General features: G+C 35.8%; 2 long non-coding RNA genes across 3 annotated transcripts; one reads left to right on the top strand and one right to left on the bottom strand.

Annotated features, from left to right (window-relative positions):
• Positions 1-16,730: 16,730 nt before the first annotated feature.
• On the bottom strand, positions 16,731-28,013 carry LOC129143670 (uncharacterized). Its single transcript, XR_008547381.1, has 4 exons — positions 27,999-28,013; positions 24,983-25,162; positions 17,145-17,178; positions 16,731-16,868 (listed from the first exon to the last, which is right to left on the bottom strand). It is a non-coding gene; the product is annotated as an uncharacterized LOC129143670 (long non-coding RNA).
• A 12,447-nt stretch (positions 28,014-40,460) lies between these two features.
• On the top strand, positions 40,461-100,723 carry LOC107970490 (uncharacterized). Of its 2 annotated transcripts, XR_001713082.2 has the most exons (5): positions 40,472-40,789; positions 41,399-41,469; positions 46,717-46,851; positions 87,960-88,074; positions 100,448-100,723. It is a non-coding gene; the product is annotated as an uncharacterized LOC107970490 (long non-coding RNA). The 2 variants fall into 2 exon arrangements; XR_001713081.3 differs by lacking the exons at positions 46,717-46,851; positions 87,960-88,074; positions 100,448-100,723 and adding an exon at positions 41,812-41,938 and having other exon boundaries at positions 40,461-40,789.
• The last annotated feature ends 43,456 nt before the right edge of the window (positions 100,724-144,179 follow it).

Here is a 144,179-nt window from a genome sequence, read left to right as displayed (position 1 = left end):
GGACTTTGTTTTAAATTCCAATTTCTGGGGAAGATCCCATTAAGACAATTTTTATTTTAAGTCATTTATTCACTAATGACTCATTTCTAGGTTTTGTGGGCTATATCATATGCTAAGATTGAAATAATTACTGTTCTTAATACCTTTGGTTTACCTCTCTCAAATTTTGACTGCACATAGTTCCATTGATTTTACAATTTGTTGTTGAAGGTATCAAATACATTATAGTGTAATGCTATTTCAAATGGAATCTTGGGATGAAGGGTTTGTAGAATTAGCAAGAGTTGAGGTTTCACCATTCCCAATGAAATCACACATTTCACTTTATCAAACCATGAGTGTCATGTACTCCATTGTGTTTTCTCAGGTATTTGACTTTTAAAAATCCAAAAGAAACCTTAATTTTAAATCACATATAAGTGGACCTGGATTAAAAAATTGACTTAACAGTTGGCAGCAGAATTTCTCTAAAATAGCTAACTGTCTCTGTTCTAGGAAAGTGTTCCTTAAATGTTAACATTTTATAAATTTTTACAATGTTTTGCCATGAATTCATCATTCCTTTATTATTTTTACCTAGTATTTTGTAAATGGACTCATTTTCATTAAAGTACTTTTATTTTAAAATAAAATTTTAATTACCACAAATAAAAAGATATTCAAACAGAAACAACAAAAAGCGTCATTATATTGGATACATTTGCCTTCTAGTGCCCTTATCTGAGGCTTGTATTTTTGTTGTTAAAAAGTTATTAGCTAATGTTAGAAAATGTGTAAGACATAATAACCACAAATTGATAATTTCCTTCTGAGTTTAAAAGAAATATTGAAAGGAAGAAATTTCCAGTGATTGGATTTAATGCTAATTAATGTTTTAACATGGTATTGCCAAACATTTTGTTCTTTACTACCAGAAATGATATTAGTGCTATTGGAAAAGGTTGTTAGCAAGAGTTGGAGAACATTAAGTGCTAAAAGTTCTGTAACAGAAATGCTCTGTTGGAGGTGTGGTGAAATTGCTAAGATGCCATGTGTCAAAGGCAGCAGTAAGAGAGAGGGACTGATTGAATTTTATGTCTGACCTTCCATTTAAGTTTGGATTGGTATGATATTAGCCCCATTTCTCTCCACCAAAACTCAGTGAAGCTGTCCATACACACAAAGTTCATGTATGCAAGTACATAGGTAATTTATTGAGGTATGCAAATCAGGACTGAGTACCATATCTGGATTGATATGGTATGGAAAAAGCATTGCATATTCATGCATGTGAGCCAACCCATAAAGTGAACAGATTTGGAAGAAGGAATTTCTCTGAAACAATGATGAAAATGAGAGGCTATGTTAACTATGAATTTATAAGTATAGGAAAGTATATATTTAAAGTATAGGAAAAACATTAGACTTTCCATAAATAGTGGCATAGATATTTCAGAAAACATTTTATAGATCTTAATGAGCAGGATTTATTTAGTTTACACTTGAATTACATATGCTAGAGTCAATTTTTAAAATGTTTTTCCTTCCTTTATATTTATTTTTTAACGTTTAAATTTTCCTGAACCTCTCAGTTAGTGTATATGTATTCAATTCAGGTTTATTGGCTTGAAAAAATTATATTTATCCCCAAGTCTTGGAGAGGAAATCCAAGAATGAAAGTTTGATATTACTTTAAACAAATAAATAAAGCCTGCAAGTATATTAAATTCTAGGAAATTTAATGTATAATTGTCAAATATTTAGTTTTTTAATGAAAATTTTTCCATACCTTGTTTTATAGATTTTTCAAACTTTTTAGGTGTTAAAAACAATATACTATTCTTTTATACTTTGGAAATATTAGTGAATTATGAACACTTCTATAATTAAACAATTGCTATAAAATCTCCACTCTGGGGGAAATAGATTTAGACAAATTTTTAATTGTGTTCTAAGCTTACTTAGCTTAATGTGTTTGCATATATTTTAGAATACCTTCAAACTGTATTGAGATTAAATATCAATTTATCCCATACACTATATCTAGCCTTCGTGTTTTGTTAGCTTATCTTCTGTTTTGTTAATTATTTATGCAAAGATCATGTAAACGTGCTTGGATCTAAATCTTTCTTCCAGTTGATGTGACTTGGCAATATTTAAAACTTGAAAGCAAACAAAAGTTGTTTATTTGGAAAATAAACAAGGTTTTGGAATTTTTTTTGAAAGTTTCATTATTTTACAAAATTGCAGGACTCCTATTTTCCTTGATTAGTAACTGAAATTTTTGGCATTCTCTGCTGTTAACGTTTTGGGCAAAAATACTGTATTTTAACTTATCATATTTAACTCAGCTGAATTTTTAGTATCTGGACCTCCACAATATTGCACTTTTGTGTGTGTTTGTGTGTTTGACTACAAATACATACATCACTAAATAAATATTTTACATGGTTTTTGTTGAATCCATGTAAGTGCAGCGGAAAGAAAAAAAAAGGTAGAATTTTTGCTCAGCCCCTAGAAACCAGTTTTACATATTCAGGGAAATAGATGATTCACTGTATATATTTCTACTCCACCATATTGACACACCTAGAGCCTGGTTGTTTTTTCACATTCCACAGCATCCTTATACACCAAAAAGCAGAAAATCTAAATAATCTACCCTCATTTTTTTTTGAAAAAAGTGAAGGGATCATTATGTTTCATTTTAAAATCTTCAACTTTCCATTTTCTGCCTTGTTCCAGAGCAAGTGTTTTATAAATAATTAAAAGCAAGGACTTTGAATCTGCCAGATAAAGGATCAAATCTGGGTTCTTTCCTTTATTGAGTAACCTTGGAAAATACAAACAAGGTTTCTGAACTTCATTTTTATTAACTGTAAAATCACAATTATAAAAACAGTATCATAACATTATTAATATTTAATAAATTCATATACATCACTTGGGACAGAGTCGGCACTCAACAAATGATAACTCGTTATTATTATTTATGACATCCCATGTGATTTATTTTAAAAAAAGTGTCTTCTCCCTCTCTCTGAAAGTTACAACCGTTTTATGAATCTTTCATCACTGTGGGAAACTATGTTCTTTTGCTTTACTGAAGTTTCCAAGTCCATTAGCCAAATGATCTAATGGCTTTTCTTTTCAATTTAAACTTACATTGAACATCACTTTTGGAACTAACAGCAAAGAGATGGAATGGATACATTTAAGGGAGGAAACAAAATTTTTCCTCTACCTATCTTTGGTTCAATGTCTGGGTCTTGCACATTTGATTGACAGGTTGAGGGAGCAGCAATATGGCTGAATATGTGCACAGCACTCGCCTCCTCCAGAAGGAAGACCAAAAGTATTGCCTGGCTGGATAATCATACATAAATGTAGTCTCTAAAAGAGAACTCTGGAATTCAGCAAAGGAACGATGAAGAACCTCTCAGGGATGGAAATAAAGAGAAGCAAAGCAGCCAACCCATTTGGAACCAGCATGGAACTAGGAAAAACTCCCTGGTGTAAGGAAAAAAATAAGCAAAAGATCCCCAGTTGTCAACATTGCCACTGCTGACTCTTGCAATCCTAGCCACAGGAGAGCTTCTTGTCCTTTGCGAGCCCTGAGACTAACCTTGGGAATTGCCTGGAATCCACTCAAAGGCGTTGTTTCAGAGAGGCAGTTCATACTGGGTTCCACTCCCCACCACCCCAAGATCCAAGCAGTTGTAGCATGGTGCCAATTTGAAAGCCCTGACCCCAGCAGATTACATCCTGCACTGGCTCCGAGAAGCCTCTGCATCTCCATATCTCTGGAGCTTCACTGGCATTTCCTCACATCCATGCAAAGGGCTGATCTATCATAATGTTGATTGGATCCAGTGATTTGACCCATTGACCAGATCCCTAGCACTGTAGCCCATGCAGTGAGGAACAGGTGGCACACCACACCAAAGAGGTTGCCCTAAGACAAAGGGAGCTGGAGAACATGCTACTCAGAGCCTGAGAACTGCCTTCCATGAGCCGTTGCCACTGATAGCAGCCAACCCACAGCAGTGGGGCCATCTACCTGCATGTAACTTTGGGGGGTCTGGATGCTGGTCCATCTGGACATCTTCCTGCAGCCTAGTATTGACCCAACCAGCCCACCACCACTGCCACTGTCATCAAGGGGGCTGGCTAGAGGACTGTTCTCCCCAGCACCACTGCTGCCCACCACCACTTTTGTGCTGTGCCCATGTGCATGGTCTGGGGACCTGAGGACAGGGTGGCCCTGCCCACTGCCATCAGCGCACCTACTTGCACCATCTGGGGGCCTGGGGAATGACCCACCATACCTGCCCCCAAAGTTACCCGTGCTTATTGTCTGGGGGTCTAAGGAGAGGTCTGCCTCACCCGCCACTATCCCCAGGCAAAAATGCACTGTCTGGGGGTCTGGGGATTGACCCATCCTACCAGATTCAGCCTGTACCCATGCACAAGACCAGAGTAACTGAGGACAGGCTCAATTTTGCCTAGTGCAACCCCTGCCAGTGCCTGTGTGTGTTGTCCAGGAGCCTGGGGATCAAACTACCCTATATCACTGCCTCTGGTGCTGTGTATACCACTGTAGGACCCTGAACACAGGTCTTCCTTACTGGTGACTGCTGGCACCCACAGGTGCCCTCTGAGTGAGGAGGGGCCTATCCAGATTGCTTCTGTCACCTTCACTGGCATCCATGTGAAGGTGTCATCTGGTAGCCTGGGAATTGGTTTTGCTTAGCTTGCTACTGCCACCACTCTGCATGCATATACCACTCAAGGGCCCAAGGGTTGGCCTGCAAACCATAACTCCCTTTGCCCATGCAACCCATGCCATCCAGTGACTTGAGAACCCACCTGACCACTTATCCCACCACTGCCACTGCCCACACTTAAGCAAGTGACCTGGGGCGCCCAAAGATCAGCCTGCCCAAACCACCATCACTGGTGCTTATGTATGCAGCACAAGAGCCCAAGGACCAGCAAGAGAGGCTTCCACCTCCACCACAGATGCCCAAGGACCAGCCTACTTAGTGTACCCATCCCCAGCAAATCTTCACCAGAGCCTTCTAATAACTGAAACCTAAGCCACTGAAGAGCTCACAAACACACTGACACTGATTACAGCCAAAGAAATCATAAAGAGACTACACTACTATTTCCACCCAGAATCAAAGCCAAAGCATCCTACCCAATCAAAACACATCAACAGGAAAAAGTCTTTCTCAAGGAAAGCCAATCCATAAAATTGGAAGAAGTGATTGGTACAACAGATGTGTAGATATGAATATAAAAACACAAAAAAATGAAAAAGAAAGAAAATATGATGCCTCAAAAGGAAAACAATCATTCTCTAGCAAGTTTCTCATGCAAAGGAAATCTATGAAACAGTTGTAAAAGAATTCAAAACAATGCTATTAAAGATAGTCAGTGAGGAAGTCACTTCCAAGATGGCCAAATATGAACAGCTCCAGTTTGCAGCTCCCAGTGAGATCGACGCAGAAGATGGGTGATTTCTGCATTTCCAACTGAGGTACCTGGTTCATCTCACTGGGACTGGTTGGACAGTGGGTGCAACCCACGGAGGGTGAGGAGGGTGAGTTGAAGCAGGGTGGGGCATTGCCTCACCTGGGAAGTGCAAGGGGTCAGGAGATTTCCCTTTCCTAGCCAAGGGAAGCCGTAACTGACTGTATCTGGAGAAGCAGTTCATGCCTGACCAAATACTGTGCCATTCCCACAGTCTTAGCAACCAGCAGACCAGGAGATACCCTCCCATGCCTGGCTCAGTGGGTCCCATGCCCACGGAGCCTTGCTCACTGCTAGTGCAGAAGTCTGAGATCCACCTGCCCCGTGTTGCAGCTGGATGGAGGAAGGGATGTCTGCCATTGCTGAGGCTTGAGTAGCTCAAGGTGTAAACAAAGAGGCCTGGAAGCATGAACTGGGCAGAGCCAATTGCAGCTCAGCAAGGCCTACTGCCTCTACAGATTCCACCTCTGGGGGCAGGGCATAGTAAAACAAAAGGCAGCCGACAGCTTCTGCAGACTTAAACGTCCCTGTCTGACAGCTCTGCAGAGAGCAGTGGTTCTCTCAGCACTGCGTTCGAGCTCCGAGAGTGGACAGACTACCTCCTCAAGTAGGTCCATGACCCCCATATAGACTGACTGGGAAACACCTCCCAGTAGGGGTCGACAGACACCTCAAACAGACAGATGCACCTCTGGGACGAAGCTTCCAGAGGAAGGATCAGGCAGCAATATTTGCTCATCTGCAGCCTCTGCTGGTGATACCCAGGCAAATAGGGTCCGGCATATACCTCCAGCAAACTCCAATAAACCTGCAGCTGAGGGGTCTGACTGTTAGAAGGAAAACTAACAAACAGAAAGGAATAGCATCAACATCAACAAAAAGGACATCCACACCAAAACCCCATCTGTAGGTCACCAACATCAAAGACCAAAGGTAGATAAAACCACAAAGATGGTGAGAAACCAGAGCAGAAAAGCTGAAAATTCCAAAAAACAGAGCACCTCTTCTCCAAAGGATTGCAGCTCCCGGTCAGCAAGGGAACAAGACTGGATGGAGAATGAGTTTGACGAGTTGACGGAAGTAGGCTTCAGAAGGTCGATAATAACGCACTTCTCCGAGCTAAAGGAGCATGTTCAAACCCATGGCAAGGAAGCCAAAAACCTTGAAGAAAAGGTTAGAAGAATGGCTAAATAGAATAAACAGGGTAGAGAAGACCTTAAATGACCTAATGGAGCTGAAAACCATGGCATGAGAACTTCGTGATGCGTGCACAAGCTTCAATAGCCAATTTGATCAAGTAGAAGAAAGGATGACAATGATTGAAGATCAAATTAATGAAATAAAATGAGAAGACAAGATTAGAGAAAAAAGAGTGAAAAGAAACAAACAAAGCCTCCAAGAAATATGGGACTACGTGAAAAGACCAAATATATGTTTGATCGGTATAACAGAAAGTGATGGGGAGAATGGAACCAAGTTAGAAAACACTCTTCAGGATACTATCCAGGAGAACTCCCCTAACCTAGCAAGGCAGGCCAACATTCAAATTCAGGAAATACAGAGAACACCACAAAGGTACTCCTGAAGAAGGGCAACCCCAAGACACATAATTATCAGATTCACCAAGGTTGAAATGAAGGAAAAAATGTTAAGGGCGGCCAGAGAGAAAGGTCGGGTTACCCACAAAGGGAAGCCCATCAGACTAACAGTGGAAACCCTACAAGCCAGAAGAGAGTGGGGGCCAATATTCAACATTCTTAAAGAAAAGAATTTTCAACCCAGAATCTCATATCCAGCCAAACTAAGCTTCATAAGTGAAGGAGAAATAAAATCTTTTACAGACAAGCAAACGCCGAGAAATTTTGTCACCACCAGGCCTGCCTTACAAGAGCTCCTGAAGGAAGCACTAAACCTGAAAAAGAAAAAACTGGTACCGGCCACTGCAAAAAAATGCCAAATTGTATAGAGCATCAACACTATGAAGAAACTGCATCAATTAATGGGCATAATAACCGGCTAACATCATAATGAGGATCAAATTCAAACATAACAATGTTAACCTTAATGTAAATGGGCTAAATGCCCCGATTAAAAAACACAGACTGGCAAATTGGATAAAGAGTCAAGACCCATCAATGTGCTATAGTCAGGAGATGCATCTTATGGGCAAAGACGCATATAAACTCAAAATAAAGAGATGGAGGAAGATCTACCGAGCAAATGGAAAGAAAAAAAAAAGAAACTCAGGGGCTGCAATCCTAGTCTCTGATAAAACAGACTTTAAACCAACAAAGATGAAAAGAGACACAGAAGGCTGCTACATAATGATAAAAGCATCAATTCAACAAGAAGAGCTAACTATCTTAAATATATTTACACCCAAGAATACAGAAGCACCCAGATTCATAAAGCAAGTCCCTAGAGACCTACAAAGAGATTTAGGCTCCAACACAATAATGGGAGACTTTAACACCCCACTGTCAATATTAGACAGATCAACAAGAGAGAAGGTTAACAATGATATCCAGGACTTGAACTCAGCTTCTCGACGAAGAAGACCTAATAGACATCTACAGAAATCTATACCCCAAATCAACAGAATATGCATTCTTCTCAGCACCACATCACACTTATTCTAAAATTGACCACATAATTGGTAGTAAAACACTCCTCAGCAAATGTAAAAGAACAGAAATCACAACAAATTGTCTCTCAGACCACAGTGCAATCAAATTAGAACTCAGGAATAATAAACTCACTCAAAACCACACAACTACATGGAAACTGACCAACCTGCTCCTGAATGACTACTGGTTACATAACAAAATGAAGGCAGAAATAAAGATGTTCTTTGAAACCAATGAGAACAAAGACAAAAGGTACCAAAATCTCTGGGACACATTTAAAGCAGTGTGACAAGGGAAATTTATAGCACTAAATGCCCACAAGAGAAAGCAGGAAAGATCTAAAATTGACAACCTAACATCACAATAAAAGAACTAGAGAAGCAAGAGCAAACAAATTCAAAAGCTAACAGAAGGCAAGAAATAACTAAGATCAGAGCAGAACTGAAGGATATAGAGAAAAAAAAAACCCTTCAAAAAATCAATGAATCCAGGAGCTAGTTTTTTGAAAAGATCAACAAAATAGATAGAGTGCTAGCAAGACTAATAGAGAAGAAAAAAGAGAAGAATCAAATAGACACAATAAAAAATTATAAAGGGATACCGCCACTGATCCCACAGAAATAGAAACTCCCATGAGAGAATACTATAAACACCTCTATGCAGATAAATTAGAAAATCTAGAAGAAATGGATAAATCCCTGGACATGTACACCTACCAAGGCTAAACCAGGAAGAAGTTGAATCTCTGAATAGACCAATAAGAGGCTCTGAAATTCAGGCAATAATTAATAGCCTACCAATAAAAAAAAGTCCAGGACCAGACAGATTCACAGCTGAATTCTACCAGAGCTACAAAGAGGAGCTGGTATCATTCCTTCTGAAACGATTTCAATGAACAGAAACAGAGGGAATCCTCCCTAACTCATGTTATGAGGCCAACGTTATCCTGATACCAAAGCCTGGCACAGACAAAACAATAAAAGATAATTTGAGGCCAATATCAGTGATGAACATTGATGTGAAAATCCTCAATAAAATACTGGCAAACCGAATCCAGCAGCACATGAAAAAGCTTATCCACCACGATCAAGTCGACTTCATCCCTGGGATGCAAGGCTGGTTCAACATACACAAATCAATAAATGTAATCCATCACATAAACAGGCCCAATGACAAAAACCACATGATAATCTCAATAGATGCAGAAAGGCCTTTGATAAAATTCAACACCCCTTCATACTAAAAACTCTCAATAAACTAGGTATTGATGGAATGTATCTCAAAATAATAAGAGCTATTTATGACAAACCCACAGCCAATATCATACGGAATGGGCAAAAACTGGAAGCATTCCCTTTGAAAACTGGCACAAGACAAGGATGCCCTCTCTCACCACTCTTATTCACCATAGTGTTGGAACTTCTGGCTAGGGCAATCAGACAAGAGACAGAAATAAAGTGCATTCAATTAGGAAAAGAGGAAGTCAAAATGTCTCTGTTGGCAGATGACATGATTATATATTTAGAAAACCCTAACGTTTCAGCACAAAATCTCCTTAAGCTGATAAGCAATTTCAGCAAAGTCTCGGGATACAAAATCAATGTTCAAAATTCAGAAGCATTCCTATACACCAATAACAGACAAACAAAGAGCAAAATCATGAGGGAACTCCCATTCACAATTACTACAAAGAGAATAAAATACCCAGGAATCCAACTTACAAGGGATTTGAAGGACCTCTTAAAGGAGAACTACAAACTACTGCTCAATGTAATAAAAGAGGACACAAACAAATTAAATAAAATTTCATGCTTATGGATAGGAAGAATCAATATCCTGAAAATGGCCATACTGCCCAAAGTAATTTTTAGATTCAATGCTATCCCCATCAAGCTACCAATGACTTTCTTCACAGAATTGGAAAAAAACACTTTAAAGTTCATATGGAACCAAAAAAGAACCCACATTGCCAAGACAATCCTAAGCCAAAAGAACAAAGCTGGAGGCATCACACTACCTGACTTCAAACTATACTGCAAGCCTACAGTAACCAAAACAGCACAGTACTGGTACCAAAACAGATATATAGAACAATAGAACAGAACAGAGGCCTCAGAAATAACACCACGCATCTACAACCATCTGATCTTTGACAAACCTGACAAAAGCAAGAAATGGGGAAAGGATTCCGTATTAAATAAATGGTTCTGGGAGAACTGGCCAACTATATGTAGAAAGCTGACACTGGAGCCCTTCCTTACACGGTATACAAAAAGTAAGTCAAGATGGATTAAAGACTTAAATGTTAGACCTAAAACCATAAAAACTCTAGAAGAAAACCTAGGCAATACCATTCAGGACATAGGCATGGGGAAGAACTTCATGTCTAAAACACCAAAAGCAATAGCAACAAAAGCCAAAATAGACAAATGGGATCTAAGTAAACTAAAGAGCTTCTGCACAGCAAAATAAACTATCATCAGAGTGAACAGGCAACCTACAGAATGGGGGAAAATTTTTGCAATCTACCCATCTGACAAATGGCTAATATCCAGAATCTACAAAGAACTCAAACAAATTTACAACAAACAAACAAACAAACAAACAGAAAACAATTCCATCAAAAAGTGGCAAAGGATATGAACAGACATTTCTCAAAAGAAGATATTTATGCAGACAACAGACATATGCAAAAATGTTCATCATTACTGGTCATCAGAGAAATGCAAATCAAAACCACAATGAGATACCATCTCATTCCAGTTAGAATGGCAATCATTAAAAAGTCAGGAAACAACAGATGTTGGAGAGGATGTGGAGAAACAGGAGCGGTTTTACACTGTTCATGTGAGTGTAAACTAGTTCAACCATTGTGGAAGATGGTGCGGTGGTTCCTCAGGATCTAGAACTAGAAATACCATTTGACCCACCAATCCCATTACTGTGCATATACCCAAAGGATTATAAATCATTCTACAATAAAGACACATGCACACATAAGTTTATTGCAGCACTATTCACAATAGCAAAGACTTGGAACCAACCCAAATGTCCATCGATGATAGACTGGATTAAGAAAATGTGGTACAAATACACCATGGAATACCATGCAGCCATAAAAAAGGATGAGTTCATGTCCTTTGCAGGGACATGGATGAAGCTGGAAACTATCATTCTAAGCAAACTATCACAAGGACAGAAAACCAAACCTCATACGTTCTCACTCATAAGTGGGTGTTGAACAATGAGAACACATGGACACAGGGTGGGGAATATCACACACCAGGGCCAGTCAGGGGTGGAGGCCTGGGGGAAGGATAACATTAGGAGAAATACCTAATGTAAATGACAAGTTGATGGGTGCAGCAAACCAAAGTGGCACATGTATACCTATGTAACAAACATCCACATTGTGCACATGTACCCTAGAACTTAAAGTATAATAAACAATTTAAAAAATAAAAAAACAAAGACAGTCAGATATAAGAAAAAAACAAATACATAATACAAAGACGTCAGGGAAACACTTGATTATCTGAATAAGTAATTCAAGAAAGAGATAGATGTGATAAAATAATAACCACACAGAAATCCTGGAACTGAAGAATTCAATGAATGAAATAAAAATATAATCCAGAGCTTCAACAATGAACCAGATCAAGTAGGAGAAAGAACTTCTGAATTTGAAATAACTCAGCAGAAAAACAAAGAAACAAACAAAAGCATTCAGGAAAAAAATAATAACAAAAGCCTATGTGACTTGTGAGATACCATAAAATGACCAAATATTTGAATTTAGGGAATTCCAGAAGGAGAAGAGATTGGCAAAAGCATAGCAAACCTATTTCATAAAATAATAGCTGAAAACTTCCCAAATCTTTTAAGAGATTATAGACATCCAGCTATAGAATTAAAAACAGCAAAATGTCAAGTCATCTATAAGAAAATTGCTATTAAAGTACCAACAGATTTATCAGCAGAAAACTTACAGTGCAGGAGAAAATGGAATGCTGTATTTCAAAGTGCTGAAAGAAAAAAAAATTGTCAATCAAGAATACCATACACAGAAAAGCTATCCTTCAAAAATAAAGGAGAAATAAAATCTTTACCAGACAATAATAAAAAAGAGGGAATTCTTCACCTCTAAAACAACCACACAAGAAATTCATAAGGATTTCCTACATCTGGAAGCCAAACCACAAATCTACCATCATGAAAAAAGGAGAAAATATAAAACTCATTGGTAGAGCAGACACACAAATGAGAAAGAGAAAGGTGTCAAAAGTTACCACTACAGAAAACCACCAAACTGCAGTTATTTTCACAGAATTAGAAAAAACAATCCTGCAATACATATGATACCATAAAATACCCTTAGTAGCCAAAGTAATTCTGCTGAAAATGAACAACATTGGAGGCATAACACTATGTAACTTCATATTACAAAGCCATGGTAACCAAAATAGTATAGTGCTGGCCAAAAAACAAACAAACAAACAAAAAAACTAAACAAAACAAAACAAAAAAACAGATACATAGACCAATGGATTAGAAAGAGCACCCAGAAATAAATCCATACATTTACAGACAATGCATTTCAGCAAAGGAGCCAAGAATATACATTGGGAAAAGGACTGTGTCTTCAATAAATCGTACAGGGAAAATTGGATATCCATATGCAGAAGAATAAAACAAGTCCCTTGTAGGGAGACCCCCCTGAAACTATTGCTACAGAGTGGAAGATGAAATGCTCCTGATTATTGTAAGTACAAAATTGTATGCAAGATTGTGTAAAGACAATGCCAGGTTGGACTGCCAGAATGAGCCAACAGCGTATGATGTGCTTTCCCCTGAAAAGAGCCTATGAACGAAGGTGCAGTCAGGGAGGTTTCACATCACCAAGATTCCTATCCCAGAAAAGCAGATATTCATAGCTCTGGGAATGGAATGAGACCCTTGTGGAGAGCCTATAAATGGATGCATGAGGGGTGCCTGTTCATATGGATAAGATAGGGCTATAAATGCCATCATCTTGCCACAGCTCTTCTAGGCCTCTTTAGGGTTAAGGCAGACACCCTTCTGAGAATTTCTGGTCTAACCAGTTGTCTAGCTTTATGTCCTGTTTCTACGGATTGTTTGTAACCAGCTTTTGCTGCACTGTTACTGCTGATTAATATCTTGCTAATCATAGGTTATGGAAAGACTGTGTTTCTGTTTTAAGGCTCTGTTATAAATTACTGATGCACACGCTATATTGTAAATTCTTATCTCTGTATACTGTACTTCTGCATACAGATGTTATGTTAAAGAATTACTTCATCCCCATGTGACCATCTCACCTCATAATCAAACAACCCTAAATCCCTCACTAACTTACCCCCGCCCTCACTAAACTTAATAATAAATGCTGGCATATCCAGTGCATTGGCGGCATCATGGGACCAGAAGACGATGACACCCCTGGACCCAGCTTTCACTATTTTGTGTGTGTCTTTTATTTCTCGACCTGCTGATCCACCTGGGAACAAAGAAAGAGCCCTGTTGCATTGTGGGCTGCTGGCCAGATCCCACAATAGTCCCTTATCTCTCACTATATGCAAAAATCAACTCAAAATATCAGACCTCAAACCATGAAACTACTGGAAGAAAACTGTGGAAAAACACTTCAGAACATTGATCTGGGTGAAGATGTTTTTTAGTAAGATCTCAAAAACAGAGTCAACTAAAAAAAATAAGCAAATTAAAAAGGTTCTTCATATCAAAAGTGACAGTCAGCAGAGGAAAGAGACAACTTGTTGAATGGGTGAAAGTATTTGCAAGCTATCCATTCAATAAGGGACTAATATCCAAAATATACAAAGAATAGAGACAACTGAATAGAAAAAAATTCCAAAAATTGGACAAAGCCCATGTGAATACACATTTTTCAGATGTACAAATGGCCAAAATATATATAAAAAAATGCTCAGTATCACTAACCATCATGGAAATGCAAATCAAAACCCTAATGAGATATCACCTCTCTCCAGTTAAAATGACTATTACCAAAAAGACAGACAATAGCAAATGTTGCCAAGAATATCAAGTAAAGGGAACTCATACATTATTGGTGAGAATGAGAATTAGTACAGATATTATGAAGAAAAGTTTGGAGGTTTCTCAAAAAACTAAAAGTAAACAATTATATCATCCAGCAATCTCAGTACTGGGTATTTCTCCAAAGGAACAGAATTAGTAAATCGAAAGGTTACCTGTACCTCCATATTTATTGCAGCATTATTCACAATAGCCAAGGTATAGAATCAACTTATGTCCATTATCAGTTAAATGGATAAATAAAATGTGGCATATGTGCACAATTACATACTATTCAGCCATTAAAAAGAATAAAATCCAATCATTTGCCACAATATGAATGGAACTGGAAGTCATATTATTGAGTTAACCCAGGTACAGAAAAACAAATATCGTATATTCTCACTCATGTATATAGGAGCTAAATATTTGATCCCATGGAAGTGGAGTAGAAGAGCTTCCAGTGGCTGAGTAGGGCCAGGGAGAATGAAGAGCGGGTACATAATGTGCACAGACATACAACCAGACAGAGGGAATATGTTCTAGTGTTCAAAAGTACAGTACTGTGACTATAGTTAACAACAATTTATTTTATATTTCAATATGGCTAGAAGAGAAATTTTGAATTTTTCTCAACCCAAATATATGGTAAATGCTTGAGGTGATGGATATCCTACATACCCTAGTTTGCTCATTACACATTGTATATATGTATCAAAATGTCATTGTACTCCATAAGTATGTACAATCATGTATCAATTAAAATTTTTTTAAATTAGATTGGCCAAAAAGATAATAACAGGAGAAAAACAGACAAAAGTTTATTAACACATACATTGTGCATATACATGAGGACATTCAGTGATGAGTAACTTCATGGCATGGTTAGAACTTGAGCTTATATAGCATTTTAGCAGAGAACAATAATTTGTACAAAAATGACAAGAAAAAGAAGATGACTTGGAGCTTCTAGATGTGGCAAATTGTGGGAAGGTAAATATTTTGGAGAGCCAATGTTAGACAAGGGCTGGTTAGTAAGGTTTGTTAAATAGATTCCTCTATATAATCCTCTGTATGCCATCTTTTGGCTGATAAGCATCTAGAGTTGCCTCTAGGGATTAACTTCATCTTCCCTGGTAGAGAGTGATGAGAAGATACCTTTACAAATTTATGTATTGCTTTTGGCACAAAGGGGAAGGCAGACATTTTTTTTTCTGTATCAGCTTCATCTTAATTGCCTGTAGCTCAAAATAAATCTTACACCAAAGTAGTGTATTTTGGGGTGCCATATTCTGTTACATTTTACACACGAATAAACATAAAATTTGTGTTTATTTTCAAATATGTATTCTAGGCTAGCTACATTGCATAGTACAGTGCCTTGTAGGTACTAAATGTGCAATAAGTAGGTATTGAGTAAATGAATGCATAATATTTTATTATTTCTCTATTTAATCTCTACTTCTGCCCCATCTGTAGAAAGAGAGTGTTCCTTTATTTGACATGAAATAATACAATTTGGGTTAGCAAGCATTGAAACCCGTGCATTTTCAACACATCTATAATGGGTCAATCAATATTGTAAAATGGAGAGCCTGAATTTGAAAGCTCAGTCATATCATCTGTGAGTGGGGTGAACTCTTAACTTTTTCAACTTCAGTGAAATTGTGATGTTATGGTTATATTTGTCTGACAAGATTAGTGTGAAGATTAAATGAGATAGTGTAGTTAAGCAGCCCTTGCTAAATGATAAACATGTACTAACTTTAACTGCTATTGAAAAAGTAATAATAGGAGATAAAACTTTCAAATCAAGTACTCATAATAGCATGAAGATTCTTCAAAATGGAGGAGAATGAAAAGTTCAGGAATAATCTATAATGTCTAAAAATGAAGGCTACTTTAACATGTTATGACAGTTTTATAAAGGGAATGTAATTGAGGCATTACAAAGAATGAGGCAGATATTTTCATACCAATATAGAAGTATTGTGAAGGCAAATTAAGTGAAAAAAATGAAACAGAATTGTATGTGTGATATATGATCTTTTTTGAGATGGATTTATGTCTGTTTGTAAATATATATTTACTTGTGTATGCATGTTTTGAAGAATATTTAAGCAATTGATTTTATATATATATAAAATATATTTCATTCTGGGCCAAAATGTGGTTGGTTAGAAAAGGAGGAAGAATAATAATTTCTTTTACTATATATTTTGAACGTGTACACTGTTATCTAGTGGTTAGCTACACATAATGCTGATTAACAAACCACTCCTAAATTTAATGGCTTAAATCAATGATCATTTATTCTATTTCAGGTACCTCTGGTTTGGCTGCAGTTCAATTGATCTAAGCTGGGCAGAGTTAGGCTTGAGTCCAAGATTCAGGTTGGGTTTAAGTATATTCCCCGTGTTTTTTTTTATTTTTCGTAGACAGCCAGGCTAGCCAGTACATTATCTGCCTATGGTGATGCCAGAAACATGAATCAATACCTCATCGTGCCAGTATGCTTCAGGTGTTTGCTTGTGTCACACCAGTAAATATTTATTTGATTAAAGCAAGTGACATGACAAAGCCTAAAATTTCAGAGATTTAATCTACTCACCATAACATAAAATAAAGTTACATGGCCAAAATCAGCACCTCTTGGGAGGAGAAATGTAGTTCTACTCTCAATCATGTGGAGGAGGAAATGATTAGTATCCGAAGCAATCATCCACCATATTTATGACTGCATTACCTATTCAAAATATATGTAAAGGAGAATCCACAAGAAAACAAAACAAAAGGGGTGGAAAAGTGTGCATCTATAGGTTAAGCACAAGAAAGATAATACACCTAATGGCAGCAGTATCAGAATAAAGATTCATTATGTAGTTTTTCCAGAGATGAGGAAAGCATATTATTTAACAAACTCACCATATATGGACATTATCCAAGTACTGAGGATAATCTAAAGAGAAAATTAAAAAAGAAGGGATGTTAACTTCGAAGATCCACTGTTTTCTTCCTCTGATCTTACAGAGAAAATTAACTCTCACTAATACAGAGCTACAGAATGATTTTTGTCCTTATTTCTTTAGCATATCATTTATTATGTAAACCATTTTCAGCCTGTTTTTTGTACGGAGTTCATTTATTTATTTCATGTTTCTATAGTTGGACATGTTCTAATGTCCAAATTTGCATTTGTTTATTCCTGTTCTGTTTGCAATTAAAAACAAAGTAAGAGCAATAGAGACCTCTGTAGTTCTCAGACAATTTTGTGTTATTTTTCTTCCACTGTGTATTTATTAGTCTTTATTAAAGATTAAACAAATGATGGATTCATTTCAAAAGTACCTTGATTTTCAGTATTTTAAAGTTTATATATTAGAATTAAAAAATCAGTCAATTACATCAATGCCGTTATAGTATTTACCATCAGTCTGGGAAATTTGTTTTTCCTGAAGGGAGTTTGAACAAATTTTCTCCTGAAAGCATGTTATGCTGAAGGAGCTCTCTCCTCTGTAGCAACTCTATCAGAGGGGACAGAAAATTACTTTGTTTAAAGATCCAGAATAGGACACATGAGGCTAATCTTTGCTCTACCTTGACCAAGTCGCTTAGGTTATCTTTACTGCAGCCTCGTCTGCTAAATGAAGATAAGAAACTTTCTGTCCCTTCCTTAATTTTATATAAAATTATTTTTTAAATGTGGTACCTCCAGAAGGGAGTCCATATGGCAACCACTTTACCACAGTAGATGACCCAGATTTAAAGCATTAAATAGATAAGTAGAAGAGAAAAGGTAAACCATGCTACCCATGGTGCAGCACAAATTTGTTGGCAAAATCTGGTGGCCATATGGACTTCTGTAAAGCTGTCAAAAGTCTAAGTAGAAGATAAGAAAGAGCCACTATGCCCGTGATACGGGCACAAATCATTCAAAACCTGTTTGACCACATAGGCAGAAAGGACTAAATAATAAATGGACTATCTTTTGGAGTTTGAATACACTAGATCCAATTTAAAAAATACACTAGATTCAATACACTAGATCCAATCTGTAGTCCCTCAATATATCTGCCTATTCCCATATCAGCCAACAAGAGGAAAATAGTCACCCGCAATGGAAATTTACAAGAGGGATGTATCAAATACAAATTTTATCAGAGAGAGTTCAGAGGCAAGGAAGATTTTATTCAAGACTATTGCAATAGAGGGGAGAGATTGAACTCAACTCTGTGGAAACAAAAGACAGGAGGGTTTTAAGCAATAGGTGATCTGGTAGAAAAATACTGGAAAATTTTAATGGGAGGTTGATCAATGTGTTTAGGCTGTGTTTGCTAATTATACTTTATTGAAATTAGGTTCTTACCCTCCTACTGAGACTAGGAGATGGGTATTATCTTTCTTGATCATTGCATTCCAAAGGAATGGCTTGAAGAAAGTCCTTCAGAAAGACATTCCTGCATTGTAAAATTGTCAAGAGTCTGGGAGAAGATTTACATTTCAAAGAAGCAGAGGTAGAATTAATAATTACAAGTTTTGTGAAGTAGATGCTCTAAAAAAGCAGATCAGGGACCTATAATCAGGAACAAAAAAAAAACCCCTCTACAAAGTTCAGACAAGCTAAAGAGAATATTAAGGCTGCTTTGGTCAGATGATAGGGTTAGTTTGATTAATAAAACAGGATGGAAGAAATCAAGGAAGACTGAGGGTAAAGAACGGAATTAACTCATTTGATTATTTATTTATTTATTTTATTTGTTATACCTTAAGATCTAGGGTACATGTGCACAATGTGCAAGTTTGATACATAGGTATACATGTGCCATGTTGGTTTGCTGCACCCATCAACTCATCATTTACATTAGGGATTTCTCCTAATGCTATCCCTCCCCCAGGGCCCCATCCCCCAACAGGCCCTGGTGAGTGATGTTCCCCGCCCTGTGTGCAAGTGATCTCATTGTTCAATTCCCACCTATGAGTGAGAACATGCGGTGTTTGGTTTTCTGTCCTTGTGATAGTTTACTGAGGATGATGGTTTCCAGCTTCATCCATGTCCCTACATAGGACATGCACTTATCCTTTTTTATGGCTGCATAGTATTCCATGGTGTATATGTGCCACATTTTCTTAATCCAGTCTATCATTCACGGACATTTGGGTTGGTTCCAAGTCTTTGCTGTTGTGAATAGTGCTGCAATAAACATACATGTGCATGTGTCTTTCTAGTAGCATCATTTATAATCCCTGGGGTATACCCAATAATGGGATTACTCAGTCAAATGGTAATTCTAGTTCTAGTTCTTTGAGGAATTGCCACACTGTCTTCCACAATGGTTGAACTAATTTACAATCCCACCGACAGTGTAGAAGCATTCCTATTTCTCCACATCCTCTCTAGCATCTGCTGTTTCCTGACTTTTTAATGATTGTCATTCTAACTGGCATGAGATGGTATCTCATTGTGGATTTGATTTGCATTTCTCTGATGACCAGTTGTGATGAGCATTTTTTCATGTGTCTGTTGGCATCATAGATGTCTTCTTTTGAGAAGTGTCTGTTCATATCATTTGCCCACTATTTGATGGGGTTGTTTTTTTCTTGTAAAAATTTCTTTGAGTTCTTTGTGGATTCTGGATATTAGCCATTTGTCAGATGGGTAGATTGCAAAATTTTTCTCCCATTCTGTTGGTTGCCTATTCACTGTGATGATAGTTTCTTCTACTGTGCAGAAGCTCTTTAGTTTAATTAGATCCCATTTGTCTATTTTGGCTTTTGTTGCCATGGCTTTTTGTGTTCTAGACATGAAGTCCTTCCCCATGCCTATGTCCTGAATGGTATTGCCTAGGTTTTCTTCTAGGGTTTTTATGGTTTTAGGTCTAACATTTTAGTCTTTAATCCATCTTGACTTAATTTTTGTATAAGGTGTAAGGAAGGGATCCAGTTTCAGCTTTCTACATATAGCTAGCCAGTTTTCCCAGCACCACTTATTAAATAGGGAATCCTTTCCCCATTTCTTGTTTTTGTCAGGTTTGTCAAAGATCAGATGGTTGTAGATGTGTGGTGTTATTTCTGAGGCCGCTGTTCTGTTCTATTGTTCTATATATCTGTTTTGGTACCAGTACCATACAGTTTTGGTTACTGTAGCATTGTAGTATAGTTTAAAGTCAGGTAGTGTGATGCCTCCAGCTTTGTTCTTTTGGCTTAGGATTGTCTTGGCAATGCAGGCTACTTTTTGGTTCCATATGAACTTTAAAGTAGTTTTTTCCAATTCTGCGAAGAAAGTCATTGGTGGCTTGATGGGGATGGCATTGGATATATAAATTACTTTGGGCAGTATGGCCATTTTCATGATATTGATTCTTCCTAGCCATGAGCATGGAATATTCTTCCATTTGTTTGTGTCCTCTTTTATTTCATAGAGCAGTGTTTTGTAGTTCTCCTTGAAGAGGTCTTTCACATTCCTTGTAAGTTGGATTCCTAGGTATTTTATTCTCTTTGAAGCAATTGTGAATGGGAGTTTACTCATGATTTGGCTCTCTGTTTGTCTGTTATTCATGTATAGGAATGCTTGTGATTTTTGCACTTGATTTTGTATCCTGAGACTTTGCTGAAGTTGCTTATCAGCTTAAGGAGATTTTGGGCTGAGATGATGGGGTTTTCTAAAGATACAATCATGTCATCTGCAAACAGGGACAATTTGACTTCCTGTTTTCCTAATTGAATACCTTTGTTTCTTTCTCTTGCCTGATTGCCCTGGCTAGAACTTCCAACACTATGTTGAATAGGAGTGGTGAGAGAGGGCATCCTTGTCTTGTGCCGGTTTTCAAAGGGAATGCTTCCACTTGTTGCCCATTCAATATGATATTGGCTGTGGGTTTGTCATAAATAGCTCTTCTTATTTTGAGATACATTCTATCAATACCTAGTTTATTGAGAGTTTTTAACATGAAGGGCTGTTGAATTTTGTCGACAGCCTTTCTGCATCTATTGAGATTATCATGTGGTTTCTGTCATTGGTTCTGTTTATGTGATGGATTACATTTATTGATTTGTGTATGTTGAACCAGCCTTGCATCCGAGGGATGAAGCCAACTTGATCGTATTGGATAAGCTTTTTGATGCACTGCTGGATTTGGTTTGCCAGTATTTTATTAAGGATTTTCGCACTGATGTTCATCAGGGATATTGGTCCAAAATTCTCTTTTTTGTTGTGTCTCTGCCAGGCTTTGGTATCAGGATGATGTTGGCCTCGTAACATAAGTTAGGGAGGATTCCCTCTTTTTCTACTAATTGGAATTGTTTCAGAAGGCATGGTACCAGCTCCTCTTTATACCTCTGGTAGAATTCGGCTGTTAATCTGTCTGTTCCTGGACTTTTTTTGGTTGTTAGGCTATTAATTATTGCCTCTATTTCAGAGCCTGTTATTGGTCTATTCAGAGACTCAACTTCTTCCTGGTTTAGTCTTGGGAGGGTGTATGTGTCCAGGAATTTCTCCATTTCTTCTAGATTTTCTAGTTTATTTGCATGGAAGTGTTTATAGTATTCTCTCATGGTAGTTTGTATTTCTGTGGGATTAGTGGTGATATCCTCTTTATCATTTTTTATTGTGTCTGTTGATTCTTCCCTCTTTTCTTCTTTATTAGTCTTGCTAGCACTCTATCTATTTTGTTGATCTTTTCAAAAAACCAGCTCCTGGTTTCCTTGATTTTTTGAAGGATTTTTATATCTCTATCTCTTTTAATTCTGCTCTGATCTTAGTTATTTCTTGCCTTCTGCTAGCTTTTGAATTTGTTTGCTCTTGCTTCTATACTTCTTTTAATTGTGATGTTAAGTTGTCAATTTTAGATCCTTCCTGCTTTCTCTTGTGGGCATTTAGTGCTATAAATTTCCGTTGACACTCTGCTTTAAATGTGTCCCAGATATTTTGGTACGTTGTGTCTTTGTTCTCATTGGTTTCAAAGAACATCCTTATTTCTGCCTTCATTTCATTATTTACTCAGTATTCTTTTAGGAGCAACTTGTTCAGTTTCCGTGTAGTTGTGTGGTTTTGAGAGATTTTATTAATCCTGAGTTCTAATTTGATTGCACTGTGGTCTGAGAGACAGTTTGTTGTGATTTCTGTTCTTTTATATTTGCTGAGGAGTGCTTTACTTCCAATTGTGTGGTCAGTTTTAGAATAAGTGTGATGTGGTGCTGAGAAGAATGAATATTCTGTTGATTTGTGGTGGAGCGTTCTGTAGATGTCTGTTAGGTCTGCTTGTTGCAGAGCTGAGTTCAGGTCCTGGATATCCTTGTTAACCTTTTGTCTTGTTTATCTGTCTAATATGGACAGTGGGGTGTTAAAGTCTCCCATTATTATTGTGTGGGAGTCTCAGTCTCTTTGTAGGTCTCTAAGGACTTGCTTTATGAATCTGCGTGCTCCTGTATTGGGTTCATATATATTTAGGATAGTTAGCTCTTCTTGTTGAATTAATCACTTTACCATTAGGTAATGGCCTTCTTTGTCTCTTTTGATCTTTGTTGGTCTAAAGTCTGTTTTATCAGAGACTAGGATTGCAACCTCTGCTTTTTTTGCTTTCCATTTGCTTGGTAAATCTTCCTCCATCTCTTTATTTTGAGGCTATGTGCATCTTTGCACGTGAGATTGTTCTCCTGAATATAGCACACTGATGGGTCTTGACTCCTTATCCAATTTCCCAGTCTGTGTCTTTTAATTGGGGCATTTAGCCCATTTACATTTAAGGTTAATAATATTATGTGTGAATTTTATACTATCATTATGATGTTTGCTGGTTATTTTGCCTGTTAATTGATGCAGTTTCTTCCTAGCATTGGTGGTCTTTACAATTTGGCATGTTTTTGCAGTGGCTGGTACTGGTTGTTTCTTTCCATGTTTAGTGCTTCCTTCTGGAGCCCTTTTAAGGCAGGCCTGTTGGTGACAGAATCTCTCAGTATTTGCTTACCTTTAAAGGATTTTATTTTCCTTCACTTATGAAGCTTAGTCTGGCTGGATATGAAATTATGGGTTGAAAATTCTTTTCTTTAAGGATGTTGAATATTGGCCCCCCCTCTCTTCTGGCTTGTAGGGTTTCTCCTGATAGAGCCCCTGTTAGTCTGATGGGCTTCCCTTTGTGGGTAACTCAACCTTTCTCTCTGGTTGCTCTTAACACTTTTTCCTTCATTTCCACCTTGGTGAATCTGACAATCATGTGTCTTGGCATTGACCTTCTCGAGGAGTATCTTTGTGGTGTTCCGTGTATTTCCTGAATTTGAATGTTGGCCTAGGTTAGGGAATGTAGCTAGGTTAGGGAAGTTCTTCTGGACAATATCCTGAAGAGTGTTTTCCAACTTGTTTCCATTCTCCCCATTGTTTTCATGTACACCACTCAAACGTAGATTTGGTCTTTTCCCATAGTCCCATACTTCTTGGAGGCTTTGTTTGTTTCTTTTCACTTTTCTCCTCTAACCTTGTTTTCTCACTTTATTTCATAAATTTGATCTTCAATCACTGATACCCTTTCTTTCACTTAATCGAATTGGCTATTGCAGCTTGTGCATGTGTCACGAAGTTCTCGTGCCATTGTTTTCAGCTCCATCAGGTCATTTAAGGTCTTCTCTACACTGTTTATAGTACTTAGCCATTCATCTAATCTTTTTTCAAGGTTTTTAGCTTCCTTGCAATGGGTTCAAACATCCTCCTTTGGCTCAGAGAAGTTTGTTATTACTGACCTTCTGAAGCCTACTTCTGTCAACTCTTCAAAGTCATTCTCTGTCCAGCTTTGTTCCGTTGCTGGTGAGGAGCTGCAATCCTTTGGAGGAGAATAAGTGCTCTGATTTTTAGAATTTTCAGCTTTTCTGCTCTGGTTTCTCCCCATCTTTGTGGTTTTTGTCTACCTTTGGTCTTTGATGTTGATGACCTACACTGTCACAAAGGTGTTTTGTTGTAGATGTCCTTTTTGTTGATGTTGATGCTATTCCTTTCGGTTTGTTAGTTTTCCTTCTAACAGTCAGGTCCCTCAGCTGCAGGTCCCTCAGCTGCAGGTCTGTTGGAGTTTACTGGAGTTCCACTCCAGACCCTGTTTGCCAGGGTATCACCAGTGGAGGCTGCCCAACAGCAAATATTGCAGAACAGCAAATATTGCTGCCTGATCCTTCCTCTGGAAGCTTTGTCCCAGAGAGGCAGCTGCCTATATGAGGTGTCTGTCTGCTCCAACTGGCAGGTGTCTCCCAGTTTGGCTGCACGGGGCTCAGGGACCCACTTGAGGCAGCAGTCTGTCTGTCCTCAGAGCTCAAACGCCCTGCTGGGAGAATGACTACTCTCTTCAGAGCTGTCAGACAGGGACGTTTAAGTCTGCAGAAGTTGCCTGCTTTTCTGTTCTGCTATGCCCTGCCCGCAGAGGTGGAGTGTAGAGGTAGTTGGCCTTGTTGAGCTGCAGTGGGCTCTGCCCAGTTTGACCTTCCAGCTGCTTTGTTTACCTACTCAAGCCTTGGCAATGGCATATGCTCCTCCCCCTGCCAGGCTGCCCCCTCGCAGATTGAACTCAGACTGCTGTACTAGCAGTGAGCAAGACTCCGTGAGTGCGGAACCTGCTAAGCCAGGAACTGGAGAGAATCACCTCGTCTGTTGGTTGCTAAGACTTTGGGAAAAGCACCGTATTTGGGCGAGAGTGCCCCGTTTTTCCAGGTAGTCTGTCACAGCTTCCCTTTGCTAGGAAAGGGAAATCCCCTGACCCCTTGTGCTTCCCTGCCCTGCTTCGGCTCACCCTCTGTGGGCTGCACCCACTGTCCAACCAGTCCCAATGAGATGAACCAAGTATCCCAGTTGGAAATGCAGAAATCACCTTTCTTCTGCATTGATCACGCTGGGAGCTGTAGACTGGAGCTGTTCCTGTTTGGCCATCTTGAAACACCCAGCAAAACTCATCTGGTTTTTGAAATTCATTCTGTGAAATAAAATTACTCAAAGCTTAATTTGCTATATGCATGTGTCATGCATTATAAAATACAATTTGTTAAAGGAGAAGTGGTTCTCGTCTTCTGGGACTTTACTTAGTAAAAAATGTGACACATGTAAACACACACACACCCCATACTCCCTTATAACTTTAAAACCAGGTAAAACTGAATAAGAATTCTCCCACAAAATGATATAGAAGCAAAAGGAATAATGGTTTTCAAGATGACTTCATGAGGGTGGGTAGATTTTGTATAAAACTGATTTGAATTTGGTGGTAAAAATGTAGGTTAGAGTCTCCAAAAGAACTAAATTACCTTCTACAAATATTTTTGAGAATAAAATTTTTAAAAGAAAAATTTTGAATGCAATTTTAAAAATTAAGTGTCTATGCCAGGCAAGGTGGCTCATGCCTGTAATCTCAGCACTCTGGGAGGCCAAGGCGGGTGGATCAACTCTGTTCGGGAGTTTGAGACCAGCCTGACCAACATAGAGAAACCCTGTCTCTACCAAAAATACAAAATTAGCCAGATGTGATGGCACATGCCTGTAATCCCAGCTACTCAGGATGCTGAGGCAGGAGAATCACTTGATCCCAGGAGGCGGAGGTTGCAGTGAGCCGAGATCGGGCCATTGCATTCCAGCCTGGGCAACAAGAGCAAAACTCCATCTCAAAAAAAAAAAAAAAAAGTGTCTGTGAGGAAAATTTATTTTAGTATCATCTTTTGATTTATTTATTTTTAAAAATTCCTTGGAGTACCACATGTGTTATGCATCTGTTATCCATTGTAGATTCAAAGATAAATACTACACTATCCCCTCAAAGTACTCATAGGTGCAAGTAATAACAGTCAAATGAACAAAAAATTACAAGAGAAAATGGTAAAAATCATAAGTAGTAACACATAAAAGGGGAGATCAAATGCCTTTGTATTACAGAAAGCTTCAAAGAAGTTAAAGCATTCAGAGGAGGACAAAAGTGATTTTGTAGCACTGTGCTGACAAAGCAAACTAGCTAAGGATGAAATTCTGTTACTTCTCCATCCTAACCCATTCTGTGGCTTTCCATCATATTTAAATTTTTAAAAATTAATTTTGTTGGTCTGCAAGTTGTCTATTTCTCCAACGTCCTACTATAACTCTTTGCTTCCATGCTACAAATTTCAAATTCACTGGCCTGCCCTCAGTTTCTAGAATGTGTCAAACATATGCCCCTGTCTGCTTTCTACACAGCTGGATTTATCTCATCCCTCCTCTCACCTGATTCATATCATAATCCCATAGGTATCTTTTCAGAACATCCTACCCAGGTATCTCCATCACTCGTTATTCTCAGTAACAACAAAGTAACTTCTCTGTTCAACTTATCATTTACTTTTATTTTAGAATTTTAACCATTAATTATTCCTTCTTCTGAAGGAGGACAGTAAAGAAATTTCACGAATAAATAAATATACAGCTTTGTCTGGTGCCCACAGGGGAAACAAAAATAGGAAGCAAAGTATTGAATATAGTATAGTAACATTTGTGCTTATATTTGTGAAAGACAAAACAAAACAAAACAAAACTGGAAGGCCAAAATGAAAACTAATAAAAACATTTGTTTATACAGGTGGCAGGGAACAGAGGGAGAGGATAAGAATGAAAGTGAGATGTTTCTGAGCATATGTTGTTATTAATTCTGACTTAAGACACGCAAGATTTGTATATATTAAAAATAAATTACATAAAAGTGCAAGTCTTAAAAATTCAGATCAAACTAAAACAAATGAACATATCAAGTTGGTGATTAACCACACAGGCAAAAATTAATAATTTCAACATGATTCAGAACATAGTATTGTGGCAGTACATCCTTAAAGGGGATAGGTACAAAGGAAACCTAAGGCAAAACTTTATTCAGCTTTATTGCTCTAGTTAGGACACCACTATGGTTATTTAAATGTTATTTTATGTGTTGTAGAATAAAGCAAATAAAAGTTTGTATTTTTAAAATTTTTCTTGTAGGAGAAAGGAGTTAAAATTATAAAATTTAAAAAAGTTAAGGAAAAACTATAATATTGAATTTAATGTTAAGTATAAACTCATAGTTTGTTGCTGTTGTTGTTAAAAACTTTTCCCCATCTCTGTCCACTGAAAATGCCTAGAAGCAATGACAACTCAGTATCTCTGAGCACTCACCTGTACACATCATGTTCTCTAAATATTATTTCTTACTAAAAGTAATTAGGGCTGCTTGGAAAAATAACTTGTTCTGGGTCTAGGGCAGGATATGTACAAAAAGATTGTGGAATAGTTTGCTGTGCTAGAAGTCAAGAAAGCTATCACAAGCTAATGTTGTTATGCCGAAAAATCACAGTGACAACTCTAAGGGGATCTTGATGCCAAAGATGTAATCATTTAAGAATCAAAAATAATAATTGTAATTAATTTTAATAATCATAAGTGGTAACTATTAATTACATATTTTATATCCACGTAGCTAAAAATAATTTTCAAAAATATAAAAAACTGAAAACGGTAAATCTTTTTATCATTATTGAGGATAGTGAGTACATTAGTTACTTTACTCAGAAGATCAGTAATGAAGAAAAAACATTAAATGTTTTCCTCTTTTTTTCTCTAAGAAGTGTATTTTAACTGACAGAATAATCTTGTTTGATAAAAAATTCTTTTTTATATGTGAATTCAAGTTAATATTAATACATATATTGGAAACACAGAAAGTCACCATTTTGCCACCACTACTTAATGATTATATTAAGCAAGAATAATAAACTACTTAAGAAAAATATTTTTTTAAAAAGTTGATAGGGGGTGCTTACTCTCAAAGATCATAAGTTTCAGCCCAAGGATTATTTACTGATTTCAAGATGTAAACCAACACCAACCAACCAACAATGAGTTCACAATGGAGGGAACAAACTGCCACTTCCTGAAATAACTGGTCAATCACTAATAATGTGACAGCCAGACACTATGTGTCTCATTGTGATGCAACATGCTACCTAGAAGACCACTTCAAAAATGATTCTGCCAAAATGCTAATGTAAATCTAATCAGCCTTTATAATTTAAAGGCTTAAAAAAGACTAAAGAAAAGTAACAGCGAAATGCAATATGTAGAACTTATATGGAGCCTGATTCGAACATCAAGTATAAAGAGATATTTTTGAGAAAATTGAGAAATTTTAAAACATGAAATTAGTATTATATGATATTGAAGACTGCTGCTTTTTCAAGACATGTCCTCACATTTATTTCACATTCCTTCCATACTAACTCTTCTCCTTGCATGTAGACAGACTTGTGGCTGCTTTCAATGACTTCTGAAGTTAGGTCATTAAAAGTCATACATTCTTTGCCTAGTAATCTTGGGTTACTCACTCATGAGAGGCCAAGCTCTATCTAGGAAGTTCAACTACTCGAGACTGTCATGCTGGTGAGTATAAACGTAGACACTCCATTCAACAGCCCAGATCATCCCACCTAAAGCAGGGTGCATATAAGACAGTCTTGAATAATCTAGACTGGCTCATCACCAGGTGAGTACCATTAAGTAACCATAGAGAGCAAAAGAATCACTTAGTGGAGCACTGCCCAAATTTCTGACCCAGAGATTCATGAACATAACATGGCATTTGTTTCATAAGTATGGAATGGATGTTTTAATGGATAATAGATGACTGGAAAAATTAATTGTAAAATTTTTTGTAGGTGGGTAATGGTATTAGAGTTAGGAGAATGTATTTATTTGTGAGAAATACAAATAATGTATTTAGGAGTAAAATAATGCCTGGGATTTGTATGAAGCATATATGATTAAATAATTATAATTGTTGGATCTATGTAATGTGTATAGAATAATTTATTGTATTATACTCTACTCTTTTTTTGTGTGAAGAGTTTCTTTTTTGTTGTTTGAAGGACTCACAGGGACATGAGTAAAGATTTCTGTTAGAAAATTAAAGTGAGTAGGGGAAGACTATGGCTTCTTGTAATTTTAATCCAAATCCGAGAAGAAAGCAAGAATTAACATAGGATTTGAAAAAAAGTTAAAAGATAGATTTGGGAAGAATAAAAGGTAGACTGAAAACTAGGAGATCAAAGAACCTTGACAGATATGATAAAATCACTTTGTACTGTAAATCTCTGTTTTATGTGGTGGTACCTCCCACCACTTTGTAAAATCATTTTGGGCAAGGACATTATCTTCACCTTTGTACTCCTAGAAGCCAGCATATTGCCTGGCATAATTTGGACACTCAGTAAATGTTACATAAAGGAAAAATAATGTTGGTGGAAATTGGAATTTTAAAAACTGTACATATTAGTTCAAAACCTCAATACTGAATCTATAGGGGAAGATCTACCGTGTGTAAATGTCTGTATTCAGGGCTCTGAGCACTGGCTTGTTGGCGTGGATACTATGGAGATTCCGGATATGGCATTCAAACTGTACAATGTGTAACTGGAAAGGAGAAATAGAGAGAGAAATAAACATGGGAAATTAAAGTAACCTCAGCTCTCATTTAAAACAAATACAAATATATTTAAGCATATAATAGCTTCTCAGCATGTTTTAAAAAAACAAATATTAAGAGATCATTTTAGCTCTCAGAATAAACATTGAAAGATGAATCATGATAATTATAGTCATCAACATTGACAATACCATTATTTATTGAATATCAGATGCTTTATAATCATTGTTGCTAAAATATACAACATCCTCTGTAAGGGGAAGTATTATTATTTTTATTTTACAGATAAGGAAGTTAAAAGTCAGAGATTTAAGCATCTTGTGAAAAATATCACATGCAATAAATAGGTCTGAAATGTGATAGGAACTACAGAGCTAACAACAATTAGCAAAAACCAAGTTAATATTATTTCTATTTCTCCACGAGAAAAATGAGATACAGAATCATGCAGTTTATAAGTGGCTAGGATATGAGGTCTGCCTAATTTGCAAATACTTGCCAATATAGTCAAATGTGTAACCCTTTCTGTGTTACCAGATTGAAAGATACTAATTTAAATATACAGGCTCATAGTTGTAAATATTTATGAAAAAATCCTAGGAAAAGTGTGTCAGAGGCACTGATAGTACTTTCATACAAGGAAAAATAAAGGTTGTATAATGTTGGCTTTCCTGAACCTGCTATGGTAATAGCTGAAATTAATTTCTCAAAACTGCAAAATTTGGTAGAGCTTTTTGGAGGTTAAGAATGTCCCTATGAGAACAAGAGGAAATTAAAAAATATAAGAAAGATGATCAAGGGTAGAGAATCCCTTCTCACCTTTCCAGATGTCACAAAGTGGTGGTTCATGTTTAAAAAATGATATAAAGAAAATTCCCCAGGGAAGGAAGCAAGCCAACAGATTTAAAGAGCAAAATAGCTGCAGAAATGTTTAAAGGAGTACACAGACAGAAAACCATGGTGAAGACTTGGATGTAGAAATCTATACAGAAATAACAGGTCTGTAAAGATAGTCAGGGTGATGAGAGAAGAGAGGACGCCAGACAAAAGTAAAAGCACTTCCCACAGACACCTGAGGTTCCACAAGGAAATTAGACAGAATAAAGAGCAAAAAAGGCGCAGGTTAAGTTGGCACTGAAGAAAAACAATGGCAACGCTTGTGTTGTCTGAATAATGAAAGTGATATTTATAAAATAACTTGAGAAACAAGAAAGGAGAAGGAAACTGAACTGATGCAGGGTGCCAACAAAAGAATAAGGAAGTGATTTATTGGAAACGATCACAGCTCTAGTAGTTAGGAACTCAAAGAAGAAAGTGTTTAATGGCATATTGCAGTCAAATTAAGCACATTCTTAGATATTAATTATGACAATATTTGAAAATACTCATTACAATGGAATCTCTAGTTGGTTATTTTTTAAGAATTGAAAGATGTGTTTTAAAAGTTGGAAATCTATGAAAGTAGACATTGATTTCAAGATTTGTTGAAGCATAGCATAGAAGACATGTGATAGGTGTTGTGGCAGGAGGGAAAAAATCTGTTGGCTTAGGGAGGCTAAAGAGACAGCATGCTGAAGTAGGAAAGTGGGAAGAACATTAATTTTATTTCAATGAAGCAAATGTTTGATCAGAAAAACAACAACACAAACAGTTTCTCTTCAAGACCATCTGTCTGAACATTGTTGAAATATGTGAAGACATTTCCCAACACCACCATCCGCAGCCCATACTCAGTGGTGGGAGAGAGTGTGTGAAGACTGTATACTTCGAGGTGCCGGAGAAGTAAGACAAAACTGCTTTTCCAGCTTCTCTGTGTGTGTATGATCTGAAAACTCTTTCTAAGAAGTTATTTTTTTATTATTATTATTTTGAGATAGGGTCTTTCTTTGTCACTCAGGCTGGAAGGCAGTGGTGCGAACCCCCAGACTCAAGCAATCCTCATGCCTCAGCCTGTCGAGAAGCTGGGACTACAGATGCATGCCACAATACCTGGCTTTATTTATTTATTTATTTAGTTTTGAGATGGAGTCTCTCTCTGTCACCCAGGCTGGAGTGCAGTGGCGCGATCTTGGCTCACTGCAACCTCTGCCTCCTGGGTTCAGTGATTCTGCTGCCTCAGGCTCCTGAGTAGCTGGGACTACAGGCATGAGCCATCATGCCTGGCTAATTTTTGTATTTTTAGAAGAAACGGGGTTTCACCATATTGGCCAGGCTGGTCTCAAACTTGTAACCTCAAATAATCCGCCTATCTCAACCTCCCAAAATGCTGGGATTACAGGTGTGAGCCACTGTGCCCTGACTTATTTTTTATTTTATTTTATTTTTTACCTTTTAATTTAAAATTTTTTTAATTAATTAATTTTTAGAGACAGGGTCTTAATATGTTGCCCTGACTATTCTCAACTCCTGTCCTTAAGTGATCCTCCCACCTTGGCCTCCCAAACTGTTGAGATTACTGGTGTGAGCCATCATAAACAGAAATAATTTATTTACTTATTTATTTTATTTTATTTATTTTCTTTTTTAGAGACAAGTTCTATGTTGCCCAGGCTTCCTTCAAACTCCTGGGCTCAAGCCATCCTCCTGCCTCAGCCTCAGTACCTGGGACCACACGCACATGCCACCATGCCTGGCTAAATACATTTTATAAGGAGATTCTTAGAAACTTTCAGGGAAGTAAAATACAAAAATGAAAACAGGATGCTAACACTGAGTGTGAAATCAATTTTATTTCATGCAGATGACACCACTCTTTGAATTACAGGAAGAGCACAAGGATGTACATAAATATAACTAATGTTCTCCAGAGACCTGAAGAAGAACAATTAAACAGATCAAAGCAGCAAAATCATAAACATGGGCACCAGATGCAAAAGTGGCACTATGACATGTGGAATTCAGAAACGAGCTCAAGGAGAATTATTGGAGTGCACTTTATAAAGGAGACAATTATGCAAAATAAAATAAAATATGGAAAAGGAAAAGAAAAATAAGTGAAGAAACTAAGGGGAAAGCTGGTATTGGAAAATAACACTAGGCTGACTGTACGGCTTCCAGAGACAGCTTTTGTACCTTATTTCTATACGCTCACCTCACAGGTATGTGGCACTTCTGGCACTGGATTTTTCAGATTCCATTGGAAAAGTAGGAAGGAGTTAAAAGAGGGCTCATATACCTGACTGAGGAAGAACTACACAATTTACTATTGTGTTTCCATGTTTCAAAGTGAACTGTAACAATACACTGCTTTGGGAAATAAACTTCAAATTTTACCAGCTCATGTGAAGGAATGAGGGAGTGGGGGTGCTTTACTGAAGATAAAATATTTTTGAAGTAAGAAAAGGGCAAATTATGAAAAGGATATAGTGAAGTACATGACAGTGCAGAGTATAAAGCCTAAGACTTAAAAAGGAAAACTAGGAAAGGTATCACACTTAGAAATATCAAAGGCGATCTATATGTATAAAATAGAAATTGATGATCTTGAGGATGAAGATGTTAAAAAAGGTTTTTAAACATCTAAAGGAAGTAGTGGAACTGGGTCAAGGTAAAGATGTCTTTTTGGAATGAAGCAAACTTCTGGCTAAAACACATATAAAGTTCTACCCAAGAGAAATAGGTACTGAAGAGACCAACAAACACATATTCACTGAATATAAAAGGCTTGGGAGTCAGATGGCTCAGGTTATACAAATTATAGTCATAATAATGGCATATGCTTACATGTATGCATACGCATGCATGTAAATATACATATATATGTTAGTGAACTGCATACATCTTCTTTCACATATTGAATTAGCCCATTTTCATGCTGCTGATAAAGACACACCCAAGCCTGGACAATTTAAAAAGGAAAGAGGTTTAATTGGACTTCCAGTTCCACATGGCTGGGTAGGCCTTACAATCACAGCAGAAGGCAAGGAGGTGCAAGTCACGTCTTACGTGGATGGTGGCAGGCAAAAAGAGAGGGCTGGTGCAAAGAAACAACCGTTTTTAAAACTATCAGATCTCGTGAGACCCAATCACTATCATGAGAACAGCACAGGAAAGACCCACCCCTATAATTCAATCATCTCCCACCAGGTCCCTCCCAGAATGCATGGGAATTATGGGAGCTACAAGACGAGATTTGGGTGGGGACACAGGCCAAACCATATCACATGTGTTGCTTGGTGTTTACACTAATCCTTCAGACTGGAAAGATAGTTAGTTTAATTTTCATTTTGCAGATGAAAACACTGAGTTTCCAAGAAATGTATCAACATTTCTAAGAAACAAAATAGCTATAATCCTCCACCTCACCAGCTTTGCCTACTTGCAGACTTAGCCTACCTATTCCCCGGGGAAAAGCAAATCTGGGAGTGTATTAACCCAGTAATCACACCTGAGTGATACTCTGGGGTTGTGTGTGCCCACAAAGCTGCAGCTCTTTCCTCTAACCTTTCCTAGATTGATGAGTCTTTATTTAGGCCTCAATCCCAGCTGTAATTTTCTCTCCAGTTCTGTGATGAGCCTAGATCCTGCTTAGCTGGGTGTCTGCTCATTTATCCAGGCATGGATGGCTTCTTATTTTTTGAGGGCTGGATCTTGTGCCTGTCTACAAACTCTTGTTTGAGGTTCTCTTTAATGCAGACAGAGTGCTTAGAACAAAAACAGTGGAACACAACAGACAAGGAATACTGCTGCTCACCCAGTACTCTGCATATTTTCAGAGGGCCTACATTTGCCATGCCCTCTTGAACATAGCACATACATTTCGGGTTGTTGTCCTTGAGATAAAGACAGTTAATTCCCTTCCCCATAAATAGCCCATGAGTACAGTTTATTCTGTGCCTTGGTAAATAAATGTCATTTATACTACAAATATGAGATAGAGACAATTGAAGCGGCAGTGGAGGGAAGAAATGGACAAGCAACCATGGTAGAAGAACATGACTTGGGCACTTTATTGAGAGAGAAAGGTATAGAAAGAAAGTGACATGGTGGGAGCAAAGAATCCACAAAAAAGCGGAAATGCTAAAACAATGCTACTCAAAGTGAGGTTAGTGGGACCATGCTTGTCTGCTGTTTGTTACAGGTTCATCAACTAGATAAGAAATTGAGAGTAAGTATTTAGAAATCAGTCAATCAAACTTAGATCGATTAAGTAAATGAGAAAAAGTAAACTCATTTGTTACATTTAAAACTTGAAAATCTAGGCAATACCATTCAGGACATAGACATGGGCAAAGATTTCATGAGGAAAATGCCAAAAGCAATTGCAACAGAAGTAGAAATTGACAAATGGGATCTAATTAAACTAAAGAGCTTCTGCACAGCAAAAAAAGCTATCATCAGAGTGAACAGAGGGCCTATGGAATGGGAGGAAATTTTTGAAATCTATCCATCTGACAAAGGTCTAATATCCAGAGTCTACAAGGAACTTAAACAAATTTACAAGAAAAAAAAACCAAACAACCCCATTAAAAAGTGGGCAAAGGACATGAAGAGACACTTCTCAAAAGAAGATATGCATGTGACCAACGAACACATGAAAAAAGGTCAACATCACTGATCATTAGAGAAATGCAAATCAAAACCACAATGTGATACTGTCTCATGACAGTCAGAAAGGCGATTACTAAAAAGTCCAGAAACAACAGATGCTGGCAAGGTTGCGGAGAAAAAGGAATGCGTTTACACTGTTGGTAGGAGTGTAAGTTCGTTCAACCATTGTGGAAGACAGTGTGGCAATTCCTTAAAGATGTAGAAGCAGAAATACCATTTGACCCAGCAATCCCATAACTGGGTATATACCCAAAGGAATGGAAATTGTTCTATTATACACATAAATGCACATGCAGCTCTATTCACAATAGCAAAGACATGGAATCAACCCAAATGCCCATCAATGATAGACTAGATAAAGAAAATGTGGTACATATACACCATGGAATACTATGCAGTGATAAAAAGGAACTAGATCATGTCCTTTGCAGGGACATGGTTGGAGCTGGAAGCCATTATCCTCAGCAAAATAACACAGGAATGGAAAACCAAACACCACATGTTCTCACTTATAAGTGGAAACTGAAACATGAGAACATTATGGACATATGGGGGCGAACAACACACACGGGACTGTTGGGCATGTGGGTGATGGGAGAGCATCAAGAAGAATAGCTAATGGATGCTGGGCTTAATACCTAGGTGATGGGATGATCTGTGCAGCAAACCACCAAGGCACACATTTACCTATGTAACAAAACCTGCACATTCTGCAATTGTACCCCTGAACTTAGAAGTTGAAGAAAAAAAGATATTATATATGAATCTATAGGTGCTTGTTCAAAATGTGAACAATATGCAGAATTATAACTCTTGGTTTAGTAAAAATAGGAATCGCATTATGAGTATAATAATGATTCTTTCAATGAACAAAGTTTACAAACTTTATAATTGTTTTCTTTTTCCTAATGTTTCATATGATATTTACGGGGATGAATTTTGTGGTTTTAAATGCAATAGAAAAAGTTTGGGTTTGTATTTGGTATGTCTTTTTTAATATTCCTTTTTCTTTTTCTTTTTCTTTTTTTTTTTTTGAGACGGAGTTTCGCTCTTGTCGCCCAGGCTGGAGTGCATTGGCACGATCTCTGCTCACCACACCCTCCAGCTCCCGGGTTCAAGCAATTCTCCTGCCTCAGCCTCCCAAGTAGCTCGGATTACAGGCATGTGCCACCACGCCTGGCTAATTTTGTATTTTTAGTAGAGACGAGGTTTCTCCAGGTTGGTCAAGTTGGTCTCGAACTCCCGACCTCAAGTGATCTGCCTGCCTTGGCTTCCCAAAGTGCTGGGATTACAGGCGTAAGCCAGTGCGCCCAGCCTAATACTCCTTTTTCTAATGATTAATTCTTATTATATTTTATGGAATTATTGATCTGTAATTGAATATAAATCTATAAATAAAACAAACTTGTTCTTTACCACTGTATTGGGAGGCACTGAATTAGAATACAGATCTTGTAGGAGGAGGATTAATAAGAGAAGTAACTTACATTGTAAAAAGAAAATAAGTCAGCTGGACACAGTGGTGTGAGTCTGTAATGCCAGCTACTTGGAAGGCTGGGACAGGAGGATCATTTGAGCACAGGAGTTCTAGGCAAGCCTGGGCAACTTAGTGAGACCCTGTCTCTAATAAATGAACAAACAAACAGATGATAGATAGATAGATAGATAGATAGGTCAGTAATAAGAAAAATGATGAAACTGGAGGGTATGAAATTTACAGCAGTAGATAATTTTTAACATGTTTATAGAAGTATAATATACATATAATGTTCAAAATATTTTTATGAGATGACAATGAGATATTTTATAGCAGGCCCAACTTATAGTAGGCATCTATTTTCTATATCACACCATTGCTGACGTTATGGCAAACATCACAAGAAATGTGGAACAATGAGATCATCTGTGTTTTTAGAAGTGAATAAAAGGAAGGGGATATCATACACAGATCAGAGGGTTTAAAACCTATGCATTTATTTTTCATTTAGTTATTTCATCACTCTTTTATTAATTCATTAATTCATTCAACAAATAATTTATATATTTAGTAATATTATATCTACTTATAAAAATTATCCATCACATTTATAGGTTTAGATGAAATAAAGAAAAACCCAAAAAAGAATCAAATTTCCAATACCTCAGAGATAAATTGTGCTAATGTTTTTGTGAACCTTATTGCAGTTTTCTACACACAAACACACACACACACAAATATTGGTATATTATAATTTAAGAGCCTTTTGCCAATTTATAGATCATGAACAATTTCCTGGTCATTCAATCATCCTCTATAATGCCATTTTAGTGGCTGCATATTTTTTTCAAAGGATATGTGTGTATTGTCTGGCATATGCATAAGTAATCTGATCATTTTTTCTTTGTTGGGTATTTACATCACTGACAATATATCATTATTTTGAAAATGCTGCGCTAAGTATACTTGAGGTGAATATGAACATATCTGCAAATATTTCTTCAAATTAATTTCTGGAAGTCTAGATTAGTATTTTGCACAGTTAGGGGGTTTCTAGTATGTATTTCTATTTCTAATGCTAAATTGTGCTTGAGAAAAAAGTTTGAAACATTTTTTTCCTGCTCAGCTGTTATAAATGAGTGCCCATTTCTTCATACACTGTGAACAATGGGCACTATTACATTGATTTATACAAGAACAAAACAAAGACCAAAATTCAAGGAGAATGCGTGTGCATACTTTTCAATCATATTCTCACTGGCACTTTTCTCTCTCTCTCGGCATATTAGCTGCTATGTTCCGGGTACTGGGCTCTGGTCTTTTGGTGACTCCTGGCCACTAGACTTTTCTGCAGTTGTCTTGGGGATTGAACAGAAGGTATTTCTGGGAAGAAAACGCTGGGGTTGAGGATGAGAGTGCAAGATCCTGCAGGTAGAGATGACCTAGGAGAAAGGCTGGTGGAAAAGTCTGAGGAGGTGACAAGTTTGGAAGATCACTGGCAGAGGTCAGAAACTGAGTTTGTAGTTGCTAGAAAGCCTTCTGTAGAAAAATGAATTAGATGAGGAATAAGCACTTGCAGAGAAGTGGTCCTGAAGGCAGCAATACTGAAAACAGGTTTCCTAGCAGAACTCCTTGAACTTGGAGGTAACTAGGGCAAGAAAACAAGTTCTGCATCTGCTTGTGTATTGTTATTTATAACATGGAGCAGTGCTCGGAATTTTACCAAGAGAAAATCTACTATGGCCAACATGTACCTTATTTTCCAGTATAAATGAACAGAAATGGTGTGGGGGTATTAATCAATCACATATTAATGCAAATAAATGTGTGCCTGTTGCTTTTTTCCCCCTAAGAGACATAAAATAATTTAGTCTTAAAAAAGAGAAATTGTAATTTGGTCTGGGTTTACAATTCTTTGGAATGTGGATTACATTGGAATATCAGAGTTCCTCTTTCTTGGTCCCAAAGTAGAGACCTGAGGAAATATATTGGACATAGGGGAAGGAAAACACGCACACACACACAAACATACTTCCATTTTCTAACCACTTTCTTTGCCAGTAGCTGTAGTTGTTTTGAGAAATAATTTCTTAAAGTGAGTATCTTTCTAAAACGGGTTAAAAATGAAGGAATGACGCTGGAGGGGAATGACAAAGATGAATAATTATTTGAGAGGGGGGGATTTTGGCATTGTAAGTAGACACATACAATGCAGGGAAAGTAAAATTTTCAATGTTCTTTTGGAAAGAAAATTTTTCATTTTATGATGTTTCCTTCACTGTGATCCTTATCCTTCCCTAAAGGCTAAACCTATAAATAGATTCACAGGATGGTGGTTTCTGCACCAGCATCAAACTAAGTTTGGGTTCTTTGTAATCATTTCAGAACCATTGGTTATGATCCTCTCTATGTGTATGTGTATGTGCATGTGCATCTGTCTGTGTGCTAGAGAGAGAGAAAGAGAAAGTGACAGAAAGAGACAGGGAGATGGAGATGGAAAGAATGAGATTGTTTTGTTTATAAACTTGGAAGCAGTGTGTCTCTGGGCCCTAATTTTTTAGTTATTTTATTTTTTTTCTTTGCCATATCACATTATTTAATTGCTTCTTTTTTGTCTGTGATACCTATAATACATGCCAGCATATCTATTAACACTTACTCATTTTTAAAAGTGGCAAAGTTACTAAATACGCAAGGCCTCATAGCTTAGATAGCAGCTGGCTTGTACTGCATCCAGCAAATGGACCAACACACATGTGAGTACTTAATAGACTCCTTTCCCCCTAGATTTAAAAATCATTCCATACTAAAATATTTGGTATTGGAAACTCATTTTAAGGTTACCACTGAAAATTATGGAATCTATATGCATCACCTTCTGAATAAAATAAGCCAGGATGTTTTACCATTTCTGTTAAAGTGGAAATCCCTAAGAAATAAAAATTTTAAGATTTCTGTCTGTAAAATTGATGCATTGAAATTCTGAGGCTGAGTTTGCATGATTTAATTTCTTTATAGATACACAAATAGATATTTATAATGATCCTCCTCTTTCAGCTTCCCTATTTAAGGGGGAAAAGTTTCCAGACAAGCGTGTAAGCATATTGGTCAATCTGGCTTGATTGCTTTCCTCCAGCAATGGGCAGTTTTAATTTCCTATCACATTTATAGTCATCATGTTTGAGAAAGGGCAAAAGAGGTTAATGAAATCATTATAATTTCATTCAAATGATATATATTTTAAAAGCTCAATTAAAGAAACAGATACCAGGGTACCACATTTTATTTTGCCTTATGGAGACCATCGCTCTGTAGCACCTGTAAAGATACTGAAAAAACACATTTCCCAATGCTAAAATGAATGTGAAGTCATTACCATCACTGAACATATCTATAAAGTAAGTTTATTATGAAGATAAATGATGTTTTATTGAAAATGCATTGTTTCCTTATTTATTTAATGCATTTTTTAAATCAAATTCCTGACAGTTTTAAGGTAACATAACAAACTGGTTACTAAAGAGTACTGTAATTTGACTGAAATATTACAAGTTACTTGGTTTTGAACAAACTAATAAACCTCTTTAATCAGTGCTTTCTTCATCTGTAAGGTGAATATAATGATATTACTAGCCCCAACATGATGGGGCAAATGACATAAGTAATATAAAATCACACTGACTGATATCTATAATAAGACGTTAATACATTTTCTCTATTATCATTATTACTATTGTTACTATTATTATTATGTCATATCCTTTAGAAATATGGAACATTCTGGGAGGCCGAGGTGGGCGGATCACGAGGTCAGGAGATTGAGACCATCCTGGCTAACACGGTGAAACCCCGTCTCTACTAAAAATACAAAAAAATTAGCCGGGCATGGTGGCGGGCGCCTGTAGTCCCCGCAACTTGGGAGGCTGAGGCAGGAGAATGGTGCGAACCCGGGAGGCAGATCTTGCAGAGAGACGAGATCGTGCCACTGCACTCCAGCCTGGGCGACAGAGCAAGACTCCGTCTCAAAATAAACAACAAACAAACAAATATGGAACATTCTGATATGAATAAGACACTTGCTCACTTCTCAATTCCTTGGTGTCCAGGTGGGAAAGCAGATAAGATTATGTTAACATTGTACCAATCTGATCTGGTCTAAACGTTTTATCTATATTAACTCATTTATACTGTCAATGATTATGTTAGGTAGGTTTCATGAGTATTCCTGTTGTACAAATGAGGAAATAGTGGCTTCGTAGGATAAACGGTTGCTCATAGTTACATGGCTAGCTAGAGTTTTGCTGGGATGTGACTCCAGGCAGTTTTGTTCCAGAGTCATTATTTTTTTCTTTTCTACAGCTCTAAAAGTGTATATAGACTTCCAAAGAATATTTAAATCCTTTAACAAAAATGCCACCTAAGAAAATATGAAATACTTCAGTCTGTCTGTCAGTGCTCACTTCCTGTCTAGAAACTTTCAGGTGAGGAGCACAATTCAGGAAATGGTTGTCCTCAACCATGTTCAATTCTTTTCCCCCAGTAATAATTCAGGCATGAGGACACCTTCCTGTGTGTGCAAAACCTCTCGTATTTTTCAGTGTGATAAGCAGTTTCTTCACTTTGAACAATTATTCCAGTATTCTTTTCCCAGGAGAAGCAAAATTATTGACAGCATTCAGCTATCATCTTTTCACAAAACACTATTTCTCTTTTAGGCTCCCGCACAAATGAACCATGTTCTTCGCCTAAGTCATTTATGGAACATCTGCTTTCGGTTTAGCATCAGGTAAGATAATAAGAGAAATTCAGTGCTACTATCACTGCTTTCAGGAAGCTTACAACCTTTTAAACAAATATGCAACCATAGCGTATGGCCCTTTTATGGAATTTTGGAAGATGACTAATGTCTGTATACAAAAATGTACATATATATGTACATGTATGTACATACACACAATTGTAATATTTGGTTATACATATAGTAAAGAATGCTACCCGTTTTAAAATTATTTTCTGCCTTCCAGTCAATGATAAGAATCCAGACATATTGATTTAAATAGGGGGAGAGGGACACTTATAATTCTTATTTCACCTTTACCGATACAATGTATTTCTTTGGAATTGACAGGGGAAACAAAGCAAAGAAGAATGACACCGAAGAATCAAAAATAAAATGAGCATAAGACCCATCAAGATTATAGACACATACATTCCTAAAATTGAACATTAAGCAGAATAAAAATAATCCCAGATTATATGGTCTGACATGCCAGAAGAAATAAAAAGCTAAGGAATTAGTTAAAATCTGTGCAAAAACAAAAACAAAAAACCACTATGACTAGAAAAAGCACTATTACTAGTAAAAATAATGATAATGAATTCTGGTGTCTAAAATATTGAACTAAATAGTTAACAATAGCATATACATTAAGAAGGAGTGATTGGGATTTACAGGTTCTTAATCCTGCTAATGTCAGGAATAAGGTAGAGATAATGTTAGCAGAGATTTTGATAAATATGTATATTAAAATCTGTAGGGTAATCACTGAAACCAAAATGGTGGATATAATTTATCAAATAATAGCAAACAAATCAAGTGAAAAATTACCAAATTAAGGCTGGGCATGGTGGCTTACAACTGCAATCCCAACAATTTGGGAGGCTGAGGTGGGTGGATCACCTGAGGTGAGGAGTTTGGGACCCAGCCTGGCCAACATGGTGAAACACCATCTCTACTAAAAATACAAAAATTAGCCAGGCGTGGTGGTTGGTGCCTGTAATCCCATCTACTCAGGCAACTGAGGCAGGAGAATCACTTGAACCCAGGAGGCAGAGGTTGCAGTGAGCCAAGATGGCGCCTCTGCACTCCAGCCTGGGAGACAAGAGTGAAACTCTATCTCAAAAAAAAAAAAAAATTAATAAATTAATTCATAAAGGCTAGAGAGCATGAAAAACAAAAGAGAAAAAAATAGCATTCAGCTATCAGAAGTCTGGGTCTAAAGGAAATAAATCTGTTAAATCCAGTAGTCAGACTCCTTAAACTTTAGCCTGCCTCTCCCAGATGAGATTATACCAAAACCAACCTAATTATTACTAAATTATTTGGTCGATTTGGAATTGAAAGGATGAGGAAGAAAACACAACTAAAAGGAATTGTACACCCAACATTATACACTAAGTCAATTCCAGTTTGGGATAAAGAAAAATCTAAAAAATGAAAGTATACAACTTTTAGAAGTCATTTCATGGGGATATATTTATAATTTAAAGACAGCAAAAAAAAAAAATAACATTGACACAAAACAAACAAAAAAGAAAACCTCTACTATATGAGTATATAAATTAAAAGTTATTGTTTATCAAGGACCATATAAAACAAAAACAAGAATCTCAAATTGTGAGAAATTATTTTCAGTGCATAAAAATGACAAGTGAATATTATTCAGCATGTATAACAAAAGCTTCACAACTACTAAAGGAAAGAAAAAATTATAAAACACAAAGACTCAAACTGCAGTTAACAGAAGGGGAAATTTGAATTTTTATCAAAAAACTAAAAATTACACTCAAATGTAATAGCAATATGAAAATACAAATTAAAATCATAATGTGGCACCATTTTACATGTAACCACATTGTTATAAAAATTCATAGCCTTCAAATATCAAATAGTGGTGATGTGAAATGACAGATCTTTCATGTATTGCTCACAGGCGGGACTGCAAATAAGTACAAACACTTTGGAAAATTACTGATATTACCTTTAAAAGTTAATAACATATAAGCACAAGGACTAAAAATTCTAATCTTCAATCTTTATCTGGAAGAACCTCATGTATATGTATTCCAAGATATACGTATTTTCACAGAAGTATGTATCAGCCCATTCTTACACTGTTATAAAAAGAAATATCTCAGTATGGGTAATTTATAAAGAAAAGAGGTTTCATTGGCTCACAGTTCCACACGCTGTACAGAAAGCATGATGCTGGCATCTGCTCAGCTTTTTGGGGGATCTCAGGAAACACAATCATGGTGGAAGGTGAAGAAACGAGAGGCAAACACGTTTTATATGGCTGGGGCAGGAACAAGGAGCGGGGAAGGTGCTACACATTTTAAAACAACCAGATCTCATGAGAACTCATTCACTATCATGAGAACAGCACAAAGGGGGAAATCCTCTCCCATTATCCAATCATCTCCCACCAGGTCCCACCTCCAACCCTGGGGATTCCAATTTGACATAAGATTTGGGCAGAGGCACAAATCCAAACCATATCAGAGTACTTTTTGCAATAGAAAAAATATCCAAGAAAAATCTTAAATGTCCATCAGCAGTAGAATAAACAAATAAATTGTGTTACAACCATACAATATAATACTCTATAGCAATATAGATGAAGACCTCAGCTAATTGTAATAACATTGAGGAGAGAACCTAAAGTTTAAGAACCTTAAGTGGAGCTAAAAAAGCAAATTTCAGGTAAATATATACAATTTATTTTGTTTTAATAAATATTAAAGCATGGGAAATAAATGATTAGTTGTTTAAAAACTTAAAATGAATAATAACATTTTTCTAAAGCAAATAAAAAATACATCCAAAATTTAAAATAGATGTTACCCATGAAGGGGAAAGTGAAGACATAAGAGGTGGAGGATGAGAAGAAAGATGTTAAAAGCCATGAGACCGATCTTTCTCGTAAACCAAGTAGTTTACATGTAGAAGTTTATTAGTATTCTTTGTACTTTGTACCTCATTTTTTAATGAATATGGCTTAAATAATACAAATTCACTTTAAAAATGACTGTTTTCATGTGGCTAAAAAAAGAATATAAAAATGCCCTAAATGAAAAAGAAAATCTTTATATTTCAAGATTTAATATATTTTAATGTAAAACATTATATAATATAATTAAATTTATATATTTAATTTATACAGATTGTCAGTTCTACTACATTGATTGCCAAAATGCTACATATCTATGAGAATGTATATATTTATTTGAAAGTTAATTTATGCAAGTTCTGATAATGCATTTTTTATTACATCTGTGTGCAAAAAGGAACTGCTACCCTCTTTAGATTTTAGCTTAAGAAATAAACATTTTAAATAATGCCTAGCTTGAATCTGATTAACATGGTTTTCAAAGACGTTCTGCCTCATTCCATGTCAACATTTCTAATACAGAAATTCTCATAATTTGTATACAATTTAATATAATGCCCACTCTCAGAATTCTGAAATATCCAAGGCCAGAGCAATAATTTAAATTACTACTGCTATAGCAACTGATTCGCTTTCTGACTGAACCCCAGAGCTGGGTGAAATCCCACTTGTAGACTTCATTTTCTCTAGTATTTCTCTACAAATGAATTAGTCTCAGTTTGAAATTTCTGTCTTTCTCTCTGGTTATAACTCCATGAGGATAGGCTATTTGTTGTTCTATTCACCCAGGGTCTAGCACAGTGTCTGATAGGTAGTAGATATTTGAGAACTGTTTATTAAATGCAGAAATAGATCATTGATCACAAGTTAGTGTACAGAAAAAGGCAAAGATAAAGGACAACATTTCAAAAGTCACATAAAGCACTAATTATTTCTACTATTTAATGCTTAGGTGCCCACATGCTTTCAATAAGACTCATTTATTTTGATTAAATTGAATTTTATTTTTTATTTGATAGTATATTTACATGAGTCAAATCTCAGTAAAAAAATATATATTTAGAAAACTTGATTGTGCCCATTTCCTTCTCTACCAAATTTCTCCCCTTCTATTCCCTAAAATGATTTCTTTCCTAATGCATAAGAGAGTCTTCCAGTGTTTCATGAAACCAATATGAAAATATACTTATTACCTCCCTTTAGATACATAAAATTAGATATTCTATTTATACTCTTCCACTCCTTGCTTTCATCTCTTAAAAATATACCCTGGACATGGTGTGCACCTATAGTTCCAACTGCTGGGGGACTGGGGCAGGAGGATAGCTTGAGCCCAGGAGTTCAAGGCTATAGTGTGCCTGTGAATGGTCACTATACCTCAGCCTGGACAATATGCTCTGGAGATTGCTCCATATTGGCACAGTGAAAGCTACCTTAATCATTTTTATAAATACATATCATTCCATTGTGTGAATTTACGGTATCTAATTGAATTCATCCCCTTGTGTTTTTTCCAGTGTTATACTCTAAACAATGCTCTGGTGATGTGCAACCTTGTCCACACATCATTTTTGATGTGTGCAGGCATGTCTAGATGATAAGCCCCCAGAGGTGGAATTGCTGGGCCAAAGGGTATATGTATTAGTAATTTGAATGATACCACTCCACAGCAATTTTACTATTTTGTGTTTCCACAGTGTGCTATTAATCCAGGTCTTCCAAGAAACAAATGCCAAGATGGTATTAAACATGAAATGATTTTAATTGTTTACATGCCTGAAAGTAAATAAAGAGGGTGCCAGCTAAGGCTGAAAAAGTCTTCAGTGATATAAATTTTACCACACTTAAAGAGAGAGAGGAAAAGTTTAAGTGGAAGCTCCTACTCAGCCATGCTGTCTAAGGAAGATTTGGCAAAACCATCAGAATATCCTTAAGCCAAAGTCAGCCAACGGAAATCCCACCTTTCTCCAAAGAATGGATCTGCTTTACTATCTTGCTTGGTCTTATTGGTAGGAAGCAGCCAGGGGAACTCAAAGAGCAGCAGCAATATAATGCGGCTGGGTTCTTCCTAGTTGGAAGTTTGCTCTGTGTGTAAGACAAAGGCAAATATAAAATCAAAGGCCTAATTCTTCCTGTTGAAAATGGGAGAAGAGGTTTCCCTCCTCTACTTTTTCTTTTACAACATTATCTTCTTAGATTGCTTTTAATTATAAATATTTTCCAATTTATTTGAAATGTATACAAATATTTTCAAAGACTATATTGACTTTTTTTCAGCTTTGTGACCTAGTAATATCTTTCTTAAGTGCATGAAACATCTCAGAAATGCAAACATCAAGGAAGATACTAATCCTTTCTTCCAGTTTCTGTGTGAGGGTTGGAGGCTGACTTTGGTGGTGATCTTGCTCCAAATGATAGAACTACATCCTGTCATGAAGAGAAGTTTGTCTTCTCGATAAAGCCAAGTAGCTAACAGAGATGGTCACCCCAATTACCAGGTAAAGTTAGTATGAATAATGTGTGACAAATGGTGTTGTCAAGTCCTCTTACTTGAAGACTAGTTATTGTTTATCTGGAAAACATGTCTGTAATTGGTTGTATCTTCTTGGATCTTTAAGAGGGTGAAATTTGTTTCTGTCTTTGCAATCACTTAGTGGACTGCCTGTGATGCACATCACATTCTGTTTTAATGCATTCTCAATAGCAAAAGCGTTTTCTTTGTCTACTACCTTTGTGGAATAGATTTCTGGGTTGAGAGATTTTACTTTCAATTATATTTCCTCAATAGATACAACAGGCGGGTATTGGTGTCAATTTACCTACAGAATCATGAAAGCGCCTTGTCAAACTTTTCACTTAACTTTTCTAAGTGCTCAGTTTTCCTTCCATTAGATGGGCATAATTATACTTGAATGCTGACCTACAACATTTTGTGCTGTGGAGAGGCTTTGAAAATCAAACAGCTTTGAAAATACAAAGCACCGCGTGGATGTAAGTTTATTAAATTTTGTTTTCATCAACATTCAATTGAGGGTATCACTTCAGAAACATTATAAGATTTATTATTATCAATGCTTAGAATAGCATGAAATATACTGGAGAGATTTATATATGATAAGTTTAGCACACTATGTTTACAACATACCCAAAAAAAGCACACTTGTTAGCACTTCAATTTAACATGAATGGAATTTGCATGAATAGATCGGGGGAAGCATTGAGTCCCTAGTAGCAGAGAAATACCAGGAAAAATATTAGTGATTCTGAGCAGCAAAAGGGCTTTGCCTGAATTAATAAATAAGCTATCTGGTGATGGTAATTATAGCATTGCTCTCTACCTTTGTATGACACAAATATATCTGGGAAGAGCAAATAGACATGAGTTGGGGAAACAGACTATTAATATAAAGTATCATGTAACAGATCTTAGTTGAAGCATTGCATTCACTTTAAATAGGGCAAGTAGAAAATTATGAATTTTATAACTCTAAAACCTTTTACTTCGCCCATTTGCCAAGTCCCAGTTTTCACATAAAACATTTTTCTTCTTGTTGAATTTACTTTCTTCACTTTGCTACGCTTAAACCAGCTTTAATGAAAACTATTTCCTATGATGTGACATAGGAGCTCTAGCAGAAGCTTGTTCACTTGTATGTAATACGAGCATTGCGCCGAGCAAACACCATTTAGATCCTACCATTATTATAAGGCTCATTTAGATACTACCACTATTAGGCTCAGCAATCAAACAAACATTTACCTAGAGTAGAGGCACTAAAATGCATATTCACAATGGAAAATTCTCCATTCGAATTAACGCACACCTTAAAGACCAAACCTGGCACTGCATTCTATATATCTAGACTGAGATATGTGCCATTATCTTTATGCCTTTCCTGTTGTGTGTTTCCCTAGGGGCACATTTACCTGTTCTGCATTCTATCTTGGTTACTTTTTTTGACCTTTTCTTGCTTTCATTTTGCTTCTTTTGACTTACAAATCCCTTTCAATCTATAGTAAATGCAATGGATAAATAGCACAATTTTAACTTCTCACCCCTTTATTTTAAATACACCCTTTCTGCAAACTGTGGTAGTATTTATAGCAACACATCAATATTCTACTTTTCTAGGAGATAACAGTCAATACTTTTGAAATTTTTAATCTTTTCCCATTCTACACAAAGGAAAATTACTTTGTTTTCCATTGAGTAGGAAAAATTCAAATGATAAGCATGTATATACAAACTTCTAAGACACTAAAATCTCATTTACTGTTAAAAATGGGGGTGTGGTGTTAATCATTTGTATTAACCGAGACTATTGAAACATTTTAACTATTATATGTGTAAAGGTTTCTTTGATTTCTAAAGAAATGCATTTCTAAAAGTTTTATGCTGTAAGGATGCTGGATGCGTAGTTTGACCAATTATGGCTCTTGATGTTGACTGAAGTGGTCACTTGATTCCTATTAGCATAAGTATCTGTCTGTAAAGACACTTTGTAAAGGAAAGCCTTAATTTGAAAACAACAACACAATAATGACGAATATCTGTCTAATATAGAAATCTGCACATCAGAAAAAAAAAGCTATATATGCATCTGTCGATTTAGGAGGATCTTATAAAATGAACCACTTAATTCCAATTGTATTCCAATTCCTTCTTCCCAAAGAGAATGTTGAAAACATGACACTTACTGGTAAGTGACAGGTCTCCTCTCTGTCTTGGTTTAGATTCCATGCTTTTCATACAAGAGCTGAAGCATTCCTCATCTGGAGAAACAGGATCCCTTGTGATGAGGCTTTTTTGTATCACAGATCATATTTCACATTTCTTGTTTGTCAAATCTTTTTCACAGTTTATGATGCTCAAACTTTATATTTTTAAAAATATTACGAGCACTTCTTACTTGACTTTTTTTTCAGTTGGAAAGACATTTTAATCTTTCCTTTTTTTTTTTTTTTTGAGACTCTGTCTCACTCTGTCACCCAGGCTGGAATGAAGTGGTGCAGTCTCGGCTCACTGCAGCCTCTACATCCTGGGTTCAAGTGATTCTCCCGCCTCAGCCTCCCGAGTAGCTGGGACTACAGGCGTGCGCCACCAGGCTGAGCTAATTTTTGTATTTTTAGTAGAGACGGGGTTTCACCATGTTGGCCAGGATGGTCTCGATCTCTTGACCTTGTGATCCGCCTCTCTCAGGATCCCAAAGTGCTGAGATTATAGGCGTGAGCCACTGTGCACTGCCAGAAAGACATATTTACATACTGCTTCCTCTCTCGTCATGGTGAGCAAACCGCAGGCTGGAAGTCAGAGTTTGACGTTGCTCCTCCTGAGGAGGGGAGAGCTGGAGTTCAGGAAGCCTCTTTATATCTAATGCTGCTTTCTGATTCTGTGCCTTGGTATTAGGAACTTGATTCAGCCCAATATATATTATTTAATAGCAATTCTATTTGGTCTCCATATGACAATGACTTTGCTTTATATCTCAACTAGTTCAGTGTTTGGGTTTAATTATTGTCAGAGGCAATATCATGAGTACACCCTAAAGGTACTGGCTCAATACATTTGCTGCATTCCCATTTAATACAACATGCTCGAAAAGTGCTTATTGCCAGTTACTTAATACAAGTAATTTACACTCTAATATTTTACAGTCCAAAATTTGTTTAACTCCTCTTAATTTCATTTATGGGGGACCCATTCTGTTTAGATTACTGTGTAAATAATTTGATAATAAGTCAACATATTTTTAGTTTTGGTTTTGTTTTTTTTTTTAAGACAGGGTCTCACTCTGTCGCTCAGGCTGGAGTGGCACGATCTTGGCTCACTGCAGTCTCTGCCTCCCCCTCTTGGGTGCAAGCAATTCGGCCTCCAAGTAGCTGAGATTACAGGTGCGTGCCACCACACTCTGCTAATTTCTGCATTTTTAGTAGAGATGGGGTTTCACCATGTTGGCCAGACTGGTCTCCAACTGCTGGCCTCAAGTGATCCGCTTGCCTCAGCCGCCCAAAGTTCTGGATTACAGGCGTGAGCCATTGCGCCTGGCCTAGTAAACATTTTTTTTTAATAAAAATGTTATTTTATCATTTACATAAGATCAAAAACATGTCTATTGGATTCCACCGCCCAGATCCTTACACTCTACATTCTATTTTGCCTCAAAGTTGACTCTCTTCACTTGCTTTTAAGCTCTGGATGAGTTTGATTCCAACTAGTTCAAAAGAAAAATGGAGCATCCCAAAAGAACATAAAACTAATAAAAATCAACTTGTTTATGAATCTAAAATGATAAAAAGCAATACATTTAAAATAAAGGTTACTTTTAAAACATGATTTCATGTCTCAATTTTTCCAACTACTTGGAGATTCTTCTAGTATTAACATACCATTATTATTAGGCTTGACTGCCTACTGTGAACCACTGTGAAGCCCACAGAAGAATCTCACTACAGGCAAATGCAAATGCTGAGATTTTAATGGCTGTTAAGTAAATTTGAACTTAAAAATAAACAACAGGCTTAACAGAGGCTTAATTATTGTCAGATGCAGTATTAAAAAAAAAAAACAAAACAACAGAATTTATCTATCTACCTGTCATGAAAATATATTTCTTCTGGGAGGAAAATCTTATTTGTATTTTAAAATATGAGACCTGCCTGGCAAGCAGGTACTTCTCTGTTTAATTATTGATTACTTTCCTTTAGATATAAGATCCGTCTTGTAGATGGGATAAAATTAGACCATCAAACTACAAAAATGTAACATTCAGATATACTCCTCTTTGTCATACACATTCATGTGTCCAGCTTCTTCTGACACTTAATTTAAAATATTGGTTGATTTAGAACCTGATTTTTGTCTTTATTCTATTTGCTTTGGTTTTTTACTTATTCCTAATCTTGTTAGCTTGCTTTTTTAGAACTGAAGCTGCTGGATTTTTATTGATTATAATTTCATATTGATGTGTCTTGAGTACATGTACAAATACATAAACACATGAAAGAGCATAAATATCTTGTTTCACATTACTGTTTGATCGGTCTCTCTATCTATTTATCTATCTATCCATCCGTCTAGCTATGTATATTGTTATGTGTATAAGTGTCTATGTATCTGTCATCTATGTATCTAGACATGTAGATATGTATATAGGTTTCTATGTATGTGTGTATAAATGCATCTGTATATCTATGTCTGTGTCTACTATCTGGCTTGCTAGCTGTGCATGCATGTATGTACCTATCTATGTCTGTATCTATCTACCTATCATCTTTCTAAATTATAATTGGCAAGAAAGACATTGAATTGGCAGAAAATCTTAGAAATTATTTCTCTCAATTTCATCAGTTTACAAATGAGGAAAATGAGGCACAAAGATATTAATAATACAGATGGTTTGTGATGTAATTACAGCCAAATGGAAGGTTTCCCAATTCTGAGGATATGAAATCCTTACATTTTTATCTTCTGCATAATGACCTCTGATGTCCAAATCAGAAGTTGCTTACCATACTGGTGAGCATTATTTCCACGTAGCGCTAGGCAAAGCCAGAAGTTAGAGAAGATCTCTCACTGCCATAGTGTGCTAGGTATCTTTATTAGACCTTTCATCCATACTTTCCTTACCATTTCCTTTTAAGAAAATCCTCTTTTAAACATTTATTATAAAATACATACACAAAAGTGAACACATTATAATCATTCAGCTTGGTGAATATTTGCAAAGTGAATATACCTGCATAGTCACCACTCAAATCAAGATATGGAAGATTATCACCACTTTTAATTTTATATAACTTAACATATGCTATGTTATATAAATGAATGTCATATAAATTAAAAAATACTTTTTTTCATGTTTGACTTTTTTCACTAAGCATTGTGAGTTTAGCCATATTATTGGATGTTTGTTTTAATTTCATCATATATATATGCCACAGTTTACTCACTGATCCTACTGTTGGTGGATATTTGGGTTGTTTCTGCTTTTGACTTTCGTAAATAGTATTGTTATCAGTATCCTGTACAAACCATTTCTACACAAAATAATACATTTCTCTATATATTGTTTGTTCTTAGGTTGTACCAGTTTGGGTAGAATATAACAAAGTCATATATCAATTGGCACTCTGAAAAGTAATATATGACAGTTTAGACTGCTTGATTTCTTCACCAGTATCTGGTCATATCAGTTTTTTATTTTTCCTTCACTGTTTTTGGGTTTTTTTTAAGCCATTCTAATGGTGTATGTTAAAATATTATATTCTTTAAAATTTTTATTTCCCTGAAGACTATGTTGAATGCCCTTTCATTTTATATGCATATATATATGTATGTATATGTGTGTATATATACTTAACACTATCGAGATCTATTCTATGTTACTGTCTATCCAGATGTAGGTCCCTCCAGAATGCTCTATATAGCATGAATTTATATAATATAACATGTGTTAAGTTATGTAATGTAACAGTGTTTTGAGTGATGATTATGCAGTGGTGGGCTCTATGTTGTACTGACTATACCAACAGACTCTCTTGTCTTCTGGGTTCCATCATTGAGGACCATTGGCAGGGAATAAAAGGAAGGAAAGGAGATAGTTAAATCAACATTTCTTCTCTCTACTCCTATGGTTGGCTCATGATGTCCTGAACTTCCACTGATCTTTGGCATTACTACAAATGCCACTACTTCTGCTGCAGTAGTCTGACCTACCTCATCTTCTGCAAGCAGATTTGCCTCACGGCCCTCTGTCTCTAGTTTCCGGGTCGCTGTTATCTCTCTCCCTCCAAATACCTAGAGTTGTTATGGGAGCCATTCTAGCCCCTGAGATTTCACTGTGTTTTGTGGGTTTCCTATTCCTCACTACAACTATGTGTGTGGTTCTTTTACTAAGCTCTTTCAATGTATTTAAATTTGAATGTACTATCTCTTTCCTGGTGGAAAGCTACATAATATGCATGGTTATATCTGAATTGTACTGAACATGTGTGGGAAAACGGTATATGAAAGAGATGGAAATTTTAAAATTGAGTGAAGGGTATTTAGTAGTAAATACAGTGTTTTAAAGCAGAATCCTCACCAGGACTTTAAGTGGTGAATGTAGTTTGCCAAGGTATCTTGCAATGTTTTAGCAAATGGAAAGATATTCTATTACACTGACATCTAAGGTTAAATCTTTAAAGATATTCTGGTTGCTTTTAAGATTTCATCTTTGTTTTGTAGCAACAACAAAATTGTAATTCATACATATTGTATGATCTCAAAGGAGTGCACACCAGATTTGCCTAATAATCTTACCAGAGTGCCTTAAAGTTCTATTTATTATGTACTCATTTGTAGTAAAGTAGGAAATCTGACATTCTGAAATATTATCTTCTGAAAGAGGTGTACCACTGTCTTTTTATGTACTTTTAAGGTTTCTATCAGATACTATTAAATACATTGAAATCTGAGTGAAGTAAAATTCTTCCTTTTCAGTGAATAATAGCTTCCACCATAAATATCAAAATGGTATACAAAAACCAAACCATTCATATAGAGGAGAAGATTTAGAGATTAAAGTTTACAAATTTCCAGGAACAGTGACAGAAATGGTTTTAATTTCAGTCTTAAATGTCTTTAAGCCAGGAGATTAATCACTTTTAAGCATTTGTTTAAAATGGGGCCCATAGTTATGAAAAAAGCACTGCCTAACAACAGTGCCAACTTGGAGCCAACTCAAGATGAACTGTAATAAAGTACTCCCATGATATAGTTAAACAGATCTAATACACAAGATAACAACTGGAGACAAATTCATGAGCTCATGAGCTCTTCACCATTCAGGTTAATTCCCCTACCCATTGCAATTTGGTGTCTACCTTAAATATTCCTTCAAAAAATGCTCAAAAAGTCCACAGTGGTTTTTTTTAACTGTGACGTCTTCTCCAAATTTCTGGCAGCAATTTTTGGGGAAATCATTTCACTCATGAAACTCAATAGTACAATTATCTAGTCCCTTAATTCTGCTTTCTCCTATCTGGCCACTCTTTTTTCCTTCTTTCCTGATATACCTTTCACTAACTACCTCTTAAATATTTGTGTAATGCAGGGTTCAGTTTTTGGAACTTTTCTCTGCTCATTCTATATGATTTTAGAGGGCTAAGTTAATCCCTTCATAAGAGTGATCTTTTATTCCAGTGAATTTAAAAAATCTGTATTTATAATAACCCCCAATCATATAACCTGTGTTGTAATATAACATGTATTGTAAAATGGTTACAAGGTATATTTTACATAGACTTTAGTTTCAATACATCCAGGCCAAAGTCCTTATTTTCCTCTCCAAAATTGCTCTTTCCTCTTTAGCTTTCCTTTCAGTTAATGAAATCACCATTCAGTGAGTCACCCAAGCTAGGAAACCTCATTATGATCCTCAACTTACTCATTTATCTCCTCTCTCACATTCAATCAGTCAGCACATCGTGTTAATTCCGTCTCCTGAATAGCTCTGGAATCTGTCTTCTACCTTTCATTCCCACAGCTACCTTTCTTGTTTATAGGCTCATCATCCCTTTTTCAGCTTCTAACTATGGCATCCTAACTAACTTCCCCAACTCCTATGGTTGGCTCATGATGTCCTGAACTTCCACTGATCGTTGGCATTACTACAAATGTATAATTCTGAAACATAAATAAATCATATCCAACTCTTACTTTAAAAGCTTCAATTACAGAATTAAATACATACTTATATGGGATCTGCCTTAGGATAAGCCAGAATTCCAAATGGTAATATGCTCTTTGAAAAGAAAATATAAGAGAAAGTTTCCTTTCACAGAAAAACATAGAAAATGCATAAAGAGAAGCATCCTTATTAATTTTTAATGCAGTGTTGAATTTTATGGCTTTTAGAATTATACACTGGTTATATTTAACCCTCAAGGATACAATACAAATTAATTATAGTTATTGTTCACTAATGATTTTCTCTTTAAATAAAATTATTCGATGGTCTCTCTCTCTTCCTCTCTCTCTCTCCCTCTCACACACACACATGCACACACACCTTTATAATTTATACATTATGTAAATGTATACACATGTGTATATACTGCTTAAGCAACAATCTCAGAGAAACAATATTTATGAATTCATAAAAATTTATGAATTCATTAAAAATGAGTCTAAACTATCTAATTAGAAAGACTTTTTTAGAAAGAACTCTTGGGGTGCATGGAAAAAATGAAAATTGTTTCTAATCAGCACTTTTCCTCTTAATGAATAGGGCCAATGAGTTGGTATTAAAATGTGCATTTATAAATAGGATTCTGCAAGCATGTGACATTACACACCTGCCCGATAGCTTTAAATTGCAAATGCAGTTTTTTCTTATCTTTTTCTATTTTGTATTTATTTATAGTAATTTATCAGATTATTTTTCTACGTGATAAAATTTCTATTACTTTCTGTTATTTAACATTCCCTGTGCTCTGCTTAATAGCAGTGTGCTGGCTAGCTTTGGGTATTAATAAATTATATCAAATAAAATGAACATGGTAACTGGCAACCTTATGAATTATTATTCCACTATATGTCTAGAAAATGCTTTGATTTAAAGAACCTGTTATTGCTAGAAAAGTTGCCTTTGCTCCTCTTTTTCTTTGTAAAATGTTTTAGTAATTTTAGGTTTCTGAATTATGCTTCTAGAGAGGCTGAAAACTCAAGAAATGTGGACTAAGTGTGTGGGCAAGTGTGTCACTGCTGACTAAAACTATGAACAGGTTTGTTTACCATGATTCTCTTCTATTAGGCAGTGAATGTGTGGCAAATTGAAAATGGCATGATTGATAGTTATGAAATAAAATAACGAATAGTTTTTTTGGTGTCCTCTTATTCTTTGATTCTATCAATAAAAAGAAGACTATTTCAAAGTTCTAAAGAATAGTTTTGTAGTATTTCATACATAAGAATGCAACATTCTTAGGAGTATCAGTTGGCTCTCAGAGTGACAGTAACTAGAACATTAAAATATTATTTGATACATTTTTGGCTTTGAAACTGACATTCAAAGTATAAAGGTGTCACTACAATGACTAAAATGCAATCTAAAATCAATGCTTTAAATTATCATAATCAATGAACAACGTTACTTAGATATGTGTTTAAACTAATGAATGGAAATGGGTAGATACTTTTATTTTGACATAGTTATAGATAATGCTTAGATACCTAAAACAGTTTTTCTGACTTTTTCAAAAACGCAAAATGAAATAACATACAGCCAAAATCACAATTCAGGTAACCAGTGTCTCATTTCTGCATTTGTTCTATCAGAGCCTGAATCTGGCCAAATCTAGTGATGTTTATCAACTTAAGAGCTTCAGTGATGGAGGAGACAAAAAATTATTCATAACATTACAGTGAAGAATAAATCTTAGAACATGTTTTTACTTGCAGCCAAAGGGAAATACACTGCTCCAGTTGGCATAGTTTATAGCCCCAATACTTAATTATTATCTATGACTGAGCTTAATTGAAAGTCTAAGATAACCAGAATGTTTGCTTAACATTCCAAAATCAAGGAATATTATAGATTCATGGATAATAAATGGTCCTGCAATAATGGGATTCCAATCTCACATAATACACAAAAAACAATTTCAGGTGGAATTTATGTTCACCAAAAGACACTTACAAAATGTGAACACTTGTCAACAATCCAAAAGAAGAGCTTACAATGCATAAAATTAACATAGCATGTATCCAAAATAGCTAAAGAATAATTCTTATGATCAATAGTTCATTATTGATCAATTCTTTGACTCTATCAATAAAAGGAAGACTCTTTTGAAGTTTTAAAGAATACTTTTGTAGTATTCCACACATCACATTGCAACAGTCTTATGAGTATCAGTTGGCTCTCAGAGTGACAGAAACTGGAACAGAAGGATATTATTTGATAATTTTTTGGCTTGGAAGCTGACAGCCAAAGTATACAGATCTTCTAACTATAATGACTAAAATACAATCTAAAATAAATGCTTCACATTATCATAATAAATGAAATGACAAATAAAACAATTTCATAAATTTCACTGAAAAAGCAACACAACTAGTCCACAAAATTCATAAAAAGATGTTAAATTAATGAATAGTCAAGGAAATGAAAATTAAAACCACAATGATATGCAATTTTGTACTCAGCAGATGGGCAAAGTCAACTAATATCATCTTTGACATGGCTATTGGCTGGTGGGAATGGTAACTATTATAGCTACCTTGTAAATCAGTTTAGTGTGACCTAGTAGAGATGAACATGTATGCATATATTCTATAATTAGCAATCTTACTCCTAGTTAATCCCCCAGAAAAACTCTTGCACATGTATATTAAGATATATTTACAAAACTGTATCAGTTTTGTAAAAAACTGTTTTGTACAAAACTCTCCTTAGGACCTACAAATGGTATGATAATTTACAGGATATTTGTACAATCACTTAGCATAGCAGTGAAAACAAAGACCTGGAGCCATACACATCAAAATAGATAAATTTAAAATCTAAATTTTGAGCTAAAAGAAGCCCCTCACAAAAAAATTCAAAAAATATTGTATGTCTTGGCCTAAATAATGGCTACTCAGGTATTTTTAAAGAAATTTTTGCTTATGTTCCTATGCCCACTTTTTATGTATGTTATATTTTAGATTTTAAGAAATCCAATGTCTAGAAAGGTAATACTGTTTATGAAGGAGAAGAAAGCATAAGAAGGGAAAACATTTGGGAGATTTTCTCATGGAGTTTATTTTTAACTTCCCTTCAGCACCCTAGAATTTTGCTTTCTTTTCATGTCTAACTTGCAAAGCCCTCTATTACCTTAGCTCTCTTTCATATAGCTGTGAAGGTTTTACTAAATTAGTTAAGAAAAGCAAAAATGCTAGTTCTTTATCTTCTCCTTGGAAAATTGAGCTTATAAGGTATCAGTGTTATTAATATTTAGTAATAGTGTGTGAACTATTGATAGGAAAGCATTGCCAGCAAGATTGACCACACTGACATTGGTGGAGGACCCAGTGATGACAGAAATAAGCTAAACCTTGAAAATAAGTAACTCTAACTGAAGAAGCAATGCTGTTGATGGTGACTGTTGGTAAGGCTGACAACAAAAATTAGATGTATAGTGAGAAAAGGAGAAAAATAGCAGATAGTCTAGAGTAGATACTACATAAAACTTTTTAGGATTATTTCTTAAGGCCCAAGTGAAACAGTTCTTGGGGACTCCCAGTATGATAAGAAATTTGAAATTGTTTTGTTAAAAACAAACTGGATGGAGTAGCATCAGGTTTGGGAGGAGCTGCTGCTAATGATAATATATATATTTTTTAAATGTATGTATTTTCTTACTACTTATAGATTGCTTACATCCAAGTCACTATAGTTTTAGAAATATGTTAACATTTTAGAAAGATAAATCTCCTAATGTATACATATGTAACAAACCGGCACGTTGTGCACATGTACCCTAGAACTTAAAGTATATTAATAAAGAAAAAAGAAAGATAAATGTATTTCCCAGAGTAAACATGTTATAATGGTTTGGCTCCATATAGCCAAATAATACTGTTCAAAAGTTTTGGCATTGGCTTGATTCTATATACATAATTATAATATTGTTACCAGAAATAATGCATTTTGGGTATTAACTGAATTTATGAATGAATATTTGAAATATACCATATTTACAAATTGGGAGATGACCAAACATGAACATGGAAATTTACAGAGGGTATAATTTGTTGATAAACATTAAATAGAAAACTGGTGAAGCAGTCATGCATTGTAGCAGGCCACAAGGAAAAAGCAACGTGCTGGTTGAATGGAACTTTTATAGTCAGTTTGGGCTGCTACAATAAAGTATCATAGACTTGGTAACTTATAAACAACAGATTTATTCCTTACATTTCTGGAGACTGGAAGTCCGAGATTATGGTTTCAGCATGGTCAAGACTCCGGTGAGGGTCCTTCTCTAGGCTGCAACTGCTAACTTCTTGTTATATCCTCGTATGGGAGAAAGAAAGTGAGGCAACTCTCTGGTTCTTTTATAAGTTCACTAATCCCATTCATAAGGGCTCTGATAGGGTTTGGCTCTGTGTGCCCAAGCAACTGTCATGTCAAATTATAATCCCCACATGCTGAAGGTGGGGTCTGGTGGGAGGTGATTGGATCACAGGGGTGGTCTCTAATGATTTAGTGCCACCTCCCTACTGCTGTCTTGTGATAGAGTTCTCGCGAGATCTGATGGTTAAAAAGTGTGGCACCTTCCCCCTTGCTCTTTCTCTCTCCTGATATCTTTTAAGATATGCCTTACTTCCCCTTTGCTTTCCACCATGATTGTAAATTTCCTGAGGCCTCTCAGTCATGATTCCTGTCAAGCCTGCAGAACTGTGGTCAATTAAACGTCTTTTCTTCATAAATTACCCTGTCTCAGGTAGTTCTTTATAGCAGTGTGAGAATGGACTACTACAGAAAATTGGTACTAGAAGAGTGGGGCACTGTTATACAGATACCTGAAAATGTGGAAGCAACTTTGGAACTGGGTAACAGGGCAGTGGCTGGGACAGTTTGGAGGGCTCAGAAGAAGACAGGAGGATGAGGGAAAGTTTGGAACTTCCTAGGGACTTGTTGAGTAGTTTTGACCAAAATGCTAATAGTGATATGAACAATGAAGTTCAAGCTGAGATGGTCTCAGATGGAGAAGAGGAACTTATTGTGGCCAGGGGCAAATCTTGCTATTCTTTAGCAAAAAGACTGGCAGCATTGTGCCTCTGCTCTAGAGATCTGTGGAACTTTGAACTTGAGAGACATGACTTAGGGTATCTGGTGGGAGAAATTTCTAAGCAGCAAAGTGTTCAAGATGGAGTCTGGCTGCTTCTAACAGCACACAGTCACATGTGTTCAAAAAGAAATGATCTGAAATTGAAACATATGTTTAAAAGGCAAGCAGAGCCTAAACATTTGGAAAATTTGCACTCTGACCATGTGGTAGAAAAGAAAAACCTATTTTGTGGGAAGAAATTCAAGCCAGCTGGAGAAATTTGCATAAGTAATGTGAAGCCAAATGTTAATAGCCAAGAAAATGGAGAAAATGTCTCCAGGGCACTTCAGAGATCTTTGAAGCAGCCCCTCCTATCACAGGCCCAGAGTCCTAGGAGGAAATAATGGTTTTGTGGGCCAGGCCCAGGGCCCTGCTTCTCTGTGCAGCCCCAGAACATGATACCTTGTGTCCCAGCCCCTCCAGCTCCAGCTGTGGCTAAAAGGCACCAAAGTATAACATAGGACATTGCCTCAGAGGATGCAAGCCTCAATCCTTGCCAGATTTCATGTAGTGTTGGGCCTGTGGGCACGCGGAAGGCAAGAGTTTGGGAACCTCTTTCAAGATTTCAGAAGATCTATGGAAATGGATGAATGTCCAGGCAGAAGTCTGCCATAGGGGCGGAGCCCTCATGGAGTACCTCTACTAGGACAATGCTGAGGGAAAATGTGGGGTTGGAGTCCCCACAGAGTCCCCACTAAGGCACAGCCTAGTGGAGCTGTGAGAAGAGGGCCACAATCCTTCAGACACCAGAATGGTAGCTCCAGTGACAGCTTGCACCATCTTACTGGAAAAGCCATAGGCACTCAATGCCAGCCCATGAAAACAGCTGTGGGGGCTGTACCCTGCAGAGTCACAGATGCGGGGCTGTCCAAATCCTTGGAAGCCCACTCCTTGGATCAGTGTGGACTGGATGTGAGGCATGGAGTCAAAGGAACTTATTTTGGAGCCCTAAAATTTAATGACTGCCTTGCTGGGTTTTGGAATTGTAGCCCAGGAACCTGCAGCCCCTGTGTTTTGGCCAATCCCTCCCATATTAAATGGGAGCATTTACCCGGTGTTTATCCCCCCATTGTATCTTGGAAGTAACTAACTCGTTTTTGATTTTACAATCTCATAGGCAGAAAGGACTTGCCTTGTCTCAGATGGGACTTTGGACTTGGATTTTTGGGTTAATGCTGGAATAAGTTAAGGCTTTAGGGAACTGTTGGGAAGGCATGATTCTGTTTTGAAATGTGAGAAGGACATGAGATTTTGGAGGGGCCAGGGGCAGAATAATACGGTTTGGCTTTCTGTTCCCATCCAAATCTTATGCCAAGTTGTAATCCCCATGTGTTGAAGGTGGGGCCTGGGGGCAGGTGATTGGATCATGGTGGTGGTTTCTAATGGTTTAGTACCATCTCCCTAGTGCTGTCTCAAAGTAGACTTCTCACAAGATCTGATGGTTTAAAAATGTGGCACTTGGCCCCTTGCTCTCTCTCTCTTTTGCTGCAACGTAAGATGTACCTTGCTTCCCCTTTGCCTTCTGCCATGATTGTAAGTTTCCTGAAACCTCCAAGCCATGCTTCCTGTTAAGCCTGTAGAACTGTGAGTTATTTAAACCTCCTTTCTTCATATATTACCAAGTCTTAGGTCATTCTTTATAACAGTATTCAAATGAACTAACACAGGCTCCAACCTCATGACCTAATTTCCTCCCAATGGTTGGGGATCAGGATATCAACATATAAATTTGGAGGGGGAGGATAGACAGACCAATATTCAGTCCTCAACAGCACACCTTCTGAGGAATGGAAGTGATTGCCTCCCACTAAAAAGGGGAAAAATGAGATATTTACCTAAAAAGCGAGAAGAAGATATGCTGAATGACGTAAACTCTCCACCCCCAGATGAGATGAGGAAGTGTTCACTGACCCAAGTCCTGGATTCAGAGAAAGAGAATCAAAACCAAGAAACTAAGGCAGTATAGAACCCACGAATGTCAAAACAACAATAAAAAAATCAGTAGTGATTCTGAGAGATATTAATTGTGACGAAAGCTTTTGTTGTTTATTTTTCTTTTGTTCTTGTTTATTTGTTATTGTTTTAAAGAAGTCTAAAAAAATTTCTCATATAACCCACTACAGTTAACTTCACATTTTATAGACTCTCATAAGATTAGGTACTTGACAAAATGACAGCATTTAGCTTTGCCAGTTTCATAAATGCAAGTCACTGAAATAATGTTTCTTCTGTTAATTAAGTTTATTAATACAATTTCATGGTAAGAATACCTGTTCTGAATTTCAGATTTCTATCACTACCAGAGAGATAGAAGGTTTTTGAAGGAGAAAGTAAAAAGATATGCCAATTTGGCAATGTTTCATGAAACTAAATGCCTGTGTAAATGCAGGAAAATAATATACTAACACAGGAATGATCTATGTAGACACATTAAAATTCAAGAAACATACTAGCACAATTACATAGGACTGATTAATAAGCATCACACAAATATAGAGAAATAGAAGTGAAATTAAAATAGTATTTACTGTGGCTCTTATTCATAATATTACAATATTAAAACATTCATATTTAAAAGTTAATATGGTTATGTTATCCAAATATTTTTAGTTTCCTAAACAACAACAAAAGAAGCTACTTATTTTAGACTTCTTTCATATAAATGATATTGATTATGAAGCAATTTTATCTCATAATTAATTATTTACTTTGTAAAACAAGTATGTCTGTATCATATAGATTTTAATGTAGATCAGAATTCAGATTCATATTATTTGTGGTTAGTTTTTTAATATAACTGTGAATGTACATGTGTTAACAAAATTCTTTCTACACATGTTTATTCCACAAGTGTATACTTAAAATCAGACATGATTTTGTATGTTCATGATACAGTAGTGAATGAAATAAATTCCCTCCCTTGTATATTTTATACTCTACTTTATAAAGTTTTTTTAACTCGTATTTTCTTAAATTTGTAGTCTTCTATGGTGTTTAAAAATTACAAGTTACCTATCACCATCTATAATAAAGAAAAGTACAGAAATGTTATTTTTCATTGTTAGCATTAACGTAAAGAATAGCAATCAAAATTTGCTCTTGCATAGTCACTTTCATTCATGATTCTCAAAGAATAACATTTTATAGCACCCAAGAGAGACAGGGAGGTATTATTATTTCAATTTTAAAAATGATAAAAATGTGTCATGAAAGCTGAATTCAGAGTTTCCTCCATATCTCAATAGAGCTCTTAAGAAACCCCATAGCTATGGCAAGGTTTCAGTTTATGTATTGTTGTGTACCTCTGTGGCTATGGCACTGTTTTCATTACTCAAGGTAGACATTCTTTGGTAAATGAAATAGAGCAAATCTTTATGAGGACTGAGTTTTCGAACAGTGTTATACAGTTGATGGAACCTTCCCAGCAAATTGTATAGTAAAGGCAGACTGACTCATGCTCATTTCTTATGTCATTTCCACATAGAAATGTAAAGCCACATAGACATTTGGTTCAGAGAAAACAGATCATTTTGCCCAAGACCTTCTTATTTCATAACTTGGAAAACCCAAATAAAAATTTAAATATAATTTCCTCAACACAACAAAAAATGATAAACAACAACCAACAAAAGAACAAGCAAGCAAAAACAACTAAACATTTTTTACAATAAACAAATACTTGCTCTATCCTAAAGAATACATTAATGCTCAATTAACTCATAGTATAAAAAGGTAACCAATTATATTAGTGAGCAGACAGAGATTTAAAAACAAACAAGCAACAAACAAACATGCCAGGTGATTCAATAAAGAGACTATTGTAACAACTATCATAATAATGTTAGAATAGCTGAAACCAACCATGTAGGAAGGAGAGGCAAGCAGAAGTCATTGAAAGAAGCCTCTAAACCAAGCTGTGGAGTGGGTGTTGGGAGGAGGCTGTATAAAAGCCTGAGGTGTCAGGTTGAAGCCATGGAAAAGACACAGCCGGTGCTCTTTGATAACAATTCAAATAGGACACAAATATCTTCATACTCTGTCCTCTTTCTGAGAGGTCAAAAACAAACGCTTCTCCTCCAGATCTCCTTGACACAAACCTTATAACTGGGTTTCTCCAAGTTCCTCACAAATTAACCAAACGATTAGCCAATGCACATGAATAAGTACTATGAAATATTTTTCCTTTCATGCCAAATGAACAACTAGATGTGTTTTTCAAATTTCACCTCACTGGGAGTGTTTTCTTTTAGGGACACATTGACTGGATTATTGAAATAGGTTTTTAACTATGAACTGGTTTTCTCCAGATTGCACCTCATATGTCATTTTTCCTCCTTGAGTTTGCTTTGTATCCTTTCACTGTATATGTGTTTCCTGTCTCTACCTCTTATTCTTATTTTCCACATGACAGCCAGCGTCATCATTTTAGAACATAAAGTATATCATGACAGTCCTGTGCTCACAACTCCAGAGAAGTTCCCACTCACTCACTGGCTCAAAAAAACAAAAACAAAAACAAAAACAAAGCCCGAATCCTGACATGGTCAAAAGATCACTTGTAATCTAACCTTTCACTATCACTGAACAGTCTCGTAGCACAGGCATACCTTGGAGATATTGCAGGTTTGGTCCTAGACCACCACAACAAAGTAAGTATCATAATAAAGTGAGTCACACAATTTTTTTTGTTTGCTTGTACATATAAAAGTTATGTTTATACTATACTATTCTCTATTATAGCAGTCCCCAACATTTTGTTACCAGAAACTAGTTTTGTGGAAAACAATTTTTCCATGGATGGTGCAAGGAGGATGGTTTTGGAATGAAACTGTTCCACATCAGATCATCAGGCACTAGATTCTCATAAGGAGCACACAACCTAGATTCCTCGTACGCATAGTTCAGAGTAGGGTTTGCTCTCTTTTGACAGTCTAATGTCGTGGATGATCTGACAGGAGGCAGAGCTCAGGTGATAATGCTTGCTGGCCTGTGGCTCACCTCCTGCTGTTGAGGCCCAGCTCCTAATAGGCCACAGACTGGTATCCATCTGCTGCCCAAGGGTTGGGGACCCCTGCTCTGTTAAGTGTGTAATAACATTATGTCTAAAAAAGAATGTACGTACCTTAATTAAAAATACTTTGTTGCTAAAAACGCTAACAATCTTCTATACCTTCAGTATGTTATCATCTTGTTGCTAGTAAAGTGTCTTGCCTCCAAGTGGATGGCTGCTGACTGGTTGCTGAAGATTTGGGTGGTTATGGCAATTTCTGAAAATAAGAACGATGATGAAGTTTGCCACACCAATTGACTCTTCCTTTCACAAAAGACTTCTCTTTAAAACTTGATGCTGTTTGGCAGCATTTTACCCACTATAAAACTACTTTCAAAATTGAAGTCAATCCTTTAAAGCCTTGCTGCTGCTTGATACACTAAGTTTATGTAATATTCTAAGTCCCTTGTTGTCCTTTCAACAATGTTCACAGTATCTGTACCAGGAGTAGATTCTATCTCAAGAAACCACTTTTTTGGTCCCTCATAAGAAACAACTCCTTATCCATTCAAATTTTATCATGAGATTATAGCAGTCGTATCTTCAGATTCCACTTCTAAATCTAGTCCTTATGCTATTTCTACCACATCTGTAGTGACCTCCCCCATTTAAGTCTTGAACCCTTCAAAGTCACCCATGAGGGTTGAAATGAGCTTCCCACTAACTCCTATTGATGTTGACATTTGGATCTCCTCCCCCATGAAACACAAAAGTTCTTAATGGCATCTAGAATGATGAGTCCTTTCCAGAAGGTTTTCAATTTACTTTGCCCATATCTATCAAGAGAATCACTATCTATGGCAGACATAGCCTTACAACATATATTTCTTAAATAATAGACTTAAAAGTAGAGATTTCTCCCAGATCCATGGGCTGCAGAATGGACGTTGTGTGAGCAGGCATAAAAAGGACATTAATCTCCTTCTGCATCTCCCTCAGAGTTCTTAAGTGACTAGGTCATTGTCAATGAGCAGTAATATTTCAAAAGAAATATTTCTTTCTGAGCAATAATTCTCAAGGGCGGGCTTAAAATATTTAGTAAGCCATGCAGTAAGCAGATGTGCTATCTTCCAGGCTTTGTTGTTGTATTTATAGAGCACAGGCAGAGTACATTTGGCATAATTTTTAAGGACATTAGTATTTTTGAAATGCCAAATGACCATTTGCTTTAACTTAAAGTCAACAGCTTCATTAGCTGCTAATAAGAGAGACACCTTTTCCTTTGAAGCTTTGAAGCCAGATGTTGATTTCTCCTCTCTAGCTATGAAAGTTGTAGATGGCATCTTCTTCAAATAGAAGGCTGTTTCATTTACATTGAAAATTTGTTGTTTAGTGTAGCAACCTTCATTAATAATCTTAGCTACATCTGGTAGATAACTTGTGATGGCTTCAACATCAGCAATTGCTGCCTCATCTTGCACTTTTGTGTTACAGAAACAACTTTTTTTTTTTCCTTAAAACTCATGAAGGATCCTCTGCTAGCTTCAAATTTTCCTTCTGCAGCTTCTTCACCTCTCTCAGCCTGCGTAGAATTAAAGAGAGTTAAGGCCCTCCTTGGATAAGTCTTTGGCTCAAGTGAATGTAGCTGGTTTGATTTTCTATCCAAACCATGAAAGCTTTTCCCATATCAGCAATAAGCCTCTTTCGCTTTCTTATCATTTGTGTGTTCACCAGAGTAGCATTTGCAATTTCCCTGAAGTTTCTGCCTTTGCATTCACAACTTAGCTAACTGTTTGGCTCAAGAGATGTAGCTTTCAGCCCATCTTGGCTGTTGACATGGCTTTCTTTACTAAGCTTAATCATTTCTAGCTTTTGTTTTAAAAGTGAGAGACCTGCAGCTCTTCCTATTACTCAAACAGCTAGAGGTCATTTTGGGGTTATTAATTGGCTTAATCTCAATATTTTTGTTTTATGGAGAATAGGGGGCCCAAAAAGAGAAAGCAAAATGATAGAAAGGCTGGTGAGTGGAGCAGTCAAAGCACACGGCACTTATTGATTATGTTTGCGTCTTACATGGGTGTGGTTTGTGGTGCCACCAAACAATTAAAATAGCGTCATTAATCACTGATCATAGATTACCATAACAGATATAATAATAATAAAAAGTTTGAAATATTGCGAGAATTATCAAAATGTGACACAGAGACATGGCAATCACGTGCTGTCAGAAAAATGGCACCAATAAATTTGCTGAATGCAAGGTTGCTATAAACCTCAATTTGTAAAAAATACAACATTTGTGAAACACAAGAAAACAAAGTATGCCTGTATTGTCAAAGTAAAACTTGAACTGGACAAAGTTAAATAGACAAGGATGATTTATTTTATCTTATTTTATTTTATTTTTTTTGAGACAGAGTCTTGCTCTGTCACCCAGGCTGGAGTGCAGTGGTGTGATCTCTGCTCACTGCAACCTCTGACTCCCTGACTCAAGTGATCCCAACCTCACCCTCCCAAGTAGCTGGTACTACAGGTTCACGTTGCCACGCCTGGCTAATTTTTGTATTTTGGGCAGAGATGGAGTTTTGCCATATTGCTCAGGCTGGTATCAAACTCAGCTCAAGTGATCCACCCACCGTGGCCTCCCAAAGTGCTGGGATTACAGGCATGAGCCACCGTGCCTGCCCGGAAGACTTTATTTAACACTACTGCAATAGGTGACAGTGAACTCTGCTGAAACAAAGGTCTATAGAATTTTTAAGAGCTGAGGTAGGTGGAATCATAGACTACCTGTGCTTACTGATTGGCCTTACCCAAAGGAAAAGTAAACCTTCATCTATTTTCATGACAGGAGGTAGTTTTACAGTTTGGAGTAATGTGCCTGCCCACTGCAGTTAAGCTCCCGTTCTTCCACAGAAACTCAGAAGTAGAAGTGTTGCACTCTTCTAAGTTTACACATCAATGAGATGCCTCCCAGGTTCTTGACAAAGACATTTCTTGGGTTTTAAAACTGGCGAGATGCTGGGCAAAGGTTTACATACATTTCAAAGGGGCAGGGAAAGAACATACAACTGGAAGTTTTGTTTTTGTTTTTTTTAAAGAAATGCTCTAAGAAGAGTCAGGGGCCTTAAGTCAGGAAGAAGCCTGCCTAAAATTTAGTCAAGTTAGGGGAAAATTAAGGCTGTATCTTGATCAGTTCTTACTCTTTTTATAACTTCAGACTCAGAAACAGTAGTTTCCTTCCTGTTCCTCAAAGACACCAAGTATATTTCTGTTCTATAATCTTTGCATTTGTTGGACTCTCTGGAACAATATTCTGCCAGCTTACTACATGGCTTGTTCTCTTATTTTCTTCTGATGTATACTCAAATGTCAACTTACCACCAGAGTGATATTTCATGACCACCCTATTTAAAACAGCAATCCTCCCTATATCCATTACTATGCTTTATTTTTCTATAACATCTGATATTATTATTCAATAACATCTGATATAGTATATATAATTGAAGTGCTAAGAACCTAATGATATAGCCTGAATTATTTTCTCATATAGTCTTAGAACTAGCATATCATAGGTGCTCATCATAGGTGCTTGATATGGTTTGGCTGTATCCACATCCAAATCTCACCTTAATTTGCAATAATCTCTGCATGACATGGGAGGAGCTAGGTGGAGATAATTGAATGATGGGGGCAGTTCCCCCATACTGTTCTTGTGGTAGTGAATAAATCTCACAAGATCTGATGGTTTTATAAATGGGAGTTCCATTTCACAAGCTATCTCTTGCTTGCCGCCATGTAAGACATGTCTTTGCTTCTCCTTTGCCTTCCACCATGATTGTGAGGCCTCTCCAGCCATGTGGAACTGTGAGTCCATTAAACCTCTTTCCTTTATAAATTACCCAGTCTTGGGCATGTCTTTATTAGCAGCATGAGAACAGACTAAAACAGTGCTCAATAAATTTGTGTTAAATACATGAATTAATGAAGTAGTTACTAATAACATTTCAGTTTTCAAAATGAAGAAAGTGAGGCATAAATATATTAAAGTACTTAGGTCCGTAGAGTCATTCAGTATCAGAGTTATGTATTAATCTACACCAACTTTGCTGACTTTAAATCTAAATATTCAGCTAGTAATTAAAAGACAGATTAGGAGTTGTAGTTTTTGAACAAATTCATGGAAATGATTTAAATATGTGCAACTTAATATGGAAAAGCAGAGTGGCCATTCAGTCCAAATGTGATTTTCGCATTGTTTCAACAAATTGTCCATAGCACCCATCACAGTGCCTGGCCCATGATTAAAACCATGTAAATAGTTAATGAATGAATGAATAAATCAATGACTGGAGTTAGCAGTCTAGATTTTTGACAACAGCTATGTAATTTTGGATATTTGGCTAGTTTCTTTAAGCCTCAAAATTATTATTGGCAAATTTTGAACAGGCTAGATAGTCTCCTTAGTAGTGATGAAATGGTAGCCACCACAATCATACACCCTTTTTCACATAGAGAGAGTTGTTGCAGAGAAGTAGCTACCCAATCAGAGACTATATTTTCCATACTTGCATCTAGGGCACATTCCATTGCAATATAGTTGAAAGTCATTTATATCACTTCTGAGCTGAAGTTCAAGAAGAAAATGTGTCCCTTCCACATTTCCTTTATTTTCTGGATGAATTTAGAGAACTTCAAGGCTGTAGTGGGGAATACAGCTAAAAGATGAAACAGCTCATTTCTCTGAATTACCATGTGGAAGAAAGCCATTCACCCACCAGCAACACCTAAGCAGTTATTTAATCTGAGTGTAAAATAGTAATCTGTGGTATATAGTCCATAAAACAGTTGAGTTTATTATAGCAGCTAACAATGCCCTTAATGTCATAATCACAAATGTTTATTTTAAATACAAAATTCCATGTTCTACACTCATGTCAAATTAGTAATTTTTTTCAGATATTAAACATAATTTCCCAGATAAAAGGCAGAAAACAATAATATTGTACTAATTATTTTCCATTTTCAGGGCCATAACCCTAATTCTATTCCTAGTTAGCTAACACTTTTAATGGCCATATCGTTTCCAAGTGGTCTCTTTTCTTCTATTTTATTCTCCTTCAAATGATCATTATAAATGTTTTGTAGTTTTTTTCACTTATTCATATATTGACCTTTTATATAAGATAAACTCAAATGTTCACATCTGGCTTTTAATCTTTTTCTAAAATTCCTATCTAGGGTTTATCTCCTAGTGGTACCCAATGTAAATCTGCTTTAACCAGATCTCTAGCCCACACCTCTTTAAATCAACTATGCTTAGTTGAGTCTCTGAAGTTTTACCATTCCTTCCCCTGGGTTACTTTCTTTTTATCTGTAGTACTAATCTTTTAAGATCTGTCCATAAGCTTTTTCTTCTTGAAAACTTCACTTTCCCTCTGTCAAATTAATGTTAATTTCATGTGTGTACACTTTGGTTCTTAATATTTTATGTCAGGAATGGAAGATGCTTAACTTATTTTGCCACCTTGGACCTAATCCTGTTTCTATAATCATATTGTAACAATCTTTCCCAGTTATTTTATAAAAACACTTTGCACAGGAAGGGTTCAGGCTGAAGCTTTTAATTAGATCAATTGACCCATTCTTGTTTTGAAATACAAGCTTATATCATTTAATTCTATTAAATTGTCTTTCATATATATATATATATATACACACACACACATACACACACATGTACATAATAGTTCTCCTATTAGACTACAATATTATTAAGAAAAGTAGTTTCTATAATTGGGCAAAACACAGAGTAGGGTTTTTTATTTTTAGCTCTTAATGATGGTTAATATTAAAGAAAAAGCCCTCAACATCTGAAAACAAACAAGAAGTAGAACGTAAGAGTCCAAATTTGCAAATACAGCTCTAATAGTAAAATGTTCAAAACAAATCAGTCTGGCAGCAATGGGGTATAGCATTTTAAGTTCTCTGTACCATGCAGCATAAAAGTAAAAGATTTAAAGTTTATATTTAGAGGCAATATATTTGTCAGAAAGATGTAAAATTCCTGTTAAATGTTCACAATATAGAAAACATGTTATTACTTTGGTTCTATTTAGTATGAATTTTTTAAAACAGAGAAGGCAGAGGAAAATTATGGTATTAGGGTAATGTTATTTATATTTTTATTTTAGAAAAGCAAGATAGGTGATGTTTAAGTGAAGCAAAAATAATAAATTATAATGTTTAAGAAATGCTAATGGCATTCATGATCACTTTGGGAGGCTGAGATCAGATCATTTGAGGTCAGGAGTTCAAGACCAGCCTGGCCAACATGGTGAAACCCTGTCTCTACTAAAAATACCAAAATTAGCCAGGTGTGGTGGTATGTACCTATAATCCCAGCTCCTCAGGAGGCTGAGGCAGGAGAATTGCTTGAACCCAGGAGGCAGAGGTTGCAGTGAGCCGAGATGGTGCCACTGTACTCCAGTCTGGATGATGGAGTGAGGCTCTGACTTCGTTTTTTTTTTTTTTTTTTTTTTTTTTTTTTTTAAAAAAAAAGAAACTGGCTGGTAAATATAAGAGGAAATAAATTATAAATCAAGAGTAATTTCTAATGTTTGGCAAATTTCTTCAGGTATAGGCAAAATAAAAGTTCCTATGAAGTTCATTTATTTCCTCTCAGTGATACCATAACAAGGCAGTATTTCTTTCAATAAAATAATCTTAAGAAGTTAGAAAAAAAATGGCTATTAGGTTATGGCTTCTTTCTTACATTTCCTCAAATTTGTTTGATGCAACGATTTTTGCATAATTTGATAGAGTCATCTAAAATTATGGATAAGCAACGTATGTGACAAAAACTAATACAAAACTATTCATTATTATAAACATAAAACATAAATTTCAACAATCTTTTTGTGTTGAATTTTCACATATTTAATATATATTTTTAAAACCCTGTTACTAACATTGTATATTCAATTATTAAGAAAATAAATACAATTGGTTTAGTATAAAGGTTTGAATTTTTTAATGAAAGCTTTTCAAACTAATATTTGAAATTAAACAAAAAACTAGCCTTTATCATTTACATAAAAAATTATTCAGTGATTGAAATTTTTCTCTTCTAAACATTTACAGAAATGCCAACAGCAGATAAAGGTATAAATACAGTTTATTTAGCGTTTATCTTTTCAGGCAAGTTCAAGTATTCTGTCAATTAGAACTTAAACGAATTCCAGACATCTGCATAATATGTTCTTATTGGTGCTGTAAGAGGAATCGGGGTTGATAGATTCAGGAACATAGTGGCAGGCTAAAAATGAGTTGTGTGACCAGGTGGTATGCAGAATGCTAGGCTTAAATTTGGAAATTTCAGAGGTGTTTTAGTTATATAGATGGCTATGATTAAAGATTTGCATTAGAAGAGTAATTGGTAATAATATGGCCTGGAAGAGGCCTTGAGACTTGAAATAAAGACAATACCTATCAGTGGAAACACTCATCTATTCTCACTGGTCTCCTTCAGACTCACTTGTTTACAAAGCTACTGGTTGGGGAGGGGTAGAGTAGGCTGTTTAAAATGTAAATAGCTCCTCCAACAAGCTGGGGAGATTTCCATTACTTGAAAGTTGTTCTAGTTCCCTGGAGTTGGCAGGGAGCCAGAGCAGCAGGTTGAGGAGCCTGTTATATAGTCACTTCCCTAGTTGCTGCAGCTGCTGAGAGCAGATCCGGTCTATTTACCTGGTCCCCATGGGATTCTCCCTCTTGCTCACCCACCTGGCCAACCACAAACCAATCAATCCTAGCCTCCATTTCAAGGCTTTTCTAGGGCTCTGAAGAATTAATACCTCTCTGAAAGTACTTTATATTCAGGAAACACCTCATTAAATCATGAGGGTCAAGTATAATATATGAGATGGTCCATTTGGAAGAACCAGATCATCACAGACATATCTAGGGATGGGAGTTCTAAAAGGTTATACCTATCAGACCGTGCCTTGAGTGTGATTAAATGTGTCTAACTAAAGGGAGAGGGGTCAGCACACCCTATTGGCCTTTGCTCTCTGAATTCCATTAGTCTTGAGGTCAGCAACTGGACTACCTGTACATCTCTATTATGCATAAGTGATGTGGTTATATTCCATTCCAGGCAGCCAAGAAAAGCTAATCTGAGACTAGTGTAGATATATTATCCTCACTTCCACCACTCCTTTTGTATTTACCCAGAAAGCTTTTCTCTTAAATAATAAAATATAAAATTTCAAGGTTGTCCTTGAAAGCAGGAATGGAGTAGGTAATTCACACTCTTGGTTTTTATTATCCTTAATGCCTTCCCCATTACAGAAGTTATATAAAATTTATCTTGTTCTAGGTATGATGCCGTGACTTGCTTTTTTTTTTTATTCAACATTCTGCATTTAAGCATATTCATGTTGGCTTACAGAGAGTCTACATGGCTTCTTTTAAATGCTCTGTAGTATTCCATTGTATAAATAGTCCACAATTTATGTATCTATTTCTCTACTGATGGAGATCTTTGGATTAGTTTCAATTTTTCGCTCCAAAAATTATGTCAGGGCTTATAGCTCTGCATGTCTTCTTTATAGGTGAGAGAATTTCAGTAGGGTATATAATAAAAGTGTAATGGTTCTATCACAGACTATGCATGTGTTCAATTATCCTATAAAGATTGAAACTTTTATCCTGAATGATTTTACCAATATACCATTCAACAAAAGGTGTATGGGAGTTTTCTTTTCCCAACATCCAACAAATACTTAATATGGCCAGATTCATTTTTACTTTGCTAATCACCTGAATATGAAAAGAATCTCATTTTTCAAAATTTGCATTTCCCTACAGAAATGCAAAAAGGTTGTGAGCCTTTTCATATGTTTATTGGCCATTGTGCTTCCTTGTATACTAATTCCTGTTTATACCCTTTGCACATATTTCCTTTTGAGCTATTTCTTTCATTATTGATTTGTAGCAGTTACTTATATTTTCTCAGTACCTTTTCATTTATTATAAATGATCAAGTTATGTCCTCCAAGTCTATGGCTAGTACTCTAGTTTTGTTTACAGTATACTTGTCAAATGCAAAATTTTTAATGCCATCATATTTAGCCAATCTTCTGGTTTTGCTTTGTATGCTTTGTGTCTTGTAGAGTGCTACAGACTGAATTGTTTTCTCTTTAAATTCATATGTTAAATCCCTAACCTTTAATGTGACTATATTAAGACATAGGAGGACCTCTGGGAGGTAATTAAGATTAAATAAGGTGAAAACAATGGTGATTTAATCTGCTCAGGCTGCTATAACAAAATACCGCAGACCTAGTGGCTTAAACAACAAAAGTTTACCACAATTCTGGAAGCTGGAAAGCCCAAGATCAAAGGGATGGCAAGATAGGGTACATTCTTGAGAGGTGAAGCCGGCTGGGCTTCTGGGTCAGGTGGCGACTTGGAGAACTTTTTTCTCTAGCTAAAGGATTGTAAACACACCCATCAGCTCTCTCTGTCTAACTAAAGGTTTGTAAATGCACCAATCAGCACTCTGTAAAAACAAACCAATCAGCAGTCTGTAAAATGGACCAATCAGCACTCTGTAAAATGGACCAATGAGCAGGATGGGGCCAAATAAGGGAATAAACGCTGGCCACCCAAGCCAGCAGCAGCAACCCACTGGGGTCCCCTTCCCTGTTGTGGAAGCTTTGTTCTTTTGCCCTTCATAATAAATCTTGCTACAGCACACTCTGGGTCCCTTTATGAGCTGTAACACTCACTACGAAGGTCTGCAGCTTCACTCCTGAAGTCAGCAAAACTGCAAACGCACTGGGAGGAACAAACAGCTCCGGACGGGCCACCTTTAAGAGCTGTAACACTGTGAAGGTCTGCGGCTTCACTCCTGAAGTCAGCGAGAGCACAAACCCACTGGAAGGAAGAAACTCCGGACACATCTGAACGAACAATCTCCGGACACACCATCTTTAAGAACTGTAACACTCACCGTGAGGGTCCGCGGCTTCATTCTTAAAGTCAGTGAGACCAAGAACCCACCAGAAGGAACCTGGAAAGCCCAGGATCAAGCGGATGGCAAGATAGGGTACATTCTGACGCCTCTCCTCTTGGCTTGCGGTGATAAAGACTTTTTGCTTGTCCAAATTTTAATTAGTCTTCTGAGCTTCTCCTAGGTCCACCTTTGCACTTCCTTGTACAATTCAGTTTTAGCAAAGAACCCTGCTAAATCAGTTTAGCTAATCCCCCATCTTCAGTATCTGATTAGGTTCCTTATCCTCCACCATCATCCCAGATGATGTCTGATTACCCTGGCCTGTCTTCCGCAAGAATCCTGTTAAGTTGGTTAAGCCAGAATCCAGTTCACCCCTGATATTTCCTCTTAGCAATTTCCCATCTACTGACACCCACACGGCTCTTCGACTATAAATTCCCATTTGCCAATACTATATTCAGCGTTGAGCCTAATCTTTCCCACACCCCATTGCAGTGGTCACTGTATCTATTGTGATGGTCCTTAATGAAGTCTTCCTTACCATGTTTTAACAAGTACCATTGAATAATTTTTTTCCCTTTAACAGTAGGTGGCTTACATCTCTCTGTGCGCTCCTCACATGACCTCTTGTTCACAGGCAGAGAGAGGTCGAGCTCTCTGATGTCACTTATAAGGACACTAGTTCTGTCAGATTAGGGTCCAGCTCTTATGGACTCGTTTAATCTTAACTATTTTTGTAAATGCCCTATCTACAAATAAAAGTCACTGTTATTTAGGGGTAAGGACTTCAACATATGAATTTTGGGAAGAAAAAAATTCAGTCTAAAGCAGGTGGGAACATAATTTGATAGGATCAGTGGCCTTATAGTAAGAGGAAGAGACCTTTCTCTCTCTCGCTCGCTCTCTCTTTTTCTCTCTTCCCTTCTTCCCCTACTTGGGCTAAGAGGAAAGGTCATGTGAAGCCGAAGTGGCTGTGTGCAAGCCAGGAAGACAGCCCTCATCAAAAAACTGAATTAGCCGAAACTTTCATCTTGAACTTCTTGCCTACAGTACCATGAGAAAAAGAAATTTCTATTGTCTAAGCCACCCAATAGATGGTATTTTGTTATGGCATCCTGAGCTGAGTAAGACATATAGTATTCCTGCCTTCTACCAAGCTCATAAATAATTGCTATTATTTATGTAATTACTTATAATTACTTATGGCATTTGACCCATATAGTATATATAAAAATATATGCATCTATGAAATGAGAATACATTGATCCAAAGACATTTACTGAAGGGATGACTCTGTCACCACTGATTTTTAATGCTTCATATATCTTTTACCATGATGCCATACCATGATGCTATGTGATATGGTTTGGCTGTGTCCCCACCCAAACCTCATCTTGAATTGTAGCTCCCATAATTCCCATGGGATGTGGGAGGGACTCTGCGGGAGATAATTGAATCATGGCTGCAGTTTCCCCCATACCATTCTTGTGGTAGTGAGTAAGTCTCACGAGGTCTGATGAGTTTATAAGGGGTTTCCCCTTTCATTTGGCTCTCATTCTGTCTTGTCTGCCACCATGTAAGACGGGCCTTTTACCTTCCACCATGATCTTGAGGCCTCCCAACCACGTGGAACTGTGAGTCCATGAAACCTATTTTTCTTTAGAAGTTACCCAGTCTCAGGTATGCATTTATCAGCAGCATAAAAATGGACTATATGTAAAATAGGGTTATTCCAATTGTCTATTTTGGTCAATTAGTCAATTTTGGTTTAATGTTCATCTATGTAGTGCATCAAGGCCACTTTACCTTGACTGCCATCCTGGTAATAGTGAGTCTTGATATCTGGTAGGTCAAGGGTCCTCCTTTTTTTTTTTTTTTGAGAGTGTTTTAAATGCACCTGTGATCTAGGTGATGTAGTAGGTCTGGAATGGGACCTAGATTCCGAATTTTATCTAAAGCATGTAGATTTTGACATTGAACAGCAGGCTTTTAGAAATAAGTTTGTAAAAAGTTTTGTTGAATAAAAATAAAGTTGAAAGGCTAATGTAAATGCAATAATTCGTGAAATAATCTGCCAAGAATTGATTGTGATTTAAAATATAAAGTCCTCCCATAATAGAACATAGTACTTTTTTCAGATATTTATATCCTTCAACAATGTGTTTTAATTTTCTTTATAAAAGGGCACTCTTTGTTAGGTTTCTACCCAGATAGCCTAAATTTTATATTGCCTTTATAAATGGTATTCTTTTTCCCTGTTCAATACTGAAATAGAGAAAATTGGTGGTATATGTGAAAGCTTTTCATTTTTATATGCTGATCTTGTATTCAGAAACCCCAATGAATTACCAGGTCTAGTAGTGAGATAGCTGAAATTTGCTTTCTTTAAAAATAACTTGGCCTGAGTTAGGATGAAGCACATAGGGTCCTTACTTTCCTTTTTTTTCTATTTGCTGCAAGTTTTGGATTACCTGTTCTTGATAGATTGGTAAAATTTGTCTAGATGCAGTGTATTCCCTGTTCCCATTCCTTTTGTGAGTGGGATTGGCCCAAGGTTTTAATTGCTGACTTTGTACTTTAATGGTGACAGATTTAGTAATGTTTTCTATTTTTTCTTGATTCAAATTTGTTTCTATTTTTTTAATAAAAGATCTTGTCTCAAATTATGGTCTAAAAACTCCTGTGGTTCCTGGAGAAACTTTCAGGGAGTTCATGAAGTAAAAAACAGTTGTGTAATTACACTATACTGAAATATTATTGTTTTTACTCTCACTTTTTCACAAGTGTATAGTGAAAGGTTTCAGAATTTCAGAGATGAAAGAGTGGTATTGTAGCAGATTTAATGTAGTATCAAGCGAAAGTTTAAAGAAACATGGCACTATTCTACTTTTTTGTTTCTTTTGCTATAGTTATCTCATGTAGTTTATATTTATATTAGCATGCAGTGAGCTTGTTATTGTTATATTTTAAAATATATTGATAAATGCATATTTTAACATTGCTTTAATTTTTAAGTGATAAATGTTGATATATAAGCCTGCATAAATACAAGCTCCTTGAGGTCCTCAATTTTTAAAAGCATAGAGTTCCTGAAACCAAAATGTTTGAAAACTACTATTCTGGAAAAATTTTTGTTTTGTCAAAAGTGTCAAATTCATTGATATAAAAGTGTTCATCACTTACACATCTTTTAAAAATATTGATGTACTAATCTCTCTATGTTTACACTGAATTCCATTTAAAAATTTATTTTCTTACAAGTTTTAAATAATCATATTTAAATGCTTATTTTTTTCATTCTTCTGTTTATTGAATATTAAAATTTGCTGTTTGTGTATTCTCTTCTTTTTGTGTACCTTTCGCTTACTTTTATGTCATTAAACTAGGCTCTTGAATAGTTGCCAAATAAGCAATCTTTTTTTAAAGAAAGACTGCAAATATATTTTTAAGTATCACTTAAACTGTGTCACAAGTTCTCTGATGCAGAATTTGCTTATTACTTAATTCTAAGCATTTAAAAATTGTCATTCTTTTAAAATTCCATTTTTACAAGCTTTTAATTGTTGAAAAATTAATTACATGGAGATTCAGTGCAGTATGCATGGTTTAAATTCATTTAGTTTTGTTTTAAATTTTTTATGCAATGTAGTATGTGGCAAATATTTGTAAATATCCACATGCACTTCAACATTGTTGATTACATGAATACATAACCATGAACATGTATAGTAGCTTTGGCTTTCTTTGAATTTTTTTGATTAATCATTAGCAAGTATTAAACAGCTTGATCTATCAGTTTCTGAGATATGTACATTTAAGTTTTATGATTGATAATTTATCTGTTGCTTCTTAATATTCTGTCAGTATTTTCAATATATATTTCGAGGCTATATTATTGAGTGCATATATGTTTATTACCTCAATGTATTATTGACTGGTTGTGTCAAGAATTGTAAAGCAACTAAAATTTACTCTGCATGCAAGCTCGAAAGTTGTTAAAATCCAGAAGACACAAGACTCCTGGTTTAGAGCAAATGGAAAGTTTATTATTCACAACAATAGCAGCAGTCACAACATTTTCATATTCTTATGCCTGTTCCCAGATCTCAAATTCCCATACAGTGATGTTACAAGGGCCCAATAATGCCTACGTGAGCATTAAAATGTGTTATAAGAGAATTGCAAACTTAAGAGACCCTAGTCTTTTATAATGTGCTGCAAGCAAATAAATCCAAATTCTTCTGTAGAGGGAGATATTAACTTTTATTCTACTCAGAAGTAAACAAACCTACCTCTGCTCTGGAAAAATAGCCTATCTCGGTTTTCCAAACCTGTTTTCTATACAAACCTCTTTAAAAAGATAGATAGTTGAGAAATAATGCTCTCAGTACCTCTGTTTGTAAGCTGTGCAAAAATTCAAGAGACCATTGGTGAATTGTCTTCTAATAAGTTGTTTCTATTTATCATTAGAAACAATCTAATTTGTTACTAGGAATAGCTTTATTTATTAACTAAAGATAATGAATATAACATAATTGTTATTGGTAACAATTTATTAACTAAAGATAATGAATATTACATAATTGTTAACAATAATTGCTTTTACCATAATTGTTATTGGTAACAATTATGTAATATTCATTATCTTTAGTAAATAAAGCTATTCCTAGTAACAAATTAGATTATTTCTAATGATAAATAGAAACAACTTATTACCAATTGTTATTGGTAACAATTATGTAATTGGTATAATTGTTATTGGTAACAATTATGTAATTGGTAACCAATAATTTGTAATAATTGTGTAATATTCATTCTTTTTAGGTAATAAATATTATAATGTCGCATGAATATTTCCATACTAGCATTAATTGTTAAGTGGTTGACAGATATATTTTCTCAACACTTTTATATATTATTTTCAATTTGACTTTTTATTTTGATTTGAAGGTAGAATCGTATGAATTTTAAAAATCTAATTAGAAATATTTGACTTTTCACAGTAAAAAAGTTATACACAATATAAAAATACAAAAGTACAGTTTCTGCTATACTTTGAATGTGTCTGCTACAGTTTATATGTTGGCGAGTTAATCCCCAATTTAACAGTGTTCATAAGTGGGACCTCTAAGAAGTGATTTGGTCATGAGTGCTCCGCCCTTATAAATGAGTTAACACCATTTTTTTTTTAAGTGGGAGTGGATGAGTTTTCATGGAAATGGGTTCTTCATAAAAGGATGAATTCGGTCCTCTTCCCTCCTGTTCTCTTACCTTCCACCATGGGATGATACAGCGACAAGGCTATTGCCAGATGCTAACACCTTGATATTAGACTTCCTGGTGTCCAAAACTTGATAAATACATTTCTTTTTGACAATAATTTTACCCAGTTGTGGCACTCTGTTATAGCAACACAAAATGGACTAAGTCAGTTCTCGTATACTGTATACAGTTGGCCCTCTGTATCCATGGGTTCTCATCCATGGATTTAACTGAACATGAATTGAAAATACTGGAAATAAATTGTGTCTCTACTGAATGCATACAAAGTTTTTCTTCCTGTAATTTTTCCCTAAGCAATACAGCATAACAACTATTTACATAGCAATTACATTGTACTAGAAATTATTAGTAATATAGCGGTACTTTAAAGTATATACTTGGGAGGATGTGCATAGGTTATATGAAAATGCTAAGCCATTTTATTTCAGGGACTTGAGCATCAACAAATTCTGGTATCCAAGTGAGGTCCTGAAACCAATCACTCATGGATACCAGGGGATGATGACTGTACAATATTTAGATTTATTTTCATCATTTAAATTTAATTTTATGTTTTCCGTCCTTTGTCTTTAATTTTTTGCCATTCAATTATGACATTTTAAATGGCCCTTCTATCTGTAGTTGGTTTCAAAAAATATATTCATATGTCAATTCATATGTCAATAAGACTTTCTTTTTTTCTCTGAATCTACTTAGTTGTGCTTCCTTAGACAACCTATAACTCAGGAAATCAAAACTCTGTATCTCCTTACTGCCTCATGGGTGGTGATGTTATGTTATTCACCTTGGTTTTATGAAGTGGTTCTCTTTGGTGGTCATCCAGGGGAACTATTTGGGTCCCATTATCCTAATGGAGGAAAATTCTTAGCTACTTCTTCATTTCCAATTTCAGGTCTCATAAGTTTCATGAGAAGTTAAAAATATTATAAAAATCAGTGAAGTCTGGAAGAGTTGTAACTGGCTGTCTAATTATTGTTGTCATAGATGAGGGAATGCCAAGAAGATGAGGTTTCTGAAGGGCAAACTTCAGTCAGCCTCCGCTTCTTAATTCATAACTCAAGTTGTCGTGAGTTTTGAATAATTAAAGTGAGCAGAGGAAACAGAATAGGGTGGATGATAACATTGAAAATGGAGACTGCGCTTAGTTATAAATATTTTCTAATTTCTTTTTCCTTTGGTCAGTATTCACATAGAGTTAAGCTTGCTTGTTAAGATTAGGCAACATGAGATTAATAAAATTCTATACAATTTGGGAAGCCAAATCGATTTTTGTTTGCTTTATTATTTTGACAAAATTCTAAATGGCTATAACTATTGAGAGGATGGTTTTGCTGCTTCAGTAAGTTTTATAGTATCCTATGCCATTGCTGATTTTATTTTATTAATGGACATTTAATCACAACTAGTGACAACAGAGAGATTATAATAAATTAGAGGAATGAGATTAGTCAAATTATGTTTTACCAGAAAAAAATTGTTTTTTCATGTTTATTATTTTTTTCTAATAAAACTAACATCATCATTAGATTTTCTATTCAGCAAATTTGTCAAAAGCATCCAGAAATGTACGGGCAGGGTGCCATATATCTTCAGAGAAGAAAAATCACTTTTAGTTTGAAACAATCTGTGACAGACAGACTTGTAACATGGCCTACAGTGATTCTCAACCTCCTAGTTTTCAAACCATTTTGAAATTCCTTCTCCTTCAGTGGGGCCTGAATATAGTGACTTTCTTCCAACCAACATAATATAGCAAAGTTGATGAGTTACTACTTCCATGATTGCTACAAAGATGGTGACTTCTACCTTGCTAGTAACACTGTCCCTTGCTGGCTTTGATAAAACAAGTTACTATATTTGAGAAGCACATGTGATAATTGTCTGAGGGCCACTTTTGGCCAATAGCTATTAGCAAAAAGATTCTCCATTCAACATCCGTTGAAAAACTGAATACTACCAACAACAACCACCTAAATTAGCATGGAAGAAAACTTGTACCCAGTGAAGCCTTGAGATGACTCCCCAGCCCTGGCAACACAGGCATGCACATTCATTGCAGTCTTTTAAGAAACCTTGAAGTAAAAGACTCAACAGGGCAATTCCCCGATTTCTGATCTGTAGGAATGGTGAGAGAATAAATGTGTGTTGTTTTCAGTATTAATGTTTAGGGTAATGTTTTGCACATTAATAGATAACTAATATAACTTCTATGAACGTCAGCATAAACATCAGATTGTTTTCTTATGAGTGAGTGCTACAGGGCTATTTATTTATAATGCTAGTATAACTCTTGTCATATAATATTATGTTCCCAGAGTACTCATGTTGAAGTCCTGGAGTCAAAGATTAACATCCCAGCAGCACAGCCCTAAATCTAGCAAAAGTTTTATTCAAATTTTGGTTCCATTCTCCTCTTTATTTGTGAGAGGAGATACATATGAATCAGTCTGGGTTCTATGTGTAAATATGATTGCTATAACTTAGACTAGTACCCAGGATAAATATCTATTATGCCATATTTCCTTTCATACATTTATAATATGAATTATATAATAAACACGAGTTTCACATGATTGTCACTGTGCTTGGTTGGTTAGTTTCTGTTTTTGTGGTACTTTTGAGATTTTGGCCTTAATTTTTCCTCATCAGCTTTATAGGGATCCCTATTTTTTCTGTGTCATTACTTCTTGGGAATATGTTAAGCCACAGAAGGAAAAAAAAACTATTTAAAAATGATTAAAATATAGTTTCCGCCAAGATACCTACTTTATACATTATTTAGGCATTTCTTTTCTGGCTTCAATTAGTTGATTGTGCCCTTTTAAATCACAGTTTTATAAATGATGTTCCTGTATCTAACAATTTGTGATTAATTTTTCTCTGTGACAGAAACTGAAGCCTGAAACTACTCCCTGTGGTTCCCTTTATTCATTACTCAATGATTCCGTCAGTGATGGGTACACAGAATTGAAAATGTTCTAAGCTAACTGAACCTGACTCAGCAGGGCCTGGGGAATCTAGCCATGAGGGATGAAAGGGAAAAATCTGGGGACTCTATATGCCTATAGGAAAACACCTGTTTGAATGTCTCTTCTTAACTGACTTTGTCTAGTTTTATACAATAATGAAAGCCATTTGAATGCAAAAATCATAGCCTAAAAAGCAAAGAGAAGAAATTCCTGACACTGTCTTATTTGATTTTAAATAAATAATACAAGCAAACTCTCTGAACTAGAAAAAAGTGAGATCCATGAAAATGAGGCCAGTCGTGAGTTACAATTTGCTTTCTTTTACGCACAGTGTTTGAAACTTAGAGAAACAGGATCTTGGAGACAATATTTACTTTACCTGTTTCTCTAATACTATATGAATCCACAAACAAATCTGCATGTTTATTTCACATTCAACACCAAAGTTGTCACATGATTCCAGGTGATTTGTTCTAATAACAATTACCTATTTTCAGCTACAGAACCTTTTTTCTGTTGCTTTTTCACCTTTTAATGCCTTCATCTTCAATTTATGCTTTCTGCCACAGGTGGCGGCAGAGTCTCATGGGTACAGGATAGTGAGCCTGCTGATGTGAGATCCAAATTTATCAACTCAGCTCAAACTTATTTTTAAACACATTTTAATTTCATTTCATTTTACCTTTAAACTTGGTTTTAAATTGTGAAAATAATACATAATATAAATATTCATTTAGAACAACAATTGGTGATAAGTAGAAGTTACTTCACGATGGCACTAGCAGCGTCATAAGACCATTCCCTGAATGTAAATACTTTAAAACAATTTCTTAAGCATCTTTTCAGATAATTTATTTGCACGTATCAAGGTTTCACAAATAAATGAGATTATATTGTCACACTGTTGTGCAATTTGATTTTAAAAATTAACAGCATATTATATGCTATATCTTTTTCCATAGTATAGTTAATGCCTAATATATTTAACCATTCTCCTATTCCTTTAACTTTCCTTCTTCTCTTCCTTTTTCATTATTCTTCTTTTGTATTTATTAAACGAACTATGTAATGAGTAGCACTTCACATATATCTTCGTGTATATGTTTGAAATTATGGGTGGATGAATTCCCAAATATGGAATTGCTAGCTCTTATGGTATACACTTTTAAAATTTTCACAGAAATAAAAGATTGAACAAATTTAAACTTCCACAAAAATGTTTGTGAATGCTTAATTCTTCTAGAGTTTTGTCAACATTGGTTATAAACCCTAGCTTAATTGGTTAGTGTTTCAAAATATATATATCTCATTGGTATTTTAATTTGAATTATGTAAAGTGAGTGAAGTTGAGCATATTTTCCTCTATTAACTAGCTATTCGTATTTATTTTTCTTTGAACTTGGAGTTTGAAATTACATAAATCAGCTTTTACTGTGATAACAAACAATCCCATATCTCAATATTTTGTGACAAAACACATTTGTTTCTTGCTCATGTTACATAAATACATGGTCTACTCTGGCTTTGCTGGGCTTAGCTCTGTAAATCTTCTCATTTTGAAACACAGGTAACAGGCATAGTCACTATCTATAATTTCTAGTTCTCATGACTGGGGAGCAGAGCAAGAAGATACCTGTCAAGATACACAATAACATCTAAAGTGTCTGTTCAGATGGGGACTTTGGAGTTGTGACAATATATCCTTTTACATTAGATTGAAAAAATAGATCACATAGCCAAGACCAAGTTCAATGGCCTATAAAGGCATGGAAAAAACGTGGAGAGAAAAAAAAATTATTGTGAAAACCTAATGAAATTTACCATTATGATCTTGACATTTCTCTATTGGTTAATTTTCTTGCTTATGTATTTATTAAAAACAATCTTTGTATATTAAGGAAACCATTCCATTGTCATATTTGTAACACTTTTTTATGCAAATCTTCACATATGTTTGGCTTCTATAGTCATTTTTATGCTATAAATTTTTAGAACATTACATATATTATATATAATAAATGTATAATATAAATAAAATTCCATAGATAATATATATTTTTATATAAAACATTAACGTTTATAAATCATTTATTTATAATATTGTTATATATTATACATAAATTATATATATAATTTTAAAAATATAAACTTTATTTAACACTTACTTTCATGGCTTCTGGTCCTATATTATGTTAGAAAGAAAATCTCTCCTCCATGACTATAAGAAACAGCAAAATGATGAATTGTTAAGTAAAATAAATCTACATGCACACACACACACACACACACATACACACCCAAATTTGGCCGGGTGCGGTGGCTTACACCTGTAATCCCAGCACTTTGGGAGGCCGAAGCGGGGTGGATCACGAGGTCAGGAGGTTGAGACTATCCTGCTAACACGGTGAAAACCCGTCTCTACTAAAAAGAAAATAAAAATAAAAAATTAGCTGGGAGTGGTGGTGGGCGCCTGTAGTCTCAGCTACTTGGGAGGCTGAGGCAGGAGAATGGCGTGAACCCGGGAGGTGGAGCCTGCAGTGAGCCGAGATCGCGCCACTGCACTCCTGTCTGGGCGACAGAGGGAGACTCCATCTCAAAACAAACAAACAAACAAAAAACTACACGAAATATATATCTTGATTATAATTTGTACAGAATATCTTTTAAAGAAACATGCATTTAAACCCAGGTAATTTCCATCCTTCTATTATATCTAAATTAAACTAATTAGAGAAAAAGTATCTCTCTGATCCTCATTTGTTAAGATGACTTAATCAAGTTTAATAAATTTTTTTTCTAGACCTTTATATCTGTTTCTCTGCATCGATATATTTCTTGTTTTTTTCCACAGAAGTTTAATACAATTCCTAAACATGCCATAAAATTCAAATACCTAAATCACTCCGTTTGATTTATTTTCAACAAATCTCTTCTTGACATATTCTATTTTCCAGAAAACACCATATTTCCTTGTTTCTCCTGGATCTGGACATATATGTATATAAAAGCATATATATAAAGAGGTAGATATTAATATCCATGTTATTAATCACGTGTTTAACATTCTAAAACTGGAGTGCTATGGTGACTTGATTCACATGGTTCAATGATGTCTGACAAAGTCATTCACTTCCACATACTTTCATATAGTATAATTCAAGAGAAGTTTAAATCATGTTCTCACCTGGAAAGGGCTTATAATTTAATTCAGGTAACAAGTACATATATCAACAATTAGTGAATTATATAGGGCTTTAAATAATAAAATTATATTATTATATACAAAGTAATATCAAAACCAGCACGCATTAGAGCTGTCAATAGAAGCTTTGCTGGAGGTAGAGGCCCAATTTTAAAGATGGGTAAGATCTAGGTAGACGCTAAAATTATAAAAGACTAAATATAAACATTGGGTAGAAGGACAGGATAAGCAAAGGTAAGGTAACGAGAAAAGGATTAGACTTTTAGATACAATAAATAATGTCTACACTAACCTGCTTGCTGAAGACTGGAAGTGTATAATATTAAGAAACAGTAGATACAGTCCAACTTCTGGCATGTTGATGTGAGGCGTTCTGTGGACCTTCTCCCTAGTGAAACTGATAAAAAATATTTTTAAAAAAGATACAACAATTTAAAGCCATGGACATGATCTTAAGAGCATACAATAAATGAAGAAACATCCAGTCAAGAAAATTAACAAAAATTTGTTAAGAAAAGTCAGAGTCAATGGTATTTAAAACAAAATTACTTCTTCCCAATCCCCACCTGCAGCTGATAATGCCACCCCAAACCACTACATTGGAGATCACAGTGCTTTCTTTCTACCCTGCTCCCCATCACGGGGTGTTGTTGTTGTTGTTGTTGTTGTTGTTTTCCCTGGGAAGAGCAGGATGTCAGAATTTCTCATCCTTCCCCAGCTGCCTGCTCAGTCTGAGTTTTGGGAAAGTGCACTTGAAAAGTGGGGACTCCTTTGCTATAACTAACTCTCACTCTGTCTTTGGCACATTATCACTAAGAATATGGGGGCAGAAACTGCTTTTGACAAAATTATAACAGTGAGAGAAATTTAACATAACACTTTACTGTTCTTCAAAACTCACAAGTTGACCACGTTGCTCACTGCTGTATGTAGACCAAGCTAACTATGGGAGGAATTTGGTTTCTAGCTTAATTTTAAAACAAATATAATAATGAGATTGTTTATTCTCAGTACTAGTCCCTTCCTTGCTTTAGGACTGAAACTGTCTATATAGCATTAATGAAAGCCTACAAAGCTAGAATTGTGGTAAAGGCCTGAATTTTGTTAAGACTTAGGCAGAAGTTCAGTGATAACCAGCCATTGTTTGTTTGCTTTTCCATAATTGCTTACAGCTCAGAAAGTCACCTAACTAGGGGTTACAAGATTGAAAACTTCTCCAAATTACTCCTATGGATAGGGTCACTATTGCAACACCTAAGACTGATGTTCAAGTTATTTTTCAGACCTTGCATTCTGATGAACCAACTGACACCAACCAGACTTGTGTCCCATACCAAGGAACTCACTCAACTGGTCCTGTGAACCCCACCCAGAAACTGATTCAGCACACAAAGACAGGTTTGACACTCCTATGATTTTGCCTATGACCCAACCAGTCAGCATTCCCCATTCCCTAGCCTGTCAAAATATCCCTAAAAAAAAACTTTAACCTCTGAATTCTTAGGAAGGCAGAATTGAGAACTATCTCCCATGTTCTCATTTAGCTGAATCTGTAATTATTAAACTCTTTCTTTACTGCAAACACCTGCAGTCTCTGCGTATTGGGTAATTCTGTGCAGTGGGCAAGAAGAACCCATCTGGCTGCAACAGGGCGCTGATCATGCTTTTCATTGCTTGTAAAGTAGTGATTCTATGCCAGGAGAAGCAAAAAGAGAAGACCTCAGGCTTCTGCCTGCCTCTAGTGAGTGCTCAGTTCCTGAAGCATGGGTATCACTTAGACTGAAGAGTGGCATTGTCCCCACCCTCAGATCTGGAGCCCTGACTCAAAGGTTTTGCCTGGGGGAAGAAGCAGGACCTAAAGCTGATAACTCCTAATTTCTTCCCAAAGTCCTGACTTCATTTGCAGCAGGATGTAAAGGCCAAGCCAATAGGTACGCTTAATAACAGTGGACATTGAGGTTGAGTACAACTGAAAAGTGATTAGTAGATTTGGTGAAGGTATGGTCTAAATTTGTCCCAACCAGTTTGCAAGAGAGAGTGGGAAAAACCTACTGGGAGAATTCCTTCTGGGGAAAGCATGAATATCAAATGTGGACCTAAAGAGTTGTTCCTTCAAAGGAGTGTAAATTTGATTGAATTAATATCTAGAGCAATTTAGGCTTTAGAAAATTGTTGAAAACAATAGAACAGTCACTCAGCAATTATTGGAGCTTCACAGCTGGTTGTGGTCAGGGAAAGCAGCAAAAAAAGCCCTGCCAAAAAAATGGTCATTTCAAGGTGACTAAGCTGCAGTTTCCTGAGGAGCATCATCCCAGGTTAAACATAGCCATGGTAGGCAGTGGGTTGGGTGGGGGTGGGAGGTAAGGGGAAAGAGATAATAGACCAGTTCAGCCAGTCACTAAACAAATAGACAAACATGCAGCAATAACAAGCCACCCCTCTCAGGGGGGTGAGGGGATTCCAAGTGTCGGTGCAATATAATATCTAAAAAGCCTACATTCCAACACAAAATTATGAGACATGCAATAAAACCAGAAAATATAATCATACACTTAGAAAAAGCAGGAAATAGAAGCTGTTGATGAGAGCAACCAGATGTGGGATTTAACAGGAAGAGACATCTAGATATTATAAATATTTTCAAATAACTAAAACTAAAAGAAATAATGATTAAAGAAGCAAAGGAAGATGTAATCACTATGTTGCCTCAGAAAATATGGAGAAAAATTATTGGAAAAAAATCTGGAGTTGAAAGTATAACTAAAATAAAATATTTACTAGGGTTGATGAAGAAATGATTGGAATTGGTGAAGAAAGAATTAGCAAAATTGAAGATAAATCAATAGAAATTATGTAATCCAAAGAATGGAGAGAAAAAAGAATGGAGGAAAATGAACAGAGCCTCAGAGAATCCTTTAAATGCTCCAATATGCATAATAGGGTTTGTCTGTGTCCTCACCCATATCTCATCTTGAATTATAACTCCCACAATTCCCATGTGTCATGGGAGGAACTCGGTGGGAGGTGATTGAATTATGGGGGTGGGCCTTTCCCACGCTATTCTCATGATAGTGAATGAGTCTCTCAAGATCTGGTGGTTTTAAAAAGAAGAGCTCCCCTGCAAAAATTCTCTTTGCCTGCCACCATCCACATAAAATGTGACTTGCTTCTCCTTGCCTTCTGCCGTGATTTTGAGGCCTCCCCAGCCATGTAGAACTGTGAGTACAGTTAAACCTTTTTCTTTTGTAAATTATCTAATCTTGAGTATGTCTTTATCAGCAGCATGAAAATGGACTAATACAACACACATAATAGCACTACCAGAAAGAGAAGAAAATGAAGAGAAAAAAATTTGAAAAAGTAATGGCTGAAAATTTCCCAAATCAAAGAGAAATTAGACAATACTTTGATATAAATAAAACTGAAGACACATCATATCAAAATGTATCAAATGCAATTACAGCAATACTTAGAGGGAAATTGATAGTTACAACTAACTATATGCAGAAAAAAGAAAGATCTCAAATCAATAATCTAAACTTCTACTTTAATACACAAGAAAAAGAAGAGAAAACTAAATTGAAAGCAAAGAAAACAATAAATATTAGAGCAGAAGTTAATGAAATAGATAATAGAAAAACAAACAAAAAAAACAATGAAACCAAAGTTGTTTCTTTTAAATGGTCAATTAAAATAACAAACTTTTCCCAGGATTGACTAAAACAAACAAACAAACAAAATGAGAGAAAGCACTTAAAGTACTGGCAATGAGAAATAAAAGTGGGGGAGACATTATTACAGACCTTACCCGAATATTATGAATATTGCATATGTTGAAAAATTAGATAATTTAGATGGATTGCACACATTCCTGGGAACATGCAAACTCTAAAACTGACTTGAGAAAATACAATATGAATAAAACTATAACAAATAAAGTGTTTGAATCAGTAATAAAAGGATTACCCACAAAGAAAAGACCAGGCCTAGATCCTTCAGTGTGAAATTATTCCAAATATGTTAAGCAGACTGAATACCAATTCTTCAAAAAATCTTTCAAATAATAGAACGAGAGGAAAAAGTTGTAATCTTATTTTATTTTATTATTATTATACTTTAAGTTTTAGGGTACATGTGTACAATGTGCAGGTTTGTTACATATGTATACATGTGCCATGTTGGTGTGCTGCACCCATTAACTCGTCATTTAGCATTAGGTATGTCTCCTAATGTTATCCCTCCCCCCTCCCCCCAACCCAAAACAGTCCCCAGAGTGTGATGTTCCCCTTCCTGTGTCCATGTGTTCTCATTGTTCAATTCCCACCTATGAGTGAGAACATGTGGTGTTTGGTTTTTTGTCCTTGCGATAGTTTGCTGAGAATGATGGTTTCCAGTTTCATCCATGTCCGTACAAAGGACATGAACTCTTCATTTTTTATGGCTGCATAGTATTCCCCGGTGTACATGTGCCACATTTTTTTGAGGCTAGACATACCAAAATCATAAAAAGACTTTGCAAGAGAAAAAACATTCAGACCAATATTTCTTATAAATATGGATACAAAAGTCCTCAACAAAATAATAGCAAATCAAATCCAGCAACAAACAGAAATAATTATACTTCATGATGTGATCCAAAAGTATCTGAGACAGATTTCAATCAATTTAGAAAGTTTATTTTGCCAAGATTAAGGACAAACCTGTGACACAGCCTCAGGAGGTCCCAAGGACACGTGCCAACGGTAGTTGGCTCACAGCTTGGTTTTATACATTTTAGGGAAACAAGAGACATTAATCAATATATATAAGAGGTACATTGGTTCTGTCCAGAAAGGCGAGACAACATGACTCAAAGATGGGGAGAGTGGTAGGGGTAGGACTTCCAGTTGATAGGTAGATAAGAGACAAATGGTTGCATTCTTTTGAGTTTCTGATTACCCTTTCACTGAAAACACAATTTACATATGAGGAAGATAGAGGAATAGTCACTTATGCCTTAGTCTGGCTTAGTGAATCTGCATTCTTAAATAAACAAGAGGGCAGAGGAAGCAAACAGGCATATATTATTTGTCTGGGTGAGCAGAGGGATGACTTTGAGTTCTGTCCTTTGTCCTGCACCTGTGAAGATAAGCTATCAAATTACATTGCCAAGGTGAAATTCAACAGATCTGTTTTAGGGCAAAGATTTTTGAGGCCCCCAAAGAATTTCCTTCTTCACAAATTGTGAAGGAGGTATGGTAGCTTTTTAATTTTTATAGCTGTCTCATTTAGAAATAAAATGGGAGGCAGATTTGCCTGATGCAGGTCCCTTTGGCTTAGTGATTTTAGGGTCTTGAGATTTGTTTTCCTTTCACAATGACTAAGTTGGATTTATCTAAGAAATGCAAGGTTGGCTTATCTAGCAATCGAGTAATGTAACATATCATATCAACAGATTAAAAAACAAAAAAAATACCCACAAGATTTTCTCAACAAATGTAGAAAAAGTACTTGATAAAATCAAATACTCTTGCATGAAAAAACTTAGCATAGAAGAGACTTTTCTCAACATGGAAAAAGGCAGATACAAAAAATCTGTAGCTAACATCATACTTAATGATGAAGGCTGGATGTCTTTTTTTTTTTTTTATAAGAGCGGGAGCAGGATAAGGATTTTTGTTCTCACTAGTTAACATTTAACAGTACTGGAGGTTCTAACCACGGGAAGGGCAATTAGGTAATGAAAAAATGCATTTGGATTAGAAAGGAAGAAGTAGAACTATCGCTATTTGCAGATAATGTGGTATTTTATATAGAGAAACCAGGGAAATTCACTAAAAGTTATTAGAATTAATAAATGAGGCCAGGCACGGTGTCTCACACCTATAATCCCAGCACTTTGAGAGGCCGAGGCAGGCGGATCACCAGAGGTAGGGTGTTCAAGACCACCCTGGCCAACGTGTTGAAACCCTGTCTCTACTAAAAATGCAAAAATTAGCTGGGCATGGTGGCGGGTGCCTGTAATCCCAGCTACTGGGGAGGCTGAGGCAGGAGAATCAATTGAACCCAGGAGGCAGAGATTGTGGTGAGCCAAGATGGTGTTGCTGCACTCTAGCCTGGGCAACAGAGCGAGACTCCATCTCAAAGAAAAATAAATAAATAAATAAATAAATAAGTTCAGCAAGAGAGTAGCACACAAAATCAATATGCAAAATAAATTGCATTTTTAAAATTGTGATGACTGATTTTATGTGTCAACCTGACTGGGCCATGGGATTCCCAGATATCTGGTTGGACATTATTTCTTGGTTGTCTGTGAGGCTATTTTCAGAGGAAACTAGCATTTGAATTGGTACTGAGTGAGGCAGGTGGTCCTCCCCAGTATAAATGGGCACAACCCAATCTATATGAGGATCCAAGTAAATCAAAAAGGTTGAATTTTCTCTGCCTAACTGCTTGAGCTGGGATCAATATCCTGTCCTAAGTGCTCCTGATTCTAGGTTTCAGAATCAGACTGAAATCTACACCATCAGCTTGCTGGCTCTCAGGTCTTTTAAATATACCATAGGCTTTTCTGGTATAGATGGCAGATTATGGGACTTCTCAGCCTTTGTAACTGTGTGAGCCAACACCTTACAATAAATATCTTTCTCTCTCTGTATTTATTATTGTACACAGAAACCACTGTACTCATCAATTGCTACCTTTGACCAACTCAAATTCAGCATTTTTAAAAATGGATAAATTTCCATTTCTTTGGAGTTTTTGTTTACTCTTTTGTGGGTATTATATTTGTACAACTTCTTGAGAGCACGTTTAAAGTCTTTTAAATTAATATAACGAGATAAGAAACTTTTAATAAACAGCATTATAGCATACATTATAGCATACATTACTTGAAAATTTCTCCTGTATATCACTGGCCACTTTTAGTTGCCTATAGCTAACTGAACAGTTATTAAAAATTCCCAAAAGAAATGAGCTGTAGTAAGGAATGTTTCCTTTATTTCCAGTTATTTTTTTCTATTTGTATTGGTATAGGGATCCATTTATTTTTGTCAAGGATATTCTAGCTATGTTTGTCCACCTCATTAAGATTAGGAGGTAAGACATCTACTAATTTACCACCTAGTACACTCTGACTATATGAAGTGGGAGCTCTTTCCTTCCCCATCTCCCAGCCTACTTAGGAATTCAAAATGTGAATCAGGAAGCATCATGTACTTTCAAAAAAAAAAAAAAGCGTGGTTTATCAAAGGCTATATTAAAGATGAAGGTGTGTAGTTTGGAGTTTTGTTCCATCAGTGTGGACTGAGCAGCTGTTTGAAGAGTATCATCAATTACTTTAATCTTTTTTTTTAATTGACGAAACAAAATGGTTCTAAAAAACGTTTTGAAACAACTGTGAACAGATGAAGAGTCACTGGATCATTTATCTAAGTAAACCTATGCATGGCATGGCATTACATTTCATTTAATCTAAAAATGTATTTATCTGATGGCTGAATAGGAACAGCTCCAGTCTACAGCTCCCAGCATGAGTGACGCAGAAGACAGGTGATTTCTGCATTTCCAACTGAGGTACCAGAACCATCTCACTGGGGCTTGTCAGACAGTCAGTGCAGGACAGTGGGCACAGCCCACAGAGCATGAGCCAAATTAGGGCGGGGCATCGCCTCACCTGGGAAATGCAAGGGGTAAGGGAATTCCCTTTCCTAGCCAAGGGAAGCTGTGACAGACAGCACCTGCAAAATCAGGTGACTCCCACCCTAATACTATGCTTTTCCAATGGTCTTAGCAAAAGGCACACCAGGAGATAATATCCCGTGCCTTGCTCAGAGGTTCCCACACCCACAGAGCCTCACTCATTGCTAGCACAGCAGTCTGAGATCGAACTGCAAGGTGGCAGTGAGGCTGGGGGAGGGGCGCCCGACATTGCTGAGGCTTGAGAGGGTAAACAAAGCAGCCAGGAAGCTCGAACTTGGTGGAGCCCACCGCAGCTCAAGGAGGCCTGCCTGTGTAGACTCCACCTCTGGGAGCAGGGCATAGCCAAACAAAAGGCAGCAGAAACCCCTGCAGACTTAAATGTCCCTGTCTGACAGCTTTGAAGAGAGTAGTGGTTCTCCCTGCATGGAGTTTGAGATCTGAGAAGGGACAGACTGCCTCCTCAAGTGGGTCCCTGACCCCAGAGTAGCCTAACTGGGAGGCATCCCCCAGTAGGAGCAGACTGACACCCCACACGGCCGGGTACCCCTCTGAGACGAAGTTTCCAGAGAAATGATCAGGCAGCAACATTTGCTGCTCACCAATATCCGTTGTCCTGCAGCCTCCACTGCTGATACCTAGGCAAACAGGGTCTGGAGGGGACCTTCAAAAAACTCGACAGACCTGCAGCCGAGGGTACTGACTGTTAGAAGGAAAACTAAAAAACAGAAAGGACATCCACACCAAAATCCCATCTGTACATCACCATCATCAAGGACCAATGGTAGATAAAACCACAAAGATGGGGAAAAAACAGAATAGAAAAGCTGATAATTCTAAAAATCAGAATGCCTCTCCCCCTCCAAAGGAATGCAACTCCTTGCCAGCAATGGAACATAGCTGGATGGAGAATGACTTTGACGAGTTGAGAGAAGAAGGCTTCAGATGATCAAACTTCTCTGAGCTAAAGGAGGAAGTTCGAACTCATCGCAAAGAAGATAAAAACCCTGAAAAAAGATTAGATGAATGGCTAACTAGAATAACCTGTGTAGAGAAGTCCTTAAATGATCTGGTGGAGCTGAAAACCATGACACGAGAACTATGCGACAAATGCACAAGCTTCAGTAGCCCATTTGATCAACTGGAAGAAAGAGTATCAGTGATTGAAGATCAAATGAATGAAATGAAGCGAGAACAGAGGTGTAGAGAAAAAAGAGTAAAAAGAAATGATCAATGCCTCCAAGAAATATGGGACTATGTGAAAAGACCAAATCTACATCTGATTGGTGTACCTGAAAGTGACGGGGAGAATGGAATCAAGTTGGAAAACACTGTGCAGGAAACTATCCAGGAGAACTTCCCAAACCTAGCAAGGCAGGCCAACATTCAATACAGGAATTACAGAAAACATCACAAAGATACTCCTTGAGAAGAGCAACTCCAAGACACATAATTGTCAGATTCACCAAAGTTGAAATGAAGGAAAAAATGTTAAGGGCAGCCAGAGAGAAAAGTCGGGTTACCCACAAAGGGAAGCCCATCAGACTAAGAGCTGATCTGTCAGCAAAAACTCTACAAGCCAGAAGAGAGTGGGGGCCAATATTCAACATTCTTAAAGAAAAGAATTTCAAACCACAATTTCATATCCAGCCAAACTAAGCTTCATAAGTGAAGGAGAAATAAAATACTTTACAGACAAGCAAATGCTGAGAGATTTTGTCACCACCAGGCCTGCCCTAAAAGAGCTCCTGAAGAAAGCACTAAACATGGAAAGGAACAACTGGTACCAGCCACTGCAAAAACATGCCAAATTGTAAAGACCATTGAGGCTAGGAAGAGACTGCATCAACTAACGAGCAAAATAACCAGCTAACATCATAATGACAGGATCAAATTCACACATAACAATATTAACCTTAAATGTAAATGGGCTAAATGCTCCAATTAAAAGACATAGACTGGCAAATTGGATAAAGAGTCAAGACCCACCAGTGTGCTGTGTTCAGGAGACCCATCTCACGTGCAGAGACACACATAGACTCAAAATAAAGGGATGGAGGAAGATCTACCAAGCAAATGGAAAACAAAAAAAGGCAGGGGTTGCAATCCTAGTCTCTGGTAAAACAGACTTTAAACCAACAAAGATCAAAAGAGACAAAGAAGGCCATTACATAATGGTAAAGGGGTCAATGAAACAAGAAGAGCTAACTATCCTAAATATATATGCACTCAATACAGGAGGACCCAGATTCATAAAGTCCTTAGAGACCTACAAAGAGACTTAGACTCCCACACAATAATAATGGGAGACTTTAACACACCACTGTCAACATTAGAAAAATCAACAAGAGAGAAAGTTAAAAAGGATATCCAGGAATTGAACTCAGTTCTGCACCAAGCAGACCTAATAGACACCTACAGAACTGTCCACTCCAAATCAACAGAATATACATTATTCTCAGCACATCGCACTTATTCCAAAATTGACCACATAAATTGACCACATTGTTGGAAGTAAAGCAATCGTCAGCAAATGTAAAAGAACAGAAATTATAACAAACTTGTCTCTCAGACCACAGTGCAATCAAACTAGAACTAAGGATTAAGATACTCACTCAAAACCACTCAACTACATGGAAACTGAACAACCTGCTCCTGAATGACTACTGGGTACATAACAAAATGAAGGCAGAAATAAAGATGTTCTTTGAAACCAACGAGAACAAAGACACAACATACCAGAATCTCTGGGACACATTCAAAGCAGTGTGCAGAGAGAAATTTATAGCACTAAATGCCCACAAGAGGAGGCAGGAAAGATCTAAAACTGACACCCTAACATCACAATTAGAAGAACTAGAGAAACAAGAGCAAACACATTCAAAAGCTAGCAGAAGGCAAGACATAACTAAGATCAGAGCAGAACTGAAGGAAATAGAGACACAAAAAACCCTTCAAAAAATCAACGAATTCAGGAGCTGGTTTTTTGAAAAGATCAACAAAATTGATAGACCACTAGCAAGACTAATAAAGAAGAAAAGAGACAAGAATCAAGTAGATGCAATAAAAAATGATAAAGAGGATATCACCACCGATCCCACAGAAATACAAACTACCATTAGAGAATACTATAAACACCTCTACACAAATAAACTAGAAAATCTACAGGAAATGGATAAATTCCTGGACATATACACCCTCCAAAGAATAAACCAGGAAGAAGTTGTATCCCTGAATAGAGCAATAACAGGCTCTGAAATTGAGGCAATAATTAATAGCCTAACAACCAAAAAAAGTCCAGGACCAGATGGATTCACAGCCGAATTCTACCAGAGGTACAAGGAGGAGCTGGTACCATTCCTTCTGAAACTATTCCCATCAATAGAAAAAGAGGGAATCCTCCCTAACTCGTTTTATGAGGGCAGTATCATCCTGATACCAAAGCCTGGCAGACACACAACAAAAAAAGGGAATTTTAGACCAATATCCCTGATGAACATCGATGCAAAAATCCTCAATAAAATACTGGCAAACCAAATCCAGCAGCACATCAAAAACTTATCCACCATGATCAAGTGGGCTTTATCCCTGGGATGCAAGGCTGGTTCAACATATGCAGATAAATAAACATAATCCAGCATATAAACAGAACCAAAGAAAAAAACCACATGATTATCTCAATAGATGCAGAAAAGGCCTTTGACAAAATTCAACAGCCCTTCATACTAAAAATTATCAATAAATTAGATATTGATGGGACGTATCTCAAAATAATAAGAGCTATTTATGACAAACCTACAGCCAATATCATACTGAATGGGCAAAAACTGGAAGCATTACCTTTGAAAACTGGCACAAGACAGGGATGCCTTCTCTCACCACTCCTATTCAACATAGTGTTGGAAGTTCTGGCCAGGGCAATCAGGAAGGAGAAAGAAAAAAAGGGTATTCAATTTGGAAAAAAGAAGTCAAAGTGTCCCTGTTTTCAGATGACATGATTTTATATTTAGAAAACCCCATCGTCTCAGCCCAAAATCTCTTTAAGCTGATAGGCAACTTCAGCAAAGTCTCAGGATACAAAATAAATGTGCAAAAATCACAAGCATTCTTATACACCAATAACAGACAAACAGAGAGCCAAATCATGAGTGAACTCCCATTCACAATTCCTTCAAAGAGAATAAAATACCTAAGAATTCAACTTACAAGGGATGTGAAGGACCTCTTCAAGGAGAACTACAAAGCACTGCTCAACGAAATAAAAGAGGACACAGACAATTGGAAGAACATTACATGCTCATGGATAGGAAGAATCAATATCGTGAAAGTGGCCATACTGTCCAAGGTAATTTATAGATTCAATGCCATCCCCATCAAGCTACCGATGACTTTCATCATAGAATTGGAAAAAACTACTTTAAAGTTCATATGGAACCAAAAAAGGCCCCACATTGCCAAGTCAATCCTAAGCCAAAAGAACAAAGCTGGAGGCATCATGCTACCTGACTTCAAACTACACTACAAGGCTACAGTAACCAAAACAACATGGTACTGTTACCAAAACAGAGTTATAGACCAATGGAACAGAACCAAACCCTCAGAAATAATACCACACATCTACAACCATCTAATGTTTGACAAACCTGAGAAAAACAAGCAATGGGGAAAGGATTCCCTATTTAATAAATGGTGCTGGGAAAACTGGCTAGCCATATGTAGAAAGCTGAAACTGGATCCCTTCCTTCCACCTTATACAAAAATTAATTTAAGATGTATTAAAGACTTAAATGTTAGACCTAAAACCATAAAAACCCCAGAAGAAAACCTAGGCAGTGCCATTCAGGACATAGGCATGGGTAAAGACTTCATGTCTAAAACACCAAAAGTAATGGCAACAAAAGCCAAAATTGACAAATGGGATCTAAGTAAACTAAAGAGCTTCTGCACAGCAAAAGAAACTACCATCAGAGTGAACAGGTAACCTACAGAATGGGAGAAAATTTTTGCAATCTATTCATCTGACAAAGGGCTAATATCCAGAATCTACAATGAACTCAAACAAATTTACAAGAAAAAAACAAACAACCCCATCAAAACATGGGCGAAGGATATGAACAGACACTTCTCAAAAGAAGACATTTATGCAGCCAACAGACACATTAGAAAATGCTCATCATCACTGGACATCAGAGAAATGCAAATCAAAACCACAATGAGATACCATCTCACACCAGTTAGAATGGTGATCATTAAAATTCAGGAAACAACAGGTGCTGGATAGGATGTGGAGAAATAGGGACACTTTACACTGTTGGTGGGACTGTAAACTAGTTCAACCATTGTGGAAGACATTGTGGTGATTCCTCAAGGATCTAGAACTAGAAATACCATTTGACCCAGCCATCCCATTACTGGGTATATACCCAAAGGATTATAAATCATGCTGCTATAAAGACATATGCACACGTATGTTTATTGTGGCACTATTCACAATAGCAAAGACTTGGAACCAACCCAAATGTCCATCAATGATAGAGTGGATTAAGAAAAAGTGGCACTTATACACAATGGAATACTATGCAGCCATAAAAAAGGATGAGTTCATGTCCTTTGTGGGGACATGGATGAAGCTGGAAGCCATCATTCTCAGCAAACTATCGCAAGGACAAAAAACCAAACACTACATGTTCTCACTTATAGGTGGGAATTGAACAATTAGAACACTTGGACACAGGAAGGGGAACATCACACACCAGGGGACCTGTCATGGAGTGGGGAGAGGGGGGAGGGATAGCATTAGGAGATATACCTAATGTAAATGACGAGTTAATGGGTGCAGCACACCAACATGGCACATGTACACATATGTAACAAACCTGCACGTTGTGCACATATATCCTAGAACTTAAAGTATAAAAAAATATGTGCTTATCTGACTGTTAGATTTGGGTTGTGTCAGTACCTTATGTCAAGCTCAATTCTTCTTCAGACAGAGACAATAAATAAAGTTGAAAATATTTTGTGGGAAAAAAGATTAATTTTATATGACTTGATTGAATATTTGGTATTCTTTTTTTTTTTTTTTTAGGTGGAGTCTCACTCTGTTGCCCAGGCTGGAGTGCAGTGGTGCAATCTCAGCTCACCACAACCTCTCCCTCATTGGTTCTAGCGGTCCTCCTGCCTCCACCTCCCAAGTAGCTGGGATTACAAGCATGTGCCACCACTCCTGGCTACTTTTTGTATTTTTAGTAGAGACGGGGTTTCACCTTGTTGGCCAGGCTAGTTTTGAACTTCTGACCTCAAGTTATCTACCGCCTCAGCCTCCCAAAGTGCTGGGAATACCGGTGTAAGCCACCATGCCCAGACCTCCTATTATTTATTAAAATAAAATAAAATAAAATAAACCTGATAGATCTTTGGGAGGTGGTTGTATAGGTAAGTATGTTTGAGTGTTAAGACACTGTAAGATAAATGTTCAAGTGGTAATTGAGAAGGAACTTAAACTGGCAGCACATTTTACTTTCTGGTGATTATTCATTATCTGTGATGCAATAAGTTCGTAATAGTCACTTTACTGGGTATATAAAAGGTGCTTGATACTATTTTGTTTAAATGAAATTACAGCCAGCAAATATCCTTTGTATGTTAATTTTTATTAATTTATACTTAGCTTATATTTCCACATTTGAAAAGTAGATTTTTTTGTTTTTTACTATGTCTATAAATTATAAGGTGAAAATATAAAATGTAGTAAATATAATAAGCTCCGAAAAATAACATTTTTGTTATGGCAGAGATAGTGACAAGGGTTTTTTTAATTCTCTGCTATTTCTTTAACTAGTTATAAAATAGCCTATCCCTGAGATTAATTTGAACCTACTGTGACTTATAAAATAACTGAATGTGCAACCGACTTTTTAAAGGTCACAGGGAATTGAAAGAAGTAGATGAGTAAGATGGTTAAATGCCTTTTTTTATTTTTATTTTTTCTTAAGTATGAGTTTTTCTGTAAAGCCTTAGAGAGACCTTTGGCCCAGAAAGTAGTTGAGTAGGGATTAAGTTCTTGCAGGAAAAAAAAAGAAAGTTTGTTCCCTGAAGGTATTAGAAGGATCCCAGCTGTTGGGGTACTACTCCCTGGTTATGATTGGCACTGAAATGTCAAAGCTCAAAATCCCAAGCCACTAAATTATCTGCTTTAATCAGGCAAGGACTGTCTACCGCCCACAGCTCCGCATCAGCCAAAAGCTGCCTATCTTAGTTTCTTACAGTCTTTTGACTGAGGAGACACCTCCCCATGCCCCTTCAATTATGTTTCCCTTTTCTTCCCCAAAGATAATTTTTTTCTATTATACTCCTTTAAAATATCATTTTACTTATAAAACATTTACTTATAAAATTTATAAAACCCTTTTACTTGTTAGCTACATAGAGAAAAGAAAATGATATATGACCATTGAATCATTCATTTAAAGAATATAGTTTGACTTTAGGTATCTAGATTTGTCAGAGGAGACATATCTAGATGCATAATAATTTAATATAGATTAGTAATAATAACAGTTTATATAATATAAATATATTAATTTCATATAGACATATATCCTTACACAAAACTGTGTGTGTATACATATAGAGGCATATAAGTGTGTATATATATATCTCTATATATGCATGTATGTGTACATATGTATATATGTGTGCATGTATATGTTTATAGAGAGAAACAGACCCAGAGAGAGAATTCATAACTTTGCAGGAAGCCCTTAAAAGCTATTTACATGGAGTATCTTTCTTGTTAGAGTTGATTCCCCACTAAGCAGACATGTTTTACATTTTTAAAATTTTTGGTCTTTACAGGGAGTCTGTCTTGTCATTAAAAAGAAAAAAAAAGAAGCTGCCTCACCAATTAATTCCAATGGTATCTTAAGACTTCTTATTCAGTTCTATAACAGTAAAAATTCTTCTAAATACTTTGCACATATCATTAGGCTATTGAATGACCTGGAATCAAAAGTTTGCACGAAAATAATTAATCCTACTCTTTCTTACTACTGTTATATAAACCAGAGCACTTTAATGTACACCGCCTGGGGAAGTTGTTGAAATTTATATTCTGATCCAGGAGACCCAGAAAGTACCCAAGATTCTCTAGTCCTAAGAAGTTCTGGGGTGCTGCTGCTATTGCTGTGTCAACCATACTTTGAGGAACAAAGTCATAAAGAAGTGCTTCAAATTATCCTTCCTTGCCCCTATATACAACCCTTGCGGATCTCACTGTTTCTCTGGTAAATTTTAGGTTTTAAAAAGCTTACTCAAGTTCAAAGCAATTTCTTACTTGATTAAGAAGTTGTCCTCCCAAAGCCCAGTTCTGATTCAGTCTCAGAAACTTGAAGTGAAAGGGTTGAGGAGGACTTCCATGTCAGCTTCTTCAGTCAGGTTCAGCAGTCACAGACAACAGCGTGGGGAAGCAACAGAAGAATCCCTTCAAGAAAACAGACGGGGAGAAAAGGAAATAGAAAAAAATGCTTACTTGACATAACGTATGATATCAGTGCCCATTTGTGTGTCAGCTGTCTAAATATTAATTCTACTGAAGGCTTTTCAAAAAACCTAATCATTGAGGATTTTCATTTCTAGTTTCTTGATGAGGCTACTTGCATCCCTTGGTTATTTACTAACTGACTTGTTTTTCGAGCCATAGTTTAAGCATTCTATTGTGGCCACTTTGGTCTTACAGGAAGTGTCTTTCAAGATAACCTAGGACTGACACCCATCTGCAAAGTCCACACCATCTATGGGGAAACATCAACCTTTGCCCTACTTGTGCTCATGGTGTGCTATGTCCACGCAGCCTGCCTCCTTTTCTGTCCCTGGATAGGCACCTCAAGCCTCTTTCTCATGGTTAGCCTTTTTAGGCACGAGTGAGTCAAGTATCCGTCCTTGCATCCCACATGTTAAGCTATTTTAGTAGTTTTCTTGAAGCAACCTTATATGTAGAAGTTCTCTGAAGTTCGCAGAAAAAATATCTACATAACTTCCTGAAGAAATCTTTATGCTTTAATCTTATTCTGTTCGATCTTTAAGCCTCTTCTCATATACTTTAAAATGTGAGCTATGGGCAGAAAAATAATTTTCTTAGTTTATTTATATCATATTTTATATAGATGCTTTGGCATTTTGCTTTAAAGTGTGGATATGATTAGTATTCATTGTTTCTGGCTTTATGTTTTGAGCTAAACCTTGCCAGAGATAGTACAGTCCTATTACAGAAGCTTATTCCATATGTATTATCTCATTTAGTCTTTACCCTGTGAGATAGGGCTATTATTATTCCTACTTTAGAGATGAGAAAGTAAGGCACAGAAATAAAATCTATAAATCCAAGTATGTATTGGTCCCTTTTTCACTGTACACATTCATTTACCTTGTAAGTGTTGTATCCCATCTGGTGATTGGGTGATGCCACTATTCAATAATGTCAGGGGATCTGGTTGATGGACAGCATGATATGACTAGTGAATCCAATTGACATCAATCCACAGCCTTCTTTCTTTTTCTGAGCAGTAAAAGTTGTATTGGAAGTCATGGTGTGTGAGTTATTATGGCAGTGTATATAGCATTCAGTTCGTATATGGATAGTGTTAGCAGAGAGGGAGGGAAATAAAATCTGAATGCAGATAAATTATCACTTTCAATGATCATACATCTCCATCTCCTTCATGAAGGAAAAAGATCGGGCTTTTTCAGAAACAGATCTCAAAACAAGGATTCAAAGCACGTCGTGTATTTGAAAAGGCAGGGCACACAAATATGGAACTAGGAAAGTGATGCATACAAAACAGGGCAACCACGAGCAACTGGACTTCATCCCACAGGGACACTTGGGGAAATTGCAACAAGAATGTCTCAAAATTATTCCACCAGAAAAGTGAAATAAGTGGGGCATTCATATACGAAATCCTAAGAATTGTTAGCTAAGAATTTCAATGGGGTATTCATTTCTTCAGTATTTCTGGCATGCACATGCAGGCCAAGTAACCCAGTTGGGAGTGGCAGCTGGGGTGGTGGTGGTGGAAACACTCAGTAACAAAAATGTATACACTACCAGTTGGACCTCTGTCAGAGCATACTGGAAAGTTGGAGGAATATGAATGGAACACTGGCAACATCTCTCCATAAAAGTACATAAGGATGGCTGGGAACTGCCATGTGAATGGTACAGTTGGTCAACTGATTTTGGAAGATTGAATGTAGATCATGTTATTTTTTTTTTCTGTTTTTAGAAAAAAAATTATTTATTTTTTTAGCAGTTATTGTGTGCCAAATATATAGCTACAGTCATCAAGCAGTTAGAAGACAGGTACAAATTTCAAAGATAATTTTTCTGAAGAGGTGACAAGTAATATCAGGAGCAGCAGGGTAATTTTGGGGACTGCAGGGTCATGAAATCACCCTCTTGCAATGGTAAGTGATGAACTTACACTCTGTCAGGAATCTTCATGCAGGTAAATTATTATATGCATTACTTATATTGTACATACAAGTAGTTTTTGCCAAATCAATTATTTTCCATCAGTCATTGTCACTTTGCAGATCCAAAATAATCAACCTGCTCCTGTCAGAATAATGCTTCTACGTAAATATGCTCAGAGGTTGTGAGTATTCTTGGAAAAATTCAGTAATCATCAGTGCAATAGCTAGAACCTACTTGGTTAGATTATATTGTTAAACTCTTGGATAGTCTTTATTCCTGGTATCATGGCCATTATGTTTATGAGACCATGGAGGAAAGAAGTTCAGGGTACCTAAGGTAAAAGTCTGACTGATATCTGCAGCACAATTCATCTAAACTCCACACTTCTGCAATAAGCTCCTTTTGAGGTTCATGTGGAATGTGGAATACAATTTTCTCATGCTCTCTGCCCATTCTGAGATATCCAACCTCAACCTTCATTACCCCAAATGCCTACTATTTACTAACTGGTTGCCAAACTTGTTGCTTCTTCACAGGCTCTGAACCATCTTGGCAGACTATTGGCAACTATATAACCTTGTGTAGCTCATGGACTCTAATTTAAGAGTTTCATCTTCCCAGTGGGTCAGCAATGGGCCCATCAAACAGTTTGAATACTTATCCTAAATTAGCCTATTGAATCACAGCTCTATATATCAATGAATTCAGGATGCTTTAAAATTATGCCTTACTCAACTTTGTTAAGCATCTTTCATATTCATTTCTACAAATTTGATACATATATTTTAATGGCAAATTCCCTTGATTCTTTTTGTGTATAACACTTTATTTCTTGCTCTAATTATAAATTTTACCATAATCTCTTACTCCACCCAAGCCATGTTAAATTTATATTCCTTTTACTTGTCATTCAGTATCCAACCACTGGACAAGATGAACTTTAGTTTTCTTTTTATATCTAAGGACAGCTTCTTCAGGCATGGATGATACTGAATTTCTAAACGAGATGCACAGTAAGTCATGTTTCATTGGAATTTTGGAGGTTGATCTATTTCATGTGTTTTAATTAATCTGTAGTATCTTCTTAGCAATTAGTAAGAGTCTAATCTTTTACAATCAATGCCCTAACATTCACATAAAATATATGGTCAAGATGTAAATCAACTGGTATTGTAATTCTGCAAGCTGCAGAGTCAATATCTGAATTTGGTCTTCAGTGATTTCTGTTGCCAGCAATATCTTATTTTTTCAACTAGGTCATGAGAAATCTTTGAAGGTTGTTTCATTCCTTAGGAGAACATTTCGGAATTTGATTTGCCCTTTATTTTGACTCATTTATCAAATACCATTTGAAGTGTCCATCTTCTGACCTATGACATAGTAATTTTAATTTCTTTATAGTAGGGGTAATCTGGTTTCCCAGAATTTCATCCTAACTAATAGACAGTTGCTGTTTGGTTTTCTAGCATTCATTCCCCTCTTTTGTCCTTTCCTAAATGTACCAACAATTTAATTTCCTTTTATGTCCCTGTATTACATAGAGGTTTCCTTCATTGCAGCTCTAGAGAAAGGCCATGACTTTCTTTAGGTAATCAGTACATTTTATCCCCCTAGCAAAAATCATGAGTGGATATGTAACCTAGTTTGTCCATTTAGGCTGAATTTGAAGATTGACTCTAGAACACTATAAAAATGATATACTCATATACTCATATGAAGGTTAAAACTGCTCCATTCTTGGTTTTTTTTTAGCAGTGAGAGAAGCCACAGTAAGAAAAAAGGCTACATATAGGGTAGGACTAAGAAGAAAAAAAAATCAGAAAATTCAGATAAATGGCAGCTGGAGGCCAAGCAAACCACACATATGATTTTTCTGCTACTTTTGGTCTTTACAGTTACAATCCCTCACCCCACTCCAAAATACAAATTATTAGGGTAGTTGGAGTTGGAAGTTTTGTTACTTAGAGAAGAAAAATGTCTTACTGCCACATCCTCAATGAGTACATTGCTCTAGGTAATCATGAGGAATAATTCATCTACAGTTTTATCACAGAGTCTCATGGACAGCCAGAAACTTATTCTATAATATGAATGGAGATCTTATTTTCTTTCATTCCAACTTAGCCTTATGAGGAATTTTAAATAGTATATATTTTCCTAATTTGTTTTTTCTAGTACATTAACTAGTACCAATCGCTGTGGTTTTTTTCCACTACTTTTTATGTTGCAAGTATAGGAAACCCAGTTGAAATGGTTTCAGGAAATTGTAATTATATTTTATGAAAGTTCAAAATAGAGCTTTCATTATGCATAATTTTGCTCATATCTTAAACATAAATAGGTCCAGAAGTTCAGCTGATGTCACTAGTTTTTTCTTTCTCTTTTTTTCACCTCCACCATCTTTCCACTTTTCTTTGTCTGATTTTATCTTAACTAGGCTTTCTTCTCGAGTTGGCTACATGGTGACTAGTGTCTTCATGTTTACAGTCAATCACGGAAGCCAGGAAGTTGAATTATCTTGATTAAATGGGCAGAGGACACATGCACTACTGAAATAATAGATTGAGGAAAAGTGACACCAAAACCACATGTACTGAAATTCGGGAAGTAATAGTTTACCTAAAGGAAATCAGAGTGCTGATACCTTAAACAGTGTTATGTTATTCAAATTCTGATCGTTTTGTTGTGTTCCAAATGTTCTGTGTATGCATTTCTTAAATTACAATTAAAATGAAAAAGAATAAATAGCTATATGGCTTTTTCCTACTTTTTTTTTTTTGTTTATTTTGAGTCAGAGTCTCACTCTGTTGCTCAAGCAGGAGTGAAGTGTCCTGATTATGCCTCACAGCAGCCTTGACCTCCCAGGCTTGGATTTCTCCTACTCTTTGCATCTGTTTCTTAAAAGATGTTTCCCTGGATAATAACTCTGCAAGAAACACTCTACACAGAGGTGAGGCTTACAAATTGACAGACTGTGTTTTAAGATGCAGCCTACTGGCAGTCAACTATCAGTCTGGACCTTCCTCATTCTCACATCCTTTGAAAGGAATTTGAGAAATTGATTAATTTGGGAATTGAGTTGGGGGCTAATCAAGGACAAAGACATGACCGCAAGGTAACAGCATCACACAAAAGACTTACTGGGGTCACCTTTTGACAGTTTTGCATGCAGGGTTAGTCCCTCACAGCGTGAGCTTGTCCAGAGGCTATGGTGAAAGGCTGGTCATTCAGAAGGGGAGGAAGCCAAGGAAGATGGAGAGGGTACGAGGAGTCAGAGAGAGGGCTTACAAGTTTAGGTGACGTGACTCAGCAGCATGGTAGGGAGTATCTGGGTCGGTAGCCTGGTGTATTTAAAGCCCTGAGATTAATCTTACTTATGGCTAGTACATCCTGGGCAGTTTTGAGGGTTATGCAAAGCAGGCAGGCTCTAAGTGGCTAAACATATGCTTATTTAAGACTACATTTGAAACAAATGAGTGTGTAAAAACTTGCATTCCTGACAGGATGGCTTTTGAGCTAACTGGCCGCAGCATGTTTTGAAGAAGTAGACAACCTAGGAGGCAATATACAGAGGCCATCTTTGGCTCATTTATATAACACCCACTGAATGCCAGTATAACAGGAGTGTTTTTCTTGTTTGTCAAAATCAAGGTAGAATTCTTTGATCTCATCAGATGTTTTATCAAATTCACCTGGAGGAAAGAATTATTTTGCAGCCCCTGCACTGTATTCTGAGTAGCTGCTCATTTTCACTGATTTCTTTCTTTCTTGGAACCCCCTCCAATCACTTCTTTTATAAGCGGCTGCTTTTTTGTATTTCTGTGTGTTGTTTTTTAACCTGTGTACTTGGGAAAGTAAAAAGCAAATATAAAAACACAATCTGCTAATCTACTGACTTGAACAGAAACTAAATACTTTCAACAAATATTTATTGAATGTTACCATGTGTACAGCAGTAATCAAAACACATAAAAACCCCTATTTCATCAGGATTTCATTCTAGAATTCCGAAGTGGTTAGCCTGGATTTCAATAAGGGGATCACAATATCTCTAAATCTCAGACAATTACACGTACTGAATGAATGGAGACATTTTTAAAAATAAGCCCTCTGGCGTATCTGAACTCAATAAGGAACTCCTCAATAAGATTACAATATGTTTTGTGAATCCTTTTCAATTTTTTATTAGAATCATCTGTGGGTTTTGTAGTCAGAAATTAATTCTTTATGTTAGTAACCCATTCTTGAACCATATTCCCATTAAGATCCTTTTTTATTGAGGTTAGTTTTTGATTTATTAAACCTATAGTACATTTAAAAGTGCTCCTTTGTTTAAGTATAATAAATTCTAGGATAACATTCACTTTTTCCCAAGGTTTCTGTTATATCAAAATCACAGTTAACTGTTTCATTGTTTGTTAATGTTAAATGAAGAATAGAATTACATTTTATTGTGTTCTTGAGTAGTCAGCAAAGCTAGCACTTATCAGAAATTATGCATTTGTATAAATAAAGTTGTATGACTTATGGGTAATTTTAAACCTTGTTATTACACTGTATTTCCCATGTAAACAGATTTAGAACTCAAATGAAGTAGCTTCTCTCTGTAACTTCTTTGTGATTGGCCATCCGTATGTTGTCACACAGGTGATGCTTTTATTTCTATCTAACAAAAATCTGGCTCAATTAGTCTTGATCAGTGAAAACTAATTCATTATTTCACATAACTAGAAAGTAAAGAGATAACATGGACTGCATGCATAGTAGAATCAGAAACCTGTGGTCATTTTTCTATCATTCTCTAAGCTACACTCTCTCTTTGCTTGTCAGCTTACCTACAGGGTATCTTCCTTCATGGTCTCAGAATAGCAGTATCTAAGGCAACAGGTTTCTTCATTTATATATTATATGTATGTCTCCTTCAAATACAGAATAAAAGCTATTTGTTCAGTATTATCAGGTTAACTTACATTGTATACCCAGCCTTTAACCAATAATCATTTCCTGGGGAACTATTGGCCTCTGGCTGTGTTATAGAAGTATTTACTTGTAAAGTATTGCCATAATTGATTTAGAAAAGTAGATGAGGTTGGTACAAGAAATACTGTCTTAGTTCTGTATTGCTGTGTAACAAATGAGCACAGAGTTAGTGGCTTAAACCAATAGCCATTTAGTATGTCATAGTTTCTGCAGTTCAGAAGTCTGGGAAGGGATAACTGAATTCTCTGTTCACGTTCTTCAAGAGCTGATGTCAAGCAGATTGTGTTCTTATCTGGAACATGGAATTCTCTTTGACTCTATTAAGCTCATTTAGTTTATTAACAGAATTCCCTTACTTGTGGTTGCGAGCAGAAGATCCCGTTCTCCTGCTATCATCAGCTAGAAAATGTTCTAAGCTGCTGGAGGCTACCCACGTTCCTTCCCATGTGGCTTCCTCCATTCAAAAACTGCAGTGGAGAATCTTCTTCACGTTGAATTCCTCTCAGATGTTGACTCTGTTTCTTGTAGAACATCACAGTACCTTTTAAGGGCTCATCAGATTAGGTCAGACCACATAGAATAAGCTCCCTTTCTTAAGGGCACCTATGCCATTTAATGTAATGCAATCACAAAAGTTATTTCCCATTATATTCATAAGTCCTGCTCAGACCCAGGGGGAAGAAATTACATAATACATATATACATCAGAGGTTGAAGGTTCTGGAGGTCATCTTCGAATTCTGCTTACCATAAGTATGTACTAGACAATAAATATTGTAATACTTAGTGGGTTTATGGATGTACATGGCTGAAAGAGGTGAAATAAGCATTGATATGGTTTGGATGTTTTGTCCCCTCCAACTCTGTTGGATGATTTGTTGCCTCTAAATCTCATGTTGAAATGTGATCTCCAATGTTAGAGGTGGGCATAGTGGGCTTAGTGGGAGGTGGTTGGGTCATGGGGGCAGATCCCTCATGAATGGCTTGATGCTGTTCCTACAAGAATGAGTGAGTTCTTCCTCTGTGAGTTCACCTGAGATCTAGTTGTTTAAAAGACGCCAGAACCTCCTTCTTTCTTGCTTCCTCTGTTGCCATGTAACATGCTGGCTCTTCTTCACCTTCCACCATGATTGTAAGCTTCCTGAGGCTTTTACCAGAAGTAGATGCTGGCACTATGCTTCATGTAAGCCTGGAGAACTGTGGGCCAAATAAATATCTTTTCTTCATAAACCAGCTAGTCAAGGATATTCCTTTATAGCAATGCAAACAGACTAATATAAGCATGTAGAATGATTCTTTGATTTCTAAAATGTATCTGGCTTTATTCTTATTTCCAAAAATGAAATTAGGTGAAATTTTGAAGAAGTAGACATTATAGGCAAAATTGTGAGTTTAATTTGAACTTTTATGCTTCAGATATTTTCAAGGATTTTAAACATCTCACGGCTAATATAGGAAAATATTAGGGATAATCAGCTATCTGCATGTACTTTGAGGGCCTAGCTAACTTGTACACTCTTTATCTCATTACAAATAATGTTGGGAAGCCCTGATAAAAGCCTTGAAATACAGCAAATTTAAAACTATATTTTGTGAGAATTGACAAGTTCTTGACAATACTTACTTTATGTGGAAATCCCAGTGAGTGATTTATTCCCCATCTCTTACAGACATACCTATTGCCATTGGCTGTGATATGCATTGATTTCAGTTGAACTCCTGAGATCTTGGACTAGAAGCTCCTATTAATAGAAGTTTTGTTTATTATTTTTCACTCCATCTACATCAATCTTCCAGTTTCCAATCTGCTTTTAGATACAAAGCCCTATATTACTCTTTTTGGAATAATTGAACTTTACTTCTAGTGTTTTCAAATCCCCAATCTTCTGACATTTTACCTGCTGAGTCACTTTTGAAATTTGGTCTTTGTCTTGTTTCCTAGGATATTCACAACACAAAGAAATGATAAATGTTTGTGATGACAGATATGCTTATTACCCAGATCAGATAACCATACATGATATATATCAAAACATCACTATGTATCATATAAATATGTATAATTATTATTTGTTTTCTTAGTCCGTTCTCACGCTACTAATAAGGAAATACCTGAGATGAGGTAATTTATAAAGAAAAAGAGGTTTAATGGACTCACATTTCCATATGGCTGGGGAGGCCTCACAATCATGGCAGAAGATGAAGGAAGAGCAAAGGGACATCTTACACGGTGGCAGGCAAGAGGGCTTATGTAGGGGAACTCCCCCTTATAAAAACTATCAGATCTCGTGACTTATTCACTATCATAAGAGCAGCAAGGGAAGAAACCCATGCCCATGATTCAATTACCTCCCACTGGGTCCCTCCCATGACATGGGGTTATTACAATTCAAGGTGAGATTTGGGTGGGTACACAGCGCCAAACTGTATGTCAATGAAAAATTTTAATTTAAAAATTAAAAAAAAATTGTGGGTATATTTGATGGGGTACATGAGATATATGATGCAGGCAAACAATGGATAATAATCACAACAGAATAAATGGTGTATCCAATTTACACCTCAAGCATTTATCCTTTGTGTTACAAAAACCCAAGTATACTCTTTTGGTTACTTTTAAATGTATAATAAATTATTCTTGACTGTAGTCACCCTGTTGTGCTATCAAATACTAAATCTTATTCATTCTGTCTAACTATATTTTTGTACCATCCCCACTTCCATCCATACCCCGCTACTCTCCCGAGTCTCTGGTAACCATCATTCTTTCTCTATCTGCATGAGATTGTTTTAATTTTTAGCTCCCACAAAGTTGAAAACATGTGAAGTTTGTTTTTCTGTGCCTGGTGTATTTCACTTAACATAATGACCCCAATTCCATCCATGTTGTTACAAATGACAGCATCTAATTTTTTAAATGGCTGAATAGGTCTCCATTGTTTATAAGTACCACATTTTCTTTATCCATATATCTGTTGGTAGACACTTAGTTTGCTTCCAAATCTTAGCTGTTGTGAATTGTGCTGCAATAAACATGGGAGTGCAGCTATCTCTTTAATATACTAATTTTCTTTCTTTTTGGTATACACCCAGCGGTGGGATTGCTGGATCACATGGTAGTTCTATTTTTAGTTTTTGAAGGAACTTCCAAACTGTTCTCTATAGCAGTTGTACCAATTTACTTTCTCACCAACAGTGTATGAAGGTTCCATTTTCTCTACATCCTCTCCAGCATTTGTTATTGCCTGTCTTTTGGATAAAAACCATTTTAAATGCAAATTTAAATTTGCATTTCTCTAGTGATCAGTGATGTTGAGAACCTTTTCATATACTTGTTTGCCATTTTTACATCTTCTTTTGAGAAATGTCTATTCAAATATTTTGCCCATTTTAAATTGGATTATTAGATTTTTTATATAGAGTTGTTTGAACACCTTGTATATTCTGGTTATTAATCCCTTGTCAGATGGATAGTTTCCAAAATTTTTCTGCCATTCTGTGGGTGGCCTGTTCACTTTGTTGATTATTTATTTTGTGATGAAGAAGCGTTTTAACTTGATATGATCTTGTTTGTCCATTTTTGCTTTGGTTACCTATGCCTGTGGGGTCTTATTCAAGAAATCTTTGCCCAGTCCAATGTCCTGGAGACTTTCCCCAGTTTTCTCATAGTAGTTTCACAGTTTGAGGTCTTAGATTTAAGTATGTAATCCATTTTGATTTGATTATTGTATATGGTGAGAGATAGAGGTCTATTTTCATTCTTCTGCATATCTATTTTTACCAACACCACTTATTGAGGAGACTCTCCTTTCCCTGATGTATGTTCTTGGCACTGTTGTCAAAAATGAGCTCACTGTAGGTGTGTGAACCTGCTCCATTGGTCTACTTGTCTGTTTTTTATGCCAGTACCACACTGGTTTGGTTACTATAGCTCTATAGCATAATTTAAAGTCAGGTAATGTGATTCCTCTAGTTTTGCTCTTTTTGCTCAGAGTAGCTTTGGCTATTCTGAGTCTTTTGTGGTTCTATATAAATTTTAGGATGGTTTTTGTATTTCTTTGAAAAATGTCATTGATATTTTTGATAGGAATTACATTGAATCTGTAGATTAATTTGAGTAGTATGGACATTTTAATAATATTGATTCTTCCCATCCATGAACACAGGCAATCTTTCCATTTTTTGGGGTCTTCTTCAATATTTTGCATCAATGCTTTATAGTTTTAATTGTAGAAATCTTTCACTTCTTGGGTTAAGTTTATCCCTAGGTGTTTCATTTTATTTGAAGCTATTGTAAATGGGATTACTTTTTTGATTTCTTTCTCAGATTGTTTGCTGTTGGCATAGAGACATGCTACTGATTTTTATATGTTGATATTGTATCCTGCAACTTTGCTTAATTTATCAGTTCTAACAGTTTTCTTGTGAAGTCTTAATTTTTTTCAAATATAAGATTATATCATCTGCAGACAAAAATTATTTGACTTCTTCCTTTCCAATTTGAATATATTTTATTTCTTTCTCTTGTATAATTGCTCTAGTTAGGACTCCCAGTACTATGTCGAATAACAGTGGTGAAAGTGTGCATTCTTATCTGTGTTCCAGATCTTAGAGGAAAGGAGGCTTTTGTTTTTTTCCCACGCGATATGATGCTATTTGTGGGTCTGTCATATATATACACATTTTATTGTGTCTAGGGATGTTCCTTTTATACCCAGTTTTTTGATGTTTTTTATTATGAAGAGATATTGAATTCAATCACATGCTTTTCCAACATCAATTGAATTATCATACGGTTTTTGTTCTTCATTTTGTTGATATGATGTATTACATTGATTTGTGTATGTTGAACCATCCTTACATCACTGGCATAAATCCCACCTGGTCAGGAAGAATAATCTTTATAATGTGATGCTGAATTCGTTTTGCTAGAATTTTGCTGAGAAATTTTGTATCAATGCTTATCAAGATATTGGCCTATAGGTTCCTCTTTTTTTTTTTTTTTTTTTAATGGGTCTTTGTCTGGTTTTGGTATCAGGGCAAATACCAGCCTTGTAGAATGAGTTTGGAAATATTGTTTCCTCGTCTATTTTTCAGGATAGTTTGAGTAGGATTGGTATTAGTTCTTTAAATGTTTGGTAAAATTTAGCAGTGAAAAGCAGCGAGGCTTTTCTTTGTGGGGAGACTTTATTTACGGCTTTGACCTTGTTACTTTTCATTGGTCTGTTTAGGTTGTGGATTTCTTCATGGTTCAATTTTGGTAGGTTGCATAGGTCTAAGATTTTTCTCCACTTATTGGCATATAGTTGCTAATAGTAGCCATTAAAGATCGTTTGAATTTCTGCAGTGTTGGTCATGATGTCTCCTTTTTAACTTTAATTCTGTTTATTTGGTTCTTCTCTCTTGTTTTCTTAATCTGGCTAAAGGTTTGTCAATTTTGCTTATGTTTTCAGAAGAATGAACTTTTCTTTTTTTTAAGACAGTGTTTCTTTCTGTCACCCAGGCTGTGTGCAGTGATGTGATTACAGCTTGCTTCAGCCTTGACCTCCTGGGCTCAAGTGATTATCTTACCTCAGTCTTCCAAATAGCTGGGACTATAGGTGCATCCCACAATGTATGGCTATTTTTTTTTTAATTTTGGTAGAGACAGAGTCTATCTTTGTTGCCCAGTTTGGCTTTGAACTCTGGAGCTGAAGCAATCCTCCCATCTTAGCTTGCAAATTGTTGAGATTACTTCTGTGAGCCACCTTCCTGGTCCCCAACTTTTTATTTGATTTTGTATTTTGTGTTTTTATATTTGTTTCAATTTCATTTATTTCTGCTTTGATCTTTATTATTTCTTTTCCTCTACAAATTTTGGGTATGATTTTCTCTTGCTTTTCTAGATTCTTAAAATGAATTATTAGGTTATTTATTTGAAGTTTTTGTACTTTTTTCTATAGGTGTTTATAGCTATAAACTTTCCCCTTACTACTGCTTTCACTGTATTCCATAGGTTTTAATATATTGTATTTACATTATCACTTGCTTTGGGAAATTTTTAAATTTCCTTCTCAATTTCTTCATTGACCCACTGTTTATTCAGGAGCATATTATTAAATTTCTATGTGTTTCTAAGGCTTCCAAAATCCCTCTTGTTATTGATTTATAGTTTTATTCCATTGCGTTAAGAGAAAATAGATAGAATATCATTTGTTTTGAATTTTTTAAGACTCGTTTTGTCTTAAAAAATGGTCTGTCCTTAAGAATTATCCACGTGCTGAGGAGAAGAAGGTGTATTTTGCAGCCATTGGATGAAATGTTCTATAAATACTGATTAGATCCATTTGGTCTATAATGCAGAGTAAGTATGATGTTTCTTGATTTTCTCTCTGGATGATCTCTCCTATCGGGGGAACCTGCCCCTGATATTTCAACATAGGTTCATTTCTATTTTCCCTAAGTGTCAGCTGGTTTGAGAAATAAAGGGAAAAAGTATAAAAGAGAGACATTTTAAAGCTGGGTGTCCGGGGGAGATATCACATGTCAGTAGGTTCTGTGATGCCTCCTGAGCCTCAAAGCCAGCAAGTTTTTATTAGCAATTTTCAAAAGGGAGGGAGTGTATGAATAGCGTGTGGGTCAGAGAGATCACATACTTTAAGGGCAACAAAATATCACAAGGCAAATGGTCAGGGCAAGTTCACAAGGCCAGGGAGAAACTAGAATTAATAATGAGGTTCCCTGTCCCGCTGTGCACGCATTGTCATTGATGAACATCAGGAAACAGGGTTTGAGAGCAGACAACTGGTCTGACTAAAATTTACTAGGCAGGAATTTCCTAATCCTAATAAGCCTGGGGGTGCTGCAGGAGGCCAGGGCGTGTTTCATCCCTTATCTGCAACTGCATAAGGCAAACACCCCCAGATCGGCCATTTTAGAGGCCCCCCTGGGAATGCATTCTTTTCCCAGGGCTCTTAATTATTAATATTCTTTACTGGGGAAAGAATTCAGTGATATTTCTCTTACCCATCTTCGGTAATAAGAGAAATATGGCTCTGTGCTGCCTGGCTCCCAGGCAATCAGACCTAATGGTTATCTCCCTTGTCCCCTGAACATCTCTGTTATCTTGTTCTTTTTTCAAGGTGCCCAGATTTCATATTGTTCAAACACAGGTGCTTTCTGAACAACTTGTGCAGTTAACACAATCATCACAGGGTCCTGAGGCGGCATACATCCTAAGTTTATGAACATGATGGGATTAAGAGATTAAAGTAAAGACAGGCATAGGAAATTATAAGGGTATTGACTGGGGAAGTGATAAATGTCCATGAAATCTTCACAATTTATGTTCAGAGATTGCAGTAAAGACAGGTGTAAGAAATTATAAAAGTATTAATTTGGGGAACAAACAAATGTCCATGAAATCTTCACAATTTATTTTCTTCTGTCACGGCTTCAACAGGTCCCTCCGTTCAGGGTCCCTGATTTCCTGCAACACTCTCCAATGCTTGAAGTGGCTGTTGAGTTCTCCAGCTATTATTTTATTGGGGTCTATCTCTTTCTTTAATTCTAATAATATTTGCTTTATATATTTGAGTGCTCCAATGTTGGGTACATACATATTCACAATTGTTATATCCTATTGCTGAATGAATTGATTTCTTTATCATTATATAATGACACTCTCTCTTTTTACAGTATTTTTTCCCCTGAAATATATTTTACTGATATAATTGTAGCTATTCTTCCTCTTTTCTTTTGGTTTTTATTTGCATGGAATATCTTTTTACATCCCTTTATTTTCAGTCTCTGGGTATCTTTATAGGTGAAGTATTTTCTTGTAGGCAAAAGAGCAATGGGTCTTGTTTTTTATTTTTATCCATTCAGCTACTCTATGTCCTTTTTGTTTCTTTGTTTGTTTGTTTTGTTTTTGCAGATGGAGTCTCACTCTGTCATCCAGGCTGGAGTCCAATGGCATGATCTTGGCTCACTGCAAACCTTTGCCTCCCTGGTCCAAGTGATTCTCCTGCTTCAGCCTCCAAAAGTAGCTAGGACTACAGGTGAGCATCACCATGCCCAGCTAATTTTTGTACTTTTAGTAGATAAATGGTTTCACCATATTGACCAGGCTGGTCATGAACTCCTGACCTCAGGTGATGCACCTGCCTCGGCCTCCCAAAATGCTGGGATTACAGGTGTGAGCCACTGCACCCAGCCCACTCTATGTCTTTTGATTGGACAGTTTTGTCCATTTTCATTCAATGTTATTATTAATAAGTAAAGACTTAGGCCTTCTGGTTGTTTTGTGGTCTTCTGGTTGTTATCTGCTTTCTGGTTGTTTTGTGGTCTTTTTGTCCTTCTTTCCTTCCTTCCTGTCTTCCTTTTAGTAAGGTGATTTCTCTGGTTGTATTTTTAACTTCTTGCTTTTTATTTTTTGTGTTGTTGTATGATTTTCTATTGGTACTATGAGGCTTCCAAGTACTATCTTACAATTCTTTATTTTAAACTGATGACAACCTAACATTGATTGCATAAACAAAGAAACAACAAGCAAAGAGAAAACTAATAAAAAAAATTTAAAATACCTGATCCTCAAAGAAAATAGATGTTAACTTCTCCTGAGACCTTAAAAAAATCGTGTTTTACTTTTGTATTTAGATATTAAAGATGATACACTTATTTATAGGTATCTTTTGGCTATATTGTTCATTCTGACATGTACAGAAGATATTAGTAGTTGGGGAAGTTTATATGTACAGTCTTAGTATTTATTAGATATTATTGGTAGTGTAAACACAAAGAAATATTTCAATTTAATGTACTCTAAAATTTTAGCTCTCTGGAAGATTCATGGAATTTGGTGATTAGAAAGGTGTCAGTGATTTTGAGAGTAGAGTTTGAATAATGTACTGAATGCAGAAGTGAGAGAGCCAAAGATTAAGGATAGACATTATTTCTAGAGTGATCTTTGACAAAGTAACTTGTTAATCTCTGATAATTTTGAACATCCATATTTATTGGAATGGGAAAACATAAGGTCTTTATTATGTGTCAAAAGCCACAAATAAATATAGGGTTAGTTGCTGCTATCCATTTATTTGTAGGCCTTTGATATTCCAGTGGCATTGCTCATTCATCCAACTCAAAATAAGGCAGTGAAGAATATTTTCTCTCACTGGAAATATTTTTTAAAATGAAAACTTACTTATTTTCTTCTTCTTAGGCTGAAGATTTACAAAACACTGATTAGAAAGTGAACTGATTTACAAAACACTGATTGTTATTATTTACATGATTTAATTTACATTTGTATCCTTGAGTGAATAAAATATTTGGTATATGAAAATGAATTAATTTTAGGGCCCACCTCCTCATACAGTTTTGCACATTGTGGAGTCAAAAAAAATGACTGGTTTCATTAAGGTTATTTTAGTAAAGTAGATTTGATGTAAGCATAGTCATCAATTCTTTATAAAGAACTTTCACACTTGATTTTATCTTCATTTTTCCTAATTTGTGTTTATTTGCCAACTAGGCGGCTCACACAGAAAGTAAGAGATACCAGACAAACTTATTTGACTTTTTAAATGTTGATGTTTTCCATTTAGAAAAATATGTTGAGATCTTACTGAAATATCAGTTCTCTGGCTCTACCATTTTAATTTTTGAATCACTTTGGGGTTGTAGAAAGCCATAACAGAAATCGGATGTTGAAGCATTTTCTCTAAACTGCAGAAGACAGAATGGACAGCATTTTTTAAGATTATTTATATAAGATTATAACTACTAATTGTAATATATTATTTATATTATAGTTAAGTCTAGTTATAATATTGATGTATATATATTACTCAATGTTATTGTGCTTTTATTGTTATAGGTAGTAGATTTTTTACAAGTAGTAAGGGGAGAGTTTTATAATCACATAATACATGCCATCATCAATGTGTTTCAGAATTATAATGTCTTGATTGGGTTCTCTGGAAGCAGAGCCTGAGAAAAGAAATTTCTGTTTATGTGGTTTCAAAAGGAAAATGTGGGGAGCAAGATAAGATAGGGGGAAAAGCTAGGGTATGGGCTCAGAGATCAGTTTCTGGGTGACCTCACAGGACTATCTGGAGCATAAATTTCATCATAGATTTAGTCTCATCTTAAAGCAAGGAGGCCTGTCTTATTAACCCTATTGTCAGTCATCAAAAGGCTGAGATGTAGAGAAAGAAAAGTACATTGCTAGCCAGAAAAGTGAAGTCTCTTTTCATATTATGGGCTGCTTCTCTCTTCATACAAAGAGAATGACAAGATGTTCTGCCAATGCCTAGTGGGAGAATAATTTTAATTTCTTGTCACTACTATCTTTCTGGGTTATCTCTGAATATGGTTGTTAGGCAATCAGGTCTTCCATTTTTATATTGTGTTTACATACAAAGCAGATATGTGTCTTAACTAAACACAGATTTTTTTCCTCTGGTAGCTAATCCTAGTGAATCCTCCATGAGGCCATTTTTCTGAATGGAAGAAGAGAGATATATGCAATAGGAAAAGGTGACGTGGAATCTATGAGAGTCCCATGTTTATGTAGCATATTGTGCCTACTGTATCTATTCAGGTGAATCTCAAATTTTCTACTTCTGTTTTAGAACAGATTGCTGCTGAATCTTGGTGCATATAATGGTATTTAGCTTATTCAGAACAGTTCTGGTTCCATGACCGTACGGTATTACATTATAAAATGCTCCATACATATCTGATCTCAGTACCATGCTGGTTGTTTGAATAACCTATAGTCTCTGATAAGAACAGTTTCATCATGCTATAGAACTTTAGAGTTCTGCACTGTAACTTTTACTGGGGTTTGGCAGAAGCACCCTATCTTTCTCTAACACAGTTATCTCTAATATCTTGGGATTCTCCAAGTGATATGGGCCAATCAGGCTTGCTTCTACCGCAGTCTGAACCTACTTTAGAGTTCTTTCTTGTTCTGGATGTTACTCGAAACTAGGAGTCATAAACATCATCCAACACATTTATCTGAATGGTAGTTGCAAGTAGAGGATACGATGCCTCCAAAACCCAGGGGACTTTCTTAGTGCTAGGTGTTGCAAGGTGCAATAAAATGTCTTCTAATTTTCTGGTATATTCCGGAACACTAGACCACCCCTAAAAACTCTATTAATGTGGTAGGGTCAGAAACTGTATAGTTTTATTTCCCATTCAATGGGGTGTATGTGTTTTACCAAGGAATCCAGAAAACTTTCTGCTTCTTATTCATCAAAATTGACTTATAAGATACCATCAACAAAGGGGAAAATGTAATTTATTTTTTAGAATATCCCAATGGTCCAAGTCTCTTCTGACTATGCTACAGCAAAGAAAGGGAGAATTATTATATCCATGGGACCAGACAGTGAATGTGTATTGTAGTTCATCCTGTATGAACACAAACTACTTTTGATCCTGATGGGTATAGAAAAGAATGCATTCACCAGATTAATAGTCACATATTCCTTTAACATATCTGAGTTTGGGTTGTTTTACTCTTTCAAAAATACTACATCTTGTGTAATAGCTCCAATTGGCATCGCTACTTGGTTAAAGTTTGCAGTAGACCACTGTCATTTATTAGGATTAATACAATTTTGTAGGAGTCAGACAGGTTAATAGAATGGGGAATATGATGGAGAACACCATCTCTGCTTCTTATAATTCTTTGAGAATTGCATCTCTACCATATCCTCCAAAATGCAATACTAGTTTTGACATACACAGTTGGCCCTCCATATCCCTGGCTTCTGCATCCATGGATTCAACCAACCTCAACTTGAAAATTTTTTAAAAGAAAAAATAATAAAAATATCAATACAATAATAAAAAATAAAAATAAGTGGCTATAACTCTTTACATAGTATTTACATTGTATTATGTATTATAACTAATTTAGAGATGATCTAAAGTATACACAAGGATGTGCATAGGTGATATGAAAATATTATGCCATTTTATATAAAGGATTCAATTATTCACGACTTCTGGTATCCATTGGGGGTTCTAGAAACTACCCCCAGTGGATATTGAGGGAGTATTTTATGTTCTTCATTGGTGATAATGGTAATGAGTTTTTACTTGATACCACTTAGCCATTTTTACCATTATATTTTATATTTAACAAGCCAAGGGACTAATGTGAGGGTTCTGCTCACTGGTAAGTATGTCCATACCAAATATAAATTAGGAAATAGAAATAAAAATTTGAAGGCAAATATAAATGACTACTAGTTGAGGCCATGGAGCCAGTATATCCAAAATAAGAAAAACCTAGGCTAGGATTCCATGTTACCCATATTAGATTCCTGTTGCTGCTGTAGCAAGTGACAACACACTTAGAGGCCTAAAGCAATGCAAATTTGTTATCTTACAGTTTTGGAGGTCAGAAGTATGCAATATGTTTCACTGGGATAAAATTAAACTGACATGAGGTCTGCTTCCTTCTGGAGGTTCTAGGAAAGAAATCTGTTTCCTTGTCTTGTACAGATTCTAGTGGCCAGTGTGGCTTGTGGTTCCTCCCTCTATCTTCAGAGTGAATCACTGCAGATGTTGCTTCCATCATCACATTGTTTTCTCCTCTGATTGACTTCTCCTGAGCTCACATTTCAACCCTTTTTATAGTAATTATGCCAAATTAGCATCTCATAATTAAATGCCTGGGATACGTCCTGTAATCCCCATCTCATGTCTCAGAATTCCACTTCATTTCTATCAGAGTTCTTATTTTGGCATAGAAGATTTGATCGCCATATGAATTCTGCATTCTCTAAAGTTTTGGCACACTTAGAATTAAGTTTTGTTATTGATATTTAGGTGCATCTGGCCTTCAAAGGCAGGAGATAAGACTCTCTTTAAGTATTGCAAAGAAGACAATAACTCATACATGTTGCTTTAAATAGTTGAACAGATTTAAACTACATTTTCTCTTTTAAAGACATCAACGATATTCAGCAACAGTCAATGCCGTAGTCCTTACAGTTGTTATATCCCCTAGATCTGTGAAATACCCAAGATATTGCATTAACTAGTGCTTTTCTTTTCACCTGTATCTCTTCCCAGTTTATCACGTTTGAAAGTTTTAGCAATATCAGCAGTATAACATGCCAGATGCTATCAATATAACTATCTACCACAGTAATGGAGGGGGGGGTGGTCCTCTTTACCACCCAGGTGGTGAATAATCTGACTAAAGACCTACATTCTTAAAAGGCTGCTTCCTATGATGACTTCTATTACCACCTATTTTACATCAGTTTATCCAAAAGCAGAGCCCAGGATGTGAGATCATCTCCAAATGATAAATTGGGGGAGTGCTCTCGATCAACAGAAATATAGGAAGTATGATAGGGTATAGTAGAAACGCTAACTTAAATTCATGTCTCCACTGAAGAACCAGCTGCAGTTTGATCTCAGAGAAAAGCTCTGGAGCACAAAACGTACCACAGAGGTAGTCCATCCTGAGGTAAAGAAATGTGTCTTATAACCTCTTAACAGGCAGCCACTGGTCAAGGTGGTTAGGAGATGGGTTAGAAAGCCATAGCTTCCAGGGGAAATGACTCCAGTTTGGCTACAACAATTTTCTGGAGAAGGCAGCAGTTGCAAGCCATTGTTGACCAAGACTCCCAGTTTCTGGGAAAATGGGTGCACTGACTGGAAAAGGGGAATGGGATGTAGCAAGAACGGCATTCTTGACATAAAATTCTACAAGTATAAATTAATTTTACTTCAAATCTCCCAGATGTGTATAACTACACCAATTGAGGCACTTCAGATGAGCAAAAGACATACTACGTAATCTTGTTTGGTTTCTGTTGTTCAGACAGAATATCAACACTATAAATTACTCAGGTGATTTTAAATCCCCACTTTGGGCGGTGAAATCCTATACACTAGCTTTGTTCCTATTACTCTGTGTGAAATGATGATGTGGCTATTATCCTCTTATTCGGATCATCCAGGGCAGATAACTTGGACCCTAAATTGACTTTTCTTTTCCTACTTGAATCAATCAATTTACCTGTTTAAATTTATAAAAGCTAGCTTACAGCTTCAGTAGATTGGTTTGTTACCTGAGTGGGATAGGTTTTTCTGCACAACACCAAACAGTTTGGATGAAAAGCAAAAAATCAGGTGGCTCAGATAAATAATGTGGCAGCCCACTGTCCATTCAAGACCAAACAAGTGATTTTAGCCACGTTCCCAAGTTGTGATGAATAATGAAATCATGTTTTCATTTAATCTTGGTGGTTTCGGCTCACTTAAAGGTAGTTGATCTGATTTGACAGTACTTCGCTCATCTAGGAAAAATGTGATTACCTTTTGGCTTCCAGGGAGTAGTGGGATGTCAGAGTTAGATACTGAAAATATATTAAAGCTGATTTTTTCTTTAATTTTTAAATTTAATTTGGGATTACATACTCTGCTAAAGATCTATACTTTAAAATATGGAGATTTGGATCACTGATCCAAACAACCATTTGAAAAAAATAGTACATTATCTTGGGCTGTAAAGAAAATAAACCAATTCATAGAACCAAGGCATTTCTATAGGGCATTGGGCCATCATGTCTCCATGTTTCTATTTAATACATTAATACATTAAAATTTCTGTTTAGTATTTCAGAATGGTGATTATCTGTCCCTTAAATTTTTATTTAGGAGACAAGAATTTTATTACTAAGAAAAACAATCCCTTAGTACTGTTGAGGGCTTTTCACCTTCTAGATGATAATAGGTTAATTTGTTCATTAATAATTTAAAGAATATATTTTCTGAGACTTTTAATGAAAAACATATTTAAAATTTAACCTCTTTGCTTTTGAATTTTATACTTAATGTCACATTATGAAGCATTTTTAAATTTTTTGAAGACCTCAGAAAATGTCTTATTTTGTTTTGTCTAAATTAAATTTTTATCTGTGATTTCCAGAGGAAAAATAAAAAGAATTCTATAAAGAAATATCTATGTGGCACTTAAGACTACTTTAAACATTAAACATTTATACTAGGGCAAAAACACATTTTATGTATTGCCTAACTGTGCTTCAAATACTCAAACCTCAGTCTTGAGTATTTGCACAATAACACACATTATCACTGATATCTTTGAGAGCATGTATCTTTCTATGGGAAATTTACTATGCAAGTATTACAGACTGAATCTTAATCCTTAAAATTCTTATGTTGAAGCCCTAAGCCCCCGTGTGACTGTACTTGGACATAAGGCTTTTGGGGAGAGAATTAATGTTAAATGAAATCATAAAGGTAGATCCCTACTTGATAGGACTGGTGTTCTTATAAGAAGAGGAAGTTACACCAGACATCTCCCTCTCCCCAACTACAGAGGAAAGGCTTTGTGAAGACACACACACACACACACACACACACACACACACACAAAGTGACTATCTGCAAGCCAGAAAGAAAGACCTCGCCAGAAACTGAATTTGCCAGTACCTTAATCTTGGACTTCTAGCCTCCAAATCTGTGAGAAAATAAATTGATGTTGTTGAAGGCACCCAGCCTGTGGTACTTATTGTGGCAGTCTGAGAAGCAAGTAAGCAGTGACAGAATCCAGACATCTCAAGATATAGACTTAGTACATATGAGATCATTTTCTTCTTCTGAGTTGCTATAGATGGGTAGAAAATATCCAATTTGGACTAAAATTAATGATTGACTTGTACTTGGTGACATCATGCAGACACTAAGAGTGATGGCTAATCTATTGATTTTGATATGCAAAATGTGCTTCTAAAGTTATTGATAAAATACTTTATAGGTAGAACTAACTGCAAGCACTGATTTTTCTTGTTGGCTTTCACTCTCTAAATATGAGATACTTGATGCTTAACATACACAAATAATGTTTTTTGAATATGTTCTATATATCATGAATATTCTATACATGGAAGAATTATTTACCCAACAGGATTGGCCAATGTTGCAAATGAGGTCTTTTTCTTCACTGCACGGAGAACCAGTTATTAAACATTTAGCAGTCCATTTCTCCTTAATACATATTGTATTCTAATCGAACCTGGAAGCAATGGGGGAGTGCAAAAAGCTTGTGACATGGCTTTCACTTTTGAAATTTTGTTCTGAAAAAGAAAATAAAATTCATATGCTTGACTAGCACACTGTACATTTATTATATTATGTGTTTATTGATTCTTGCAGCCGCTCATTCATTTTTATGAAATTTTATTGTGAAATACAGCAAAATACTGATGCTTATACAACTATGCACAATTTAATGAACAATTATAAGTAAAGAATTGTGTAACTGCCTCACAAGATAAAAGTTAACATTGTCATTACCTTAGAGAACTTCATCTGCCCTGTGTTTCTATCATATGTATAGCATTGAAAAGACCTTGAAGGACTTTAGGCTGTATTTTCAGATATTCAAGACCGATCTCTGGTTTCAGGGGACCTCCTATTACATCCCACTGTCTCCTACCAAACCTATTTTTATATAATCATTTTTACAGTCTTTATGTTTGTAATCGTTTCTTTTAATCAGCATTATGTCTGGCCATTCTTCCACACTGTTTGTGTGGCTGTGGTTCATTCATTTACCCTATTATGGAGTAAAGATTTACCTCAATTCATTGCTTTACTCTTTTAAGCAACAGACATAAAATTAATCCTTTTAAAGTGTACACTTAAGCATTCTTTAGTATATTCACAAAGAAGTAGTGCAACCATTACCACTGTCTAATTCCAAAATATTTTAATCCCCCAAAAAGAAACTCCATATCCATTCAGTCACAACTAATTGCCTCCCCACTCTACCTAATCCCAGATCTGACACTTATCCACTCTGTCTCTATGGATTTGTCTATTCTGAACATTTTATGTAAATGGAATCATGCAATTTGTGGCCTTGTGGTTTGACTTCTTTAAGTTAGCATCACAGTCTCAAAATTCACCCATGCTGTGACTTGAATCAGCACTTTATTCCTCTTTATTGCCAAATATTTGATTGATTGGATATATCACATTTGTTTATCCATTCATTTGATGGACATTTGAGTTGTTGCAATTTTCTTTACTATTATAAATAATGCTGCTGTCAACATTTCTGTGTGTTTTTATTGGGACGTATATTTGCATTTTCTTGGGCATATATCTAAATGTGGAGTTACTGAGTCATGATAAAGCTGTGCTTACCTTGTGTAGGAATTGCCAAAGTTTTCCAAACTGGCTATATCACTTTCCAACAAAGTTTTGAAGATTGCAATTTCTCCATATCCTCACCAACATTTATTACTTTCTGTCTTCTTGATTATAACCATTTTAGGAGAGTGAAGTATTATTTCATTGTGATTTTGATTTGCATTTACATGATAGTTGATGATGTTGAACATTTAAAAAATGTACTTTGTGGTCTTCTCTGAAGAAATGTCTTTATAAATTATATGTGGTCTTTAATTATAAAGACCATTTATAATTGTCTTTTTATTAAGTTTAAGAGTTATTTATATTTTCTAGATACTAGTTCAATATCAAATACAGAATTTGCAAATATATTCTCCCATTTTATGGGTTTTTCACTTTTTTGATAGCATCTTTTGAAGCACAAAAGAGTATAATTTTGATAAAGTATAATTTATCTAATTTTTTATTTTATTGCTTTTTTTGGGGTGTCATATTTAAGAAATCATTGCCTAATCCATGGTCAGGGAGTGTTATGCCTACACTCTCTTTTAAGATTTTTTTTTTTTTTTTTTTTGAGACAGAGTTTTGTTTGTCCCCCAAGCTGGGATGCAGTGGCACAGTCTTGGCTCACTGCAACCTCCACGTCCTGGGCTCAAGCCATTCGCATGCCTCAGCCTCCCGAGTAGCTGAGATTACAGGCCTGTGCCACCAGGCCCAGCTAATATTTGTATTTTTAGTGCAGACTGGATTTTGCCATGTTGGCCAGGCTGGTCTCGAGCTCCTGGCCTCAAGGGATTTGCCTGCCAGGGCCTCCCAAATTGTTGGGATTACAGGCATGAGGCACTGTGTCTGGCCTCTTTTAAGATTTTTTTTTTAAGTGGGAGGATTTCATATAAATAATGATAAACCTGTAGATAAATATTAAATCTTTTAATCCAGGAACATAGACTGGCATTACATTTATTTAGTTCTTTAATTCTGCTCAACAATGTTTTGCAGTTTTCAGTGTACAAGACTTACACTTTTTTTGATAAATTTAATATTAAGAATTTTATTTTTAAGTCATTGTAAATGAAATTGTTTTCTTAATTTCACTTTCAGATTGTTTATTGTTAATGTAAAGAAATACAGTTGATTTCTGATAATAATTTTGGATCCTACAATACGGATGAACTTGTTTGTTAGCTCTAATAGTTTTTTGTTTGTTTGTCTGAAACAGCATCTCACTTTGTCACCCAGGCTGGAGTGCAGTGGTGCGATCACAGCTCACTGCAGCCCTGACCTCCCAAGTTTAAGCGATCCTCCCATCTCAGCCCCTCAAGTAGCTTGGACTACAGACACGTGGCACCATGTCCAGCTAATTATTTTTATTTTTATTTTTAGCAGAGACGAGGTTTCGCTACATTGCCTAGGTAGGTCTTGAATTCCTGTGTTCAAGTGATCCACCTATCTTGGCCTCCTGTCACAATTATGGAAGAGCATGCTTCTTTTGAAGATCTGGTCAAAAGATCATTGCTTACTGAACTACTGAGTCATTGCTTGGAGGATATGGGCTCTACAAGTTCTTTGTATTTCTATGTAAATTTAAAAATCACTTTGTCAAGTTTGTAATAGAAAGTCAGTGGGATTTTGAGTAGAATTGCTTTGAATCCTTTTAGAAAAAAAAATGAGCTGCTAATAAAATTGAATCTTCTAATGCACGAACATGCAATACCTCTTTATTGATTTAGTATTTTAATTTATACAAAAATATTTTGTTATTTTCAGGTTACAAGTCTTGCACATCTTTTCTTAAACTGATTCCTAAGTATTTTGTTTTTTACACTTTTATAAATAATAGCATTTATTCCTTTATTTTTCAATTGTTTGTTTCTAGTATGTAGAGTTATAATTATTTTTTCTATATTTGTAATTTTGCAATATTGGTGAATTCACTCATTAGTTCTACCTGTTGGTTGTAGATTATTTTGAATTTTCTAAAAAAATTACTCTTGTCATCTCATAATAAAGGTATTTTAGTTTTCTTTTACAATATTTATGGTTCTTATTTATTTTTTTTACAGCGATGCTCTGGCTAGAATGTCCAATACAATGTTAAATAATTTGATAGGACATCTTTGCTATATTTCCTATCTTAGTGGGAAGTGTTCAATATTTTACCTTTAATTTTGGTGTTAGCTATAGACCTTTTTTTTAAATAAATGTCTTTTGTCAGAAACAGAAAGTTCCTTTTTGAGTCATAGTTTTCTATGAATTCATATTATAAAATGTATTAAATGTTGCCCAAAGCTCTTTCAGAACCTATTAAGAAGAGACATAATTTTTCTTCTTTATAACGTGATATATCATTGTACGTTTTAAAATGTGTTTCTGTGATACATCTCAATGGGTATTGATGATTTTTCTTATTATACATTGCTGGACTCAATTTACTGATACTTTTAAATAATGTTTGTATTCTTGTGAATGAATAATATTGATTTGTAGTATTTTTCTTTTCCTGTAAGAGAGTTGTCACATTTTAGTATCAGGAGTATGTAAGCTTCATAAAACAAATTGAGAGTTACTTTCTTCCTGCATTTTCTGAGAGATTTGATGTCAGATTGATATTATTGATTGGTATTATTTCTTAAATATCATTTAAAATTCACCAGTGAAGCCATATGAACCTGAAGAGTTCTTGGGGAAAGGCTGAAATTTTGTTGTTGTGAATACAAATATTTTATATATATAATTGCTCTGCGTATGAAAACTTTTTGAATCCATTAGATGTGTGTGTAAATATAGTTCAGCAGTAATTTTATGTCAGTATATTGAAGATATAGGAACACCAACTTCTCACTTCTATTATTTGTATATGTAAGTCAATTATCAATGCAAACGTTAATAATTTGATGGTAATCACAATTTTTTTCTCTGGCTCCTTTAAAACAAACGAAAAATGTTTCTGTGTGCTTTGGTATTCTAGCTGTGACCCTGTGGCAATTTCTATTTATTTATCCTGCTTGAAATTTCCTGAGCTTTTTGTGCATTAGTTGATTTTATTACTTTGAAAAAAAATTCCAACCATTATATCTTCACATATTTTTGGTTTTATATTTTCTCTTCTTTTTCTAAAATGCTGGTTAGACATATGTGCTACTTTCTAATTCTATTTTTTTAATGCTGCAATAGCAAACTAATAATTACCCAATAATGCCCATATTCGAATCCCCAGAACCTCTAAATAAGTTACCTCTCATGGAAAGGGACTTTGTAGATACAATTAAGATTAAGAACCTTGAGATGAAAAGATTATACTGAGTTATCGAGGGGGGTCCAATTTAATTATATTAGTCCCCAAAAGTGAAAGAAAATGACAACAACAAAAAGAAAGTATCAAAGAAATGCAACTTGAGAAAGACTACCCACAATTATTGTCTTTGAGACAGTAGGAAGGAGACCAGGAGCCAGAGAATAGGGTGGCATCTAGCATGTGTGAATGGCCTTTAATTTGTAGCCACAAAGAAAAAAGGAACTGAAATCTTCCAAAACTCAAATGAGCATAAAATGTATTCTTTTTTACAACCTTCAGAAATGAATACAGTCTGTCTACATCTTGATTTTAGTCTAGTGAGACCAGTAGTGGACTTCAGACCTACAGAACTAAAAGGTAACAAATTTGTATTTTGTAAGCTGCTAAATTTGTAGTAATTTATTATAGCCACAACAGAAAACAAATATATGTATTAATAACTATTTCTTATTTTAAAATTATATATCTATGCCCTGCATTGGGAATATTTTCATTTGATTTATTTTTCAGTTCACTAATGTTCTTTTCAGCAGTGTCTATATACTTGTTAAAAAGCTATTTGTAATGTTATTTGTTATTGTTACTTTTTTTCTAGACATTTTATTTGGCTTACTTTAATTTGATTTTAATATTCTAATAAATTTTTACAATTTTTGTATATTTTATTTCTCATAGTAGACAAATTTATTCATAACTCCTGATAATTCTGATATTAAAAATTATGCAGGTCTATTTTTGCACTATGTTATTTCTTTTGATTATTTCTTATGATCCCATGTTTTTGTCTTTCATTTTATACATGATTTGACTATTTTTCTTGGAAAACTTCTGTCATTTAATTAAGGCATTTGTATTTGCTTCTGCTAGCCATTTAGTGGCAATGCCAAACAGGAATAATTTTTATTTAAATTTGCAGCTTTGTTTTCCTTTGTTTTGACCATAAGATGATACAATTTTGCAAATCACAAATATGATGCAAGGGAGTCATATTTATTTGTTTATATTAAATTTATGTAACTTGTATAAATTTTTGCCTCATTTTATGTTCATTATAAAAACAATGTTTTCTGTTACCCTGCATTGTAAGTAGGGCATATTTATTTTGGATTCATAATTAAACTGAGGATGTAGACACTGGGATTTGAATTATATCAGAGGAGCATTTGAAATTATATAAACCTAATAGTTTGTTTTATACAACTTTAATCTGTATGTATGTTATACTACTTGGGCAAGTTCCATTCTTTTCCTTTTTTCCCCATGTAACTAAAATATATTTAAAAACCATAGCTCAAATACTTCAAGTTTGGCAGGTGCCTTTCTTTATATATATATATATATATATTTTTTTTTTTTTAAATTATACTTTAAGTTCTAGGGTACATGTGCACAATGTGCAGGTTTGTTACATATGTATACATGTGCCATGTTGGTGTGCTGCACCCATTAACTTGTCATCTAGCATTAGGTATATCTCCTAATGCTATCCCTCCCACCTCCCCTGACCCCGCAACAGGCCCCCTGGTGTGTGATGTTCCCCTTCCTGTGTCCAAGTGTTCTCATTGTTCAATTCCCACCTATGAGTGAGAACGTGCAGTGTTTGGTTTTTTGTCCTTGCGATAGTTTGCTGAGAATGATGGTTTCCAGCTTCATCCATGTCCCTACAAAGGACATGAACTCATCATTTTTTATGGCTGCATAGTATTCCATGGTGTATATGTGCCACATTTTCTTAATCCAGTCTATCATTGTTGGACATTTGGGTTTGTTCCAAGTCTTTGCTATTGTGAATAGTGCCGCAATAAACATACATGTGCATGTGTCTTTATAGCAGCATGATTTATATTCCTTTGGGTATACTCAAAAGTCTGTGCTGTATTCAACTTACATTTCTGGATTCCAGCCTTCATTAAGAGTATGGCCTGATATTTTCTTACTATCTTTCAATACTATCTTTTACATCTTTTTCTATTTTAAAAAGAATGTTTTCTTTTTCAATACTGAAAGTTATTACTACATAGTAGATGTATATATTTGGGGATAAATGTTATATTTTGATACATTCATATTATAATATATGCAGTGATAAAATCAGAGTAACTGAGATATCCTTTATCTTACCCTATATCGTGTATCTTTTCCTTATGCTAGTAACATTTGAATTACTCTTTTCTAGCTAAGTTGAAATATACAATACCATAGATTATTGTTAACTATAATCACCCTATCGAACTCTCAAACAATATGCCTTATTCATTCTCTCTAAATGTATTTTTGTACTCATTAATCAACCTCTCTTTATCCTCCCACCCCTTCCAGCATTTATCTTTATGCGACCTATATTTTAACTCCTACATATGAAGAAGAACATGCAATATTTGTCCTTTTCTGCCTGTCTTATTTCACTTAACATAATGACTTCCAGTTCCATTCATATTGCTGCAAATGACAGAATTTCATTTTTCTTTATTGCTGAATAATATTCTATTGTGTATATATACCATTTTTTTATCCATTCATCTGTGATGAACAGTAGGTTGATTCTGTATCTTGGCTATTGTAAATAATGTAGCAATAAACATAGGAGTGCAAATATCTTTTTAATATACTGATTTCCTTACTTTTGGAAATATAGCCACTAATAGAATTGCTAAATCATTTGGTAATTTTATTTCAAGTTTTTTGACAAACCATGCAATTTTCCATAGCACATTCCCAACAACAGTGTATGAGTGTTCCCTCTTCTTCACATCATCACCAGCATACCTTATTCCCTGTCTTTTTGAGGAAAACCATTTCAACTGAGGTGAAATGATATGGTTTTGATTTGCATCTCTGTGATGATTAGTGTTGTTGAGCATTTTTAAAAAATATACGTTGGCCATTTGTATGTCTTATTTTGAAAAATGTCTACTCAGATATTTTGCCCATTCTTCAGTTGGATTATTTGTTGCCTTGTTATTGAACTGTTTGAGTCTCTTATATGTTATGGTTATTAGTCCCTTGTCAGTTGAATAGTCTGTAAATACTTTTCCTATTTTGTGGATTGTCATTCACTTTGTTGACTTTTTTTTTTTTTGAGGAGAAGCTTTTTTAACATGATATGATCTTTTTTGTCTATTTTTGATTTTGTTGTTGTGCTTTTGAGGCCTTACTTAAAATCTTTGCTCAGACCAATGCCTTGGAGTGTTTCCCCAATGTGTTCTTTTAGTCATTTCATAGTTTCAGGTCTTAGGTTTAAGTGTTTCATTTATTTTGATTTGATTTTTGTATATGGTGAGAAATAGGGATCTGGTTTCTGCATACGGATATCTAGTTCTCCCAGCACCATTTACTGAAGAGACTCCTTTTCTCAATCTATGTTCTTGGTGGCTTTGGCGAAAATGAGTTAGCTGTAAATGAGGCAATTTATTTCTGCTTCTCTATTCTGCTCCATTGGTCTATGTGTCTGTTTTCATGCCAGTACTATGCTGATTTGGTTACTATAGTTTTATAGTATATTTTGAATTTAGATAGTATGATACCTTTAGCTTTGTTCTTTATGCTCAGGACTATTCTGGCCATTTGGTGTCTTTTGTGGTTCCACATAAACTTTAGGATTGCTTTTACTATTTCTGCAAAGAATGTCACTTGTATTTTGACAGAGATTGCATTGAATCTGTAAATTGCTTTCCATAGCATTAACATTTAAACAATATTGATTCTCCCAATCTATGAGCATAGAATATTTTTCATTTTATTTTGTCCTCTATAATTTCTTTTGTTAGTGTTTCATAGTTTTTCCCTGTAGAAATTGATTTCTAGTTTAAATCCACTGGAGTTGTGAGACTTGATATGATTTTAACTTTTTTGAGTTTGTTAGACTTGTTTTTTGACTAACATGTGCTCTATCCAAGAGAATGTTCCATTTGCTTATGAGAAGAATGTGTATTCTGAAGCAGTTGGATGCAATGTTAGTAAATGTCAGTTAAGTTCATTTGGTCTACTGTGCAGTTTAAATACAACTTTCTTTGTTCAGTTTCTATCTGGATAATATGTCCTTTACTAAGAATAGGGTGTTGAAGTACCCTGCTATTATTGAATTTCACTTTATTTATCTATCTATTTTTACTTTTTTTTTTTTTTTTTTTTTTTGAGACAGAGTCTCACTCTGTCCCCTAGGCTAGAGTGCAGCAGGGCCATCTCGGCTCACTGCAACCTCCACCTTCCAGGTTCAAGCAATTCTGCTTCAGCCTCCCAAGTAGCTGGGATTACAAGGATGGACCACCACATATGGCTAATTTTTTGTAGTTTTAGTAGAGACAAGATTTCACCATGTTGACCAGGCTGGTCTTGAACTCCTGATCTCAAGTGATCTGTCTGCCTCTGTCTTCCAAATGGATTACAGGTATGAGCCATCATGCCTGGACAGATTTCACTTGATCTCTCCCTTTAGATCTATCAAGGTTTTTTTTTTTTTTTTTTTTTTTTTTTGAGATGGAGTATCGCATTGTAGCCCAGGCTGGAAGGCAGTGGGGTGATCTCGCCTCTCTGCAAGCTTCACCTCCTGGGTTCACACCATTCTCCTGCCTCAGCCTCCCAAGTAGCTGGGACTACAGGCACCCACCACCACACCATGCTGATTTTTTTGTATTTTTAATAGAGACAAGGTTTCGCCATGTTAGCCAGGATGGTCTTCATCTCCTGACCTCATGATCTGCCCACCTTGGCCTTCCAAAGTGCTGGGTCAAGTTTGTTTTATATATTTTAGTGGTCCATTGTTGAGTGCACAGGTATCAATAATTGTTACATCATCTTGTTGAATTGAACTCTTTATTATGACCTTTATTATGACCTTCTTTGTCTCTTTTTATAGTCTTTAACTTGTGGTCTACTATATCTAACATGAGTGTCAGGAATTTCTGCTCTTTTTTTGTTCCATTTTAATGGAATTCATTTTCCATTTTTTCAATTTCAGTCTATGCTGTCTTTAAAGGTGAAGTAGGTTTGTTGTAGGCAACATATAGTTGGGTCTTACTTTTAAAAATTCATTTAGCTACTCTATGTCTTTTAATTGCAGAATTTAGTCTGCTTAAATTTAATGTTATTATTGATTGGTAAGAACTTAAAATTGCCATTTTGTTACTGTTTTCTTGTTTTGTAACTCCTCTCCCTTTTTTCTCTTCTTACTGTCTTCCTTTATAGTTAAGTGATTTTCTCTGGTAGTATGTTTCAATTAATTGGTTGTTTTTAGTGTATCTATTACAGATTTTTGCTTTGTGGTCACCATCATGCTGGATACAAAATTATTTTAAACAGATGACAACTTATCTTTCATCACAAAGAATACAATAGAAAAGAAACAAAAAACAAAAACAAAAAACTGGAAACACTCAGCTTTAACTCCCTTGTCCACACATTTTGAGTTTATATTGTCTCAATTTCACTCTTTTTATATTATCTATCACTTAAGTTGCTCTAGCTATTTTTTTGGTATAATCGTGTTCTAGTCTTTATACTATAATTTTGAGTAGATTGTACACTTCAATTACAGTTTTAGAGCATTCTGTTTTTCTGTGTACTCACTTTTACCAGTGGCCTTTATACAACTCCAATTTGTTTTTTGGATTTTTGTGTTTTATTATTATTATTATTATCATTATTATTTAGAATGAAGAACTCCCTTTAGCATTTGTTGTTAGACAAGTCTGGTGGTGATAAACCTTTTCAGACTTTGTCTGGGAAAAACTATCTTTCTTTCATGTTCAAAGCACAACTTTGCTGGGTACATGTTCTTGGTTGGCAGCCCTTTACCTTCAGCACTTTGAATATGTTGTCTCACTTTCTCCCGGCTTGTATGATTTCCATTGAGAGAAGTCTGTTGCCAGACAAATGGAAACTCCTTTAAACGTTATTTGCTTCCTTTCCCTTGCTGTTTTTATGATTCTCTGTTTGTCCTTGACCTTTGAAAGCTTGCTTGTTATAGACCTTTGGGTAGTCTCATTTGGATTGAATCCATTTGGTGATCTCTAACTATCCTGTATCTAGATACTTATATCTTTCTGAAGTTGGAAAGACTTCTGTTAACTTTTTTAATGAACTTTCTACCACTTGCTCTTTCTCAACTCTCTTGAACACCAATAATTCTTAAATTTGCTCTTTTGAGGTGGTTTTTAAAAATATCTTATAGGTGTTCTTTGTTCCTTTCCGTTCTTTTTGTGTGTATTTTCAAATAGCTTGTCTTCAAGCTCACTGATTCTCTCCTCTATTTGATCCATTTTTTCTTTGGACAGTTTCTAAAAAATTTTCAGCTCAGCAAATGTATTTCTTTCTTACTCACTGGTTTCATATGTTGTTAATTTGTGGATATCATGATTCCCTGTTTATTGTTGTTTCCTGTGGATGTACATCCATGTTTTCTCATTGAAGAATCAGTTATATATTCCAGTCTTCTCTGTCTGGTTTCTTACGTTTTGTTCTTGGATACGTTTACAATTTACCTGTTGAATATATACATATATATACATATATGTGCTTGTGCATAGATATATATGTGTATATATACACATATATATATTTTATATAGTTTAAGTTCTGGGGTACATGTGCAGAACATGCAGGTTTGTTACATAGGTAGACACATGCCATGGTGGCTTGATGTACCCAACCTGTTGAATATATTTTCACTAGGTTATTGCCTTCTATTTGGCACTAGGTGGCACCTTGAACCCATGTTTGCTTTGGTTCTAGCAAAAGTTTGGAATATTGCCCATCCTGACTGGGGAAATCCTATAAAAAATATCCTGGCTGGGTGCAGTGGCTCATGCTTGTAATCCTAGCACTTTGGGAGGCTGAGGTGGATGGATCTCCTGAGGTCAGGAGTACAAGACCAGCCTGGACAACATGGCAAAATCCTGTCTCTACAAAAATAAATAAATAAATAAATATACAAAAATTAGCCACGTGTGGTGGCAGGCACCTGTAATCCCAGCTACTCGGAAGGGTGAGGCAGGGGAATCAATTGAACCCAGGGGATGGAGGTTGCAGTGAGCTTAGATTGTGCCACTGCACTCCAGCCTGGGTGATAGAACAAGACTCCACTTCAACAACAACAACAGCAACAAGTACCTCAACAGTATGGGAAACCTGACTAGGAACTCATGCCCAGGGGAGCTGTGGAATATGCTTCCAACAGTATGGTTCTACTAAACAGGCCCTCTGATTTGGTGTTTCCATTGACTGAGATATAGAGCAGAGTTCTGTGGTTTGAGATTGCTAGTCCTGCCTCCTCTTTGTCTTTGGCTGTCCTCAGTGGTTTTTCTCCCTTTGGGCACTTGAGATGCTTTTGTGGGTTGAGGCAGAGACAGTTCTCCTGCCAGGGAAACCAACATGGTAAGGAAGTGGTTGTCCATCTTGATTTCACTTTTTCCAGTGTAGAAACTGTGAGTTCAGGGGAAATTTTATATATGGGAGGATATCTGGTAGATTGGGACCAGTCGTTACTGATATAAAAGTCTGATTCTCTTACTGTCTGCATGGAGTTTTAAAATTCTCTATGGCCTAGAAATGATCTCATCCCTGTATTTGAATTTTAGGATATTGCTGGTAATAATCTTGGCAGTATATATTTATTTTTGGTTTTCAGTTAGGGGAATAAAATCAGCTTGCTTTTACTCTGTTGTTTTGGTGATTTCATATCAGCATTTTTTACTACTTTTAGTTGGAGTGTATGTTTGAATATCCAACTTGTCATCTTTCTGAACATAATTCATTTACTAAACAAACACTTATTGGGGACTTATCATATATTTGATACTCTAGTGTAAATAAGACATGACTCTTGACCACTTGGATGTTGCAGTACTGTGACAAAAACACATAAACAAGTAAAATTATAAGTTATGTAAGTATTATAAAATAGGAAATAGAAGGAAATCTTGATCTTCTAGGTCAATATTTTGACTCATGAGATTCTGTGGTATTTCTGATTATACAGATTGTTAATTGCAAACTCAAAACTATCAGTTACCCTCAATCCCAGTTCAAGGTTCTTCCTACTTTGCTGTATTTATTTATTTTGATTTGTCATTTGTCAATGTTTCCAATAGTGGGATTCTGTCTCACCATGCAGATCAAGCTGCTTGTAGCCTTAAGTTCTTTAAGAACTCTCTAAAATTTTTTTTCATGAGCTTTTAAAATATACGTTGCTAAAGTTATATGTATCTTATTATTAATTTTAATACTGCAATGGTAGTAGGGCCACTTATGTATGCTCGATGCATCTTATTTAACTAGAGTAAGAAAAGAAAAGTTGTGTAATTCTTCATAAAATGTGAAAGGAGAAAACTGCAATATTTGGTTGAAAATCAAGTCAGTGCTACTAGCACAAAACTTTGTCAGGGAATATAAAATATTCAAGGGATCAAGAAACCACCCCTACAGATTATTCATTAGAAAGTATTCAAAAGTTCAGAGGTAATACAAATGGAAAATTGAAACTTTTTTTTTCTTTCTCACAGAGACACCCATTAATTCCCTAATATAAAGCTTCACCTGATGGTTAACTTATGCCATTTGGGTATGAAGTTCTTGTTAGACAATTTTTAAAGGCAGCATCTGTTTTTTTCTATAAGCATTTTTCTACCTTTCCACCTTTCTTGCTATACATTTTTACAACTGGTGTTCCAGCCAAACACTTGACATTTTACCACAGAACATTAAGTTACCACACTTCCTACTCATATAAATAATCTCATTTCACATTTTTAAAGAGCTTTATTTTCAAAATACTCATTAATTTGTTGAAGTCTTCTTATATTAGCCCTGACCAGAGTACTCTATTTTCCTAGTTATTACCTAAAAACAGTCGAAGGACGGTTTTATCTGTGGTTTTGTCTGCTTGTTTGTCAGTGAAAGAGATGTTTCTTTTTCTTATGATTGAATAAATATGCAGTGAATACTAAATATTACTTATATGTTAATAATGTCTAACTTCTATTGAGTGTTTTCTATGTATCAATCATAGTTATAAGTTATTTCCCTATGGAGCCAATTTAATTTTCCTGTCAGCTCATTTAATTCAACAACCTTCTAAAACACAGACTATTATTGCTCCTATTTTACAGACAAGGAAGCTAAGACTGTTTTCTAAAAATTTCCTTTTTTATTTTAGATTCAAGGGTACACATACAGGTTTGTTACAAGTGTATGTTGTGTGATGCTGAGGTTTGGGCTTCTATTGGTCCATCACCGAGATAGTAAACATAGTACCCAATAGTAAGTTTTCCAATTCTTGTCCCTCTCCCTTCTTTTGGAGTCCCCAGTGTCTATTGTTCCCATCCCTGTGTTTATGTGTACCCAAGATTTAGCTCCCACTTATAAGTGAGAAAATGGGCAATAATTGGTTTTCTGTTTCTGAGTTAATTCACTTTAAATAATGGCCTCCAGCTGCATCCATGTTACTTCAAAACACATGATTTTTTTTCTTTTTTAATGGTTGTAGTATTCCGTGGTGTGTATGTATCACATTTTCTTTATCCAATCTTCCATTGGTGGACACCTAAGTTAATTCCATGTCTTTGCTATTGTGAATAGTGGGAAGCTAGTCCTTAAAAGGATAAAGTAACTTGCCAAAGACACACAACTATTCAGTGGTAAGAACAGAACAGTTAGATTTTGAACTAAGAAAATCTAACTCTAGGGCCTTTGTTCTTCAGTGTCTGCAATCTAGATTTCCATTGATGATATTTACTATACTTATTGGGTGAACGAATATCCTCATTTTGATGGGTTTATAATATGTTATTTTATTATAAAGTCATGAATTATCTTGCTTATTTCCTGATTGTAGAGATTTCTTTAAATGTTGTACTTTTAAATGTAGCCTCTTATAAAATAGAGATTATATGTGCATATATTGCATACAAATATGTTATGATGTGAACATGTAGTGACCCATAGTGTATGTAAAATTAAGAGTCATTATCTTCTCGTTTCATAAAATTAAGCATTACATATTATTAAGTATTGTCAAAAACAGGATTATGATTTTAAAGACTGTCTAGAAATCTGTAACAAGAATGTTTTACCTACCCATGAATTTGCTGTTTCTCATATTTCTTCCATTTTACTATGATTAGAAAATACTTTGGCCAATGTTTATGTTCAGTCATAACATGTGTTCAGTTCATATTTCACCTATATTTCATTAGACATTGTATTAGTCTGTTCTCACATTGCTATAACGGACTGCCCAAGGCTGGGTAATTTACAAAGGAAAGAGGGTTAATTAACTCACAGTTCTGCATGTCTAGGGAGGTATCAGGAATCTTACAATCACGGCAGAAGGGAAAGCAAACACATCCTTCTTGACATGATGGTAGGAAGAAGAAGTGCTGAGCAAAACTGGGAAAGGCCCCTTATAAAACTATCATCTCTTGTGAGAACTCACTCACTATCATGAGAACAGCAGCATGGGGGTAACCGCCCCCAGAATTCAATTCCCTCCCACTGGATCCCTCCCACAGCACATGGGGATTATGAGAACTATAATACAATTCAAGATTTGGGAGGGGACACAACCAAATCATATCATTAATTTATCATTTTATATGCCCATTGTCCCTTCCAAAAATTATTTTCTTTGCTTCTAATGGCCTAATTGCTATAAAATCTCTTGAAAGACTGCCCTTGTGGTAAAGGAGGCATTTTAGAAGGCTAAAAGCAAAATCATTAAAGTATCTGGTAGATTACGCCTTCATGTGATGCAGTGTACTAAAGCATAAAACCCAGCTCCCTTGGATTAAACAGAGATATGCTTTACTCATACTGTACATTGTAGTCTAGAGCAAATTTGTGGGATTAGTTTAAAGCTGGTGTGTTGCCTAAAATCTTACCCGATTGACTTATTTTCCCTTCCCTGTTCTATTGGTTTCTCTTGAGAGCACTTGCTCAATAAATCACTTACAGATCAATTCTAAGTTTCAAGGAAACTTTACATAAGACAAAATGTCATTATATGTAAATCTTTATATGTAACTCATAATATTTTTAAAATTTTATGCAATACTTTTTGGGGTACAGGGTTTTCTTTGTCACAAGCATAAGTTCTTTAGTGGTGATTTCTAAGATTTTTTTTCACCCGTCACCTCAATCCTTTCTGACTTCTATGGTTTCTGCTGATAAATCTGCTGTTAATCTGATAAGTTTTTCTTTATAGATTACCTGATGCTTTGTCTCACAGCTCTTAAGATTCTTTCATTTGTCTTGACTTTAGATGATTTTATGACTATGTATGTTGGTGATGGTCTTTTTGTGATGAATTTCCCAGGAAGTATACGAGGTTTCTGTATTCAGGCATCTAGGTCTCTAGGAAGGCCAGAGAAGTTTTCCTCTATTATTCCTTCAAATAAATTTTCCAAACTTTAGATTTCTCTTTTTCCTAAGAAATAGCAATTATTCTTAGGTTTGGCCACTTTACATAATCCTATATTTCTTGGAGACTTTGTTCATTTTTTTCAAATTCTTTTTTCTTTGCCTTTGTCAGATTGGGTTAATTCTAAAGGCTTGTCTTCCAGTTCTGAAATTCTTTCTTCTACTTGTTCTAGTCTATTGTTGAAACTTTCCATTGCCCTAAGTGTGTCTTTTATTTCCAGAATTTGGATTGTTTTTTCTTTATGATATACACTTCTCTGAAAAATTTTCATTCATATCCTGGATTTGTTTTTTAAATTTCTTTAAGTTGGTTTCACCTTTATCTGCTATGTCCTTGAGCAGATTAATAATCAGTCATCTGAATTCTTTATATGGTAATTCAAATATATTTTTTATAGATTTGGAACCATTGCTGGGGAGCTAGTGTGAGCTCTTCTGGGTGTTTTAGAATCCTGTTTTGTCATATTACCATAGTTACTTTTCTGGTTCCTTCTGATTTGAGCAGATTATCTCTTCAAATTGTTCTTAAATTTATTTTTGATTGGATTGTGTTTTTTTAAAAAAAATTCTTCCCTGGCCCTACCCCTTAAGGATTGGACTTTATGTTCATTTTAGCCTAATTTGATTTTGGGTACTTTTAGGTGGAAAACTTTTTATGAATTCCTTAGTTATAGAGAGACTTTGCGTGCTAGCTTTCTCAGATGCTGTTTGCAGTAGCTATGTTTTTGGTGTGTGGGTAATTTCATTGTCTCCTGTGGGGATGGAATGACAAGAATCTCTTGAAGCTTGTTTTATTCTTTTTTGGTGTTCAATTTATTTAATTTTCCTCCAGTATTTTATTTACTGAGTTGACGATTCAGGCTTCAGGCCAATAGGGGAGGTAACCCTGGGTAGGAACCGGTTGTTGTTAAGGCAGGTGGGTGGATGGAATACCTAATGGTGGTCCAAGGCCGCAGCCTTGATGAGGGTGGCTGGGGGAACTCACAATTAGATTTGCTGAGGTATTATCAGGGTGAAGAGTGGAAGCTACTTCAGCTCCCTTGTCCAGCCAGCAAGAAAGCTATTTATTTTATAGCCTTATTCTTGTCCCAGTATTTCAGCTATTCAGATCAGTCAGGCACCTCTTTTTATCTATATGAATTTTTTTTTTAATTTTTTATTATACTTTAAGTACTGGGATATATATGCAGAACATGCAGGTTTGTTACATAGGTATACCCGTGCCATGGTGGTTTGCTGCACCCATCAACCCATAATCTACATTAGGTATTTCTCCTGATGCTATCCCTCTCCAAGCCCCCCACCTCCTGATAGGCCCCCTTGTGTGATGTTCCCCTCCCTGTGTCCATGTGTTCTCATTGTTCAACTCCCACTTATGAGTGAGTACATGCGGTGTTTGGTTTTCTCTTCTTGGGTTAGTTTGCTGAGAATGATGGTTTCCAGATTCATCCACGTCACTGCAAACGACATGAACTCATCCTTTTGTATGGCTGCATAGTATCCTATGGTGTATATGTGCCAAATTTTCTTTATTCAGTCTATAATTGATGGGCATTTGGGTTGGTTCCAAGTCTTTGCTATTGTGAACAGTGCTGCAATAAACGTACATATGTATGTGTCTTTATAGGAGAATGATTTATGATTCTTTGGGTGTATACCCAGTAATGGAATTGCTAGATCAAATGGTATTTCCGGTTCTAGATCCTTGAGGAATTGCCACACTGTCTTCCCCAATGTTCAAACTAATTTACACTCCCACTAACAATGTAAAAATGGTCCTATTTCTCCACATCCTCTCCTGCATCTGTTGTTTTCTGACTTTTTAATGATCGCCATTCTAACTGGCATGAGATGGTATCTCATTGTGTTTTTGATTTGCATTTCTCTAATGACCAGTGATGATGAGCTTTTTTTCATATGCTTATTGGCCACACTTCTTTTGAGAAGTGTCAGTTCATACCCTTTACCCACATTTTGAAGGAGTTGTTTGTTTTTTTCTTCTAAATTTGTTGAAGTTCTTTGTAGATTCTGGATATTAGTCCTTTGTCAAATGGATAGATTGCAAAACTTTCCTCCCATTCTGTAGGTTGCCTGTTCACTCTGATGGTAGTTTCTTTTGCTGTGCAGAAGCTCTTTAGTTTAATTAGATCCCATTTGTCAATTTTGGCTTTTGTTGCCATTGCTTTTGGTGTTTTAGTTGTGAAGTCTTTGCCCATGCCTATGTCTTGAATGGTATTGCCTAGGTTTTCTTCTGTGGTTTTTATGGTTTTAGGTCTTACATTAAAGTCTTTAATCCATATTCAGTTAATTTTTTTAAGGTGTAAAGAAGGGGTCCAGTTTCAGTTTTCTGCATATGGCTAGCCAGTTTTCCCAATGCCATTTATTAAATAGGGAATCCTTTCCCCATTGCTTGTTTTTGTCAGATTTGTCAAAGGTCAAATTGTTGTAGATGTGTGGTGTTATTTCTGAGGGCTC

The sequence above is a fragment of the Pan troglodytes genome, chromosome 2 (assembly GCF_028858775.2).
Source record: "Pan troglodytes isolate AG18354 chromosome 2, NHGRI_mPanTro3-v2.0_pri, whole genome shotgun sequence".
Lineage (NCBI taxonomy): Eukaryota > Metazoa > Chordata > Mammalia > Primates > Hominidae > Pan > Pan troglodytes.
The sequence above is the reverse complement of the archived record's forward strand: the minus strand, read 5'-3'. Positions and strand labels throughout refer to the sequence as shown.